This window comes from Perca fluviatilis, chromosome 16, assembly GCF_010015445.1.
Source record: "Perca fluviatilis chromosome 16, GENO_Pfluv_1.0, whole genome shotgun sequence".
NCBI classification, from domain to species: Eukaryota; Metazoa; Chordata; class Actinopteri; order Perciformes; family Percidae; genus Perca; species Perca fluviatilis.
Genome location: NC_053127.1, coordinates 1,620,414 through 1,730,413, shown reverse-complemented (window position 1 = coordinate 1,730,413; position 110,000 = coordinate 1,620,414). Strand labels below are relative to the sequence as shown.

Sequence of the window (110,000 nt, the reverse complement as noted above, 5' to 3'; positions counted from 1 at the left end):
CAGTTTCTAGTGAATATGAGATCTAGGTGGTTACCAGCTTTGTGAGTGGGTGGTGAAGGAGAGAGTGAGAGGGCAAAAGAAGAGAGAAGGTGAAGAAAGGCAGCTGACTTCTCTGTCTGGATGTTGAAATCACCCAGAAATACCAGCGGAGGGCCAGTTTCAGGGATGTTTGAAAGAAGGACATCCAGCTCCTCCAAAAACTCCCCCAGAGGACCTGGTGGGTTCCAAACAGGTATCTGACCTTTGACCTCTGTATAGGCCTATACTAAACAGTGATTGGTTAGTGTTCAGTTATGACATAATGTGTTTGCAAATGTGTGTGCTGTGCGTTCATGGACATCAGAAAAACGTTTTTCCGAGTGAAAACGTCACCATTCACGTACCGTCCTGTGGGAATCAGAGGTGGGAAACTCGGGCTGGATTTTGATAACCGAGTTCCCCAGTTGGTGACGCGTTGTTGACAACTGACGTTTGATGGAGGCGACTTTGGTTCACTGAACATATTTCTATGACAATAAACTGTTTATTGTGGACAAATGCCTCTGCCAAGAAACATACACAGACATAATATGTTTCAAATTATTCATAAATAGGCCTATGTATAAAAAAAACCAACACATTATCCGTGCCTTTTCCCGTTGGTTGTCCTGCAGATAACACAAACACACACTTGGCGATGTGCTGTTTGGATGCTCGCATAAGAAAACAACAGAGAATCTTCTGTTGTTGTGGCCTCCATGTTTTCACCCACCTGATGCTCTCGGCTACGGCCAACCGTTGGGGGCAGTCATGCAAAAAGTTGTTATGCCAAACGCCAATATAACAGAAGAAGAAGAACACGCATCCTGACCATGTGAACGCTGCCAGTCGGAAAAACAACGTAACCACGGGGGCGGTCCCAGTTATTCCGAGGTGGCATGAACGCAGGGTTGGTAAATAAGTGTAGCATTTTGATTGGTTGTGTTTAGAAAAGGAAAGCAAGTCACTTCCTGTTAGATTTTTGTGTCTTAGGTAGAGCATTGTGTGTAATGTTTAGAAAAAAGTATTTTATTGTTCCAATAAGAGGCATTAGGATGGTTGGTATACGAATGCTACTAAATTGGGGCTAATTAGGGGTTTCGTACCTTATGTGGTTCCTCATGACCACACAAACTCAACTGATAGATTATTGATAAAGAAAGTAAATTATTCCTAAACAGCAATATTGTTAATATTGAACAAAGTTAAGTATAAAGACCTAGGCCATTTTTGTTGTGTGCTTTAGAACTTAGGAAAAGTTCCTTGTGGATCTTTTATTACATTGAAGTAATTTCGCTTTCCGCATTTTGATGACACACAGACACCACATTTGACTTAGACTCTTGAAAGATTATCTAATAGATGCATTTTGTACTAAAGTATGACTTGGTTTAGTTAAGAAATGTATGCGTGATGTAGGTTATAATGATTTTTGTTCACTATTTCTTCGCTCACAGAAAGAAGCTATTTCCAGTGAAACCACACACATAGAATAACTGAATTTTATTTGTGCTCTGACAGCACTTAATGATGTTAGAGACAAGGAGGGGTCAGTTTTATTCTGATTCTTCTCAAACTTTCACTCTGTGAGAGCTTTGATAATTGCACTGAGCGTGCTTCAATTGATTTATATTAAAATAACCAAAGGGGGGGAAGCATTTGATGGCATTGCATAATTTAATTATCAGCTTTATGGAAAATTTGACTTCGCCGTATGGGTAGATATGAAATTAGTAAATGTTCAAACTTCACACCAGGTTATTTTAATGGTTAAATACATAACACATTCTTTACACAAATTATAAGGCAGTAGTCTGATGTGACATTAACCAGTGACATTAAGGTCCAGGGATTTTAGCAGATTATGTTTGGTCTTCGGATTTGTTTTTTTTGTTTGCTATGTCGTTACCCTAATCAAGAAAAATAGTTCACTTTATTCTTATGGTAAATATGATTGAGCCTTCTGACGTATTCCGTCTTTCTGAATATGATAATAATGTTTGGACACCGTCTCTGATACTGTGTGAGATTGATTCTTGCTACTATTTAAAAGAGGTTTTTTTGTACCTTTCCATTTAACATGTAAGAAATAGACATGAAGATCCATAAGGTTGAATAATAAGAAGTGTGATTAATTCTATAATAAGGGTTGAATCTTTAAAAATAAAATGTATTTTTGTGATTATTTTGTAATCAAAAGGGTGAACTGTGGTGGCAAATTTTATTTTAACCATTTGTTTAATGATATTAACCATTGGTTTGATTCTTTTATAACGCCACAAGATTTAGCTTCTTCATGTGTAGATTCAAAAGGCTCCAAGTGAAATAGTTGGCAACCGTGAACTATAGCCCAGTAGAGTTATTTAGTTCTACTAGCCTGAACCTTCTCACATTGTTGTCTTTTGCTTAGATAGAAGTGGAGAAGGCCGATGACTGTTTACGACAGTGAGAACTACGTAGCTTTCTGTCTCCTGAGATAAACTGTTGTTTAGGCTAATGTTAGGAACAGAGAGCAGAGGGCAAGGTGAGACAATGGTTTGACTGTTAATGATGTCCTCTTTTCAACTATGGCCATACTAGAAGATACATTTAGAGGAGTGGCTTAACGGAGTTTCTTCACTATATGATGTTTGGATGTTTAGACTTTAGGTTAGAAAGACATTTTCAGTTGTGCTGCGTGTACCTTTGAAACTGTGTTTTCTCCATTTGCAAATGTAAATAAATACTCAAAGACCAAACTTTGGTTTAATTCTCAAACAGTCGTTCGTTTTGATTTTATCATGAATATCACTAACTCTGCTGCTTCAAGGAAAACTTCCACGACAGCACGTTCCTGGCAAATCATTTTAACTATGATAATCATGACATGAATATACAACATAGCATATATGAAATATATATATATATACATAAATATATATATAATACATAAATAAATAAATATGTATATATATAAAATTTTATTAATATAATAATGATGGCCCAGGTTGACCAATAGCCTAACCTGTGACAGACCTGTGAACCAATCACGAGAGATGTTTCTTGTTTAAAAGTAGTGGTTTCATCCAATAGTGAGTGAGGAAATTCCAGCCAGGTCAGACATCTCTGGCCAGGCGCCTATTCATATTCTAATTAGATCATTAACACCTCCGCGGGGGCTCTCCACATACGTCATGGTTAGTTTCCGACAATATGTGGCACAGACAAACGTGACGTTCACAGCCTGTAAATTGTCGATAACTGCCGAAAATTAGAGGGATTTCCGGGCGTTTACAGGCATTTGCGGGGATGGAAATCCCACTTTTCATGCAGTGTGCACTATTGGACTTGTTTGCACTGCCACCATGACACGCACTCTCATAGAGCACCTTGACATACGTGCTGAGTCACAGGGTCGGCCCCTGCCCTGTCACTGAGGGTGTCTCATGCTTGTACATTCTTTGGTGCATTCATGTGGATTCTTTATTTATTATTTGGTGTCTTCTCTTCTGTTTTCTATGTTGTTTATGTGGATTTGTTATTTTGTCATCCTGTTTGTGATATGTGTATATTGTGTGTGATGTCTTTGAGCTACTGGGACCTTGAATTGAAAAAACAAATAGTTGTGGTTGATATTGGTTTGATAATACACAATGTTATTGGTTAAGTTGTACAATGTTGAAGCTGTGAATATAACATATTCTATCTAGAGGTTGACACACACTGTAAATATGCAATGTTAGCACTGCTAACCTAGATCAGAATCAAAATTGGACTCAGAAAAGATTGTATTGCCACAACAATAAACTTATGTGGTGCATACATGAACAAACAAACATATTAAACAACAATATAAAATAATCAGTAAATACAGGAAAAACAAATACATTTTACAAATTAACAGCTACATTAGAAAAATGTTGAATGGATTGAGTGCAAAATTGTCAAAGAATAAAAGTATATGGGTAGATGTAAAGTCCAAGATGAAGGTAAGTGCAGGTTAGTGCAAGTGTAGTGTGTTGGGGGGGGGGTTATGCGATGGTGGGAGTCCAGAGCCTTGTTTGTGATGCTTATTGTATTGTCTCTCTCTATACCAACTCCCTTGGGTCTGTCATTCAGTCGCACGGCTTTTCTTATCACAGCTACGCAGACGACACCCAACTAATTATTTTCCTTTCCTGAGTCTGACACTCAAGTAGCAGCACGTATCTCGGCCTGTCTGACCGACATCTCTTCTTGGATGTCCACTAACCATCTGAAACTCAACCTTGACAAGACTGAGCTCCTTTTCCTTCCAGGGAAGGGCTCTCCTACCCAAAACCTGACTATAACAATTGACAACTCTGTGGTAGTCCCCACCCAGACTGCTAAAAACCTGGGTGTGACACTTGACGACCAACTCTCCTTCACTGCCAACATTGCTGCAACCACCCGATCGTGTAGATACATGCTGCATAACATCAGAAGGATACGTCCCCTTCTAATGCAGAAGGCGGCTCAGGTTCTGGTTCAGGCTCTAGTCATCTCACGTCTAGACTACTGCAACTCCCTCCTGATTGGCCTGCCTGCATGTGCCATCCGACCAGAACGCAGCAGCTCAACTTGTCTTCAACCTCCCCAAGTTCTCTCACACTACACCACTCCTCCGCTATCTTCACTGGTTACCAGTGGCTGCCCGCATCCGCTTCAAGACACTAGTACTTACATGCAGGGCCACGAACGGATCAGCCCCAGCTTACATCCAGGACATGGTCCAACCATATACCCCAACCCGCCCACTTCGCTCTGCATCAGCCAAACTGCTTGTTGCCCCCCCACAGCGAGGGAGAACTAATCACTCAACCAAATCCAGACTGTTCACTGTCCTGGCTCCCAAATGGTGGAATGAGCTCCCTATCGACATCAGGATGGCTGAAAGCCTACACATCTTCCGCCGAAGGCTAAAAACACATCTCTTCCGACTACACCTCGGTTAAAAAAAAAAGAAAATAAATAAAAAAATAAACTCTTTAACCTGAACTTTTGTTTCTTTGTAGCTTAGCTTATTTAAAGCTAATGTACTTGCACTTACTACTTGTTGTCTAGAGTTTGGACCTTCTCAGTTGAATGCACTTAATTGTAAGTCGCTTTGGATAAAAGCGTCAGCTAAATGACATGTAATGTAAAATATTGGGAAAAAAATTCTTTATAGTTCAATTTGATTTTATAGTATCAAATCATAACAAGAGTTATTTCAAGACATTTTACAGATAGAGTAGGTCTAGACCACACTCTATAATTTACAAAGACCCAACAATTCCAGTAATTCCCCAAGAGCAATAATTTAGTCAAACAGTGGTGAGGAAAAACTTCCTTTTAGGGAGAAACCTGGGACAGACCCAGGCTCTTGGTAGGCGGTGTCTGACGGTGTCGGTTGGGGGTGGGGGTACAGGAGAAATATGATTTATTTTCTTAGTTGTTGTCAGAAGACGCGCTGCAGCATTCTGGATCAGCTGGAGAGTCTTAAGGGACTTATTTGAGCAACCTGATAATAAGGAATTACAGCAGTCCAGCCTGGAAGTTACAAATGCATGGACTAGTTTTTCAGCATTGTTTTGAGACAGGATGTTCCTAATTTTGGCGATGTTACAAAGGTGAAAAAGACTATTCTTGAAGTTTGTTTTAAGTGGGCGTTAAAGGAGTAGTTATGTGCTTTATTATAATAGTATAAAATGAAATCAAAAGACCTGAGTATTTTCTGAAGAAAACAACTGAACCTCTCTGTTAATCATTTGTTTTATACACAGAAAGGATGGACCTTCACTCAGTCACGTACGCAAACTGACCATCTGTTTACCATCAGGCCAAATTCCATTCAATAATTTTATCACATAAGGTCAACATGACCGAACTGGTCACCCCCTCATTTGCTGAAATCAAACAGTCTGACTGAATAACAGGAAAGACCTTCTATTTATGTAGTTAATCATTAGACCACAATTTCAACATAACAAGATTATATAAAGCCGCATCCTGATGGGAAAACAAAGACATAATACAACAGAATGAAGATCTCTGTGAGTTTTACGCTGTTGCTGCTGCTCGGCGCTGTCCCCGCAAGTGAAAGCCAGCAGACTTATCCTCCAGACATCAACACTGTGCTGACACAGATGGCCGCCTGGTTGGTTCAAATGAAAGCGGACATGATTACAGGTACAGTAATGAACTGTTTTACATCGTGTCATAGTAGTTCAGAAATATCCAAAAGGATAGAAATAAGTATTTTTTTATGTATTGGACCAAAGTAGGGCTTAGACTACAGATTATTTTCATTGTGGATTAATGTGTGGAATATCTTCTGGATGAATGGATGAGCTGTTTGGTCTCTAAAATGTGGATCAGTGTTTCCCAAAGCCCAAGATGTCATCCTCAAATGTCCTGTTTTGTCCAGAACTCAAAGATATTCAGTTTCCTGTCACAGAGGAGAAAAGAAACTAGAAAATATTCATATTTAACAAGCTGACGTCACACAACTTTCACTGTTTTGACATAAAAAATTACTCAAACCGATAGTATAAAAATATTTGGAGATTTATTTAATAGTTGACCACTGATCCATGCATCTCTACAGCAACGTCCAAAGAAACTGAAGGTGCAGTAAAATGAAGCTGACAAAGAAACTGTCTCTGTTGTTGCAGGTCAAGCACAGCTGCAGACTCAATTGGACACGCTGAAACAACAACAGCTAGGTATTGTTCTCTGTGTTCAACTGTGTGGCATGAAGTTCAACTTATCATTTATTCTAAATTACTGAAAACTGCAGAGGTTGTAATCATAATTCATTTCCGTGTAGTTTTTCTTGCTCCTGGCTGCTTCTAAGAGTTAGAAGATTGTAACTCCTCGAAGCAGCCGAATCCCCAGGTACTTTATAGTAGTACGTAGTTATCTACAGTGTACCTATTGTAGTTATCTACAAAGTCTACCACCTGTGTTTGTAACCCCTGCTGTTTTCTTCTGTAACGATGACATGCTTTTAACTGTCAGCTTCAATTACAGATAATAGTTTTTTATGTTTGGACATTTTTTGGAGGAGATAAGACTTAAAATTATCAGTTTAATGTTTGATGATTTTTAAAATTACATTCCTCTCTCTCTCTCTCTCCTCTCTCTCTGTGTCTCTCTCTCTCTCTCTCTCTGTGTCTCTCTCTCTCTCTCTCTCTGTGTTCTCTCTCTCTCTCTCTCACTTCCGGTGTGTCTGGGTGCGAGTTGAAGGAGTGTTAGCGTGACTGGAGAGTTTGTGAGTGAAGCTGATTTTTCTCTTCTCTATCTTTTCCCCTTGTTGGTTTGCTGGTCTTTTCTATTTTTTGGTTCTTTGTTGGACCGTGTGCTATCCACTTTATCGGGGAAGCATGTCGGTCCCACGCGGGCAGGTTTTGAGTTCACTCACGCGGCGTAATGCGGTTAAAGTAGCCACCGCGGTGAGCGTGGAGGAATGTCGTCTTGCTATTGGTGAGGTTGTGGGGCATGAGAGCGTGTTATCCGCCTCCAGAATGAATGGTTTCTTAATAGCGTTGATAAAGTCAATGAAGTAGTCGAACATGGAATAGTCATTGGTGGTGATTTTGTCTCTGTTCTTCCTCTTTCATTGCCGCTAAGAGAGTCACTTTATCAAATGTTTTTTTTTTGGACATACTATGTTCAACTCTACAAAACTGTTGCTCTGAAGACTTCTTGTTCCTGGGTGGTGATTTCAATTGTACTGAGCATAATCTAGATCGGAATCACATGGAGCCTGATCTGGCTTAGCGTAAACGCTTATTTCATATTAGTAAAAAGTATGATTTATGTGATATTTGGAGGTCTTTAAATGGTAATGATAGACAGTACACTTGGCTTCACACACGTGATAATGTTATTTCATTAGCTAGGCTGGACAGACTTTATAGTTTTAATCACCATCTTAGTATTTTCAATAAATGTTATATAACACCAGTAAGTTTTTCAGATCACAGTATGGTGCACTGTAAGCTTATTTTAAGCTCAATAAAACCAAAAAGCGCATACTGGCATTTTAATACTAATTTGTTAAGTGATAATTATTTTAAGGAATCATTTAAGTACTTCTGGGAAGTTCAGAGCAAAGAAGTCTTCTTTTTATTCATTGCAACAGTGGTGGGATGTTGGTAAGATACAAATCAGACAGTTTTCTCAACAGTATACTCATAACGTTACTAAGGAGTTGACTCGTTCTTTAGAGCTTTTGGAGGGAGAGATAATTGAATTTCAAAATCTGGTACAATCTACCGGTGAGATTCATTATTTAGAAGCCTGTTCAAAGAAGAAAGCTCAGTTAGCTGATCTACTGGGGCATAAAATGCAGGGGGCTCTGGTTCGTTCACGCTTTTAAAGCATTGATCAGATGGATGCACCGTCCCAATACTTTTTCAATTTGGAAAAAAAGAATGGTCAGAAACGGCTTATTCATGGATTGTGCTCCGAAGATTGAGTATTAGTGTCAGATCCTGCTGGTATTCGGGGAAGAGCAGTATATTTTTATGTATACGAGCGAGCTCAAGTCAGAGTGTTGTGTGGACAACATTTTCCTTGACAGCATTTTCCTTGACAGCCTACCAAAGGTGTCAGAGGAAGCCAATAAGGGTTTTGAAGGGGTGTTGACCCTGGAAGAGCTTTCTAAGGCCCTGCAAAGCATGGAGTCCGGGAGGGCCCCAAGAATGGAAGGCGTCCCGATTGACTTCTATAAGGCTTTTTGGTTGGAAATGGGTGTAGATCTGCTGGAGGTACTGAAGGACAGCTTGTCGGAGGGCGGGTTGCCGTTGAGTTGCTGAAGAGCGGTGATCACTCTTATTCCAAAAAAAGGGGACCTCACAAATATAAAGAACTGGCGCCCTGTCTCGCTTCTCTGCAGTGATTATAAAGTACTTTCTAAGGCATTGGGAAGCAGATTGGCTGGAGTGTTGGGTCAGGTTATCCATCCGGATCAGACGTACTGCGTCCCTGGTAGATCTATATTTGACAATATTTCTTTAATTCTGGATATTTTTTATGTCTCTAAATTGTTAAATTTGGACTGTGGCTTGTTATCTTTGGATCAGGAGAAGGTATTTGACTGAGTAGAGCACTCATATTTGTGGAGTGCTTAACAGCTTTTGGTTTTCGGCAAAAACTTTATAGATATGATTAGGGTACTCTATTGTGACGTTGAGAATATGCTGAAAATAAATGGTGGCTTATGTGCTCCTTTTCAGGTTCTCAGGGGTATCAGACAAGGTTGCCCCTTGTCTGGAATGTTGTATTCCTTGGCTATTGAGCCATTGCTTCAACAGATAAGAGGTCAACTAAGTGGTTTGGTTTTACCGGTGTAATAAAAAGATTTGTTTGTCAGCTTATGCCGATGATATTATGGTCATGATCAACAGGCAAAGTGATGTGCAGATTTTATTTAATTTAATTGAAGAATTTAGACTGTTGTCTTCTGCAAAGGTTAATTGGAAGAAAAGTGATGCTGTATTGGTAGGACAATGGGATGATGGTAAACCTTGCCTTCCTGATGGGTTGTGTTGGGGAAATGGGGGTATAAAATATCTAGGAGTTTATCTAGGGGATGACAGTGTGTTACAAAAAAATTGGGAGGGTTTGATGGAAAAAATTAAAGGGCGCTTGGAGAAGTGGAAATGGTTATTACCGAATATGTCCTATTGGGGGAGAACTCTCATTGTCAATAACTTAGTGGCATCTTCACTTTGGCATAGATTGGCATGTGTAGACCCTTCTCCACAGTTTTTAGCGGAAGCTCAAGCTGCTCTTGTGAATTTTTTTGGGACAAATTGCACTGGATCCCACAGAGTGTTTTATACCTCCCCAAAGATGAGGGTGGGCAAGGTTTGATTAATTTACAAAGTAGAATGGCTGCCTTTTGGTTACAGTTTGTAAATGTATTTTGTAATTTGTAAAAGATTACTTGATTGTTCTACAGATTTCAGCTGGCGTGCTGTGAGTTGCACTATTTTGCACACTATTGGGGGTTTTGGACTGGATAAATCCCTCTTTTTAATGGATCCAACCAAATTGGATTTATCGGAACTACCTGCTTTCTATCAAAATCTTTTTAAGGTGTGGAGTTTTTTTCGTGTGTACAAGACTGAGAACTCATATTCTCTCCACTGGCTCTTGCAGGAACCATTGATATTTGGGGCCCGTTTTGACATTGCTTGTTATCTGCCGGGGTTCAGCACCATTTTTCTGCAATCCAAGGTCTTTACTTTGGGACATTTGTTGACATTAACTGGGCCTTAATTTGAGAATGTGGATGTTGTATCCAAACATTTACGAATCAGATCTGTGCGTATTACCTCAGTTTCTGGTCAAACTTAAACTATGTTTTACAGTTGAAGAAGAACATTTGTTAAGAGACTTTTCTACAGGGGTTTGTTCTCCTGATGTTGAGGACCCCTTTCCGTGTTTGATTATTAAACCCAACCTTGAAGATGGTACAGTTTTTTTGCTGAAATCAGGTGAATCTTTGTTTTTGGATTTCTTGTCAAGTGATGGAAAAAACTGTATAGAGCCTGTGTTTTGGTTTTTAATAAGAAAGTGTTAGAAAAGAGAATAGATACACCATGGCGTTCTGTTTTTAAACTGAGATATGATGTAAAACCTGAATGGAGATCATTATATAAGCCACCATTGTCTAAAAGGTTTGGTGATATACAATGGAGAATTCTCCATGGGGCCATTGCTGTCAATTCTTTTATTTCAGTGTTGAATCCAGAAGTTCATTCAGCTTGCCCTTTCTGTCCTCATAGGGAGACTGTTTTTCATGCTTTCATGCATTGTGTTAGATTAGAACCTTTGTTTATGAGATTAGAAGAATTGTTTGATGAAAGGTTTTGTATTGAGACTTTCATTTTGGGTTTTAAGTACTTTCGGGAAAAATTGTTTCATCTGTCAATTGTTGAATTTCATTCTAGGGCAAGCAAAAATGGCTATTTACATCAGCAGGAAAAACAGAGTGGAACAAAAGTGTAGCGATGATGTGAACGTATGTTTTTTAACTTTGATCTAATCTAGAGTAGGATTTTCGGTTTTATAAAACTGAGTGATCTTTCAACTTTTGAATTGGTATGGTGCAGTCATGGTGCGTTGTGTGCAGTTTGTGAAGGTGATTTGTGTTTTTCTTTTAAATTTCTGTAGGCGTTTATGGTGAAGAGATATTGTTAAAATTTATTGTGAAGAGATACTGTTAAAATTGTAAATAAAGTTTATTCTAAAATATCTCTCTCTCTACACATATAGTACATATCATGTTGTGTGTGGCGGGAGATAGTAGGACCCAAATGCAGAGAGCAGGCTGGCAGGAGAAGTTTCAAACTTGTTTTTATTAACAAAAAGGCACAGAACAAACCAGCAAAAGGGATCCAAAGGGCAAACAGCAAACAAAAGGAGTCCAAACTGAGGCACGCAGGCAAAAGGCAAAGTCCCAAATCCACAAAAACTCCAGAGACCAGAGGCCTGTACTACGAAGCAGGATTTGGTGTTAACGAGCCAACTTCAGGTTCAACCCAGGATTTTCTGTACTACGAAGGTGGATTTGTTGTTATCGGGTTAAATCGCCTTGGTAACTCATGCTGAACACCTAACCTGGTCGGGAGCAGAGATCAACTGGTGTTAAAGCACCGCCTACTGACCAATCAATACTCGATTGATAACGGCGTCACCGTTCTTAGAAGACCAGGCGGAGCTCGGTGCAGAGAGAGAGAGAGAGAGAGAGAGAGAGAGAGAGAGAGAGAGAGAGAGAGAGAGAGAGAGAGAGAGATGCGCTCATGAAAGTTAAAACATTTAGAGATCGACAACCCCGTTAAAATTCCCTGATTGGTATTTGTATGAAATATATATATTTTAATGGGAGGGAATTAAATATCGGCTTCTTGAGCCGCGCGGTGTGCCGTAATATAATCGGTTTTAATTATGTTTTTATATTTTTATTTGCCTCACGATCGCTTCTCCACCGCCAGGGTTGCAACGAAATTATAGGCTAAAACGCACTATCTTCGGAAAGCACAAGTGTAATTATGGTCAGATCTTGGTCCTGACTGATGAGGAAGTGATATTAATAAGCGTTGTGATACAGCGACTGTATCGCGTTATGCCTGTAAAACCGTGTCTGTGTTCTTCATATTTATGTAGAATTATAGTTTGCTCTTCTTGTTTAAAATATGCTGCTCTGGTAGATGTTTGCGATTGGTTGTGGTGCGCAAACCCCGCCTCTTTTATGTGAACGCGCGCGCCGCTAGATTGGGAAACCCTGAGTTGACTGAACTAGTTGATAACCAGCGTCGTAGTACAGGTTATCCTGGACCGTGGTTGTTAGGTTAGGTGAAGCCGGATTACTGAAAGAAATCCAGGCCATGTTGATCTTGCTTTGTAGTACAGACCTCAGGACAACAAAAAAACCACAGGGAAGATTCCAAAAACACACCAACAGGATACAGACTGGGTACAGACAGACTGACAGGGCAAAGACAAAACAATCCAACAAGAGACAAAGGGAACACAGAGGCTAAATACATGAGGTAATGAGTAAACCAGGAACAGGTGAGACAACAGGTGAAACACATCAGGGCGGGGCAATCAAAAAAGGCGGGAAAACACGGGAAGTAAAACAAGACACGACAAGAAAGAAAACTAGACTATCAAAATAAAACAGGAAACAGAACATGAACAGGGATACACAATACAAACAGGAATACACAGTCAAAACAGGATAAACAGAAACACACAATGAACAGGGGAATAAGGAACAGAGATATACACGAAAGAAATACAGAATAACAAGTACAAAACAGCAACAGAAATGTCCACAAACACAACATATCACATATTAAATACATACAGTAGGTGTCACATATATTCTATACAGTGTCATAAACATACAACACTACATACTACATTACAAAACAATTACATAACACAATGTAATACATAACTGTACTATGTAGTAATGACTGTACAATCCTAAACCAATGTGTGATGTTGGGATCTTATAGTAGTGAGTCCCTCAGGTTGTGGCAGACAGATCCATATTTAGCTGCCAGTGGGGCTGCTGTCCCTTCTCCTAGGAGGACTACCAGATTCTCTTCTGAAGTTAACATTGGGAAATTTGCTATTTTTACAAAGTGTAAGTCTCTTAGTGAAGAGAATTTTTCACAATGGAGGAGGAAGTGCATCTCTGTTTCTATCTCCCCTGTTGAGCAGTGAGCACATATACGTTCCTCTCTGGGCAGCCATGTCTGCCTGAGTCTTCCTGTCTCTATGGCCAGTTCGTGGTCACTGAGCCTGTCTCTCTCTCTCTGACCTGTCTGCCTGAGTCTTCCTGTCTCTACGGCCAGTTGGTGGTCACTGACCCTGTCTCTCTCTCTCTCTCTCTCTGACCTGTCTGTCTGAGTCTTCCTGTCTCTACGGCCAGTTGGTGGTCACTGAGCCTGTCTCTCTCTCTCTCTAACCTGTCTGTCTGACCCAGTTGGTGGTCACTGAGCGTGTATTTAGTCAGGATCCGTCTCTGCTTTAAATCTCTGACAGTGTGCAGATACTCAGCCAATTTAGATTCGCTGTTAAGAGTCAAATAACAATTTAGTCTACTTTGTGTTTTTGTTTGACTTTTCCAATGTTCTAAATATTGATCTTTTGAATGATTCATAATCTGTTTTGCTCTGTTGAGTTGTTTTGAACCAGTGCTAATGGGAGCCTGGTTGGTTAGCTTCACCATCAGCTGACTGAGGGCACTGTTTCTTGTTGGTTAGCTTCACCATCAGCAGACTGAGGGCACTATTTTCAGGATTCAGCTCTTGGGTTTTTAGTGCTTTAAAATGAAGTGTGTCTTTGTGGCTTAAATTAAGATGTGTCCAAAATGTAATAGCTGGTTTCTGTATATTTAGCAGTAATGGGAAATGTCCCAGTTCTGCTCGACAGGCGTTATGGGGTTTTCATTTGAACATTTTAGAATTCTGTAGAAGAATTCTGTGTGTAGGGTCTCTATCAGGTGGTAGGGTCTCTATCGGGTGCTTGTCCCAGGAGTCATGCTCCAATCTACTGAGTGGGCCCCAAACTTCACTTCCATAAAGTGCTATCGGTACAATTACACTATCAAATAATTTAGTCCAGATTCTAATTGGGATGTTAATGCTTAACAACTTGGTTTTTAATGCATACATTGCCCTGCGTGCTTTTTCTTTAAGTGAATGTATGGCTTTATTGAAATTTCCTAATGCAGATATGGTCAGACCAAGGTAGGTATAATTTTGTATGTGTTTAATTTGGGTGTTATTCAAAGTAAAATGGTATTTGGTTTCAAGACATCTGGCTTTTTTTTGAAAGATCATAATTTGAGTTTTCTTGAAATTGACCTCCAATGCCCAGTTATGGCAGTATTGTTCCAGGATGGACAGGTTATGTTGGAGACCATCTCTGGTTGGAGATAACAAAATAAGGTAATCTGCATAAAGCAGGTATTTAATCTCTGTGTCTAAGAGTGTGAGGCCTGGAGCTGCTGATCGGTCCAACTGGTCTGCAAGTTCATTTATGTACAGGTTTAATAATGCAGGACTTATACAGCATCCTTGCTTCACATCGCATCCTTGGGTAAAATATTCTGTTCTTTGATTATTAATTTTCACAGCACATTGATTGTGCTTGTACATACATTTGATAAGGTCATATACCTTGCCACCTATTCCACTTTGAAGGATTTTGAAGAAAGATCATTCATGCCAAATGGAGTCAAAGGCTTTTTTAAAGTCGATGAAACAAGCAAATATTTTCCCTCCCTTTTTTTGGTGGACATGTTTGTCAATTAAAGTATGTAAGGTGTATATATATTGATCGGAGGTTCTGTAACTTGGAAGAAAGCCAATTTGGCATTTACAAAGTATGTTTTTTTCTTAGTATCCTTGAATTTAGGATACTATAGAATATTTTCCCAAGGTTGCTGTTGACACAGATCCCTCTGTAGTTATTAGGGTCTGATTTATTTCCATTTTTGTGGTTTGGGGTGATCAGCCCCTGGTTCCAGACATAAGGACAGCAGCCAGATGTCAGGACCATGTTGAACAGTTTAACAATTGCAATTTGTAACTCTGGGGTACTGTTTTTCAGCATTTCATTTTTATGCAATCTGTGCCACAAGCTTTTCTTGATTTAAGAGATTTCAGTTTGTCTGTTAAATCCTTTTGTGTAATTGCATAATCTAATGGATTTTGGTTAGTTGTGATGGCTTATTCAAGATTGTCTAATTTTTCAATTTGGTTCATGTCTCTCTCTCTGTCTCTCTCTCAATTCAATTCACCTTATTGACATGAATAAAGAAAACATGTTGCCAAAGCAGTTTACAGAAAATTCATATATAGTACATATCACATATTAAATACATACAGTAGGTGTCACATAGATTCTATACTGCACTGATAGTTATACAACCAGGGGCGGTTCTACATTGAATTATGCTGCGTTCATGCCACCTCAGAATAACAGGGACCGCCCCCCTAGTTACGTTGTTTTTCCGACTGGCAGCGTTCACATGGTCGGGATTACATTACATTACATTACATGTCATTTAGCTGACGCTTTTATCCAAAGCGACTTAAAATTAAGTGCATTCAACTGAGAAGGTCCAAACTCTAGACAACAAGTAGTAAGTGCAAGTACATTATCTTTAAATAAGCTAAGCTACAAAGAAACAAAAGTGCAGGTTAAAGAGTTTTTTTTTTTTTTTTTTTTTTACCGAGGTGTAGTCGGAAGAGATGTGTTTTTAGCCTTCGGCGGAAGATGTGTAGGCTTTCAGCCATCCTGATGTCGATGGGGAGCTCATTCCACCATTTGGGAGCCAGGACAGTGAACAGTCTGGATTTGGTTGAGTGATTAGTTGCTGTGATTAGGGCGGGTTGGGGTATATGGTTTGACCATGTCCTGGATGTAAGCTGGGGCTGATCCGTTCATGGCCCTGTATGTAAGTACTAGTGTCTTGAAGCGGATGCGGGCAGCCACTGGTAACCAGTGAAGAGAGCGGAGGAGAGGTGTAGTGTGAGAGAACTTGGGGAGGTTGAAGACAAGTCGAGCTGCTGCGTTCTGAATGAGCTGCAGGGGTCGGATGGCACATGCAGGCAGGCCAATCAGCAGGGAGTTGCAGTAGTCTAGACGTGAGATGACTAGAGCCTGAACCAGAGCCTGAGCCGCCTTCTGCGTTAGAAGTGGACGTATCCTTCTGATGTTATGCAGCATGTATCTACACGATCGGGTGGTTGCAGCAATGTTGGCAGTGAAGGAGAGTTGGTCGTCAAGTGTCACACCCAGGTTTCTAGCAGTCTGGGTGGGGACTACCACAGAGTTGTCGATTGTTATAGTCAGGTTTTGGGTAAGAGAGCCCTTCCCTGGAAGGAAAAGGAGCTCAGTCTTGTCAAGGTTGAGTTTCAGATGGTTAGTGGACATCCAAGAAGAGATGTCGGTCAGACAGGCTGAGATACGTGCTGCTACTTGAGTGTCAGACTCAGGAAAGGAAAGAATTAGTTGGGTGTCGTCTGCGTAGCTGTGATAAGAAAAGCCGTGCGACTGAATGACAGACCCAAGGGAGTTGGTATAGAGAGAGAAGAGGAGGGGACCCAGGACTGATCCCTGAGGAACCCCCGTTTTGAGTGGGCAAGGCTCTGAGCTAGATCCCTTCCAAGTTACCCGGTAGGTCCGGTCTGACAGGTAAGATGTCAGCAAAGAGAGCCAGAGCCTGAGACACCCAGATTCTGGAGTGTTGAAATGAGGATCTAGTGGTTCACTGTGTCAAAGGCAGCTGAAAGGTCTAGAAGGATGATGATGGAAGAGAGAGAGGTTGTTTTAGCAATGTGAAGCTGCTCAGTGACAGCAAGGAGGGGCGGTTTCTGTTGAGTGACCAGCCTTGAAGCCAGACTGGTGGGGATCGAGAAGGTTGTTCTGGTTGAGAGATAGTAGAGAGTTGATTATAAATGGCACGCTCAAGAATTTTAGATAGAAAAGGAAGAAGGGAGACAGGTCTATAGTTATTTACATCAGAGGAGTGTAGTGTTGGTTTTTGGAAGTAGTGGGGTCACTCTTGCCTCTTTGAGGGCATCGGGAAACAGCCAGTTGACAGGGGAGATGTTAATGAGATGGGTGAGGAAAGGAAGGAGGTCAGGAGCAATGGACTGGAGAAGGTGAGAAGGGATAGGATCCAGGGGGCAGGTGGTTAGGCGGGCAGAGGTAATCAAAGTAAGAATTTGATTTGGAGATAGAGGGGTGAAAGAGGCAAGAGTACTAGATGTGACGGATGGTAAGGTGATTTCAGAAGGTGTGGTGGAGAATGAAGAGCGTATATCATCTATCTTTTTTACAAAGTAGTTGACAAAGTGGATTGGTAGAAGGGAGGAGGGAGGAGGTGAACTGGGGGGATCTAGCAGGTTAGAGAAGATGGAGAAAAGTTTTTTGGGGTTTGAGTAAGAGGATTCAATTTTGGTTTGATAGAAGGAGCTTTTTGCTGCAGAAATAGAGGCAGCGAAGGGAGGAAAGAAGAGACTGATAAGTAAGCAGATCATCTGGGTGTTTAGATTTCTGCCATTTCCCTTTCCGCTGCCCGTATAGTTGATCTTTCAGCACGTACGCGAGTCAGATAACCACGCGCGCTGGGGAGGACTTGAGCCGGTCGCGTAAGAGAGAAAGGGGCAAGAGAGTCGAGAGAGGAGGATAGAGTAGAGAGTAGAGTGTCTGTGGCAGCGTTGGGAGGCATGAGTAAGAAAGAGTCAGATGGAGGGAGGGTAGCTAGAGAACATGCCGCCAGTGAAGAAGGAGAGAGTGAACGAATATTACGGCGGACAGGTACAGTGTCTCTTGAGATATGGTTGTGAGCTTGTGAGAGTGGGAGAGAGTGGGAGAGAGTATGAGATGAAGAAATGGTCTGAGGTATGGAGTGGAGTAACAGTGAGGTTGGATGTAGAGCAGTTTCTGGTGAATATGAGATCTAGGTGGTTACCAGCTTTGTGAGTGGGTGGTGAAGGAGAGAGTGAGAGGGCAAAAGAAGAGAGAAGGTGAAGAAAGGCAGCTGACTTCTCTGTCTGGATGTTGAAAATCACCCAGAAGTACCAGCGGAGGGCCAGTTTCAGGGATGTTTGAAAGAAGGACATCCAGCTCCTCCAAAAATTCCCCCAGAGGACCTGGTGGGCGGTAGATAACAATGATGACTAGTTGCACCGGATGAGTTATGGTGACAGCATGAAGTTCAAAAGAGAGAGGAGTGAACTCTGGCAGTTGATAGAGAGAAAATATCCACTTGGGTTTAATGAGTAGGCCAGTACCTCCACCTCTCCCAGTGGGTCTGGGTGTGTGAGTGAAAGAGTAGGCAGAAGAGAGAGCAGCAGGGCTGGATGTGTTGGTTGGTGTAATCCAGGTCTCTGTGAGAGCAAGGAAGTCAAGGGATTGCAGGGATGCAAAGCCAGATATGAACTCAGTCTTGCGAGTGGCAGACTGGCAGTTCCACAGGCCACAAGGTGTTGTGTGTGTGTGGAATGGGTGGGATAGGTAAGAGTGGTGGGGTCGCGGAAATCTTGCGAGCTAATGCGTGGTTTGTAATATCTCCGAGAGGACACGCGGACAGGAATGGAGAAGCAGCACATTTCCGGATAAAGTCACCAAGCAATGTAGGTCGGATATGAGATATCAGCCTACTTAACTTCCCACTTAGCCTCCCGCGAAGACTCCTGCGTAGACTCCTGCGTAGACTCCTGCGTAGACTCCTGCGTAGACTCCTGCGTACACTCCTTTGTCTTTGTCCTCCGAGTCTTCGTCCGACGAGGCCGCCGCTGAAGCTGCCGTTTCACGCAAATACCAATTTTAAATAAAAAGAGGGGACTGTGTTGGCTACCGGTGGGAGGCCACACCCTCGCTAATCAGTCAAAGCACCTGGGAGTCGTTAGGCCCCACTCCCAAAGTCACACTTCACACTAACTAGTTTCACTCTAACAAAAACCACTAACTTTGCTCAACCAAAACCAATTACAGCAAAAACACAGCAGCAGCAATAGAAAGAAAGTAGAACAGTCAAAGAAGTAGCAGAAAACCCAAATAAAGTAAGTACTTAACTTAGTAGCTAGCTGTCCAGTAGTCAATTCCTTCAGCAATCAAAAGCACTCTGACTTTTGGTATGATTTTAGCTTGCTTATGTTGCATGGGATGCGTGTTCTTCTTCTGTTATATTGCCGTTTGGCATAACAACTTTTTGCATGACTGCCACCAACGGTTGGCCGTAGCCTAGAGCATCAGGTGGTGAAAACATGGAGGCCACAATAACAGAAGATTCTCTGTTGTTTTCTTATGCGAGCATCCAAACAGCACATCGCCAGGTGTGTGTTTGTGTTATCTGCAGGACAAAGAACGGGAAAGGACACGGATAATGTGTTGTTTTTTTATACATGGGCCTATTTATGAATAATTTCAAACATGTTATGTCTGTGTATGTTTCTTGGCAGAGGCATTTGTCCACAATAAACAGTTTGTCATTGAAATATGTTCAGTGAACCAAAGGCGCCTACATCAAACGTCAAACACGTCACCAACTGGGGAACTCGGTTATCAAAATCCAGCCTGAGTTTCCCACCTCTGATTCCCACAGGACGGTACGTGAATGGTGACGTTTTCACTCGGAAAAACGTTTTTCCGATGTCCATGAACGCACGGTTAGACCCAGGGCCATGTCAGCTGTTAAACTTCATCTTGGGCCAATGAAAGATGGCTATGTATGTGAGCAAGAAGAGGAAAGTGGATGATTCTGTTGATATTAATGTGAATCTACCGTTTACTCGGATGGTGAAAGCCAGAATCAAGATTGACTTTAATTATTATAAAGAGATGAAGGTTGATATAATGTATTTAAAACGTTCCCATGGCATGAAAATCTAACATTAATTTGAGTTCCCCCAGCCTGCCTATGGTCCCCCAGTGGCTAGAAATGGTGATAGGTGTAAACCGAGCCCTGGGTATCCTGCTCTGCCTTTGAGAAAATGAAAGCTCAGATGGGCCAATCAGGAATCTTCTCCTTATGAGGTCATAAGGGGAAAGGTTACCTCCCTTTCTCTGCTTTGCCCGCCCAGAGAATTTGGCCCACCCATGAGAGAGAGACATCATGGCTTTCAAACGAGCAAAGTGGCAGTTGGTCAAGGCCACACCCCACACTCCACACTACCCCCCCACCCCCTGTCTCTCTCCTCCTCAATAGCATTTAAAGCTACAGACACAGGAATGGCACAGACTAAGGAAAGCTCATTGTGGGACTGGCTCTAGTGGCTGTAATTCTGCACCAAGGCTGAATTTCAGGAAAGAGACTTCAGATACAGTATTAGGGGACCACTAAAGTCTATATAAAAGAGACTTCCGAGACAGTATTAGGGGACCACTAAGGTCTATATAAAAGAGACTTCAGATACAGTATTAGGGGACCACTAAGGTTCCTTCTTTCTGCTCTCAACGAAGGCGGTCGCTTTTCTCCCTCTCCCTCCCAGGCCTACCCTGCTTGCTATCTTGTCTCGTGCTGTCTGCTGTTTCTTGTACTTTTAGAGTCTCTCTCTCTGCACTGCTCCTAAACTACGAATTATGGATTTGATTAACTGGTCTCTCGGCGCAATTGACACCATATTCTCGACGAGAAGCTCGGGTTCGGGGGAACCTGACTGCCCTGCCGGGACGTTCGCAGCCGGCTACGATGGGCGCGTGGGAGAGGGTGGCGGGTGTTCGGGCGGTTCTTTTCCGTGGAGGACATTGAAGATATCTACCTATTCGGAACCATGATAACAGGTCTTTTGCTGATTGGCTCAGGCATTGCCCTGGTTTATCGAGAAATTAAAGTGAAGACGGGAACAGAGCAAATTACCAGGCTGCCCGTCATGGTTGAAGCTGTGGGCAGAGCTGTCGGAACTCAAATTGTGACTCTGAACTCCATGAGCCACAAATTGGATACTGTGATTATCATGGCCCAAAATTGGATACCATCTTGGAGAGACAGTCAGCTCTGGACAAGCTGGACAACATCTTGGGGAAACTCAGTTCGGGCTTTGATACTGACTGACGACCCAGAGGTACGGACGAATTAGCACTGACCACCTGCTAAAACTCATCATTTCCCCAGCCTGACTCCAAAAGACACCTGTTGATTGTTGACTCGTACTGGGTCCTGTTTCAGGGCTGACTCCATGGCAACCGGCTGTGTATCGCAATGACAATCGTGCGGACTGAGTAAACCAGATTACGGGGGCCAGACGTAGCTTGACTTAACAGGCCTACACATACACAAACTTTGACATACATACTGATTTGCAACCACACTCCAGCCCCTTATCCACGCGCCTTCACCGCTTCTTCCCCAGTCAGGCGGGCGGTGGGGCCCGGGGCGCCTTTGTTTGGCTGCAGGACCAGATGTCTGTTTGCCTGTCCTGGACTACCTCTACTCCATCACCCCCATCCCGATGCACCCATCATCCCACCCCCACTGCGTGTCATGTTATATTGTTATGTTGTGTTATGTGCAGCAGTGCAAATGTACTGTTATGTGGTGTGCAGCAGTGCAAATGTACTGTTATGTGGTGTGCAGCAGTGCAAATGTACTGTTATGTGGTGTGCAGCAGTGCAAATGTATTGCTTGTGTGCTTATGTGCTGAGGTGTTTTTTTCCTGTTCCCACACTGTACCCCTATCCAGGGGCATAGTCTGGGAGTTGCCTTTTCTCCTCGTCTCTCCTCATGTCATGCTGTATTTTCTTCCCACTTATATGTGTATGTACCTTGTAAAGCGCTTTGTGATTTATATCTGTGAAATGCGCTCTATAAATAAATTTTACTTACTTACTTACTTACTTACTATATAAAAGAGACTTCAGATACAGTATTAGGGGACCACTAAGGTCTATATAAAAGAGACTTCAGATACAGTATTAGGGGACCACTAAGGCCTATATAAAAAACACTTCAGATACAGTATTAGGGGACCACTAAGGTCTATATAAAAGAGACTTCAGATACAGTATTAGGGGACCACTAAGGCCTATATAAAAAACACTTCAGATACAGTATTAGGGGACCACTAAGGTCTATATAAAAGAGACTTCAGATACAGTATTAGGGGACCACTAAGGCCTATATAAAAAACACTTCAGATACAGTATTAGGGGACCACTAAGGTCTATGTATATAAAAGATACTTCAGATACAGTATTAGGGGACCACTAAGGTCTATATAAAAGAGACTTCAGATACAGTATTAGGGGACCACTAAGGCCTATATAAAAAACACTTCGGATACAGTATTAGGGGACCACTAAGGTCTATATAAAAGATACTTCAGATACAGTATTAGGGGACCACTAAGGTCTATATAAAAGATACTTCAGATACAGTATTAGGGGACCACTAAGGTCTATATAAAAGAGACTTCAGATACAGTATTAGGGGACCACTAAGGTCTATATATAAAAATAAGGTCAATACAGTATTCGAGACCATAAGGTCTATATAAGAGACTTCAGATACAGTATTAGGGGACCACTAAGGTCTATATAAGAGACTTCAGATACAGTATTAGGGGACCACTAAGGTCTATATAAAAGCATCGAAAGAGCACCATGTCATGGGACCTTTAAGTGTATATGTATATACGTATTTATTGGCCTGTTGAAAAGAGATTATTCTGTAAATAAAGAGATGGAACATTGTTAGAATAAAGTTCCTTTAAAAATCTATCTCTCTCTCTCTCTCTCTCTCTCTCTCTCTCTCTCTCAGTCCAGCAGGTTGCATTCTCAGCCTCTCTGGTGGTTGCAGGTGAATCACGTATTGGACCCGTTACATTAGACACTACCCTGATCTACAAATACGTCCCCACCAACATTGGAAATGCCTACAACTCAAACACAGGTAGCTCTGATATTCTAACAATACATTTTCTTGATGCACTGATGTGAACATTTTGGCTGATTACCAATATTTAGCTGACTACCAATATTTAGCAGTGTCTGTATGAATCAAGTTTCTATGATAAATTGTACGCACCGAAAAACATTGTAAAAGTAATGTATTTACTTTTTTGCAAAACATTATGTAAATAAACTGGGTTTATTTCAACCAAACTAGATCATTGGAAACAGTGGAAAGATGAACGAAGACTCTTTAATAAAAAGGTCTATCTCTGTAGGGATCCATCCCATAATGTTGTCAGACACTGAGAATAATAATCTGAGTCTGTCAGCAGCAACAACATAACTTTTAGTGGACTCTAACTGATGCTGAACATTAGTCCTGAGGTCTGTACTATGAATCCAGATTAACATGCCCTGGATTTATTTCAGTTCCCCGTCTACACCTAACCTAACAACCGCGGTCCTGCATAAACTGTGTCACGATGGTGGTTATCAACTAGTTCAATCAACCCGGGGTTTCCATAAAAGAGGCGGGGTTTGCACAGCACGACCAATCACAAACATCTACCAGAGCTGCATATTTTACATATGAAGAGCAAACTAAAATTCTACATAAATATGAAGAACGCAGACACGGTTTAACAGGCAAAATGCAATACAGTCTCTGCTTCCTAACCCAGGAGGGAAGCTGACAAAAAATAGCCGACGCTGTAGATGTGTAAATCACTACGCTCATCAATATAACTTCCTCATCAGTCAGGACCAAGATCTGACCATAATTACACTTGTGCTTTCCATAAACGTTGCTGTAGCCTTTTATTTCAGTTACAACCCTGGAAGTGGGAAGCCATGGTGAGAGTAAATAAAAAATATAAAAACATAATTCAAACCGATGTGCCCACTTGCAACACATGGCTCAGCAGGCCGATAAATAGCCTATATGTAATTCACCATACACAATACCCATCTGATAATGTTAACTGGGTTGTCTGTCTCTAAATGTTTTGACTTTAATGAGAGCACCTCTCTTTCCCTCTCTCTCTCTCTTTGTGTCTCTCTCTGTATGTCTCTCTCTGTCTGTCTGTCTGTCTGTCTGTCTGTCTCTCTCAAACTAAAATTCAAAGAGGCTTTATTAGCATGACCATATTCATGTCAACAACATTTTACAAAAAGAACAAAACTGATGGATATCAGCAATTACTCCCTCCGTCTCTCTCTTAATTTCAATTCAAATTGATTTATTGGCATGAATGTCAGAAATTGTTACATGAAGGCAGGGAATAGTGGACCCAAATGCAGAGACGAGGCAGGCAGGCAGGAGATGGTTGGAGCTCAGAGATTTATTAATACAAAAAACAGGGAGCAAACCAAAAAAGGGATCAAGAAAGCAAAGGCCAACACAAAGAAAGGCAAAAACAAAGTCCCAAAATCCAAAATGTCTCCAGAGAAAAGGATAACAAAAACACCACAGGGAAGTATTCCAAAGAACAAACTTGACAGGATACAGACATAAACTAACAGGGAAAGGACACAAGATCACACAAGCAGGACAACGGACACAAAACAATCTGACGAGACGCAAAGGGAAACGGGAAGGGGGAAAACACAGGAAGTAAAACAAGACACGATAAGACAGAAAACTAGACTATCAAAATAAAACAGGAAACAGAACATAATACCAAACAGGGAACGGAAATTTACAGAATAAATATACAAAACAGAAAACAGCAACAGAAATATACAAACAGGCAACAGAAATATCCACAACAGAAATAACAATATTGCCAAAGCATCAACTGACTCCATTTTAAATTAAATGATCAAATACACAGATAATAAATTCAAATTGGTTATCTTAAAAGCTTTCAATATCATCCTAAATTCAGGTAATTTCCCAGCTATTTGGTACCAAGGACTGATAACCCCAATCCACAAAAATGGAGACAAGTTTGACCCAAATAACTACAGAGGAATCTGTGTGACCAGTAATCTGGCAAAACTATTCTGCAGTATTATTAATAGCAGAATCTTACAATTCATTAGTGAACACAATATCCTGAGCAAAACTCAAATTGGATTTCTCCCAAAATATCCAACTTCAGACCACATCTTTACTCTCCACACCCTCATTGACAAACAATTAAACCATAACAAAGAAAAAATCTTTTCATGTTTTGTAGACTTTCAAAAAGCATTTGATTCAATTCTATACATTGATTGAAATGGGTATTGGAGGAAAAACATATGATATCATAAAATCTATGTATAAAAACACCAAATGTTCAGTTAAAATTGGCCACCAACAAACATTTCTTTCCCCAAGAATGTGGAGTGAAACAGGGATGCTGCCTGTCCCCGACTCTGTTCAACATTTATGTAAATGAACTGGCAAAAAATCTGGAACTTTCTAAATCCCCTGGTATCACTCTGGGATATACTGACATCAAATATTTGTTATACGCTGATGATCTAGTCCTGCTGTCCCCTACAGAAGAAGGCCTACAACAACACCCAACCCGGTCTCACGCCAGGTCGTGTAATAGTCACGTTATTTTGATTCTTAAATTTGTGTACAGGTTACGATTTCGACGTTTTTTTCGTGTATATGCAATGACTTATTTTGACGTTTTTTCCGTGTATATGCAACGACTTTTGAACGTGTACAGGTGACGCTTTTCGAACCTGCTCTGGGGGACGCGACAACGGCCACAACAATGGAACGGGCCGCCACTCGTGGGCCGCCACTCGCATGATGCGATCCACAGGCGCAGGGGCACACAACAACGGGGAAATGAAGCGCCACAATAACTGGACGGTTGTGGTTAGAAAAAAAAAAGAATGGGGAAAGGAACCGTCACACACAGGACACACCGACAAAGGAACTGCAACACGCGGGACAAAGGTACTACCACACGCGGGGCACGATCCAATATGATTCCCATTAAAATGCATTGCTTTCTATTTCGTAATCAGCACACGAAAAAAAAAGGCTTTTAAGTAACCTGTCCACGACTTAATAGATTAAAATAACGTAACTATATATCGACCTGCCGTGAGACGTGGACCTCCAACACAGTTTCTGCCAGACCTGGGCTCTGACTGTCAACCTAAACAAAACCAAAATACAGATTTTCCAAAACAGATCTGGGAATTACAGTAAACATCAATTCTACCTAAATACAGTTCAATTAGAAACATGTGAAAAACTACACATATTTAGGTCTCAATATTAGTTCATCAGGTAGTTTTCAAATGGGTGTGAATGAGCTGAGAGACAAATCAAGAAGAGCATTTTATGCAATTAAAAGAAAAATCAAAACAGACATTCCAATTAAAACTTGGTTAAAAACCATCAGAACCCTAAGGCTTCGTCCACGACGCCAAACGGCACCTCTGATTCATATTTAGATAATTTGATAACAGTTTTATGTAGCTTCTTACCGATTTCTCCTGCTAAAAGCTAAGGGGTTAGCAATCACGGGGGTGTCTTTTTTTGTCTTTGTAGCCTTTACAGAAGTTTTTCCATCCAGTCTGGAACTTTTGCCTCTTTTCGGAGTTGTTTAGCAATAAATCCAAACTCTTACATCCAAGATTTATCCACTCGATTTCCATAATTTACCACGTTTTCGGTCATTTCTGCTCGTAGCTCCGTGCTGTTCGATGCTTTGCAAGAGTGTGTTGAGATTTTTCAACCAATGGGAAGGCAGGTCCGTCATACAAAGACTATGTAGTGGAAAAGATAGTTCACTCCAGGGAATCCGAGCGAGAACAAAGAGTAAAGTGAAAAAGAGAGATAACTCCGGTCTATTACCGTTCTACTGAGAATAATGGCGTCACTGTTTAGATATTTGGGATACATTTGGGCCTTTTTTAAAGATGTAATGTAAATAGTTTGTCATTTATATGAGTTATAAAGTTCTCTATATTTATTTTTGCACTGGATGACTCCAAAAATATAGGAGAACTGTTTTAGACAACACTAATGCTTGTGTAGCATTGCTGTGTGTGTGATAACAATAAATATGACATTATTACTTTGATTATTGGCAAAAGCATCTGGACTTTTTTGAAAAAATGTATATATTTTGTCACCTGTATAAGTTATAATGTTTATTTCTTCACAGTTTGACATCCAAGACATATGGGAACTGAGTTAGACAGGAGATTGGCTTAGCTTTTATTGCTCTGTGTGTGATATCAATAAATATCTGTTAGATTAATTTTCCGTTTTATTTATTTATTTGTCTTTAAGGTCATACAACCTTTTTTCCATTCAAGTGACCTCACTACAGCACACATATTCTAATAGCCCAGTTTGTCCTGAAAGAAATTATGTACATTGATTGACTATAGACAACAGGGTTGATGTTTTACAAGCTTTATTATAAAATGAAAGCAGATGGACAAGGAATTGGCCTCAGGGTGATGAGCATTAAAAATATTTAAATCAGTAATAGAACCCATTGCTCTATATTGCAGCGAAATATGAGGCCCGCTAAGTAGACATTTAAAATGTACTGTTGTCTCTCTAAATCTATATCTTTCATAAAAATACCCATTAGGGAATGTTAACGGGGTTGTTGGTCTCTAAATTTTTAAACTTTTATGAGCGCACCTCTCTCTCTCTATCTGTTTAGGTTAGGTATTCAGATACCACGGTGATTTAACCCGGTAGCAAGTGATCTACCGTCGTGATACACAAAACCCTGGGTTGAACCTGAAGTTACCTTGTTACCAAATCTTGCTTCGTAGTACAGGCCTCTGTAGGCTTACATTACAGCTTGGTTCTTACTGGACCAATGTGAAAGATATGAGATATTGTGCATCTCTAATATATTTCACTTGTATGTTGCTGTTCAAACACTTTATTCATTTGGTAACACTTTACTTGAAGTTTTCTACATAAGAGTGACATGACACTGTCATGAACACTTGACACTCACATGATACTGTTATGACACAGTCATGACACATGAACCCTAACCCTAACCCTAACCCTAACCCTAACCATAACTTGTCATGACAAAACCGAATGACACTTACTAAAAAAGCATTATGTCATAAACGTTTATGACTTGTTTATAATGTTTTATGACACATTCATGACAGTGTCATGTCACTCTTATGTAGATACCTTCAAGTAAAGTGTAACCATTCATTTTCTATTTAAAGTAACAAAAACAAATGTCCAACAGGTCTGTTCAGTGCCCCGGTGAGAGGAGCGTACCACTTTGAGTGGCATTTCAATGGAGACAGCAGCGGCGGTTCAGCGGGTTGGTTGGTCAAGAACTCACAGAAAGTTTTCGCCGTATACGAGCAACAGGCCACCGGTTTTATGAGTGTTTCTAATGGTCTTACACTGCTGCTGGAGGTGGGAGATGTTGTGTTTGTGCGTCTGGCGGCTACCAGTTTCGTGTTTGACAACTTCAATCACCACACCACCTTCAGTGGCCATCTGCTGTTCCCCATGTAAGACAGAAACAGCAGCTCTGTGATAGTCACACAGGTTTTTGGTGTCTTAAACAAGTCTTCATAGCACTTCATAGATTTAAACTGATTTCATCTGCATCCAAATAATAATAAGTAATAATTGTTAACAGGGATCTTTTTTCCTTCAAATTTTAAAGTGGTTAATGTTTCTGATTCTCTCTTGTTTCTGTCATCTTGATCATATAATAAACAAATATCATTGCAATGCTATCTGTGAGCATTTCTTTATTGTTCTTGTTGACATTGCTTTCTAAAATGCAGCAACAGAAGAAAAAAAACTTTGGAAAACAAATTACAACCTCATACAAAAAACATTTTTGAAAAAAGCTATTTTGTTGTTGTTCAAAATAAAAAACATGTTGATTGGTGTGTGTGTCTGTGTGTGCGTGCGTGTGTCTGTGTGTGTGTGTGTGTGTGTCAGGCGGTGATAGTATTGCGGTTGGCCTCTGCAGTTTCTCGAGTCAGGGCCCGCGATAATGCTTGATAGTCAGTTTGGATCGTTTAAATCTCCTCCAACGAGGTAGATTTATCATCCAGAGTCAGCTGTGAGAATCTTCGCAGATAGAAATCAAAATCTTTGAGATATGTTTAAGGGTCATGAGCTTCCCCAGTTCTGGTGCGAATGTTCAATGTTACCATGGAAACGTTTACCGTACCTGCAAATCCGCGAAAGGCTAGAACGAGTTTCTACCATTGAAGTCTATGATAGTTTTTTAACACAGTCTTGTAACTTTGCCTTTTTTGCTGTTTTAAAAAAAAATCAAATGTTTAACAGTCATGATTCTTCTCGTAGCTGGTTGGCTCAGTTCCAGACTTAAAACCCTTTATATCATTAATTTATTAAATGTCAATGCAACTGAACGGGGAAAAACACATCTGGAAACAAAAAAAAACACTGTTGAGCTCTATTGAGGGAGAATGAAAAGACTTGAACACGTAAAAGTTGATCCTGATAATATAATGTTAGGCAGAAGTTTTTCAAAATACTAAAGTAAATGGTTCAAATGAAATGAACCATCAAAAGGTTTTGTAATTAAATAACATGAGGCAGAATATTCTAATCTTCTGCTTGTAAATCAATAAATGGTGTTAACGTGTTTTGTGGGATCTGAAGTAAAAATGGAAAACCATAAACAATTACTAAAATGATTATAGGTCTATAAAGAAAACTTATTTTCTTAGAATTGCCAAACATATTTAAAGCTTCATGCAATAATGAATAATTTATTTAATCTGAAAGCAAATTAATTATCTCTTAAGGAGCTAGCACACTGCTCCAACAAACTCCAACAGTTGGGTCAGTGGGGGCCCTGCTCTGCATGTCCCAATATCCAAGGTTATCACCACAGTCTCCTCCTGGCTCGTCTTGGTTGCCATCTCCTGTACATGGCTAGCAGCGTTACAGGCCAGGTAGACCAGAACTACTTTAACCACATTCAACAAGGTCACCAAAACTCAAATAAGAAAAGGTAGGACTAGGTGACCAAAGTCAGTCTTGTCTGTTACTCTCTGGGCAGTGTGGACTGGCAGTTGGTTTTATGAACATTCTAAAGACCAACTGACAACTTTAGAATGTTGGAGTTTGTTGGTATTTGTTAGCCTGGATGCCAGCCGAACTTAGCCCCGCCCACAAAATGCGAGGTCGGGAAGTTCGGTCTGGAGTCGCTCCGTTGAGAAGCAATTATTGCCCGAACAGGAACTGTTCGAACCAATCAGATTGTCGGACAGATGATCAACAGTAACAGAATAAACCACGTCACCAAAGAACGCTTGGGTTGGATTTGTTGAGATGTGTAGATTCCTCCATCACGTCTGTTACAGAAGATATCGACAGCACATTCATTTTAAAATCCTCAGCGGAGGAGCCTCAACAACTGCCCGAAAGTATGGTAGCGTTATATGGTGGAGCAAGATAGAGAGAGACTGAAGAGAGAGAGCGTTATATGGTGGAGCGAGATAGAGAGAGACTGGAGAGAGAGAGCGTTATATGGTGAAGAGACATAGAGAGAGACTGAAGTGAGAGAGAAATATGGTGGAGCGAGATAGAGAGAGACTGAAGATAGAGAGAGTTATATGTTGGAGAGAGATAGAGGGAGACTGGAGAGAGGGAGCGCCCAGCGGCGTTAGAACCAAGCCGTGAATCAGAGACATCAAATGTGTTTTCGCCGATTCATCTCTAGAAATGCGACTGTAGCGAGCATGTCACTATCACTAACGTTATCCACATTTATATTTACAAGAAACAAATTATATTTCCAGCTTCAAAAAGGTCTAAAAGTCGGAAGTTAAAACAAATGCATTCATAGATTTATACACTAGATGTCGCCTTGAGGTTCTAAACATACGTCAAAACCGCCGCCATCTTGGAACAGGGGTCCAAAGTTTTCCCGCATTCAGATCAACGCTAAAGATGCCGGACTTTTGAGCTGCTTATTGATGTTCGATAGAGGAAATGAAAAGAACAAACAGCAAGAGATAACATTTAACAGGTGACAATGTGTTTTATGATATATATATATATATCATAAACCAGCAATCTGAGCTCCGGCAGCAGCGGGAGGCGGAGAGCCCCGTGGCCGGCCGCAGCGTCTCTTCCCCCGGGCAAAAACACAGCTTCGCCTCGCTGCTGCGCCGGTCCCCGCTGATCCAGATCGGACCGGCCAAAGACAGAGTGGTGATCAGGAGGATGTTACACGTAGTCCAGGACGACCTGTATGTCGATATCGGCGAGAAGTTCCACTTAGTTTGCCGGCGGCAGGCGGACGGAGAGAAGCTACAGCGGGGCAGCAGAGACCGTCTGTGGCTGCAGGATCAGGAGCTCAGTGCCCGTTAAAATTATATTTAACGCATAAATACATACAGAAATAAAGAGTGGAGGAGTGAGCCTGGACATTTCAGTCTGTTTAAACTTCACTTTGAAGCAGAAAACTCTTAGTTCAGAAGGGTGAAGTTTCTGTTTGGACTCAGATCTGTGAACCAATGATAATAAATATTCTTTGCTTTAACACATTAATTAGTCTCTTTGTTTTGTAGTCGATAGTTCTTCTTAAGTTTACTTAAGTGGAAGCAGTATCAAGTGGAAGAATGGGACTATAACCTAGGCTTACAGGCACTAGGCATTACATTTTGAACAAAGTAGATTATATTAATATCAAAAGCTTAATTTTTCTCTGGACTCAATCATAAATACATGTCTGACCTTTGGAACGAACCACAAAAACTGGAAAATCGCATTCATGATGATTTATGGTGATTTTATTTCCGTTAGACCTTGGCCTACAGTGACGCTGATGCATTAAAGAGGAGTGACTCCCCTGTTCCAAGATGGCGGCTCGGTTGACGCATTCATTCCAATGAACTGCCGTAGTCAAGGTGACATCTAGTGTCCATATCTATGAAATGCATTGTGCAAAGAGTGGTTGCTATGGAGACGATACACAGTGTTGAGTTCTGTTGACGGTTGAGTTGAGTTCCGTTGCTCTGATTGGTTGTAGGTCTATCCAATGAATGCAGAGGCATTTTTTTTCCTGGTTCGGTTGGAACACGCCCCATAATCACAGCCCAATGGAGCGGTTTCAGACTCACATTCTGACTAGAATCTGAGTAGGACCACGTCAGGCTAACACTCTTTACTTTATCCAGTTCTTCAACTTCCTGTAAATATACAGGAAATGTTTTACAGTGTAACTAAAAGTATTGAGACTTTTGTTTACTTCAAATCAAAGAATTCTTTCAGTGATAAGTAATCATTTGCCCACACATCATCCTTACACTCAGGACTGAGAAACATTATGACACTCTTATTTTATCTTCATGTTTTTATTTCTGCATTATAATATAATAACGAGCTGAAAACTCAGGTTCCACTTCCTCTGAAACGTGCTGTGTCATGAGCTGCAGTAACAAACACACAAAGACAAGCCAATCGGAAGGTTGGTGGTTCGATCCCTGGCCCTGCAGTCTCATGTCGAAGTGTCCTTGGGCAAGACACTGAACCCCGAGTTGCCCCCGCTGCTGTGCATCGGAGTGTAAATGTGTGTGAATGGTGAATGGTTCCTGTACTATGTTAAAGTGCTTTGAGTAGTCGTTAAGACTAGAAAAGCGCTATATAAAAACAGTCCATTTACATTTACAGTCCATTTATTCAAACTAACATGGAGTGAAGTTCATGGGAACATCTGCAACAAACACCCTAAAGTTTGAAGTTATTCACACACATGCTGCTAAATACATTTTACAGTTCAACACATGTACTTTAGTCTCAAACATGAGTCAACTGCTGTCCTCTCAGGACCAGAATGGGAAGTTGTAGAAACACTGTCTGCTCTTTGTTTCCTCACTATAATATTATATCCCATAATATTCCATCTCTGGCCTCCAGCTTACCTGAGGCATTGTTCTGAGTGGTAAAGTGGTGTTCTGGTTAAACAGAGCTCACCGGTCTGAGACTAAAAGAGTCCCTCTCACCCTGGTTCTGGATTCAGCTCTCAGACCGGTCTGGAAGAAAGGAGAGTTAAAGTCTCCGGTCTTCTTCATCATTATTACAGATATATAAACAGTAGAGCAGTGTGCATACATGTGATGTAATGCTAAACAACAGCTGTGTTTCTGATCATCCAAATCTAACAGGATATTTGTATATTTATGAATGGATTAGTTTTAATAAAGAAGATAAATGTAAGTAAACACAATGTTAAATAAACTAACTTTGGTGAAATATGAATTGAATGTCATGAATCAGAGTTGGATATGTAACATTTATTAATCCCATTGAGTTTAACACTTTGATCAGCAGAGGGCGATAAAACTCCTTCATTTCATTCTGGATATTATGGGATGTTGTCAGCATCTTTCATATATTAGAATATTCTTCCTGTTTGATTAGTTGGTTTTTATCTTTTACCTCCAACTGGTCTCAACAAACTGTCTGGTTTGTTTCACATATTAATAACTTGGATCAGAAAACGTTTCTGCTGCAGGTTCCTCTGAACACTTCAGATATCAGAGCTGCTTACTGATATTAACACAATTATTATATATGTATGTGTGTGTGATATCTAAAATCCCTTCTGTAAAAACCTTTGTCTCTAATATGTCGACAAAATGAAAACAAGAAGTTTGATTCCGGCTTTATCCAAATGTTCACATATTTGTTCTTGAAATTTATGCAAATGAGCGCATATTTAATAAGATAATTTCTCATTTTCACAAACTTTTATACAACTAAAAAGGCTCAAAATATCACCAAACTTCAACGGTAGCATAATGAGGGTCCCTACTTGTTAACGGAAGCATTGAGAACTTTGTAAGTGTACAGACAGTTTATTCAATAGATAGATTATAAAGACACTCACGTTCATGTTTACATGCCGTCTTGAAAACCAGTCATGTCTTACAGCTGGCGATGCAAACTAAAATCAAAAGCACAAAACAACAAACAATTGTTGTGCAACACAGGTGTCTTCTTACTTGATGGTTTTATTATTATGCACCTTTATTTCTTAAGGTGCATAAGAGTGACTAACGTTTTGATGTATGATTACGTAATCATACAAAAAAACGTTAGTCACTGTTATGCACCTTAAGAAATAAAACCATCAAGTAAGAAGACACCTGTGTTGCACCGGTCATTTTTTGTTGTTTTGTGCTGTTGTGTCCTGCCTTGGCTGCACCGGGTTGTTGTGGTCTGCAGAAGTGCAGAGAACTTCCCCTTTTTCCCTAAAATCAAAAGCAATTTGTTATAGCATAAAACACTATTTTTATATTATCGGTATTTTTATTGTATAAATTCTCATGTAGGCTACAACGCGCAGCAATCGGAGCGGTAATTACTACGTCACTTCCAGAGTCTTCAGCTGATTTTTTTAAACATTATTACGGTGCATAACTTACTGGAACACAACTAAGCAACGTGTTGTTGCTGGTGACAAAACCACTGAGTATATATATATAGATATATATATATATCTATATATATATTTGCATATTTGTATATATGTACATTGAAGCGATACTGTCGATAAAGACCCTCTGATCGCTGTCTGATTCCCTGAAATGAATGCCCGCATTGCATTGTGGGATATCGGCTTTAAATGTGCCCAGCTCGGCTCATATCGTAGCCTTAATGACTGTAATATTTCACTGGTAATAAGACAGAAATAATATTGGTCATATTCAGTCCGACAGGTTGCATTCTCAGCCTCTCTGCAGCCTGAAGGCCACTCAGCACAAATTGGTCCCTTTCCATCGCACACTCTTCTGATCTTCAAACACGTTATCACCAACATCGGAAATGCCTACAACTCAAACACAGGTAGCTCTGATATTCTAACAATATATTTTAGGGATGCACCAATATGAACAATGAACACATGGAGGAAAATTTGAGTAATTCAATTTGGCTGATTACCAATATACAGCAATATAGAAATGATCTTTATGAAACAAGTTTCTATGATAATTGGATTTTGTGTATACTGAAGAACACGTGTAAACACTATATTATAGTAATGTCTTTCTTTTTTGCAAAACATTTGGAAAAGCCAATAAATCATAGATTATTATTCTAAGAGTCTTATAACATTATGGGATGGATCCCTACAGAGATAGACCTTTTAGTTAAAGAGTAAGATCCTTTTAGTTTAACATGAAACAGCCCCGAAATCACCATAACCCACCAACACCACGTAAAAAAAAAACCCAACAAACCACATAAAAAAAAAAAAGTTACGCGTATAAAACCCACAAAACCCCCCCCCCCCTTCAAAAAAAATAAATTTTTTTTTTTTTTTTTAATCAACCCCCCCCCCCCTCCCCTCCCCCCATTAATCAGGACTTTTAGCGTGAATAGAGCCAGCATATCTCCACCAGACTCCATGTAAATAATCAGCACTTTTATCGTGAATAGAGCCAGCATATCTCCACCAGACTCCATGTAAATAATCAGGACTTTTAGCGTGTATAGAGCCAGCATATTTCCACCAGACTCCGTGTAAATAATCAGGACTTTTAGCGTGTATAGAGCCAGCATATCTCCACCAGACTCCATGTAAATAATCAGGACTTTTAGCGTGTATAGAGCCAGCATATCTCCACCAGACTCCATGTAAATAATCAGGACTTTTAGCGTGTATAGAGCCAGCATATCTCCACCAGACTCCATGTAAATAATCAGGACTTTAGCGTGTATAGAGCCACCATATCTCCACCAGACTCCATGTAAATAATCAGGACTTTTAGCATGTATAGAGCCACCATATCTCCACCAGACTCCATGTAAATAATCAGGACTTTTAGCGTGTATAGAGCCAGCATATCTCCACCAGACTCCATGTAAATAATCAGGACTTTTAGCGTGTATAGAGCCACCATATTTCCACATGTTAATGGGTGAATTAAGGGTTTATTTCAACTAAAGCAGAGTTTTTGATAGTTTTATTTAGTTTCTGTCCACTTTGAATGGAGTGTTTTTTACAATGATAAAAGTCCTGATTATTTACATGGAGTCTGGTGTAGTTTGGTGATGGTGATTTCGGGGCTGTTTCTTGTTAAACTAAAAGGATCTTACTCTTTAACTTAAAGGTCTAACTCTGTAGGGATTATAATAATAATCTGAGTCTGTCAGCAGCAACAACAGAACTTTTAGTGACTCTAACTGCTGCTGAACATTAGTCCTGTAGGGTTACATTACAGCTTGGTTCTGGTTTAATACTGGACCAGTTTCACAGATGTGATATATTGTGCATCCCTAATAGATTTTACTTGTATGTTGCTGTTCAAACACTTTTTTAATTTACATTTAAATTGACGAAAACAAACTTCCAACAGGTGTGTTCAGTGCCCCGGTGAGAGGAGCGTACCACTTTTAGTGGTGGATCACTGGAAATGGAGACGGAAGTCACGCTTCAGGTCTTGTGTTGGTCAAGAACTCAGCGAATGTTTACATTGCATGGGAGTATCAGACTGCCGGTTTTATGAGTTCTTCTAATGGCGCTTAGCTGTTGCTGGAGGGGGGAGACTTCATGTTTGTGCGTCTGTGGGCTACTGCTGTGGCGTATGACAACGAAAATCACCTCACCACCTTCAGTGGCCATCTGCTGTTCCCCATGTAAAGACAGAAACAGCAGCTCTGTGATAGTCACACAGGGTTTTGTTGTCTTAAACAAGTCTTCATAGATTTAAAGTGGTTTCATCTGCATCCAAATAATAATAATAAGTAATCTTTTTTTCCTATGAATATAAACAGGTTAATGTTTTTGAATCTCTCTTGTTTCTGTCATTTTAATCAAATAATAAACATATATCATTGCAATTAAATCTGTGAACGTTTCTTTATTCTTCTTGTTTCTACTACTACATTTATTGAGACTTTTGTTTACTTCAAATCAAATAATTCTTCCAGTGATAATAAATAATCCTTTACCCACACATCATCCTTACACTCAGGACTGAGAAACATTCAGACACTCTCTTATTTATCTTCATCTTTTTATTTCTCTCATTCCCATCAAATCAGATGTGACGTCATGAGAGTCATCCCAACAGTGAAGTAACATTCAAACACCCAGACAGACAGATATGAGATATAAAACAGCTTCTTCTCCCCAAACACCCAGACAGACAGATATGAGATATAAAACAGCTTCTTCTCCTCTAACACCCAGACAGACAGATATGAGATATAAAACAGCTTCTTCTCCTCTAACACCCAGACAGACAGATATGAGATATAAAACAGCTTCTTCTCCCCAAACACCCAGACAGACAGATATGAGATATAAAACAGCTTCTTCTCCTCTAACACCCAGACAGACAGATATGAGATATAAAACAGCTTCTTCTCCCCAAACACCCAGACAGACAGATATGAGATATAAAACAGCTTCTTCTCCTCTAACACCCAGACAGACAGATATGAGATATAAAACAGCTTCTTCTCCTCTAACACCCAGACAGACAGATATGAGATATAAAACAGCTTCTTCTCCTCTAACACCCAGACAGACAGATATGAGATATAAAACAGCTTCTTCTCCTCTAACACCCAGACAGACAGATATGAGATATAAAACAGCTTCTTCTCCTCTAACACCCAGACAGACAGATATGAGATATAAAACAGCTTCTTCTCCTCTAACACCCAGACAGACAGATATGAGATATAAAACAGCTTCTTCTCCCCAAACACCCAGACAGACAGATATGAGATATAAAACAGCTTCTTCTCCCCAAACACCCAGACAGACAGATATGAGATATAAAACAGCTTCTTCTCCTCTAACACCCAGACAGACAGATATGAGATATAAAACAGCTTCTTCTCCCCAAACACCCAGACAGACAGATATGAGATATAAAACAGCTTCTTCTCCTCTAACACCCAGACAGACAGATATGAGGATAAAACAGCTTCTTCTCCTCTAACACCCAGACAGACAGATATGAGATATAAAACAGCTTCTTCTCCTCTAACACCCAGACAGACAGATATGAGATATAAAACAGCTTCTTCTCCTCTCTCCCCAAACACCCAGACAGACAGATATGAGATATAAAACAGCTTCTTCTCCTCTAACACCCAGACAGACAGATATGAGATATAAAACAGGTTCTTCTCCTCTAACACCCAGACAGACAGATATGAGATATAAAACAGCTTCTTCTCCCCAAATTAAAACAGAGTTCTGGATGTGTTGATGGCTGCAGATGACCAGAGGTTTTTAGAAGATGTCCAAGAGAAAGCAGCAGCACATAGAGGCTAAGCAGCCCCCCAGACACGAGCTCTTAGAGTCACCGCCACGGTTGATGTCATGATTCTGGTCAGAGAGAGAGAGAGAGAGGGAGAGAGAGAGACACACACACTACAGGTTACAACGTAAGGCCAATTCATGTTTCAGTGCCCAATTTTAACGATCTGAGCGCACGGTGTGAAGCGCCTGGTGCAGGTGTGTTTAGGGCGTCCAAATCCACTTTTGCTAGTTTAATGGAGGTGTGTTCTGGGCGTAACATGCAATCAGCCAATCAGAGATCATCTCCCATTTCCTTTAAAAGCCAGGCGTGTTTGGACCTTGGAGCATTGCTGTTATGATGGAGGATTTACACCCTAATATTTTTATATAGTAATATATTTATTTGTAATCTTCTGCATGTGTGTGTGCTGCTGTGTGTGTGTGTGTGTGTGTGTGTGTGTGTGTGTGTGTGTGTGCTGCTGTGTGTGTGTGTGTGTGTGTGTGTGTGTGTGTGTGTGTGTGTGTGTGTGTGTGTGTGTGTGTGTGTGTGTGTGTGTGTGTGTGCTGCTGTGCGTCCCTGTGTGTGTAACAAGTATAGTGTGCGCGCGCTGTGCACGAGCCTAGGAGCATTTTACTAATGCTCTGTTAAAATAACAATGAAATGCTGCGTTATTGACTTTAGACCAGGTTTTTGTTGGTCAATGGAGCAATCACTTCCCGCTGCCTCAAGATAGCAATACTCCCAGAATGCACCTGAACACACCTCCCTGTAAGACCAGCACGCCCAGAATGCACCTCCCTGTAAGACCAGCACAGATGGACTCAGGTGCATTTGCTATTTAAACGACGTGGGCGCAGGACGGGAAACTGACAACTGGGTCGGTCTTAAACTAGCAAAGACACTCGGGTCAGGCTTTGCGCTGCAAGATAGAGTTAAAGATAAAGAGTTAAATCTGGAGATACCGACCCTATACCGTAGCCTGACGTCACCTCTCTAAACATGTAACTAGACTTCTCTCGGCCGTGGCATGGTAGCCCCCCCGACTCATTTCCTGGTTCTCCTTCTCCAACAACTTGAGATCAAGGAGAGGGTTAACTTCTCCTGGTACACATTTCACACCGTGGTCACACAGACACAGAGACACACACACACACACACACAAACACACACACACAAACACACACACGCACACACACACACACACACACACACACACACACAAACACACACACACACACACAAACACACACACACACACACACGCACACACACACACACACACACACAAACACACACACGCACACACACACACACACACACACAAACACACACACACACACACAAACACACACAAAACACACACACACACACAAACACACACACGCACACTCACACACACACAAACACACGCACACACACACACACACAAACACACACACACGCACACAGACACACATAAACACACATACACACACACACACAGACACACACACACACAGACACAGAGACAAACACAGGCACAAACACACAAACACACACAGAAACAGAGACACAGAAACACATAAACACACACATAAACACACACAGACACACACACAGACACAGAGACACAAACACACACACACACATAAAAACACATAAACACACAGGCACAGACAGACACAAACACACACATAAACTCACGAACAGACACAAACACACGCACACACATAAACCCCCCCACACACACACACACAGACACAAACACACACATAAAACACACACAAACACACACACACAGACACACATAAACACACACACACACACACAGACACACATAAACACACCAAACACACACACACACACTCTCACATCAGCAGCTGTTGGGATTGTCCTGTAGAATAGAAGCTGTCTCCAGGGCTCTGGCTCCCTCTGCTGACTCTGAACACTAACTGTATCTCTTTATTTCATTTAATCAAAGTTTAGTTTTTAAACCAGCACATTGAACCCCTGCTCCATGTCCAGCGCTACGTTTTGGTTTTTAAGTCTATGAGTTTGGATCCAAAGTGATCTCGGTGCACCGAGTGTTTTTATCTCTAGTAGAAGAACTAATCTCTGTTTACACTAACACGCCCTAACCCCAAAATATCTCCTCATCATCCTGGTATACTGGACATAAACAGTTACCATGGTAACATTCTGGTAAACTGGACATAGACAGGAGGCAGCGTGGAGACTCCCACTGCTGGTAGTTACCATGGTAACATTAGTAGCTTTAGTCTCAGGGGTGAGAGAGGGAAACGCCAGAGCAGGGGGAATGAGTGGGGACAACACCAGAGCGGGGGAATGAGCAGAGAGAATGAGAGGGGGAAACAATAGAGCAGGGGGAATGAGAGGGGGAAATGTCAGAGCAGGTGGAATGAGAGGGGACAACACCAGAGCAGGGGGAATGACAGGGGACAACACCAGAGCAGGGAGAATGAGCAGAGGGAATGAGAGGGGGAAACAATAGAGCAGGGTGAATGACAGGGGACAACACCAGAGCAGGGGGAATGAGAGGCGACAACACAAGAGCAAGGGGAATGAGCAGAGTGAATGAGAGAGGGGGAAAAAATAGAGCAGGGGGAATGAGAGGGGGAGACGCCAGAGCAGGGGGAATGAGCAGAGGGAATGAGAGGGGGAAACAATAGAGCAGGGAGAATAAGAGGGGGAGACGCCAGAGCAGGGGGAATGAGAGGGGGAAACATCAGAGCAGGGGGAATGAGAGGGAGACGCCAGAGCAGGGGAATGGAAGAGGGGAAACATCAGAGCAGGGGGAATGAGAGGGGGAAATGCCAGAACATGGGGAATGAGAGAGGGGACAACACCAGAGTAGGGGGAATGAGCAGATGGAATGAGAGAGGGAAACAACAGAGCAGGGAGATGGGGAAGCACGCAAGAGCAGGTGGAATGAGAGAGGGACAACACCAGAGCAGGGGAATAGGAGGGAGAAACGCCAGAGCAGGGGAATGAGAGGGGAAACACAGAGCAGGGGATAGGCAGGGGGAATAGGAAGGGGAGACAGAGCAGGGGTAATGAGGGGGAAACAACAGAGCAGGGGAATGAGCAGAGGGAATGAGAGGGGAAACAAGAGAAACAGGGGGAATGAGGGGGGAGATGCCAGAGCAGAGGGGAATGAGGGGGAAACAAACAGGGGGAATGAGAGGGGAAGCACCAGAGCAGGTGGAATGAGAGGGGAAACAACAGAAGGAGCAGAGTGAATGAGAGGGGAAAATAGAGCAGGGGAATGAGAGGAGGAAATGCCAGAGCAGGGGAATGAGCAGAGGGAATGAGGCAGGAAACAACAGAGCAGAGGGTAAAAGGGGAAGCATGGAGAGCAGGGGGGAATGAGGAGGGAGGAATGAGGAAGGGGAAACATAAGCATGGGGGATAGAGGGGACAACACCAGAACAGGGGGAATGAGCAGAAGGAATGAGAGGGGGAAACAATAGAGCAGGGGGAATGAGAGGGGGGAGACGCCAGAGCAGGTGCAATGACAGAGGGAAACAACAGAGCAGGGGTAATGAGAGGGGGAAACACCAGAGCAGGTGAAATGAGCAGAGGGAATGAGAGGGGGAAACAATAGAGCAGGGTGAATGAGAGGGGGGAGATGCTGGAGATGGGGAGGAGGGGAAACAACAGAGGAAAGGGGAATGAGAGGCACAGAGCAGGGGAATGAGAGGGGAAACAACAGAGAAGGGGGAATGGGAGGGGAAGCATAGGCAGAGGGGGAATGAGAGGGGAAACAACAGAGAAGGGGGGAATAAGGAGGAGGGAACAGAGCAGGAGATGAGAGGGGAAACACCCAGAAGGGGGAATGGGGAGGGGGAAACAACAGAGAAGGGAGAATGAGGAGAACGACGCAAGAGCAGGGGGAATGAGAGGGGAAACAACAGAGAGGGGGAATGAGAGGGAAAACAACAGAGCAGGGGATGGGAGACAAAGAGAAGGGAGAATGAGGAGGGCGAGAAAGCATAGGCAGGGGAATGAGAGGGGTAAACACCAGAGCAGGGGGAATGACACACATGCCGGCTCTGTTGTCTTAAAGAGAATAACGCACAAGTTGAAACTTCAGGCCATCACGTTTTAAATGTTATATATAATGGCTGTATGTCTTCATGTGTATTATCTTATGATATATATCCGAGGGCTGTATGCTGTAAAGCCTGTAATGAGGATGTACCATTATTAATGTGTCTGCTCCTAAACTGGCCCACCAAACGCAGGGCTTTGGGACGCCTGGCTATTTCCTGTGATGATCCTGCAGGGTAGCCGGGGGCCGAGGGGCCGAGGGGGGGTTGGGGGAAGTACTGAGGAGGGACTTCATTATTCATCTGGACGTATAGATAGATAGATAGATAGATAGATAGATAGATCTAGGCAGAGATGCATCTCACAAGCCGGAGGCGGTCTCTACGTATAGATATGTATGGTTGGGACTCTGTGACCTACCTGTGGTTTTTGGCTGCTCCCTCTGGTACCCTTGGTACCCGGGCTGATACAGGTAGGGTCCTGGGGGTCCCGATGGTGCCAGGAAGGGGTAGTGGTCTCCTGCACCTGTGTAGGCCTGAGGGTAGGTCTGCAGAGGAGACACACATGGCTGTTGTTATTCCATAGTATCATTAATACTAATTTAGTCTATAGTCGTTTGTTAATCCTTGATGTAGAGAGCTCAAGCATAACTATGTCTAGGAAGTATGCCATCCACTGTTTTATACAAAGGGAGTGGGGGGGGGGGAGCCAGCGCTGAGCTATCATTTTATTGGTCGCGGTTGAGCTGGCTAGCCAAATCTTTCTCTGTCTCCCAAGCAGGTTAAGTAACAAAACAATCAGTAGTAGGAATTCGACATCCTATCACATCAGATATTATTGATGTTGTTTTATTTCAAAACTCATGCACCTGTTCACACTCCCAGACCTGTTCACACTCGCAGACCATGTGGAGGAAAGTTCCAGTTTGTTCAGGTTGACAGAACATACAATAGGGATTAGGAATGGCTTTAGAGACGTATCTCTTCTGAGGAGTCCAATACGTCTATATGAAGTGGATCTGCTGGTGATTTGGGTTCTTGGAACAGTGGGAAATGTTGTCCCAAACTGTTTCCCAATTAATTACGTTACCCGTAGGGCTCAGCTCTCGCTCCCATTTCTTTACTACTGGGAGTTTGCCTACGGATACTTGCATCAGTTTAGCATAAATCCTGGACACCAATCCTCTCACCAGAGAATCAACGAGACAGGGTGCATCTTAAGACTGTTCCCCCATGGTACTCCATAACATTTTAGGGCTGACCTTAAGCGAAGATAAAGGAAGAAGGATGTCCTAGGGACCTCAAAGCTAGGTCTCAGGTCTTCAAAACTTAACATACCTTCCTCATTGAATAGCTGGACTTGCTACCAGACATTAAGTGAATGCCAAATTGGGGTGTTCAAATGCCACTTATTGCTGTAGCGTAGTTGCTCCTCCATCTGTTTAAAGTTGGTCAATGTGTTGGTGATAATGGGGCCAAAGGCTAGCATACACTTTTTTGATCACACACCTGTAAAGGCGAGGTCTTGCAGTGTTAGACTTGCAGTGAGGTTTTGCTCTATTTCTCTCCATGGGACTGTAGATGAGGGGTCCATCCACACTCGGAGGGCCCGTAGATGAAAAGCTCTGTGGTACAGACATAAGTATTTTCTGAAGAAAACAACTGAACCTCTCTGTTATTCATTTGTTTTTTTACACAGAAAGGATGGACCTTTAGTCAATCACTTATGCCAACTGACCATCTGTTTACCACCAGGCCACATTCCATTCACTGACTTCAACAGATAAGGTCATCAGCTTGGTCGCCCAATCTGGTCGATTGAAATCGAACAGCCTGACTGAATAAAGGAAGGACTGTCAACATAACAAGATTATATAAAGCCGCATCCTGACAGGAAAACAAAGCCAAAATACAACAGAATGAAGATCTCAGTGAGTTTTACGCTCTGGCTGCTGCTCGGCGCCGTCTCCCCAAGTGAAAGTGTTGAATGCCAGCAGACTTTCCCACAAGACATCTACGCTGCGCTGAGAGAGATGACCGCCTTGTTGGTTCAACTGAAGGCAGACATGAGATTCCTGCAGACTCAAGGTACAGTAATGGTCTGCTTAGATCGTGTCATAGCAGTTCAGAGATATCCAAAAGGAGAGAAATATGTATTTTTCTATGTAGAGGAGCAAAGTAGGGTTGCACATGGCTACTGATTATTTTTATTGTGGATTAATGTGTGGATTATCATCTGGATAAATGTTTTATTAGCTTAGTCTCTAAATGGTGAATAATGTTGATCAGTGTTTCCCAAAAAGCCCAGATGAACATCCTCAACTGTCCTGTTTTGTCCACAACTCAAATACATTCAGTTTCCTCTCACAGAGCAGAGAAGAAACTAGAAAATATTCATATTTAACAAGCTGACACAACTTTCACTTTTTACATAAAAAAATGACTCAAGCCAATTCATCAATTATCGAAATAGTTGGAGATTAATTTAATAATGACTAATCCTTTAATCTTTGCAGCTCTAGATTAATGTCTAAAGAAACAACAGAACAAGCAGCACAGCAGAAGACTGAAGTGGACAAGTTGAATCAACAACAGCTAGGTATTGTTCTCTGATCATTGTTCTTGCTGCCGGCTGCTTCTGCTGCTGAGATATTTACAGCGAGACATTTCATTTTTACTAAATAAAATCATGGTGTTCAAACACTTCTAACTTCTGGTAAATTTAGGAGAAATCTACACACCAAGCTCCAGCAGATCTTCTAAGAACAGTGACACTGTTATCAATTGAACCTGAAGTTACCTCGGTAACGTCAAATCTTGCTTCGTAGGACAGGCCTCTGTAGGGTTACATTACAGCTTGGTTCTTACTGGACCAGTTTCAGAGATGTGATATATTGTTCATCTCTAATATATTTCCCTTGTATGTTGCTGTCCAAAGACTTTTTTCATTTTCCATTTAAAATAACAAAAACAAATGTCCAACAGGTCTGTTCACTGCCCCGGTGAGAGGAGCGTACCACTTTGAGTGGCATTTCGCTGGAGACAACAGCCGTGGTTCAGCGGGTTGGTTGGTCAAGAACACAGAAAGTTTTTGCGGTATACGAGCAACAGGGGACCGTTTTTTTAGGTGTTTCTAATGGTGTTACACTGCTGCTGGAGGTGGGAGATGTTGTGTTTGTGCGTCTGGCGGCCACCAGTTTTGTGTTTGAAAATTAGAATCACCTCACCACCTTCAGTGGGCATCTGCTGTTCCCCATGTAAGACAGAAACAGCAGCTCTGTGATAGTCACACAGGTTTTTGTTGTCTTAAACAAGTCTTCATAGATTTAAACTGATTTTCATCTGTATCCAAATAAAAAGTAATACTTGTTAACAGGGATCTTTTTTTTCTTCAAATTTTAAACTGGTTAATGTTTCTGATTCTCTCTTGTTTCTGTCATTTTAATCAAATAAACATATATCATAGCAATTACATATGTGAGCGTTTCTTTAATCTTTGCATTTAACCAAACTGGGTTCATTTCACAGCGTTATTGACATGTTTAAAACCACAAAAAGCGTCAAAATTGTGTGTGTGTGTGTGTGTGGACAAAATTCTGGTTTTAAATTCATTTTAAAGTTAAATTATAATATACATAAAATATGTTATAATAACATCATAATTTCATAAAGGCTGCTGCCAGTTACTGATCCTCACAATGTCATAAAATGTGTGTGTGTGTGTGTGTGTGTGTATGTGTGTCTCTGTGTTGATTCAGGAGTCTCCACCATCCTGGTACTCTTAGACTTTACCGCTGCCTTCAACACTATTGACAACTCAATCCTCTTCTCACGCTTGGAACAGTGTGTAGGAATTAAAGGTACTGTACTCAGGTCCTTCCAATCATACTTAGGCCCTATCCTGTTCTCATTATATATGCAGCCCTTGGCGTCAATATTTGAGAAACATGAGGGCCAATAACCAGGATCAAAACCAGATGAGATGGAGCCTTTGCTGTAGCCCCCCTAACACACACACACACACACACACACACACACACACACACACACACACACACACACACACACACACACACACACACACACACACACACAAATAGACAAAGACACACAGACACAGACAAACACAGACACACAGTTTACCATTTCATATTAAACCCGCCCTTTTTCTTTGGCCTTTCCTTCCAGTTAAGTAAAGATATTATTACCTTTTATTCGTTTATTATTGTCCTTTGTGAAATACACTGTATTCAATCGTTGATTTAACCTTGTAAAGCATTTTGTTTTTACAGTTTTTTCCAACTGCTTGCACACGTTTTCAAAACTATGTCTCCTTTCTTCAAAACTCTACACACAATTCCCCAAACTGTACACACAAAAGCCAAAATGCCTCACATCTCCTTCAACATGAAACTACCATAAACACATCTCAAAATGAAGCATTTGCATCAAACACTTTTTTCATAATAGTTAGTTTTTGGATATACCATGTACACACTGTTGTTCTAAATCTAAAGCTCTTCTGTCTTTCATAATCTTATATCTATATTTACAATGTTGTAGAGAGAAAGTGATCTGCTGAGAGGGGTTGAAAAGTGCACTGTAAAAAACTATGTCATGTTACAGTCAAACAGAAAATATGTATAAGAGAAAACTTGTGTTTGTAAAAGTAGCACGGTGTTGTATACAGTAGCATGACACAAGAACACAACACTACAAACATATGGAAACCAGAGGTATCATTTTTACAAAAAAGAATGTGTGTGTTGTGTCTGTGTGTGTGTTGTGTCTTTCTGTCTATGTGTGTGTGTGTGTTTGTGTGTGTCTTTCTTTCAATGTGTGTGTGTGTGTGTTTTTGTGTGTATTTCTGTCTATGTGTGTATGTGTGAACGTGTGTTGTGTGTGTGTGTGTGTGTGTGTGTTAAGTTCTGGAGTATGGCAGAGCAGAGGCAGCAGGCAGGGTAGAGCTTATTTGATTGATTTAATGAATAATAGAATACGAACAAAAGGTGTCCAGCCAAACAGCAGGTAAAGAAAAAATCCAAAATATGAGAAAGTAATCTGAAACAGGACAAGGGGAACACCGAGGGCGTTTCTCAATACCAAGAATGCAAAGTACGGACTTGTGTTCTTGGGGAGAACGTTCTTGCTGGTTGTTCTTGGAAGAATGGACTCGCAAGTTCACAAGCACAGAAAACGCTGTTAACAGTTTGAGACGATGCCTTCTTCCTGTTATTGCTCAACACTCCCAGCACAGAGGCTACCTGCAAGGCTCCAAAATACCAGCTAGAAATAAAAACTACAACAATATAACCACTTTGTATTAAAACAATCTCCGGACAAGAAAACCTCATAATGCTACAACTATTGCAATAATATTGAAAAATAAAACTAATTGAGCTTTAATTTTATTGTTTATGGTTTAGCTCAAACACCCCTTACTTATTCAAAAGAGTGGAACGTGATCCCTACTATTATTAGCATATAATTTTAAGTCAGTTTAAATTTAACAAATAAATAGGCATATGCACTGGTGTGTCCTATGTGTTCCTATTAGTGTTATGTGGAATTATCATTTCTATATTATTGTAGTGCACTGTATATGCCCAGGGAGATGGAAATTAGAAATTCAAATTATAGAAGGTTGGTGTCTCCCCTTTAGTCTACATAACATGTCATAGTATGTTACCACTTTATGTACCACTGTTTATTTATCATAAAGACTGAAACTCAACTTCTAATAAATCAGAAAACAAATACACCAAAAATATGAACTAAATACTAAATATAATGTAGGCTATAGCATATGGCATAATTTAAACAAGTCTCCCGAAAATAAACGGGTATATCTCATAGACTAATAATATACAGTCTATCTATGGTATATCTCTCCTCTGCCTGCTTTGTGTGTGTGTGTGTGTGTGTGTGTGTGTGTGTGTGTGTGTGTGTGTGTGTGTGTTGAGTTTAACTCCGAAAAGACAGTTAACCACATGTGTTGTGATATTTAAACAAACGATCCGAAACGGCGAAATAAAAGCCTCTTATTTACGGGACCGGTCTAAAAGACCTCCGTCTTACAGCGGGATCTCCGAGTGTGACTGTCCGAGCGCTGAGCTAGCGGCCCCGGCAGGCGCAAGCTGGCGGCCGCGTCATTTTATGGAGCTCCGAAAACTCCGAAAACTTTGGAGCAAATTGTCAATTCGGCAAAGATTTTCGCAAGACTGCCTATATTCGAAATATAAACCATTCATTTCTCGCCTAAAATGTTCTCAGAAGTGAATTTAGTGATGAATAAGATGGCGAAAATTGTTAAAATTGTCCAGTTTTTGGGCTGTCTATGTACTGGAAATCCAACCATCATTGAATGCCAAAATGAATGTTGGGATACAGGTGCTGCGAAGTTCATATATATATAATACAAGTTACCAACCGATGTATCCTTGGTAAATGGGCGTGTCAAGAATACATCCTGGAATTTTAACTGTTCTTGGCGAAATGCAAACTTGTGTATTGGGACAGTACTTTGGCAACACGAGATGATGTATCACAGGGACACAAGAACACAAGTCAATAGAAGAACACAGATTGGGAAACGCCCAAAGACTAAATACACAGGGTAACGAGGTAACACAAGACAGATGACACAAGGGCAGGGAGACAGGTGAAACACATTAGGGCTGGGATGAACAATCAAAAAAGGACAGGAGGAAAATTATTCTTAAAATACATCAGGTGCATATTGCTGTTCATTTAATTATTAAGTTATTATTTAAAGTTGTGACCATTTTTATATAATTATTCATGTGACAGTCATTGTTACTTTTATATTGCTGTATGAAGACTGCTGTTCATATTGTTGTAAGAAGTTTGATGAATATATTATGGCAGTTGTTGAGATAATTAGAAAAGGCTAATACAATTTCAAATGTGTTTTAAATGAAGTCTGTTACTAAGGGCAATACATACAATGCTGTACATTTCTATAGTTGACCAATGCACCTTGAATTATTTTAGTTGATTATTTTTTTTTTAATTCTTTAACAATAAGGATCATGTTTCCATTGTATTTGGCATTCTTAGCACACAATTTGTGTTGTCCAGTAAACTGGGACTCTCATTTGGGAGGATTGTACAATTTAAGAACATATTCTAATTGTACACTCCTCCCAAATGATAGTCTCAGTTCACTGGACCAGTAACTATGTAGGCTACTGTACATTCATGTAACAGTTTTTGACCTTATATTTTGCTGCGGGGAAATAACTGATGAATATACTCTGTTCCATTCATGTTTACATTGTGCATGGAATTTATCACTTAATTATCTTTATAGTTTCTAGATATTAGAGTCCAATTTCTTCAGTGTCTTTATTTTCTATGTCCATATATATGAGGGAGCAAAGCATTTCATATGTAGAGAAGGAAACTCGTCCTCTATAAAAAATAAAAAAAGCGTGGCACATAATAGCGGACCGACTGAATGATAGTCTAAAAATATATATTTACGAACTACTGCTTAACTGAAACCATTCAATGAGTCACTGTCATTTGCAAAAACGAACAGTTGCATTAAAAGCGAGCAGTGGAAGTTAATATGACTTAGGAAATTTATATTTTAGCCCATGAGAGAGAGAGAGGAACAGAGTGAAAGAGATATTTACGCATCATCTAGCGTTGTAGAAAATTGATCTTCATGGTAAATTTCCTGAGTAACATTATCTTCTGCTTACTTTTAAGGCAAAGAGTACTACTGTTAATTTGTGCAAATGATTAGTAGCCTAATCCTTGGATGGTATCATGACGGTTTCAATTCAGAGCAGTGGTCAGCTTACGCATTCAGTCGGTCCATGGTCGTCTGCTATGCTTTCTCTCGCTGTTTCATTACATGTAATAAACAAATAATTTATTTCATGTCATCATACTTCCACAAGAAGCTGCTGCTCACTCTGTATAAAGTATGAACAATGCGTATTCTCCATTTTGGCATCAGTAAATCTGTGATCGACCTCGAGGTCTTTTGAGGAAAGCCGTGGACGCGCATCTATCTGAATTAGTTCAGCCTGACTCGACCTAGTCGCTCCTCCTCAGCCTGGCTCGGCCTTCGTGAAACGCACCAAGCCAGGCTGCACAGATTAGACTAGGTCAAGCCTCGCTTTATCAGTTATCCTGGATTTATATATTCTGCTTTTGTGAAACAGGCCCCTGGACTTCAGCCGTTAGTACAGAGGCCCGTGGTGGTGGACCAGGACGGGGCTGTGTGGACACTGCTCTGTGGAACCGTGAGCACTGGCGCTTGGTTCTGACTGATCTTTAAAAAGAGAAATTAAAAGATTTAATGCACTTCATTTGTGTCATTATTTTAGACAGGCAACAAATCAGTGTTTGTACTGTGGCTATTTCTCTCACCATTTGCCTGCTTGGACTCAGGATCATCAGTGTCTCCCCCACCACGAATGCCACAAACTGAGGGAGACCCGATAAGTGCGGCCACTCGCTCCTCAGCTGGCGTTAATGTCAGTTCGGGGTCTGACTGGCCTCCTCCCGTCTGATTTTGGCTGCGCCTCATCGACCTTATTGGAAATCAGAATACTACAAGTTATATTTAATGATTTAAGTGTAGAAAATTATTTATTACTTATTGGAGAAATAACTTAAATATTAAAACCTCTGCAGGAGTTCGATTTACCGCAGAAACACTGTTGACTGCAGCAGTAACCTCGGTCCACACCGCATTTTTCCTTGATCCTTTGATGCCTGATTTTAAGATTCCAAATAAAATCAAGCGGTTTGCCTCCACCTGAGACATGAGCGTCTCTATTTCTGCCTCAGAGAAATTACTTTTCTTTGCCGGATGTCGCTTATCTGTGTCGTAAATTCTAAGGGCGAGGCCTCTAACCCGTGAATATATCTAGGCGTGAAATTTAAATTATGATTTTTTCCAGCCGCTGCATTTATCAATGTACGACCATTCTTACACTCTGATTGGTGTGATATGAATGTTTCATTAATCACACATGAAGACTATTGTTAGATGATTTCTGGGCTAATATCTGCGCTGGTTTCTACGTTAGGTTGATAAATGAGGGCCAGTATCTCTGGAACATGAGTTTTCTACTTTCACACTCACTCAGTTTACTCTCTGATTGGATGAAGAAACAATGGGTGGGATGGCTTCAGACCAGACGTGACATGGAAATGATCAAACGGTGCACCGCTGCTGAAAAGAAACAAGGGACCCAAGTTTTAGAAAGTTTGCATGATGACATTAAATGTGCTGAGGGTTGGTGTAACATGCTTCAACCTGCCTCCACACAGTACCATTAACCTCCAGTTTTTTTATTCTTAATTTAAAATCAGAAAGGTCTAGAGAGAGTTACCCTAAATATGTTCAGTTCAACGGAGAAACATCCTTGGAGAAGTTTAAGACACAAATAGTCAAAGTGAAGTCAAATACATGTTTTCTTTCTACTGGTGTGAAAGATGTTTCTGTCTGTTAAGTGCCTGGCTTTAAAATAAACTCCAGACTGCAGTTTACCTGCTGAGAGTTTAGATTTCAGACTGAGGTCATTGTTTGTGATTACAGTGATATATTTCCCTCTCTGCTACCAGGAAGTAACAAGTTCCTGTGTGTGTTGCTGAAACAAGCAGATTAAAGAAACATTCACAGATATAATTGCAATGATCTTTGTTTATTATTTGATTAAAATGACAGAAACAAGAGAGAATCAGAAACATTTGTCACTTTATATTTGAAGGACAAAAGACTCCTTTCTACAATTATTACTTATTATTTGTATGCAGATGAAATCAGATTAAATCTATGAAGTGCTATGAAGACTTGTTTAAGACAACAAAAACGCATGAACACAATGTCTCCCACCTCCAGCAACAGTGTGGCACCATTAGAAACACCGTGTTGCCCCCATGACATGAAAATCTTCTCTGAGTTCTTGAACAAGACAGCACCTGCAGCGCGGCCGATGTTGACATTTACAGCGAGCCACCACTCAAAGTTGTACGCTCCTCTCACCGGGGCAGTGAACAGACCTGTTGGATATTTATGTTTGTCATTTTGCAAATAGAAATTTAAGAAAGCGTTTGAACAGCAACTTATCAGTGAAATGTATTTGGGATGTCTTGGTTCATCTTTCCACTGTTCCAACAATCACCACTCTGGTTTGGTTGGAATAAACTCTTAATTCACCCATTTACATGTGGAGATATGCTGGCTCTATACACGCTAAAAGTCCTAATTATTTACATGGAGTCTGGTGGAGATATGCTGGCTCTATACACGCTAAAAGTCCTGATTATTTACATGGAGTCTGGTGGAGATATGCTGGCTCTATACACGCTAAATGTCCTGATTATTTACATGGAGTCTGGAGATATGCTGGCTCTATACACACTAAAAGTCCTGATTATTTACATGGAGTGTGGTGGAGATATGCTGGCTCTATACACGCTAAAAGTCCTGATTATTTACATGGAGTCTGGAGATATGCTGGCTCTATACACGCTAAAAGTCCTGATTATTTACATGGAGTCTGGTGGAGATATGCTGGCTCTATACACACTAAAAGTCCTAATTATTTACATGGAGTCTGGTGGAAATATGCTGGCTCTATACACGCTAAAAGTCCTGATTATTTACATGGAGTCTGGTGGAGATATGCTGGCTCTATAACACAAAGTGCAGATATGCTATACTTGTAGTATGTAGCTAATATTACAATGACTCTTAAATATCTGATTATTAACATGGAGTCGGTGGAGATATGCTGGCTCTATACATGCTAAAAGTCCTGATTATTTACATGGAGTCTGGTGGAGATATGCTGGCTCTATACACGCTAAAAGTCCTGATTATTTACATGGAGTCTGGTGGGTTTGGTGATGGTGATTTCGGGGCTGTTTCATGTTAAACTAAAAGGATCTTAATCTTTAATAAAAACTTGGGGGATCCTTTTAATAATGTCTTCAGACACTTGGAATAATAATCCATAATTTATTGGCTTTTTCAAATGTTTTTTTCAGAAAGAAATACATTACTTTTACAAATACAGTGTTTACACATTTTTCAGTATACATAGTATAACATGTAATTATCATAGAAACTTGTATTATAAAGATCATATCGATATTGGTAATTGGCCAAATTGAATTACTCTGTGTTCATTGTTCATATTGGTGCATCCCTAAAATGTATTGTTAGAGTATCAGAGCTACCTGTGTTTGAGTTGTAGGCATTTCCGATGTTGGTGATAACGTGTTTGAAGATCAGAAGAGTGTCCATGGGAAAGGGTCCAATAGTTGCTAATTGGCCTCCACTCAGCAAAGCAGCTGAGAATGCAACCTGTTGGACTGAGAGAGAAAGAGAGACAAAGAGAGAGAGACAGGGAGAGAGGGAGAGAGACAGAGAGAGAGGAGAGAGAGAGAGACGGAGAGAGAGAGAGAGAGAGAGAGAGAGACAAAGAGAGAGAGAGAGAGAGAGGGAGAGAGACAGAGAGAGAGAGAGAGAGAGAGAGAGAGAGAGAGAGAGAGAGAGAGAAAGAGACAGAGAGAGATTTTTATTTTTTTGATTTTTACAAAACACTTTATTTACATAATTATAATTTGTGCATGTTCACAATTAAATAAAGTGCAATTGCATTAAAATCTCAGTAGTTGTATTTAAAAAAAAATATCCGATAAAAACTTTTGCAAAAACCAGCTGATCATCAACCACAGAACAAACAATATCATTAAAACACCAACGTAGTTTAAAAGCATCAATGTCTCCGATATGTTTGTAGAACCTGAACTCTAACCAGAGTCTGGCCCTGATATTACAGAGCCAGACTGCCCTGGCCTCCTGCCCCTCCCTGTTCTCCACCCTGTTCTTTCTGCTAATGTAAATCGCCATTTTGGCTTCCCCTGAAAGGTAGTTCAGGAGCTGCCATTTTTCTTTTTGTGCCTTTTTATAGACAGCTCCCATAATAAAAACCCTCTCAGTAAAAACTACGTTAAAAAGACTAAAAAACAATGTTAAAAGAGAGAAGACCTCAGTGAGTCTCTTACACCCAGTAAACATATGGTAAACAGTCTCTCGCAGGTTACAGAACAGGCACTGGCTAAGAACAGTCGGGTTAAGAACAGAGATAAAAGCATTGGAGGCGACAGCACCATGTAAAATCCTCCACTGGAGGTCAGCGGTCCGTTTTTTGAGGGGAGGCTTATATAAAACCCTCCACTGGGGACAAGGATGTCCCCCCCCCAACCTGTCATTCCAGACAGTGGGGGTCTGCCACTCAGTCCTTTTTTATTGATGGCTTTCACGCAGTTCTGGTAGAGTGTCACTTTGTCTGCTCCGTGCAGGGTAAGCTTGCCCGGGCTACTGACAGCTAGCAGGGGGCCGGTCTCCTCTCCAAACTCTGGGCTCATGTAGACTTCTGGGAATGGGTCTGTGGAGTCTGGCGTAGCCTCCACCCGGCGGTACTCCATGAGGAGCATCCTCTCTCTCCCACTCAGCTTCTGGGTCCATAGGTTGAGGATTCGTTGTGTGACCCGGATGGAGGTCATACCCAGGAGAGAGCCCAGAGCCCCGGCCCCCGATAGTTGAGGCCCTGCTGCCTCCACCAGCTGCTGCAGGCTCAGGGTCCTGGATCGGTTCAGGGCTGCCAGCAGCCCGGGCATCCCGCTGCAGATGTCCAGTCTGCTCCCGTTGACCAGCGGCTCCTTCAACAACCAGTGCAGAGAGTCAGACCTATCATTCAACGTACAGTTAAAAAGGGCCCACGATTTAAAAACGCCCTGATAAAAAGGAGGAAACCCACTTAACTTTAAAAATGTAGGATCAGTTAAAAACAGAGCAGCATCCAGCCCCAGTTTACTCACATGTCTGAGGATACAGCTGGTCACGTTCCTCCACACCAAGTCAGGCGGCCCCGTCAGAAACTTCTGTATAAACTGAAGCCTGAAAGTGGCCGTTCTGCTGGCCAGGTGAACAAGGCCCTGTCACCCCTCCTCTCTTGGTAAAAACAGCACCCCCCTGTGGCACCCAAAAACAATCTACCATTTTTCGCTGTATCTGAGCTAGTAGACCTGACGGGGGGTCCACATAAGCTAAACGGTGCCACAACAGGGATGCAACAAGATTATTTAAAACCAAAACTCTACCTCTATAAGACATCTGAGGGAGTAGCCACTTCCATTTGTTAATTTTATTTTCAATTTTCTCCATGACGGTCTCCCAGTTTCTCCGCATCAGGACCTCATTTCCGAGGAATAGACCGAGATATTTCAGGCCGTCTCGTTTCCAGACCAGGTTTTGGGGGAGAACCGGGAGACCGTCATGCCTCTTCACTTTTTTGCCAGTTCACCCATAAAATATACATTTCACCCACAAAATAATCATAAAATATTAAAACCCGAAACAGTGTTTTCTAAAATATCCAACTCATGCTGGCTCTTAATAAAAACAATGACGTCATCAGCATAAGCCGATAAAACCATGTTCTCACTAAAAGCAGGTAAAATCAGACCTTCAATGGTATGGCGTAGTCTGCAGAGGAGGGGTTCTAGGGAGAGTGCGTAGAGCATCCCGGACAGAGCACAGCCCTGCCGGACGCCTCTACACACTCTAAAAGGAGCACACAGACTGCTGTTAAACTTCAGCACACTCTCAACCTCACTGTACAACACCTGGATCTTGGCTATGAAACCAGCGCTGAACCCAAACTTCCCCATTACTTTCCAGAGGAAGCTGTGTTCAACGCGGTCAAAAGCCTTTTCCTGGTCCAGAGAAATCAGACCAGTGTTAAACCCCAACGAGCTGGAGACCTCCAAAACATCCCGAATGAGGTGGACATTGTACACCATGGACCTGCCGGGCACACAGTAGGTCTGAGAGGGCGCACATGTAAGTAGTTCTTTTGTAGATTATGGTGAACTTGTGTGTGTTGTAGCAGTGCTTTGCTATTGAGAACGAGGTACCATGCTAGTGTTAGCATTAGCGTTAGCATGCTAATGCTAACGCTACGAGCTAACGGTTGTGGTTAGCCAGCTCATTTCGGATTGTGACGTCACAGTCCGAGCCGATTTTGAACAGCTCACCAGGAGACTGAAGGCAGGACACATTCAGAAACCGTATATCTCCCTCAAAACAGCATGGATGGATCTTTTTCAAAGTTTGTATGTGTGTGGAAGCACCAGAGACACAAAAGAACACCCCAAATCCCAGATAAAGTGATTTTTTCATAATATGGGCACTTTAAAAAACGACCAACATAGTGATCCAGACATGGACGGACAAATAAATCAGGGAAGGAGTCATCAGTCTGAGGTGTGGTCAGACCACCAGTATATTGCTCCAACAGTATGGATTCATGTCCGGTCAGTTTGTGCTTCCAGTAGTCCAACAGTTTGGTGATGATCCTGACGGATCTCACCCCCAGAACAGCTGCCAAAGCAGCAGCATTGTCTAGTTTATGTCCTGTGATGTCCACCACCGTCCCCAGGGTGAGCACCCGTGCTCTGCAGAACGTGTCCGTGATGGCTGAACCAGCCCAGCAGGGGTAATCCAGCTGGTCCCCGTAGACCACCGGCTCCTGAAGCAGCCAGTGTAGGGAGTCACCTTGCAGCCGTCTCTCCTTGACCACCAGCTTCCACACGGTGAACACGCCTCGATAGAAAGGAGGTAAAAACTGGACACTCAGCTTCCTTGCGTCCATCGGGAACAGCGAATCCGTTAATCCAAAACCTTTAAAACTGTTCAGCACCCAGTGGGCCAGAGGTCTCCAGACCAGGTCCTTAGGGCCATAGAGCAGCCTCTGGAGGAACTGCAGGCGGAAAGCAGCGCCCCTGCTGGCCAAATGATTCAGACCTTGTCCTCCTTTTTCCAGTGGAAGGAACAGAACAGACTGGGGAATCCAATGCAGCTTGTCCCAAAAGAAATTAACTAAAACAGCTTGAATTTTAGCAAGCAAATTAGAAGGGGGGTCCACACAAGACAGTTTATGCCACAGAGAGGAAGCCAGCAGATTGTTGATAACCAGAGTCCTCCCTCTGTAGGACATGCTCGGTAAGAGCCACTTCCATTTCTTTAACCGGCCTTCTATCTTCTCCAGAGCGTTATCCCAGTTTTTTTGCAACACAGTCCTCACCCAAAAACACTCCCAAAAACTTTATCCCTCCTTTCTTCCAGGTTAGCCCTCCTGGGAGAGATAGTGCCCTGCAACCTATCCCCCACCACCACCGCTTCACTCTTAGCCCAATTAACCTTGGCAGAAGAGATGTGATTAAAAACACTCACATTCGCTACCAAAGTATTGATATCTGTTTGTTTATTTAAAACAATCACGACATCGTCAGCATAAGCTGAAAGTTTAACAGCTGAAGCACACCCAGGAAAATAGACACCCAAATGTTCATTCCTGAGTTTATGAAGCAGAGGCTCAATAGCCAGGGAATAAAGCATCCCCGACCGAGAGCATCCCTGCCGGACCCCTCTCTGCACATTAAAAGGTGCAGCCAAACCACCATTAACCTTCAATATACTCGCAATGTCAGTACCCGAATCTTAGCTATGAAACCTGGGCTGAAGCCAAAAGCATTGAGCGTGTGCCACAAGTACTGATGTTCAACCCGGTCAAAAGCCTTTTCCTGGTCTATGGAAATAAGACCAGTATCCATACCCAGTGAGCTAGAGACGTCCAAAACATGCCGAACTAGAGTGATATTATCACTCATTAACCTGCCGGGCACACAGTAGGTCTGGTCGATATGAACCACTTCACTCATCACCTCCCGAAGCCGAGAAGCGAGAGCTTTGGACAAGATCTTGTAGTCCCCACACAGCAGAGAAACAAGAGCAACATGCAGCTCGTTCAGGGACAGATGGTCATCCAGCACATTGTTGTTATCAGCTCCCACCGGAGGAAGGCCATCGTAGAAAGGAGCAGCTGACTCAGCGTCTTCCACATACTTCTCTCCGAACCGGTCTTTATAAAACGACGTGGCATACCTCCTGATCTCAGGCGTCCCCGTGATCGTACCTCCATCTGCGGAGCGAAGGGAGTGGATGATCTTTCTCTGCCCGTTCTTTCGCTTCAGACCAAAGAAGAACTGCGAGGGGGCATCCATCTGGGAGGCGTTCATGAAGCGGCAGCGGACCAGAGCCCCCTGTGCTGTGATGCCCAACAGGTTGGCTAAAGCAGCCTTTTTGACTTTAAGAGCTTCAACATGCCCTTGATGTCCTGTGGAATCCACCAACTCCTGTAATTCCACTACGTCAATCTCTAGGTCTTGAAGAGACCTGGTAATGTGCTTGGTGACATTGCGAGTATATTGCTGACAAAAAAGTTTCACCTGAACCTTCCCAATATCCCACCACTGCTGCAACGATGGGAAACTGGACTTTTGGCTCTGGTGTATACCCCACACACACGCAAACCCCTCTTTAAAAGAGTTATCGTTTAAAAGTCCAGTATTAAAGTGCCAATATGCGCTGTGCAATTTTACATTTTGAATATAAACAAAGCACTGGACAAGACAATGGTCACTAAAACCAACAGGAGTAATTACACACTGCTTAAAAACATCAAAATGGTGTTTAAAACAATAAAACCTGTCCAGCCTGGCCAAAGACAACATGTTGTCTCTGGAGTGACTCCAGGTGTACTGCCTGGTGTTCAGGTGAAACCCTCTCCACACACCCTTCAGCTCACAGCCCTCCATCAGACGCCTGAGTCGGGCTGAGGAGGCAGGATGAGGCTCCAGGTGGTTTCGGTCTAAAGTGGGGTTCTCTGTGCAGTTAAAATCACCTCCCAAAAACAAAAAATCATCAGTGCAATCCTGAATGACATCACACAAAAGGTTTAAAAATGTCATTCGTTCAATGGCCAGAACTGGAGCGTACACGTTTACAAAAATAAGGTTTACATTTTCATACTGAACCTTAATTTTTATAATATGCCCACACATGATCTCCTCCACACTAAAGAGGGCGCGAAAGCCCTTAAAGAAGAGCACCCCGACCCCCACTGTTAGAGGCCTTATGGCTGAGAATAACCTCCCCCGGCCACTGCTTCCTCCACTCACTCTCATTCTCCACATCACTGTGAGTCTCTTGCAAAAAAATAACATCAAGGTTTTTTAACTCCATCAGTTTAAAAAGAGAAGCTCTTTTAACATCGCTTCTTGCTCCATTAATGTTTAAAGATCCAATTTTTAGTTCCGCCATTAAAAAGGAAAGAGCAAAAACAAAAACACACACAACATGTATGTGAAGAAACATATTACACTTAATCATCATCCTCAATCAGTTGAGCTCTGACTTTGGTGACCAGTTTCTTGAGGCGGTAACCCTCTTGTTTAGTGAACCCTTCTGTATCTGTCCTGAGCCAGGCCACAGACCTGATGAACCCTCTCAGATCAGGGAAGAACTGCTCAGTCTTAACTGCCTTGATCCCTTTAGTGTCCTGCAGGAACTTCTTAATTTTACCCAGAGGATAAAGAGTTAACTCTTCTGCTTGGGATGCAGTCCACTCACATTCCTCCTCATCATCCTCATCCTCATCACTCAGATCCTCCAGCAGCTTTTTAGCTTTTGACTCACTCTGCTCCTTGTGAGCACTGCTTTTTCTTTTGCTGGAACCTTTAATGATCTCCATCTCTTCAGACAGATTATCAGCCAAATCAACATCAGCCACATTAATAACATTTTGACTGCAGCCTTTTCCTTTAGCACTGCCTTTCTTTTTCCCTGTCTGTTTGTTATTGTCTGCTTTGTCATTAGACTGGGTATGGCCTTCATTTCCACTCTCATTATGTTCAACATCTCTCTCTTTTTCCTGCGTGACTGGCTCTGTAACCTGTGCAGTTTCTGCACTCTGTTGCACACCTGCCGAGTCTGAGTCAGCCGCAGGAGGCGCAACATCTGAGTCTGAGCCCCCCGGAGGCGGCTCTGCGGTCCGGTCGGCCGAACCACCCGGCCCATCGGGACCGGGGGCCGGATCCGGGACCGGGGGCCTCTCGACCCCGCCCCGGCCCATCGGGACCGGCGCGCGACAGGAATGGACCAAATGACCCTCTCCCTCCATCCAACAACACTTCATCGTATCCGACGTTGCAAAACACAACATAAGTGAAGCGCCGCAACTTTAAAACTGAACGTTAGATTTAGATCCGCGCGTGGTGTCTTTAAAATCATGAAGACTTGTCTTCTGTGCACATTACGTGCCTGAGTTTTGGTGACTTGCACCCGAGCGGAACCATTTTAATGGGAGACATCAGCTGGCCGTACCGCGACAGCTCTCTGGCCAAATCGTCAGTTTTAATGAACGGAGGAGCGTTTGAAACGGTGATCCGTTTAGCCGGGCTCACCAGCGGGAGAACCGGGTGAAAGTATCCCGGATCACAACACCTTTCTCCACCACAGTGTCAACCTTCACCACATCATCCAGGAAAATCACCACGGCCCTGTTCATACGGGAGGCCGACAGCACACTGTCAAACCCCACTACCCCCCCGACAGCATAGCTGGCCTCCTCGACTGAACAGCCCACATGCGGGAAAACTCACCGCGATGTCGGCGTGTTAGCTCTCTAGCACCGCATGGCCGCCAGCCACGGGCATTATACCCGGCTGACAACCAAACTACCCGAACTAAACCCTCCACCAACTAATAACTAACCACCACACAACCAAATAAACACATACAAAACCCAAAATAAAGAGAAAAACAAAGATAGAAACTCACACGCTCCTGAGACTCACTCTGCACACACACTCACGCATCCGCTCACACAGAGACAGAGAGAGAGAGAGAGAGAGAGAGAGAGACAGGGAGAGAGAGAGAGAGATGGAGAGAGAGAGAGAGAGAAAGAGACAGAGAGAGAAAGAGAGAGAGAGAGAGACAGAGAGAAAGAGAGAGAGACAGAGAGATTTGATTTTGATTTTTACAAAACTTTTATTTTTCAGAAAGACATTTCTTTCTCTACCCGAACATCATATTGTTCTTAGATGCACAAAACCAATTAAAACCACATGTAATAAATAAATAATCTCATAAAAACACAGAATGAAAGATGAGCTCATCGTCCTTCACAGAACACAGAGCTGAGGTGAAACACCACTGGTCTAAAAACTGCGTTATGTCTTTCATCAGAGAGAGGAACCTGAAGTCCACTCTCACTCTGGCCTTCACCAGAGCCACGTACAGCTTGGTCAGCTCTAGTCCACACACGTTCTCTATCTGGTTTTTCCGACTTTTATAAATTGACAATTTGGCCTGACCCACAATAAAATTCAACATTTGCCACTTATTTGCATTTTTCTTTCTGTAGCCAGAACCAAAAATAAAAGCAGTCTCACTAAAAACCTCTCCACAATATATAAACACATTTTTTTAAATGTTAAAAAGAGGTTTCAGCCTGTAACAGTCCAGATAGCAGTGGGTGATGGTCTCAGGGTGGAGACAGAAAGGACACGTGGAGGACATGGTGGGATTAATCTTAAGACAGAAACACATTCACGGCCAGAGCCCCGTGGAGGATCCTCCACTGCAGGTCTCCAGACCTCTTGTTCAGGGGAGGCTTATACAAGACTCTCCACACTGGTTTCCTGTCTTTCAGCAGTCTGTCCTTCCACACCATGTCCTTCCTCTCACTCAGCTTCTTATGGTGGGTGGCCAAAACACAGTTCCTATACAGACCTTTCCCAGTCTGAATATGTAAATCAGCACCACGTGGTGTATGTTGTGCTGGTGAGTCAGTATTATTAATTAAAAAACCAAGGTCTGGACAGGGGTCTCCAGGAACGGGAATTACTGTCCCATTAAAATAGTCCCGCAGCATCTCTGTCTCTCCACTGTCCAGTCTGTTCATCCACTCGTTCAGGATGGTTCTGGTGTGGCGGGCCGACCTCAGGCCCAGCAGAGAGGCCACTGCCTCGGTGTTCAGGAACCCAGGACCCGCAGCCTCCACGATTCCCTTCAACGTGGTCACCCCAGCCCTCATCAGCCTCTCCGTGAGTCCAGGCCTGCTTCCATCCTTGAGATCCAGCCGGGCCCCCCACACCAGAGGCTCCTCCAGGAGCCAGAACAGAGATGCTGCAGGTTCTAGTCTGGTCCATTTAAAACGTGTCCATGCTTTAAAAAGTCCTTGGTAAAACGAAGGCAATTTACACAACGAGATAAAACCACAGTCTACTAAAAACAACGAGGCATCAAGACCCAGACCTGCCACCCCCCTTAAAATGGTGCTGGCTACGGGCCTCCAGACGACATCATCATTTTCATATAAAAACCTCTGTATAAACTGTAATCTAAAAGCAGCAGTCTGGCTCTCCAAGTCCACCAAACCCTGCCCTCCCTCCTCTTTCGGCAGATATAAAACACATTTGGGAACCCAGTGCATCATGTCCCAAAAAAACTTTAAAATCATCGACTGTATTGTTTTTAAAAGGCCAGCAGGGGGCTCCATACATTTTAACTTGTGCCAGAGGCTGGACGCCACCAAGTTATTTATGATTAGCACCCTTCCTCTGTACGACATGTGGGGAAGCAGCCACCTCCATTTTCCCAACGTCCCCTCCACCTTTTCAATGACTCCTTCCCAGCCTTTTCTTAGAGAAGCACGAGCTGTTTGATAAATTCCAGTCTGGTTTCCGTAAAAGGCATTCTACGGAAACTGCACTTCTAAAAATCTCTAGTGATATTATGATGTCAGCTGATTCAAAGGATGTAACAGTTTTGGTCCTATTGGACCTTTCTTCTGCGTTTGACACTATCGATCATACCATTATGATAAATAGACTTCGTGATCTGGTTGGGATGTCTGGATCAGTTTTAAAATGGTTCTCATCCTACCTTTCTGTTAGACGTTTTAGTGTTCATGTTAATCAGATATTGTCTGAAACTGCAGAGTTGTCGTGTGGGATACCTCAGGGGTCTGTCTTGGGACCTATTCTGTTCCTCTTGTATATATTTCCTTTAGGACAGATAATTAGTCAATTTAGAGACATATCGTACCATCTCTATGCGGATGATATCCAACTTTACTGTTCTTTTAAGGAAACTGAGTTCTCCAAACTGTCATCTTAAATAAACTGTTTGTCTAGTATCAAACAGTGGTTATGTGACAACTTTCTGCTTTTGAACTTAGAAAAAACAGAAACTCTAATTATTGCCCCTGAAAGTCGTATCCCTGAGATAAAGCATCATATTGGGGACTTAGGCTTGTCTGTCCAGCCGAGTCTCAGGAGCTTAGGTGTGGTTTTTGACTCAGCTATGTCATTGGATCACCACTCTAAATTATTAGTTAGGAACTGTTTCTTCCACCTGAGAAATATCTCTAAGTTAAGACCACTTGTCACTAAGGATGAATTAGAGATGATCATTCATGCTTTCATTTCTTCACGCTTAGATTACTGTAACAGTCTTTTTACTTGTCTGATTAAGAACCAGCTTTATCGTCTCCAGACTGTTCAGAACTCTGCTGCAAGGCTTTTAATGCACATTAACAAAAGAGCACACATCACGCCTGTTTTAGCAGCACTTCACTGGTTACCAGTCCAGTATAGAATTCAATTTAAAATTCTTGTCATTACTTTCAGAGCCTTGCACGGTCAAGTTCCTTTCTACATCTCTGATTTGATACAGCTTCATACTCCCACCCGTAGTCTGAGATCATTAGGTCAGATGCTATTAGTGGTTCCCCGCACTAATTTTAAAACTAGAGGGGATCGGTCATTCCAAGCAGTGGCTCCTAGGCTGTGGAATGACTTGCCTCTCTCGCTACGTTGTGTGGATTCTGTCGAATCTTTTAAAAAGCAGCTGAGCCCTCCAGCCCAGCTCCCCACTGCCAGGGCTTCACTTTTGGCCCAGTTGACCTTGGCAGCAGAAATTTCCTGAAACGTCTGAACAATACGTCCTAAACTATCTACATCTTGTTGGTTTTTAGTAAAAACTATGATGTCGTCTGCGTAGGCCGATACAGTAAAAGGTGTAGTAAAACCAGGTAAAAACAGGCCATTGATGCCAGAGCGGACATTATGCAGCATGGGTTCAATGGATAAGGCGTACAACATCCCAGACATTGAGCAGCCCTGTCTTATCCCCCGGTTTACCTTGAAGGGTTTACACAAACCTCCATTAATCTTCAGCACACTCTCAATGTTCTCGTACATTACCTTTATCTTGGCGATGAAACCAGGGCTGAGGCCGAACCTCTCCAGAACTTTCCACAGGTAACGGTGCTCAACCCGGTCAAACGCCTTTTCCTGGTCCAAAGAAACCAGACCAGTGTCTACGCCCAATGAAGCAGAGACAGCCAAAATATCCCGAATTAGTGACACATTGTCAACAATGGACCTGCCGGGCACACAGTATGTTTGGGTCCTATGAATGACCCGGTCCAACACCACCTTCAGCCTGGATGCCAGGACTTTAGACAGCATCTTATAATCTGCACACAGCAGAGTGACTGGCCTCCAGTTCTTAATGTCCTGTAGGTCCCCTTTCTTCGGGAGGAGGGTCAGCACTGCCCTCCCGCAACTCTGCGGAAGGGAACAACCATCAAAACTTTCCATAAAAACATCGAAAATGTCAGTTTTCATTACGTCCCAGAAAGTTTTATAAAACCCTGGAGGGATACCATCAATCTCAGGGGCCTTTCCCCCCTGCATGCTTTGTAGAGCTCTAGACACCTCTTCCTCCATCAGGGGCCCCTCCAGCTCCACATTGTCGTCCCCAGAAACTGTGGGCAGGTCCCTGCAGAACCTGGTGAAAGCCTCGTCATCCTCTGTGTACTCTGTGCTGTAGAGATCAGAGTAGAAGTCCACAGCTCTCTCTCAGATCTGCGAAGCTGTCGTTAACGGCTGTCCTCCTTCTGATCTCAGAGCATGGATCATCCGGCTCTGGCCATTCTTCTTCTCCAAACTAAAAAAGAACTTAGTTGGAGAGTCCATTAAAGCAACAGTCTGAAAACGGGACCGGATCAGTGCCCCCTGTGCTCTCATGCCCAGCAGGTCTGCCAAGATGGCTTTTTTAGACTTGAGGTCCTCAATACATCCTCGATTTCCTGTGGACTCTGCAGAACTCTGCATGTCCACTATAGTTATCTCCAGATCGTTCATAGATTTGGCAATGTCTCGAGAAACATTCAGAGTGTACTGCTGACAAAGCTGCCTGATTTCAACCTTCCCAATGTCTCACCACTGCCTCAATTAATTAAAATCTCTCCTTCTGTCTCTAAAACCTTTCCAAAAAAAAATAAAAACATCCCTAAAACCCCAGGACTAATGACAGACAGGAACTAAGCCCAGGACTAATGACAGACAGGAACTAACACCAGGACTAATGACAGACAGGAACTAACTCCAGGACTAATGACAGACAGGAACTAACACCAGGACTAATGACAGACAGGAACTAACCCCAGGACTAATGACAGACAGAAACTAACACCAGGACTAATGACAGACAGAAACTAACACCAGGACTAATGACAGACAGGAACTAACTCCAGGACTAATGACAGACAGGAACTAAACCCAGGACTAATGACAGACAGGAACTAACCCCAGGACTAATGACAGACCGGAACTAACCCCAGGACTAATGACAGACAGGAACTTCTTGACTGCCACTATCCCGTGTAACACTCTCCACTGGAGGTCAGCTACTCTTTTAGTTAACGGTGGTTTATATAAAACCTCCAACTATACGCATATATAGAGATAAAGAGATAAATAACAAGAGAAAAAAAAAAATAGAAAAAAAAAAAAAATAAAATATATATAAAGAGATACAGCAATAGGGGATAAAAAAATAAAAATAAATATACACATAGTATATAAAAAAAAATAACATATATATATATATATATATATATATATAAGAAAAGAATATAATAAATATATATAGAGAATATAGAAAAAAAAAAAAAAAAAAGGGAGAGAGAGAAAAAAAAAAAAAAAAGAAAAAGAGGGAGAGCAGAGAGAAGAAATTTTGAAAACAGCTTTATTTGCCGCTCTTTTTCATTCTATTTCAAGCCCCAATAAATTACATCAGAACACATTTTGAAAATAAATAAACTACATGAGCACATCTCCAAAGGTCAGTTTCTCTTCTGAGACAGTACAGAGAACCTGATTAAACCCCCAGACCTGCTGGAACCAGTTCAGGTCTCCAGCAGCTTTATAAAAGCTAAAATCCACCAGCAGTCTGGATTTGATTGCATTTATACACACAAGGAGAGCTTCAACATTTAAATCGTCCTCCACCTTCCTCCTCCGGCTCACATACATCGCCATCTTGGCCTGACCCAAAACAAAATTCAGAACCTGGCACTTTTACTTGTGATGGCGACTGTAATTAAAACCACAGACAAAAACCTATTTGTTGCAGGCAATAATCCCATGAAGGATCCTCCACTGTAGTCTGCATGTCTTTTAGACAGTGGAGGTTTATAGATAGACCTCCATGCAGGTCTAAAACTCGGATTCAGACCAAGGTGACTCCTCCATGGAGTGTCAGTCCGTCCATTCAGCTTGGTCTTATTCAATGCTTTCACCAGAAGACCATAAAAACCTTTTCCTGAGGCATTCTCCAAAGAGACGGCCCGCACCGGCTCCAACAGAGGACCCCCACAGGCTTTATAAACCGGGAGCAAACTAGTCTAGGAGGGACCATTCATGTCCAGTCAACTTGTGTCTCCAGTACTCCAAAAGTTGCCCTGTGACCCGGACCGACCTGAGACCAAGTCGAGCAGCCAGATGGATGGGGTCGTCCAGCCGAGGCCCAGCCAGCTCCACCACCTGACCCAGAGTGGAAATCCCTGCAGTTTTCAGCACCCTGGATACAGTTGCTCCTCCCCAGCCAGGATAATCCAGCACCGTCCCAAACAGCACAGGTTCCTGCAGGAGCCAATGCAGAGAGTCCGCCTGCTCCGCTCTCAGTCTCCTCAGCAAGTTCCACACAATAAGAACCCTTCTATAAAAACCCGGCAGAGACAACGTGCTCACGTTGTTAGTGTCCATTAAAAACAAATTAAAATCCAGGCCGAGAGAGGCCGGGGGGTCAACGCAGGCCATTCGATGCCACAAGGAAGACGAGACCAAGTTACTTAAAATAAGGACACGGCCCCGGTAGGACATTTTTGGCAGTAGCCACTTCCATCCATTGAGAAGACCTTTAACAGTCTCCAAAACATTATCCCAATTCTTTTGGACATAGGTCTCATCCCCCAAGAAAACTCAGAGGTACTTCAGTCCTCCCTTTTTCCAGACTAAAGCACCTGGCAGCCTGAGCCAATCCCCCAAACTCTCCCCCACCATCACAGCCTTACTCTTCCCCCAGTTCACTCTTGCAGATGAAATAAAACCAAAATCTTCCAGAACATCTTTTAAAACATCAATATCTCTTTGTGAGTTTATCAAAACAATCAAATCATCTGCATAAACAGAAAACTTAAAAGAGATAAGACACTGAGGGACATAGGTCTCATCCCCCAAGAAAACTCAGAGGTACTTCAGTCCTGATCTGTGAGCACTTCTTCACCAGACTTCCTGGTGAGAGGCCGAGCTGACTGGATCAACAGCCTGAGATCAGGGAAGTGCTCCTCTACTACGGGCAGCCTGGCTCCCTTAGTGCTCTCCAGAAACTTTTTAATATCAGCTGGCAGATAAGGAGTCTGATGAGTGATCAGCTGGTCCTCCTGAGTCATAATAAAATCACTTTCTGACTCTGGTGGAGTGTGTAGTACTTGTTTTCTTAGCGTTTGAGTGATTTGGCACAGAATTGATCAATGTTCTCTTCTGTGCAATCTTCAGCCCTTCCTCATCAGACATCTCCTCGTCATCCACCAGCAGATCCAAACTCACTGACACAATTTCATTCACCTCTACTGTGTTCACACCCTCATTTATTTTACTTTGATCATTGATCTGTTTTTGTGTACTCATTGCCTCATCACCTGAAGTGGAGGGGCCATCAATCAAGAGGGGAATCACGACCACCGGAGTACCCTGGGCCACCGTTCCCGGCAAATCTACCGCCACCGGCAAAATCGCCACCATCGGCACGACCAACGGTGCCGGTAGATCCGCCATCACATCTCCATCAACCACCGAGGTGGCGGGAGGCACGGCCCCCGCCACCAACGGTGCCTCAGTCGCTGGCAGATCCACATATAAACACATATAAACACACAAAAATAAGAGAAAAAAAGACTAAGATAAACTCACACACGCTGAAACAAATCAGCACAAACCACGCTCTCCACACTCAATCCGCCATTCACTCAGAGAGAGAGAAACAGAAAGAGAGAGAGAGACAGAGAGACAGAAAGAGAGAAAAACAGAGAGAGACAGAGAGATAGGGAGGGAGAGAGAGAGAGAGAGAGCAAGAGAGAAAACAATGCTATTTTAAAAATCATCAAATATTAAACTGATCATTTTGAGTCCTATGTAATCAAAGTGTTTAAAGGACTATTGAGGAGGAGGGGGGGGGGCAAGGTGGAGGGTGGGGGTGTGGCCTTGACCAACTGCCACTTTGCTCGTTTGAAAGCCATGAAGTCTCTCTCTCATGGGTGGGCCAAATTCTCTGGGCGGGCAAAGCAGAGAAAGGGGAGGTAACCTTGCTCCTTATGACCTCACAAGGAGAAGATTCCTGATTGGTCCATCTGAGCTTTCATTTTCTCAAAGGCAGAGCAGGATACCCAGGGCTCGGTTTACACCTATCACCATTTCTAGCCACTGGGGGACCATAGGCAGGCTGGGGGAACTCATATTAATGTTAAAAACCCTCATAAAGTGAAATTTTCATGCCATGGGACCTTTAATTTACTACATTCCTTAACGTTTAGTATTTAGAATATTCTGTTTAAAATAGAAACAGAATATTGAATTGGCTTTTGAAAATGTTATAGTTATGGGATCATACATTCAAAATGAATAGATGTGGTTGTTTTGAATCAGAATATTTTCATGTATATGTGTCAAGATTCTGACCTTTCTCTATAAATATATTCAGTTCAGTTTATTCACGTTATCTTCACGTCTTTAAGACTCAATTTCAGAAGATACAATGTTCATATATAGAACGGGTGTAATAGAGAACCATAAATAAGAGGGCAGAATAACATAAATAACAATAAAAAACAAAATATCCTCCAAGAAAAGGCAAAACCATAACATTTTTTATCTGTCATTGAAACTTGACATTTAAAGCAATTCATCGTTACAGAAGCTGAAAGCAGCAGGGGTTAACATTTAAATTAAGATGTCTTGTTCTATGGAGGCCCTTAAGGACAAAACACAACATTTGTGAAATGTTCAGTTCAGTTTGTCGTTCACTGCCACCATTCATTCACGGTTAGGGTTAGATGCGTGGAAAGACAACATGTATAGTATATACAGTATATATAGTAATTCTACCTTTTCTTATTATTACACATCTTTCCTCTGCCATGGGAGGCTATGGCAGTACAGTAAAAAGTTGTGAAATTTGGCACATTGATTCGGGACATAATTCATTTCACCAAGTTTCAGGTCTGCACCACAGGCAGTGTAGCGCCACCAATGGGTCAAAGTTAACTTTTGAACCGTATGCCCGATTTTGAACCACAGGATATATTTGGAACAACCTGGTCTCACAGAATTCTGTGAAATGAACACGGCCCCTTTCACAGATTCAAAATTTATCAAAAATATAATGGAAAGTAGCCTATGTTGTTACGTGTCATTGGGCATTTTTAAGTGGGTATAACCTATATAGAAATCCTGGAGCTTACTATCACGTAGACTACACCACTGGAAGTGATATTGATAGGATAAGCGTTGTGATTAAAAAAACGTGTTTGTGTTCTTCATATTTATGTAGAATTATAGTTTGCTCTTCTTGTTTAAAATATGCGGCTCTGGTAGATGTTTGCGATTGGTCGTGGTGCGCAAACATCGCCTCTTTTATGTGAATGCGCACGCCGCTGGATTGGGAAACCCTGAGTTGACTTAACTAGTTGATAACCAGCGTCGTGATACAGGTTATGCAGGACAGGTCACAAAATTTGTCTAATTTTCACGAAACTTGGCACAGATGATCTTCAGACCAAGCCACACAAAAGTTATTCCATTGCGTATTGATGTTCAAAAGCGTTTGCCGTCACAACCAATTGAAATCGACGGCGAAGCCGCTAAACAGGAAGTTAACTCATATCTCGGGGAGGCTTTTACGTATAAAAAACAATCTCAATACTTGGATTCATGACCCAATTAGGAGGAGGTTCAAGAATGTTTTTGACTTTTGACCACTATGGGGGCGCTATAATCACAGTAAGTAGGGTCTTATTTCAGCAATGCTTTTATGTATAGAAACCAAACTTACTATATGGACTTGGGACCCCATTATGAGGACACACAACACATTTGGTGACCTTTGACCACTAGGGGGGGGCGCTAGAGTTACAGGAAATCAGCTCATATCTCTGCAATGCTTTCACATATCAAAACCAAACTTGTTACATGGACTTAGGACCACATCCTGAGGAGGCATAATCAATTTGGGGTCTTTTGATCACTAATTGGGTGCTATAGTCACAGGAAGTAGGCTCATATCTCAGCAATGCTTTCATGTATCGAAAACAAACTTGGTACAGGCAATTGGCACTTTATTGTGAGAACACACAAGGACATTGGTGTAATTCAGCCTCTAGGGGCACTGTAACAAAGTAGATGAGCTGATATCTCAGCCATTCTTTATCCAATTGCACAAGTTGCTGTGATTGCTTGCTCATGCCATGGCAACGCCATTCATGCTATTGTACTGCTTGGCCCCGTCATGTCTGCTTGCAGCTATACTTTTCATTAAACTTTGTCTATTTTTGTGTGTAGATTTCTCCTAAATTTACCAGAAGTTGGAAGCGTTTGGCCACCATGATTGAATTTAGTAAAAATAAAATGTCTCGCTGTAAATCTCTCAGCAGCAGAAGCAGCCGGCAGCAAGAAAAATGATCAGTGAACAATACCTTTCGGTTGTTGATTCAGCTTGTCCACAACAGTGTTCAGCAGTGCTGCTTGTTCTGAAAAGTCAGAGACAGTTTCTTTAGACATTGCTCTAGAGCTGAAAAGATTAATGGATTAGTCATTACTAAATTACTCTCAAACTATTTCGATAATTTATGAATCGGTTTGAGTCAGTTATTATGTAAAACCAGTGAAAGTTGTGTGATGTCAGCTTGTTATATCTGAATATTTTCTAGTTTCTTCTCTTCTCTGTGACAGGAAACTAAATACATTTGACGTGTGGACCAAACAACACCTTTGAGGACGTCATCTTGGGCTCTGGGAAACACTGATTAACATTTTAGAGACAAAACAACTAATCCATTCATCTAAAACATAATCACACATTAATCCACGATAAAAATAATCAGTAGTTTCAGCCCTACTTTGCTCCACTACATAGAAAAATACTTATTCCTCTCCTTTTGGATATTTCTGTTTTTTTGCTATGACACAATGCAAGCTGTTCATGCTGTACCTTGAGTCTCTCTTTGCAACAGCGTCATGTCCGCCTTCAGTTGAACCAACGAAGCGGTCATCTCTTTCAGTGCAGCGTAGATGTCTTGAGGAAAAGGCTGCTGGCTTTCAACATTTTCACTTGGGACGACGGCGCCGAGCAGCAGCAACAGCGTAAAACTCACAGAGATCTCCATCCTCACACTGGCAGCTTAATGTTGAATTGTGCCGTCTCTAAACCTGTGTGAGCTTTATATAGAAGCCCAGAGAAAAAAACAGAATTTACATTGTGACAAATGATGTGTACCAATTCTATCATATTTCACATGCTGTGTCAACATCAGTTTGATTAACAAGGGTGTAACCACTTCTTCCTCGTATCACAGAACATTTTCAAGGGAAGATAAACACATCGATGATCTATGATTACATTGTTAAAGGGTACCTTTAAACTTGGCCTTATCTTCCCATGTGTTTGTATGTTGACCAAGATTATAATCCTCAATGAAAACGAACAAAATTATGAAAACTAGAAGGGAAAAAACATTGTCGTTAACTGAATTAAAAATAAAAACGAGGCATTACAAAAAAACAATAACTAAAACTGTAATGTTTGTTTGCAACATTTGGAGTAAATGTCCTTAGTTTTAGTCTTTGTCAATGTCTTTCATAGAGCAAATAACGTTATATCTTTCAGAGTTGACATTTCCAACCATAGAGCTGTTTTACACAGTCTATGCTATAGACACATATATAGTTTCCAACTGGGAACCCAGAAATTCATACATTCAATGTCAAATCGAACATAACATAGTACATTCCTCTCGCCTGGCATCATGGCGGTACCGGAAGTCAGAAGAAAGCACCAGAGTCCTGTTTGATTACAGGGCTCTCAAGTTTTGAAGACAGGCAAGAGTGACACCCCCTCCCCCCCACAAAAAAAAAAGATCATAGATTGGTGGCGGGTTGGACGAGTCGCAGGAGTAGGGGTGTTTCATTAATATTATTATTATTATTAGTGTTTTTGTTATTATTAATAATTGCTCAGATTTACAAAAGAAAAGATTTGACACATGGCACAAATAAAAATGACAAAAATAAAGTTATAATAGTCAATATATTTCAAAATAATCTGCTGTGCATTAACGTGATTGCTCTGCTGAGACAGTAGATCTCAGACCGTCTGACAGACACAGAGCCCCGTTTGGGTCTCTGGTCTCTGAATGAGCGAATGTTTAGAGAAGTGTCTGTACGCTGCTCTATGCTTTTTTTTCATTGGCTGTTGCGTTAAATCTTACCCAGATACAATAGTGCTATTTTCTGATTGGCTATTGTGTAGCCCCTTTCTTTTTTTTGATTGGCTGATAAGTGGCAGGCTCGACTAAGAACTCCAGGGGAGACGCGCTTGATTCCTGCCGGTTCCATAGTGAGAGCAGCGCGGCCAGAGAAATTTTGGGCGCTGCGGCATATTCAATTTATTTTAAATAGTTTTTCCGCGTGATAAATACAATGTGTGGCGGGAGTGCGTGACAAAAGACCGAAATTAGTGACTGTCACGCTCAATGCGTGACACTTGAGAGCCCTGTGATTATGACATTAGTCATGTTTCCATTTAATTGTCAAGCGAATTTTAAGCAAACTTTTAAAATGTCATAAAAAAGATAAAAGTACCGTCTTGCTAAATCAAAGAGTTTAGAAGTTAAGTTCTTTGGCTAAAAAGAGAGAGGTAGCATTGTACAAGTTGGCCAACTGTGTCTTGTGACTTACATGTTCGCTAGGTCACAACTTATTTGGCAAAGTTGTTTCCATCTCCCATTTTATGTATTAACTTTTTTTTTTAAAAGCCAAAAACCACCTCAAGCGATTTTGCCGTTTCCAGCAACATTTTCTAATGCAATACTTGCATACGTTGATGGAAACATGACTATTGTTGTCCTCCAGGAAACATGGTGCAAAGGTTCTTCCAGTGGTTGTTCAATAGGATACAGAGAAATTATTGACCCATCCACCAAATTAAGAGTAGTCTCTCAGGGGAGAGAATCACGAGAAATGACAATTTGGAATAAATCTGAATATACCGATTCAATAGAATTAATCAAAAGAGGTGAATTTTATATCAGCTGAAAAAGTCATATTTATCTGCATCGTCCTCGCACAGGCTCACACGCAGGATCCCTCCTCAGCCGGCGCGCGCTGGCCCTCACTTTCAATGCGCTACGGGGCGACCCTCTGACTCGCGCCCGTTTAGACTCCTTGGTCCGTGTTTCAAGACGGGTCGGATGGATTGCCAACACTGCCTTTTTACGTGAGCCGATCCCCACCCTGGCAACGCAATGCGGTTAGGGCACACTGAGGACAGTCCGCTCTGTTTGACAGCTGCACCGGGAGCAGGGGGCCCTGCCCCTCCCCGCGGGGAGAGAGGGCGCAGCGAGGGTTATTGAGGTAAAAGTCGCATCAAATCCGTCTTGGCCCAAAAAAAAGGCCCATTTATATGAGCGATTCGGTCCAAAAGTTCGTCGGCCGACTGGGAAAATGCCCGGTATGCCAGATGGCCAGTCCAGCCCTGCCTCTTGGTATGGGCCAGAGTCTGAATGCGTCAGGTTGAGGATGGCCTAAGAAGAAGTATTCACTGTGCTGACAAGTCGTTATTTCAAGTGTTCAGGTACTTAGGAGTTACTGCAGGAGTTTTCGGTTTCAGAACAGCTGATATGAGTTGGTTCAATCAACTCAGAGTAGGTTCATGCGTGTGCACCACCACAATAAAAAGGCAGCATGAATGGAGCCATGATACAAAGATTCACCATGGCAATAACCACAAACAAACAGGTCGGCGGAAATACTCATGCGCACAAAGCGAGAAAAAAAAACAAAACACAGCGGCTGCTGCAAAAGAGAGAATTTGCGTGGGAGAAAATTGCTGCTAGAGTAAATGTGTATATTCCATTATAGTGGATATCATATTTAATCATAAGCATAGCCTAATATTACTGGTGAAATGGTATTGAACCTATAATCTATTTAATTTAGGTGCAACACTGCGGACGAAAAAGTACTACACCTACTAATCACATTCTGAGGCTGCAGCACCATCATTAACAGACATAATTGTAATCCATAATCTTTTATTTCAAAGGGTTTACATCATTCTCTCTCAATACTGTGGAATACCTTTTAAAAACGTTTGAAACACGTTTCAGAACGATCAAGTCACACTCTTCTATAATCTGCTGAGATGTAAGAGCATAGATGGGTGACGTTAGTGATATGAGGATGGATAAGGTTATGTAGCCTGGGCTACATAACTGATCGACTGGGAAGAAAAACGATACCGCTCAAATAGGAAGTTATCTGAAAATTAAAATGTTGGGGCTTCAATATCATCTCCTGACATATAACACCCTGCGAAGTGAAGCACCTTCTTCATCAACGGGATCGTCGACAAAAGGAAATGCCATGTTTTGAGATATAAAATGTTTTATAGTCTGCCTAACATGGTTAATAAACCAACATAATATTTTTATATTCATGCCGATAACAAACTGCGCTAAAATGCGCGTGATCCAGACTGAATGAATGAATGAGGAAATGAGAGAGCACTGTGTCAGAGGGAGGAGACTGAGAGAAACTCAAGGTTTCTTGAAGAAAACCTGCTCCCGACCAGGTTAGGTTCACAGGCTCAGTTACCGTGGTAACTGACTCTGAGGTGAAGTTACCTCCCTTTCTGAAACAGAAAACTCAGAGTTTGCCTCATCTCAGGGTTAACAAACTCAGAGTTTTCACTAAACCTGCTTTCTGAAATAGGGCCCTACTCTCTATCCAGTAATCAATGTCCTTTACATGACTCCAAAACCACGGAGGCTGACGTGTCATACACACATTATTCAGAGAGGAGAGGAAACATCCAGAGACAAGAGAGAGGGTGTGTGTGGGTAGTTGTATGTGCAGTGGAGGCATTTGATCATAATGTCAATAATAATGATAATAATAATGATAATGTCAATCAAACACATTAAGAGATCCGCCCCAAATAATACCATCACAAGCTGCCAGAAGTTCTGATGTTATTGGATCAGTAAACTGAAAGACTTGCTCACTTCTGTGAAAAAGAAGAACATGTGCAGGGTTTCCTCCACCTAACATATCTTTTTTTTCCCCTAAAACAAGCAACACAAGTCCAGAAACATGAACATTTACATTTTAGAATAAAGGAACAGGAAGTCAGTTTCAAGAGTTTTCAGCAAAACCAGATTTTATTAACAAAAATGTTAAACATTCTCTCCACTGCCGCCTCGAGAGCCAGGTATTCTGATACACAGAGAGAAAAAGGGTTTAACATGTAGTCTGAGTATCTTTAATATAACTTTAATATAACAGTCTGTCTCCCAGCGGGGATCTGAAAGGGTTTGGACCATTGATCAGGGGGTTTGGGAACAGTCTGGCTCTGGGTCAGGGGTCAGGCCTCCTCTCCTCATCACTGCTGTCATAAAGGGTCCTTTAGGAGACAGGAAGTGTGCCGTTACCTGTACAGGTGAGCCAGCAGCATTCTAAAAAAACATGAAATAAGTTCCTTTATTGAGAGAACACAGCTCAAATAATCTGCAGGTTTTAAATTCAATTCATTGAGATGAATACAGAAAGAACATCTTTATGAATTATATTAACTAAACTATCAACTTTCTCTTAATGTGACTTTATTATGTTTATATATGTGATATGAAATGTGACATCATCTTACTGCAGAGATGTCAGTGTAGAAACACCAAAGATTTATTTGTGTCCATATAAAATAACAGATGCTGATTGTCGATGAGTCACATTGGCCGATAACCATCCAATACGATGGTTTTGTTGTATTACAGTATCGGTCCCTTTGACTGCTTTGTAGTGGATCAGAATGTAAGTTGTTTTTTTCGGGGGGGGGCATGTTGAACTGTGCATGCTACGGTAGTTACCTGCTCAAAAGGAAAGCTAAAAAGTTGGTTCATAGCGGTGAAACGTGATGGAGAAGGCTCCCTCCGTTCCTCTCCTGGCCTCGGAGGAGCTACTGCTGCTGGAGCTGCTTCTCCGTCTGCTTCCACAGCTGAAGCTGCAGATCACCCATCAAACATCCAGGGTGGATATGGACAGTTGGCTGAAACTTTGGGCTTCCTGGAGGGTCAACATTACTACACAGTGAGAGAGCTACAGGACAGATGTGGGTAATAAAAAGGTAAGACGAGTTATTTACAAGCAAAACACACACACACTCACACAATCACATCATGCATCTGTGTGTACCTTTGTATTTGAACTTTTGTACAATTAAGAATGAAGCTAATAAAAAAAGGGATAGCAATGGCATTGATAAGCGGTCTCCAACAACTCTCTCTGCAGCTGCAGGCTCTCTGCATTATAATATAATAAAGAGCTGAAAACTCAGGTTCCACTTCCTCTGAAACGTGCTGTATCATGAGCTTCAGTAACAAAGACACAAAGACAACTTATTCAAACTAAAATGGAGTGAAGTTCATGGGAACATCTGCAACAAAACACCCTAATGTTTGAAGTTATTTACACACATGCTGCTAAATACATTTTACAGTTCATCACATGTACTTTAATCTCAAACATGAGTCAACCGCTGTCCTCTCAGGACCAGGATGTGAAGTTGTGTAGAAACACTGTCTGCTCTTTGTTTCCTCAGTAAAATATGACATCTCTGGCCTCCAGCTTAGCGGAGTGATTGTTCAGTAACACTTTACAACAAGGGTACATTAATTAGCATTAGTTAATGCATTAATAAGCATTAACTAACTGTTATTAAAAGTTGAATAAATTGTCTAATAAACATTTATTAACAATGCTCATGTTAACTAAGGTATTAATTGATGCCTTATTTACCATTAGTTGATGCCTTAACTAACTGTTAATCACAGTTAACTAAGGTGTCTATTTTACCATTAGTTAATGCAGTAACAAGCCTTGACTGTTAAAAACTGTTTTCTCATAATGACATGGCTTGGCTATGAACCTTAATACATACATGCTATCAAACTGAATAATATTTATCAACCACCTAATAATATTAGGAAATACCTTAATTAACATCAACTAAGGTTTTACTTAGACACTTTAGCTAGCTGTTATTTCCCGTTTAGTCTTTTTAGTACATTACCTAATGTTAAAATATACATCTTAGTTAACTGTGATTAACAATTAGTTAAGGCATCAACTAATGGTAAATAATGCATCAATTAATACCTTAATTAACATGAGCATTGTTAATACATTTTTATTAGACAATTTATTCCACTGTTAAAAATGGTTATTTAATGCATTAACTAATGCTAATTAATGTGCCCTTATTGTAAAGTGTTACCGTTTAGTAGTGAAGCTAAATGTAAAGAGTTAACTTTTCTACATCTTATATTTAGTTTCTTATGAGCAGATTGAATCGTGAGGTCACTTTATGAACATTTATATTATGTGCATTTGAACATTGTCAGGGTTGGTGAACCCGTTTTGGTCCAGACTGAATGTTACGATAAAATTATGTAAAGACATTGGATTTCCCCATGGGAATGATTCAGTTTTTTTAAAGCAGTATTTATGTTGGCTGTAGCCAACATAAGTGGCCTGAAGTTTATACTTGTGTGTTGGTGTCTGCATCAATTTCTTTTTCAATCTGTCCCGTGAAATTAAAGCCTAAAAATGCCCCCAAAAATAATCAAAAACAAAACAATTATTTCTTCAGAAATTGCATTCTTTTTCATTCTTTTTTTAGATTATGTGCAGACATGGTGCAAGACATGTTTCAGCAGCTACCCAAGTAAAACTGGAATCTATTCAAATATTTGTTCTGAAAAATGGTGTGATCATTGGACCATCTATTGCCTACAGCTTATATTTCCCAGTACAGTAGGTGAGTCTCAATATATATATTTTTTATTTTACTCAACCTTTATTTATTCAGGGAAGGTTCCTTGATAGGCAGCCTCTCTTTTGCAGGAACACCCTGATCACATTCACACAGTTACACATTCATACCTGGAAGCCGCCCAGTACAACCACAGTCTGATCTGCTGGCCAATGAGCAGCTCCACTGGAGCGGTTGGAGGTTAATGGCCTTGCTCAAGGGCACCTCAGTGGTGGTAATGAGGGAGGGACAAGCGCTGCTCTTTCACTTTCCCCACCCAGTTTTTTATCCTATTGGTCTGGGGATTGAACCAACGACTCTAACCTTTAGGCCACCACTGCCTCTATCTGTGGAAAGATCCTGTAACCCATTTAAACAGTAACCACTGCACCTTGGATTTCATTAAGGTGGATATGGTTTTAGTGTTTATTCTGTACCATTTGTATTTTATTGTATGTATGTATGTATGTATGTTTTCAACGTGTAACTTTGCTGCCTTCTTGGCCAGGACACCATTGATTTATGAAGGTCAAATATAAAATAAAATAGCTGTAATTGTAGGTTTACATGAGGAAGACTACTTAAATTATTAGTATTAAACATCCTGGGCTGAGTAAATGACCCATGGATACTGTCTCCCCCTCCCTCCTCTACCCCCTCACTGGGGAAATCACCATAGCAACAAGTTCTGACACACACACCTCCTATCATGTAGACTCTTTACTGTAGGCCGTGTTGTCCTCTCTTTGCAGGACATGTCAAACAGCAGAGTAAAGGTAGCTCAGATCAGCTGTTACTAATGATATTAACTATATACCTGTGGTGACGATGGCCTTTACTCAACCATTGTATTTTCTCTCTCACACACTTTGGTCGCAGACATGTCACCATGGAATCAATTCAATTCAATTGTATTTATAGTATCAAATCATAACAAGATAATCCACCGGACATAAACGTTTGGCTGTGTTCATGCCAACTGCAGATAGAAACAATGAAAAGAAATACCTGGAAGCATGCAGACAGTTCCTTTTTCATGACCTGCTTTATCTCTCTGGTTATGATCATATTTTGCCGTTTGGACTCACGGTTTTTGAATTAAACAGTGAACTTCAGAGGTATAATCATCATTAAATGGACATTTTTGACCTGTCAAACACACAGTCTCCCCCTCCCTCCTCCACTCCTTCAGTGCGCAAATCACTATAGCATTACAACGTACAATAGGCAAAAAAAAAGGAGAAGGACAAGAAAGAGGTAAGGAAAATGAGGAGAGGAGAGGAGATGAAGAAAGGAGACAAGGTGTTATTTGTCAGCTAACATGATGCTATGATGGACTGACCAACTGACTTTATTTATTTTTTATTTTATTACAATTCATAGACTCTTTGTAATTAACTTTCATTTAAACTACAACGTATCAGATTTCAGAAAGCCTTTGTTGAGTCTTTAAATCTCCACCTGTAGAGTAACTAGTAACTATAACGTCTTCTACTGTCTTATTTGTTTCACTTTACTAAACTTTCAAAACTTTATTCCTGCTGCAAAGAAACTTCCACTACAACCTGGTGTCAGAACGTGGGGATCAGGTAGCGGAAAGACTCCACAATGTCAATTGTGGAGTCACAGCGGGTGATGGGGGCAGGTGGGGCTGAGTTCTTCCTGAAGTCCACACCCATCTCACACCCATCTGTCTTTAGGGAGTTGAGCTCAAGGTTGTATTGGTTGCACCAGGTCACCAGGTGGTGAGTCCGATGAGGGAGGGGTAGTCCGCGAACTTTAGAAGCTTGACGGACTAGTGACTGAAGGTGCAGCTGTTTGTGTAAAGGGAGAAGAGTAGAGGAGAAAGAACACAGCCCTGGGGGGATCCGGTGCTGATGGTCTGTGAGTCGGAGAGGTCTTTCCCCAGCTTCACATGCTGCTTCCTGTCAGACAGGAAGTCAGTGATGCACCTGCAGGTAGAGTCAGGCACACCAAGCTGGGAGAGTTTCTCCTAGAGCAGAGCCAGGATGATGGTATTAAAGGCAGAGCTGAAGTCCACAAACAGGATCCTGGCGTAGGTTCCTGCGGAGTCCAGGTGCTGGAGGATGTAGTGACTGCATCGTCTACAGACCTATTTACTCTGTAGGCAAACTGCAGGGGGTCCAGGAAGGGGTCAGTGATGTCTTTGAGGTGTGAAAGCACAAGGTGCTCAAAGGACTTCATAACCACAGAGGTCAGGGCGACGGGTCTGAAGTCATTAGGTCCTGTGGTCCTTGGCTTCTTGGGAACCGGGATAATGGTTGAGGACTTGAAGCAGGCTGGCATGTGTCTTCAGCGAGGTGTTGAAAATGTCTGTGAACACCGGAGACAGCTGGTCAGCGCAGTGCTTCAAGCATCAATAAATCATTAACCAGTTTATGAGGTCCATGGAGTTCAACATCCTGCAGTAAATCCTCCTTTTTAAGATTAGATAAAACTTTATTGATCTCCAGAGAACAAACTCAGGTGTTGTAGCAGCACAAAGACAGAAGGAAGTACAGTGTGTGTGTTTCTAGTGTTTAATAATGTCTCATAAAGTGCTGTAACTTGAGCTCTGTAGACATATTTTGATAAGGGAGATTAAAGTTCAGTCACACAGAAATGCAGGTGTTTGTGCGTGAAAAGCTGCAGATAGTCACGGAGCGTTGCCAACACATGCACACAAAATACATCAAAACATGTATTGATCGGGAATGATGTGCTATGACTTTTCTAAGAGATTTGGTGCACGTTTTTCACAAAATCGGCAAAAACAGCACAAAATATCCCATAGACTTTAATGGGAAATCTTCGGGAACTCGCTTAACATAGCTCAAAACAACCCTTTAATATAGAAAAATAATTAAAAGTTTAAACTGAAGACAAGACTTTGGCCTTTATTGGGCTGAATGGGCATTCTGATATCAAGCACGGTTTCTACCAAATCACAGTTTATGTATCGTCCAGTTTTCAGACCGTTTCAGATTTTCCAATGTGTGTGTATGGGGAAGTTCTCACATTAACCGGTTTATTAAAACACTCAAACAGTGACACAAAGAACTATCATTATCATTAGATGGGTTACAATTTCTCTGAAAATAAAATGTAAACAAATGCTACTAAAACCCTGTTGAATTTCTCCATAAAGATTTAGATTATGATCCATGAAGTCTAAACCCTCCCAGGTCGACTTAGCCCGAGCTAACGGAGGTTTCTGCTCCGATAGAAGACACACGAGTACAAAGAACCTGAACCTGTTATAGAATATAGAAACAAACATAGATTCATTTTACTCCATAAAATATGCTATTTCTGCTTTGCTCTTTCAGATCCATCCATCCAACCATCCATCCAACCATCCATCCATCCAACCATCCATTCATCCATCCATCCATCCATCCAACCATCCATCCATCCATCCATCCATCCATCCAACCATCCATCCATCCATCCATCATCCATCCATCCATCCATCCATTCATCCATTCAAACATCCGTCCATCCATCCAACCATCCATTCATCCATCCATCCAACCATCCATCCATCCATCCATCCATCCAACCATCCATTCATCCATCCATCCATCCATCCATCCATCCATCCATCCATCCATCCATCCATCCATCCAACCATCCATCCATCCATCATCCATCCATCCATCCATCCATTCATCCATTCAAACATCTGTCCATCCATCCATCCATCCAACCATCCATTCATCCATCCATCCATCCAACCATCCATCCATTCATCCATCCATCCATCTATCCATCCATCCATCCATCCATCCATTCAAACATCCGTCCATCCATCCATCCTACATACAATTGCGTTATGACACGTTAAGCATTAGGGAAGGTGTGTATATCTGTCCTATACACCATCCCGGCACCGTACACTCGTGGCACAAGGTGCGTAGTGGAGTGGCGGTGCGCTGTAGCCTGTGCCTCAGACACATTGGTTAAAATAATGAATTGGTTCAACAGCTTGAATCGTATGGCCCTGCACACCGCGTATACACAGCAGTGAACGGTTGTCTTACTGACACCAAATGTCTCTGTCACAACCCTGTATTCTGCACAGGTGGCCACTTTGTACAATGCTCCCTCTCACCATTTAGCCAAATAACTTAGCTTCTAAACTCTTTGATTTAGCAAGATGGTTTGCAATCTACAACCATGCGTAACGTCAACTTGTGACCAAACTACGTTTTGTGTAGTCTAGTTTATTCACTCTAAACCAGTTGATGGAAACGCTTCTAAGTCACATTTTCTATTTTTTTCTTTTTTGCGATTTTAAAAGTTCGCTAAAAATGTGCTTGACAGTTAGATGGAAACATGACTAATGTCATGATAAATCAGGACCCAGCCGCTTTCTATGACTTCCAGTAGCGCCATGACACCAGGCGAGGGGCACGGACTATGTGTTCAATTTGACATTGAATGTCCGAATTTCTGGGTTCCCAGTCAGAAACTATATATGTTTCTTTTTTTTTTTTTTTCTGTGTTTTTATTGAACTTTTCATTTACATATAAAAAAAAATATATATATGTTTATATGGCATAGACTGTATAACAGAGGTATATGGTCGGAGATGTTAACTCTGAAAGAAATAACATTATTTGCTCTATGAAAGGCTTGACAAAGACAAAAACTAAGGACATTTACTAATCATTTTATTGTAGTTAGTTTTGCAGACATTACAGTTTTAGTTATTGATCGTGTTTTCATGAAGCCTCGTTTTTATTTTATTTCAGATAACGACATTGGGCCTCATTCACCAATATCTTCCTAAGTTTTCTCTTAAATATGTTCTTAAGAAAGTCCCTAAGAAAAGTCTACATCAGATTCATGACGTATTCTTAAACAGCCGAATTTTTCACACCTGTTTTCTTAGGATTGATGAATTCCACATCTTCCTAACTGAAAGCTCGTGCCAGTTGTTCCTAATTAGCATAAGAAAACGCCCCAAAAATTCCCATATAAGGACATGACACTTCCTGTGCACCTCCTGGGAAAAGGGAGTCCTCGTTCAAGAGATGGTTGTCGGAGTCGCAGATGACTTGTACATTGCAGTGGTGGAGGAATTACTGAATCTCAGTACTATGTTGATGTTGAGTAAACCTCACCACCAACATGGTGTTTTTGGTTTCCCCACATGTTGCAAACCACAGGTTTTACAAATAATCAAATAAATACTAGAAGATGGACTCCCATGATGTTTTGTTCTGAACAAATTTTTGTTGTTAGATAGATAGATACTTTATTGATCCCCAAGGGGAAATTCAAGGTCCCAGTAGCTTAATGACATTACATACAACATACACATTGTGGCAAACCAGGGGAAACGGGTCAGCCAGTCCAGCACAGGGCACGGGTACATAGGCTCAGACTGGGGGAAGTGATTGAGGGAGTCTATCTGCCTGTGCAGGTGCTGCAGCCACTTGGCACCTGGCACTGGTCACACCTGCAGCCCATCAGGTAATCAGAGGGAGGTGTTAAGAGAGCCAGCCCCAGGCTGCAGGGAAAAAAAAGGAGACAGTGAGCAACAAAGGCCCAGAGGAGCAACATGTTGGGAGCTGATGGTCAACGAGGAAATTGGCCGGGAAAAGACTAACCTCTCCCTCTGCTTAAATCCTCCCAGGACTACACCTTGTAAAGGCTGACCTACCCCAGATGGGAAGAAACCACAGCTGCAGTTTGTACCATTACCTTTTTTTTCCCGAGCTGCTTCATTAAAGAACACTTTCTGTTTAAGCCGACTGTCTCTGTCCCCTATGTTCATTGTGAATCTGCCGTTCACGTCCCCTGGGTTGCCACATTTTGGTGGAGAATGCGGGCATTGTCGTTCCATCGCTAACGATTTGCAACGACATAGGCAGAGGGAGAGACACAGCTTTTGCTATGGAGGATGTGCTGGCCCAGCTTGTCCGGACCCAAACCCAGCAGGCCCAAAGCCTGGTGGCCTTACAAGATGCTATGATCGCGCTTTCGGCCAGCATTTGATGAAGCCAGAGAAACCTACGGAACCCAGTAAAGTGCTGACCAAGCAAGGAGGTGAAGATGACATTGAGGCTTACCTCGAGGTGTTTGAAAGGACAGCAGGGAGAGAGCGTTGCCGAAAGCCGGGGCGGGCATCCTGGCTCCTTCCTTAACAGGTGAAGCTCAAAAGCCTGTCGGGACCTTGCACTCCCAGATGTGAATAATTATGATGTATTGAAGGCCCAGCCGTCTTAGCTCATTATGGCCACAATCTCCAGACAAGGGCGCAGCGGTTCCATTCCTGGAGTTATGACAGCGCGCGCCCTGTACCGCCACAGGTGGCTGCGCTTAATACGCCTTGACCCGTGGCTGGCTAACCACCGGCGATGGACCCTCAGCCCTTGACAGGGTTGTAATGGACAGGTGCATCAGAGCTCTCCCAGCAGACGCAAACGACATGCCTCCCAAAGCAGCCCCAAGGACAGTGGATGAACTGATAGCGCTGTTGGAGAACCACCAGGTCACCACGGAGCTTATGCAAGGCAGCCGGATGGAGAACCCGCCGCGCCGCGTTCCGAGCCCAGACAAGACAAGACAAGACTGAAGAAGGGGATGTGGATGCACAGAATCAACACCAGACCACCCAGATGGGGCGGCCTAGGTCACCCGGCGTCGACCTCTGGTGAACTACGACCGCCGGAAATGTTTTACCTGCGGACAAGAGGGTCATTTAGCTTGGAATTGTGCCAACAATGAGGAATCAATGCCCACAGCTGGACCAATGGACTCCACCCAAAAGAGTGGCAGCTACCTCACCACCTGTTGGGCCCATGAAGGCCTAAAGGCCCCTAAGCTGCCAGTTAGGATTGGGATCCGGGACGCAGAGGCCCTGCTGGACTCGGGGAGTTCCGTGACCTATATTTTGGCGGTTGTGGGAGCACAGAACCGAGGGTCCAAGGAGAAGCAGTAAAAAGAAGAAGCCCCTGGGAAACCGAAAAACAGTTGGTACAGCGCGTGTGCAGCACCCTCGGGGTCCTCCCTTTCATCTGATGAAGAAACCGCTGAAGAAGCTCGGGTTCCGGTAGAGGACCTAGGAAAAGAAAACCCGGGACCGGACGAGACCTCATCAGAGGAAGTTTTTTCAGAGGTTTTTTCCGAGTTTCCCCTCTCCGAAGGGTTAACAGGAGCGGGAAAAGGGCAGTTTGGGACTGCCCAGTTGGATGACGCCAACTTGGAACATGCCAGAAAGAACGTAGTGGTCGTTGAGGGGAGACGTGTGGAGGGGGTGAGTCAACTTGTTTTTCCACATTTTTCTGTGAAAAAGGGCCTCTTGTATAGGGTGGTTAAGCGGGATGAACTCATTGTTGATCAGCTCCTAGTCCCAAAATGCTATGTTCCCAAAGTTTTGTACCTTGCCCACTCACATCTTTTGGGGGCTCATTTGGGGGTGGAGAAGACCTATGACAGAATTTTGGGTAGATTCTACTGGCCAGGGGTCAAACGGGCAGTCCAGGATTATTGCAGAAGTTGCAGGGAGTGCCAGAAGACAGCCCCTAAGGTAGCATATCGGAACCCCTTGATCCCTTTACCTATAATTGACACCCCTTTCCAGAGAGTGGCTATGGATATAGTAGGTCCCCTGCCAAAGTCCAGTAGGGGGCACCGGTATATACTAGTCATCATGGATTATGCCACTCGCTACCCAGAGGCCATCCCATTACGTACTGCTAACGCTAAAGCTGTTGCCCGAGAATTGTTTCTCCTCTTCAGTCGAGTTGGCATTGCAGAGGACGTCTTGACGGATCAGGGAAGCTGCTTCATGTCTCGGGTAATGAAGGAGATGTGCAGACTGTTTAAAGTGAGTCAAATAAGAACGTCAGTGTATCACCCACAGACGGATGGCCTTGTAGAGCGGTTTAATAAGACCCTCAAACAGATGCTGAGGAGAGTCATTGATGCGGATGGGAAAAATTGGGACCAACTAATACCTTTTGTCTTGTTTTCCATACGAGAAGTTCCCCAAGCCTCCACAGGGTTTTCTCCGTTTGAGTTGCTGTATGGACGGAGACCCAGAGGCATGCTGGATCTGGCTAAAGAGGCTTGGGAGCAACAACCATCGCCCCACCGCTCCGTCATAGAGTATGTGGATCAGATGCAAGAGAGGATGGCTAAAATATGGCCACTAGTACGGGAGCATATGCAGCAAGCCCAACAAGCCCAGGCCCGGGTCTACAACCGGAATGCTCAAGTGCGGGAATTCCGGCCTGGTGAGTTTATCCTTGTCCTCATACCAACTGCAGAGTGCAAGTTCTTGGCAAAGTGACATGGGCCTTATGAGGTGGTGGAGAAAGTAGGTGGGGTCAACTACAAGGTGAGACAACCGGGTCGAAGAAAGACCTGCCAGATTTACCATGTAAACCTTCTTAAGAAATGGCATGTCCCTGATTGTGTGCCGATGACATCGTTAACAGCTGAAGTCCCAGGTTCTGACTCTTCACAGGTGCCTTTGGGCTCCCAGCTAACCCCTGTCCACCGTCAAGACCTGGTAGAACTGACCAGTCAGTTTAAAGACGTTTTCTCTGACCGACCTGGCCGAACGAATGTGATCCAACACGACATAATCACAGAACCAGGAAAGAGGGTGAGGCTCCGTCCCTACCGAATCCCAGAGGCCAAGAGGGCAACCATTAAAGAGGAGGTGAGAAAGATGTTGGAAATGGGTGTTATAGAAGAGTCACGTAGTGCCTGGTCCAGCCCAATCGTCCTGACTCCCAAGCCAGACGGCACTGATAGATTCTGCAATGATTTCAGAAAGTTGAATGAAGTTTCTAAGTTTGATGCTTACCCCATGCCTAGAGTGGATGAGTTAATCGAGCGATTAGGCCCTGCCCGTTTTGTATCTACTCTTGATCTTACCAAAGGATACTGGCAGGTCCCCCTCACTGAGGAAGCCAAGGAAAAGACAGCCTTTTCTACTCCAGACGGTCTGTATCACTACAGAGTGCTGCCTTTGGGCCGTACATGGAGCGCCAGCTACGTTCCAACGCATGATGGACCAGATACTCCGCCCTCATCGTGAATATGCCGCCGCCTACCTAGATGACATAATAATCCATAGCCCTGACTGGACCACCCATCTTGGCCACCTGGGAACGGTCCTGGGAGCTCTACGACATGCCGGCCTGACAGCCAATCCCAAAAAGTGTCATCTGGGTCTTGAGGAGGCAGAATATCTCGGCTACACCATCGGGAGGAGCAGTGTGAGGCCCCCGCTCCGAAAGGTGGAGGCCATAACCACCTGGCCTAAGCCAGCAACTAAGCGGCAAGTGAAAACATTCCTGGGCCTTGTGGGCTATTATCAGTGTTTTATCCCTCACTTTGCTACCATTGCAGCCCCTCTACATGAGATGACAATGAAGAGCCACCCACACCATGTCCTCTGGAGTGTCGAGGCAGAGGAGGCATTCACCACCCTTCAGAAGGCCCTATGCACAGAGCCAGTCCTGCATACACCGGACTTTGAGGACACGTTTGTGGTCCACGCCGATGCCTCGGGGACGGGGCTTGGTGCCGTGCTATCTCAGGCCAGAGGGGGGGAGGAACACCCTGTGATGTATATTAGCCGTAAGTTGGCAAAACATGAAAAGAATTATTCTACAGTGGAAAAAGAATGCCTGGCTATTAAATGGGCCCTTAACCAAGCTGCGGTACTATCTCATTGGCAGAAAGTTCACACTGGTAACTGACCATGCACCACTTAAATGGATGGCAACCGCCAAAGATACTAACGCACGAATCACAAGGTGGTTCTTGGAGTTGCAAAACTTTAATTTTACTGTTGTGCACAGGTCGGGAAGAGCCAACGGGAATGCAGATGCCCTCTCTAGGAGGGAGGAATGTGGGTTTGTGGTCGCTCTCGGCCCCTGCCTGGAGCTGGTGGAAGGGGTGTGTGGCAAACCAGGGCAAACGGGTCAGCCAGTCCAGCACAGGGCACGGGTACATAGGCTCAGACTGGGGGAAGTGATTGAGGGAGTCTATCTGCCTGTGCAGGTGCTGCAGCCACTTGGCACCTGGCACTGGTCACACCTGCAGCCCATCAGGTAATCAGAGGGAGGTGTTAAGAGAGCTAGCCCCAGGCTGCAGGGAAAAAAAAGGAGACAGTGAGCAACAAAGGCCCAGAGGAGCAACATGTTGGGAGCTGATGGTCAACGAGGAAATTGGCCAGGAAAAGACTAACCTCTCCCTCTGCTTAAATCCTCCCAGGACTACACCTTGTAAAGGCTGACCTACCCCAGATGGGAAGAAACCACAGCTGCAGTTTGTACCATTCCCGAGCTGCTTCATTAAAGAACACTTTCTGTTTAAGCCGACTGTCTCTGTCCCCTATGTTCATTGTGAATCTGGCGTTCACGTCCCCTGGGTTGCCACAACATACATCATAAACATAATGATAAAATAACAAATAAGTAACAAATAACAAATACACATGAATAATATGGACAAGAAAGGAAAGATACTAAATAAACAAAAAAATCCACATGAATGTACTAAGGGATGTATAAGCATGAGATGCTTGCAGTGACAGGGCAGGTAAGGTGCTCTATGTTAAGTTGCTCTATGAGAGTGTTTGTCATGGTGGTAGTGCAAATAAGTCCAATAGTGCAAGGATAAAGGGAGGGGTTGTGCATGTGGGCTAATATAGCCAGTGAACACTGTAAGCAGTAAACAGTGGGCAAGTGGACAGTCAGTACATAACAGCAGGGAAAGGTTTGTAGAAAATAGAATAGCATAGACATCATCATTATCACCAAGTGAATTGAGGGGTTTCTACCTCCTCCCCCAGACCAAGTTTACAAGTGAAAGGGCTGAGGCAAAGAAGGAGGGCTTGTACCTGTTACTGCTAGGGAGTTTTCACACATGAAAGTCCAAGACCAAGGTTCATGGTTTTGTTACATTGAATACATTTGATCCGGTACGTTTTGGTTTAACACTGCAGTTATGCAAGCGCACTAAAGATCTATACATGACAAACCTACGTCCTGTCGTCAATACATACATGAGCTGCATCTCCAGATACTTAGAACTGATTGTTGACGGCTTCCCAGTCCTCCAGTATCCTCTCTCTGTGTCAGAGTTTTTCCTACTGACTGCTGCTCTCCCCTACTGACTGCTGCTCCCCCTACTGACTGCTACTCTCCCTTACTGACTGCTGCTCCCCCCTACTGACTGCTGCTCCCCCCTACTGACTGCTACTCTCTCCTACTGACTGCTGCTCCCCCCTACTGACTGCTGCTCTCCCCTACTGACTGCCGCTCTCCCCTACTGACTGCTACTCTCTCCTACTGACTGCTGCTCTCCCCTACTGACTGCTGCTCTCCCCTACTGACTGCTGCTCTCCCCTACTGACTGCTACTCTCTCCTACTGACTGCTGCTCTACCCTACTGACTGCTACTCTCTCCTACTGAAAGCTACTCTCTCCTACTGACAGCTACTCTCTCCTACTGACTGTTGCTCTCCCCTACTGACTGCTACTCTCCCTACTGACTGCCTACTCTCCTACTGACTGCTGCTCTCCCCTCTACTGGACTGCTGCTCTCTCCTACTGACTGCTGCTCTCCTACTGACTGCTTCTCCTACTGACTGCTGCTCTCCCTACTGACGCTGCTCTCCCCTACTGACTGCTGCTCTCCCCTACTGACTGCTACTCTCTCCTACTGACTGCTGCTCTACCCGACTGACTGCTACTCTCCTACTGACAGCTACTCTCTCCTACTGACAGCTACTCTCTCCTACTGACTGTTGCTCTCCCCTACTGACTGCTACTCTCCCTACTGACTGCTACTCTCTCCTACTGACTGCTGCTCTCCCTTACTGACTGCTGCTCTCTCCTACTGACTGCTGCTCTCTCCTACTGACTGCTACTCTCCCTACTGACTGCTACCTCTCTCCTACTGACTGCTGCTCTCCCTACTGACTGCTACTCTCCCTACTGACTGCTCTCTCCTACTGACTGCTGCTCTCCCCTACTGACTACTACTCTACCTACTGACTGCTCTCTCCCTACTGACTGCTGCTCTCTCCTACTGACTGCTGCCTCCCCACTGCGCTGCCTCCCTACCGCTACTCCACCTCTTGACGCTGCTCTCCCCTACTGCTGCCCCTCTCCGGGCTCCCACTCCGGTCTCTCCCACGACTGCTGCTCTCTACTGACCTACTCTCCCTACTGACCGCCTCCCACCGCTACTCACTACGTCTCTCCTACCCCCCCCACGCCCTCCTCTCCCCTCTCACGCGCCCTCTCCACCTACGCACCCCTCCCACGATACCTACGCTACCTCCCACTATCTACTCTGCTCCTCCCCACTCCCTCCTCCCCCCCCTCCCCCCCCCCCCCAACCCACCTCCCCCAAAGAAGGGGGGGGGGGGGAGGAGGGGGGGGGGGGGGGGGGGGGGGGGGGGGGAAGCTGCTCTCTCCACGACTGCTACTCTCTCCTACTACTGCTGCTCTCTCCTACTGACTGCTCTCCCCTACTGACTGTTACTCTCTCCTACTGACTGCTACTCTCCCCTACTGACTGCTACTCTCTCCTACTGACTGCTGCTCTCCTACTGACTGCTACTCTCCCTACTGACTGCTGCTCTCCCTACTGACTGCTACTCTCCCTACTGACTGCTGCTCTCCCCTACTGACTGCTACTCTCCCCTACTGACTGCTGCTCCCCCTACTGACTGCTGTTCTCTCCTACTGACTGCTGCTCTCTCCTACTGACTGCTACTCTCTCCTACTGACCGCTACTCTCTCCTACTGACTGCTATTCTCTCCTACTGACTGCTGTTCTCTCCTACTGACTGCTGTTCTCTCCTACTGACTGCTACTCTCCCCTACTGACTGCTACTTGGTCTTGTAACACGAGGAGAGCCTGCCAGAGCTTCTTGTATTTGGTCCGAAAGTCCGAACCATCCAAAAAATGCTTTCACACTATAAACGAACCGGACCATGATGGTCCGGACCGAGACCACCTCTTTTTATCGGACTAAAATTTGTTCTTTTGATCCAGACCGTGGTACGGGTGAGGTTTCACATCTGTAATTTTGGTTCGGATCAAACTAAAAAGAGAAAAAGTCCGGATCAAACGAGGTATGTGTGAAAACGCTCTTAATCACAGGGCATCTCAACCTGGAGCCAGAAGGCAATTCTGAAATTCAGAGTAAAGGGGGAGATCTCTGTCAGACAGAATGGCTCCAGCCTTCCTCCTTTCTTGTCTGTTGAACAAATCAGTTAGCATACTTTCTCTCTCTCTCTCTCTCTCTCTCTGTCTCTCACTCTCTCTCTCTCTCTCTCTCTCTCTCTCTCTCTCTCTCTCTCTCTGTCTCTCTCTCTCTCTCTGTTACTCTGTCTCTCTGTCTCTCTCTATCTCTGTCTCTCTCTCTTTTTTTCTCTTTTTTTTTTCTTTTTCTCTCTCTCTCTTTAATTCTTTATTTTTTTTTTTTAATCATTTAATATTAAATATTATAATTATTTTTTTTAAAAACAGTTTCAAAAAAAAAAAAAAAAAAAAAAAAAAAAAAAAATATAACAGTTATATCACTAGTATCAGATGTAAGAAAGAAAACAAAGTTTCCCCCACCATCAAAAACATGTACTAGGTTCTCCAGTCAGTGCCCTTGATCAAGGTACTGGCTCAGATCTGGAGTTGGTACCCGGGCGATGTGATTGGCTGCCCACTGCTCCCTTGAGGGATGGGTTAAATGCAAAGAAAGAATTTCGCTACATGTATGTGTATGTGAATAAAGTACCTTTACCTTTACCTACAAAATGCATACAGGACATTGAAAATATATCATCATGTTAATTTTATGTTTACCCAGTTGTCCCCATTAAATTAGGACAAGTCATTCAATATGAAGCAAAAAAAATTATGTCAAGCACTTTTTTAGAGATGTTAAACATTGAATGGGGTCAAATTGACCCCAAGGATAACAGGAGGGTTAAACAAGTCTTCATAGCACTTCATAGATTTGATTTGACTTCCATCTGCATCCAAATAATAATAAGTAATAATTGTTGACAGGAATCTGTTTTTCCTTCAAATATAAAGTGATAAATGTTTCTGATTCTCTCTGGGTTCTGTCATTTTAATCAAATAAACATATTTTCATATTTTCAAATCTGCAGAGAGAGAACCACGCTTTTCGGAAATCGGACAACACGGACCGTTTTTCCCTCCCGAGTCAACTCTGAACCGCTCCAGACACCCTGCCCGGGTGGAGTAGTTTTGTTAACCCCTGGCCAAGTGGTTCACCGTTTCTGTTCTACGTGGAAACAAACTTAACGGACTGCACACAGTAAGGAGGCTTGAAGTTTTCTGGGCAGAGAAATAGTGTCTTTTATTAATGTCAGTAATGCTAATGCTGCAACCTGTTATGACATTAATTTGATCCGATTAATAAGTGCTACTGGTGCACGTTTGATTTATTAATCTGATGGTGATCACTGCGTCCCATTATTTTCTGTGAATGTATCATTTGATCACGATACTGTTGATATATGTTGTGTTAGAAACTGTAATTGCTACCCTGCTAACTCCCCTTTCACCGAGTTTAATTTACTGTACTGAACGAGAGAAGTGTTTATTCTCAGAATCAAGACTCCAAAGTGATCTGTTTCTTTTCTCTCTAATAAGGGGCTTTCTCTCCTCTTATGGTAACCGAACACATACACATTTACACACACAAACACACGCGTGCTACTGTGAACAGCTGGCCTCGTGAGCTATGACAGTCACATACACCACATGCACACGTGCGTTGAATAGCTACACAAATAGCCCATAGCGAAGTAGCTTATTTGTGTACCCCTCTTTTGTCTGCAACACATGTTTAACACTAGCTAACCGTTAGCCCCTAGCCACACGTTAGCTTTGGCAGCTAGCCTTGCTAGCTTTCTACAGTCACTCACAGACAAGCTAATTGGCTAGCACTTAGCTTGAACGAGCTAATGACGAACTCACAGCTCAGGATGTGCTTCCGCTGCCCTCTATATCACGTTGCCTAGCAACCCGGTGGTCTCGTCACCTCCCCCTCTTTTCCACACCGAACACACACACACACAGACCCACACACACACACACACACAGACACAGAGGCATGATCACTACATATCTGTTGTTTGTTTTCGTTTGGTTGTAGTTTGTAAAAGGTATATAGGTTTGGATGATTGAAGGATTATTGATTGGCCATTGATAATTTCAAAGTTAAATAAATTCTGTTATACTTTAAATAGCAGTGTTTGTGGTTATTTTGTGTATTTGTTGTAATGATTGCTGGTTGAACACAGGTAGTGCTCAAATTCACCCTTTCTGTTCCTTTAAAGAATACCAGCTATAGGTTAACAAAGTTAATTAAGATCTGTATTTTAAAGGGAAACACCTAATGAGACTGTTTCACAGTTTGGCCCCTGAGTTCAGGGTGGTGCCCCTTTTTGATTGCTTGTTGATTTGGTAAAGTTATGAATACCCATATTCATAACTTTATTAATATTAATAAAACATTGTTGATAATTTGCAAATAACTGAATCTGTACCCTACCGATTCCCAACACTGCTGTTAGAGGGCGCTCCCTCAAAAGGCAAGAGGTTTGTTGCCAAGCAACCGCGACCTCGTCAGGTCTTGACTGTCTGACCTCATTCACAACGACACGCAGCGTGAAGAGAGACATAATCAGCCAGAAAAAGAGAACTGGACCAAGAGAATCAGGTCTTCAGGCAAGATGGGAAACAGATTATCTTTTTACAGAATTCAAAGAAATAACTGAAATAATTGTGTATCACTCAGGAATACGGATGTTTAGTTTCTGTGCTAAGGTCATGATATGAATAGAAGAATAGGTAAATGCATTTGAATATAAAAAATAAAATTGCTGGTAAAATTAACTTTGATATTTTCTTGTTTTTATTAATTCATTAATTCAGTAAGCCAAGCTATACTTGGCTTACTGAATGATAAGGGCTACAATATCCTACTGGTGTGTGTGTGTGTGTGTGTGTGTGTGTGTGTGTGTGTGTGTGTGTGTGTGTGTGTGTGTGTGTGTGTGTGTGTGTGTGTGTGTGTGTGTGTGTGTGTGTGTGTGTGTGTGCGCATGACGCTTTAGGGGAAATGTATCGGAGTAAAGGTTAAAGTTTTAAGAAGTATGACTAACAAAGTAGAGTACATGTATGTGAATATTGTAGTTAAAGTGATGATTTTGAATAATTTCACCCTGTTAAAAAAAACACAATTAATCGAACAGAGAAGCGTTATCACGAATAGCTAGACGCGACTTATCTAATCCCACTAATAATGCCTGAAATTATACCAAAGGTCTACACTAGTACAACATTACGTACTGATGGTACAAAAATGGATTGGAAAGTTTGTAAGTACACCAGAAGTTTATGTAAATAACACTTGCCTGCTCTCTTCTGCTCTCTGCTGTTGTTGTTGCTGCTGTAAGACGAGTGCTTAGGGACGTCTACAAATTACTACACCGAAAAGAGATACAACAAAAATATTTTTTAATTTAACTTTTTTTTTAAGTATGTGCTGTAGTATAACTAGCAGGAGACAAGTAATAATTGAGGTAAGTTTGGAGACATTACCTTATTTAATCATTAAATTAATAAATTTTTTTTTGCATCCCTTTTCGGTGTAGTAATTTATAGACGGCCCTAAGCACTCGTCTAACTGCAGGTAGCAGCAGCAGCAACAGCAACAGAGACGAGAAGCCAACAGGCAAGTGTTCATAAACTTCTGGTGTACTTACAAACTTTCCAATCCATCGTTTTATGAGTACATAACCTGTTTGTACTACTTGTAGACGTTTGGTATCATTTCGGGCATTATTAGTGGGGTCATTTACGAGATACAAACGTGGGTCCATTAGCCCCTGCGCTAAGCTATTCAGCTGATAACGCTACTCTAGCTAACTCTCCCAATGTTAGACCCAGGTGAAAAAAGCTTCTGGGGGGGTGTTTGGCTCGAGGTCATGGTGCAAAGGACCCTAGGGTGAAATTACTCCGAACCATCACTTTAAGTAGAGTACCAAAGTGTGTGTACTGTGTTCCACCACTGGTAGTTTCCTGTATATCTGAGTCTGTGTACAGGTTTGATCCTTTAGCTCACATTCATCTCATCTTCACTGAAATCACTCTGACCACAAACTCACATTAAGACTAAGAGTTTTTACATGTTACAAGTTTTCTGAAAAGTTTGTGAAAATGTGAAATTATCTCACTAAATCTGCGCTCATTTGCATAAATGTCCAGAACAAAAACATGAACATTTGGAAATTAATTTGGATCACACTTCTTGTTTTCATTTTGTAGACATATTAGAGACAAAGGTTTTTACAGAAGAGATCTCACACACACACACACACACACACACACACACACACACACACACACACACTCACACACACACACACACACACACACAAACACATACACACACACAACCAACCAAACAGGAAGAATATTCTAATATATGATATATGCTGACAACATCCCATAATATCCAGAATGAAATGAAGGAGTTTTATCGCCCTCTGCTGATCAAAGTGTTAAACTCAATGGGATTACAGTTTTTTCCAACTGCTTACACACGTTTTCAAAACTATGTCTCCTTTTTTCAAAACTCTACAGACAATTCCTAAAACTGCTCACACAAAATGCTAAATGCCTCACATCTCCTTCAAAATGAAACACTGCATTCAAAATACCATAAGCACATCTCAAAATGAAGCATTTGCATCAAATGGCAAACACTTTTTTTATAATAGTACGTTTTTGGATCTACCATATACACACTGTTGTTCTAAATCTAAAGCTCTTTTGTCTTTCATAGGCTTATATCTACATCAGTGTTGTTACAGTAGTATGAAACAAGAAAGGGGGAGGGGGGGATTGTATGCAAAGTCTGATTGATTAGTAATGCTGAAATAGTCATTAGATAGTTGCATGCAGTATGGACGCCACTGTAAAGCTACTCAAGATGGGCTTCTCTCATTGGTCTATCCGTGGTTGATCACATGATGAATAAGTGTGGCCCTGATCTCATCAGAGATGGCTCTCCTTCCTCTTCTTCCCTCCTCCTCCTCCTCGTTGTCCCCTGTATCTCCCTCCTCCTCCCCTTGCTCTCTTTCTATTGTTGGCATCCATTGTTCAAAACAGGTAATCTGACCTTTGACCTCTGTATAGGCCTATACTAAAGCAGTGATTGGTTAGTGTTAAGTTATGACATAATGTGTTTGCACATGTGAGGAGTGTGTGTGTGTGTGTGTGTGTGTGTGTGTGTGCCCTGGTAAATAAGTGTAGCATTTTGATTGGCTGTGTTTAGAAAAGGAAAGCAAGTCACTTCTTGTTAGATTTTTGTGTCTTAGGTAGAGAATTGTGTGTAATGTTTTGAAAAAAGTGTTTTATGTAATTGAAAGCTGAGTGAAAGGCTGAGAAATAGTTTATGGTTTTGGAGATTTGCTGTGTAGTTTTGCACTTTGAGTGAGAGGTTTCAAAAATCGTGTGACATGAAAAGATTTTGTGTGTTAGCAGTTGGAAAAAACTGTAATAAATGTTACATATTCAACTCTGATTAATTACATGTGATTCATATTTCACCAAAGTTACTTTATTTAACATTGTGTTTACTTACATGTATCTTCTTTATTAAAACTAATCCATTCATAAATATCCAAATATGCTGTTAGATTTGGATGATCAGAAACACAGCTGTTGTTTAGCATTACATCACATGTCTGCACACTGCTCTACTGTTTATATCTTTGTAATTATGAGCTTTTCTTAGTTCTAGTCACAATCTGACACTTTTTGGACTCTTTCAACACTTTTTGGGACTTTTGATACTAGACACTAACTTTACATGCTAGTAGAAGGGTAGCCTAAAGCTAGTTACAGCTAGTTGGGAGTTAGTTGTAACGTAGTTGTCTCTGTCTCAGTGGTTGTCATGGCTACAGTCTGCCCTTGTCCTTAGCAGTGGCAGCAGTGTACCAGATGGTGATGGACATAGAAATAGAAAAATAGATATGACGTCATGTCCAGAGGTGGGTAGTAACGAGTTACATTTACTCCGTTACATTTACTTGAGTAAGTTTTTGAAAAAATTATACTTCTAGGAGTAGTTTTAAATCACTATACTTTTTACTTTTACTTGAGTAGATTTGTGAAGAAGAAACTGTACTCTTACTCCACTACATTAGGCTACAATGAGCTCGTTACTTTCATTGTTTGTATTCCCCCGCGTACGCCTCATTTTAATGTTTTATTTTGAGAGAGAGAGAGAGAGAAAGAGAGAGACTTCCGCCAAAGGATCTACCATGTACGTGACTGTTCACCAATCAAACGTAGTTGTGCAGTCTTGTCAGCTGGCAACAAAAAATAGGCGACGCTGCGTAAATCAACGCTTATCAATATCACTTCCCTATCAGTCAGGACCAAGATCTGACCATAATTACAATTGTGCTTTCCATAAACTGCCGTAATTAGCCTATTATTTCAGTTGCAATCCTGCCAGTGGAAGCGATCGTGAGAGCAAATAAAAAATATTTAAAACATAATTCAAACCGCTGTGCGCGTTGGCTCAAGAAGCAGAGAAATAGCCGATATGTAATTCCCCCCCATTCAAATCTATATATTTCATAAATATACCCATCAGGGAATGTTTTTCTCTAAATGTTTTAACTTTTATGAGCGCACATTTCCCCCGTGTCTCTCTCTCTCTCTCTCTCTCTCTCTCTCTCTCTCTCTCTCCCTCTCCCTCTCTATAATTATCCTAAAATTACTATAATTTCCCTAAAGATGATTATTTAGTATTTTTGTCCATCTGATTGAATGCTTATGTTAAAAAATAAATCAGACGTTACTCAACAGTTACTCAGTACGTGAGTAGTTTTTTCACCCTGTACTTTTTTACTCTTACTCAAGTAATTATTTGGATGGCTACTTTTTACTTTTACTTGAGTCATATTATTCTGAAGTAACAGTACTTTTACTTGAGTACAATATTTGGCTACTCTACCCACCTCTGGTCATGTCATATCTGTTGTTCTATTTCTATGGTGATGGAGCAGCTGAGGATGGACTCAGTGATGGAGCTGGAGAAGTGTTCTCACTCAAATCCACTCCACTTGAGGAATGCCCTAAAACATTACACCCCATTCTGGATCTTACCTTCAGACTTGACTTCCACACTTCTGCTGTGTGTGTGTGTGTCTCTGTGTGTTTGTGTGTGTCTCTGTGTGTGTGTCTGTGTGTGTTGTGTGTCTGTGTGTGTGTGTGTCTGTGTCTGTGTGTGTGTGTGTGTGTGTGTGTGTGTGTGTGATACTTGGGATGTAATATTATACTGCGGAAACAAAGAGCAGACAGTGTCACCTCATTCAAGAATGAACTTAAAACTCTCCAATTTGATAAAGCTTATAGTTAGGGAGTGAGGAGTTGCAGTGTCCACCTAACTGGCCCAACTGCTTCTCTTCATAATTGTTAGATTAATAACATATAACAAAGTAGAGGGAGGCAGGCCAGCACAGCCCGATCCGGCAGGGGAGAGTTCCAAGCCCGAACAGGCTACCTCTCCTTATGACCTGTCTCTCTTAGTTACGCTGTTATAGTTTTAGACTGCCGGGGGACTTCCTTCCTTCCTTTGACACACTGAGCTGCTCTCTCCTCTCCCTCTATTACCATTTGTGTGCATCCCGTCCCAGAAATGCTTGTTACTAATCCTAGCTTCTGGGGAGTTTACTCCCCGGAGTCCTTATGCTTTTTTCCCCAGCGTATTTCCTTGGAGAACGTTGGCACCAAGATCCTGGTTGCAGCTGTCGCCGTGGTCCTGCTGCACTCCCTGCTGAGCTCAGCGATGCCCTGCAATGTCATGCTGCGTCCTGCTGAACCCTGCTGCTTCCTGCTGAACCCTGCTGCTTCCTGCTGAACCCTGCTGCGTCCTTCTGAACCCTGCTGCTTCCTGCTGCTTCCTGCTGCTTCCTGCTGCTTCCTGCTGAACCCTGCTGCTTCCTGCTGAACCCTGCAGCTTCCTGCTGAACCCTGCTGCTTCCTGCTACGTCCATCCATGCTCTGCTGGGCCACGCTACATCCTGTAACGCCCTGCAGCGCCCTGATATGACATCAACTACTACGACTACCATTTGAAGTCACTGTTCCATTATTAATTTGACTATTATCGCCACTGTTCATCATATCCCCAACCGGCCCGTCAGACACCGCCTACCAAGAGTCTGGGTCTGTCCCAGGTTTCTTCCCAAGAGGGAGTTTTTCCTCGCCACTGTCACACAGTGTGGTCTAGACCTACTCTATCTGTAAAGTGTCTCGAGATAACTCTTGTTATGATTTGATACTATAAATAAAATTGAATTGAATTGAATTGTTTTTACACACACAACTTCCCATCCTGGTCCTGAGAGGACAGCAGTTGACTCATGTTTGAGACTAAAGTACATGTGTTGAACTGTAAAATGGATTCAGCAGGATGTGTGTGAATAACTTCAAACTTTAGGGTGTGTTGTTGCAGATGTTTCCATGAACTTCACTCCATGTTAGTTTGAATAAGTTGTCTTTGTGTGTTTGTTACTGCAGCACATGATACAGCACGTTTCAGAGGAAGTGGAACCTGAGTTTTCAGCTCGTTATTATATTATAATGCAGAGAGCCTGCAGCTGCAGAGAGAGTTGTTGGAGACCGCTTATCAGAGCCATTGCTATGCTTTTTTATGTTTTTTCTTTGTTTCAAAAGTTCAAACAAACACACACACACACACACAGACACACACACACACACACACACACACACACACACACACACACCAGTAGGATACTGTAAACCTAATCATTCATCACTCTTATCACCTTAGCACCTGCTCCATTATCTCTAATGTGACTATTATCACCACTGTTCATCACACCCCCAACCGGCCCCGTCAGACACCGCCTACCAAGAGTCTGGGTCTGCCGAGGTTTCTTCCTAAAAGGGAGGTTTTCCTCGCCACTGTCGCAATAGCCACTGCTAATGCTTGCTCTTGAGGGAATTACTGTAATTGTTGGGGTTTTGGAATTCATACAGTGGGGTCTAGACCCACTCTATCTGTAAAAAGTCGAGATAACTCTGTTATGATTTGATACTTTAAATAAAATTGAATTGAATTGAATTGAAACCTGCAGGTCCGCTGCAACTCTCAGTTCTTTTAAATCCAGGCTGAAGACATATCTTTTTAATGTTGCCTTTCTTTAAATAACCTATTTTTAACTGCTGTGTCTTTAAAATTCTTATACTGCACTGTACATTTTATTCTTGTCTTTTAATGATTTTAAATTGTTTTTAATTGTTTTCTATACATTTTATTTTTTGTCTTTTAATGCTTTGAAATTGTTTTTAATTGTTTTCTAACTGTTTTTTTATGTTACATGTAAAGCACTTTGAATTGCCTTGTTGCTGAAATGTGCTATACAAATAAAGCTGCCTTGCCTTGCCTTGAATTATCATTAGCCAAGTATAGCTTGGTTTACTAAATTAATGAAAACAACAAAGTATCAAAGTTAATTTAACCAGCATCTCTATTTTTTATATTCAAATGCATTTAGTTATTCTTCTATTCATTTCATGAACTTCACACAGAAACTAACCATCCCTATTCCTGAGTGATACACAATTATTTCAGTGCAATGACAAAAATCATCTTTCAATAATGTTACAACTATTTCCTGATTTTGTTTCCAGTTATAAATTGTTGGGGACCAAGAAGCTGGTTAAACAGTGATTTGGCTCAGATTGAGTTGACTGCAGAGACACAGGGGAGGCAGGACAAAGGATCTTGGCCTACATGTGAATCCCAAAGCCAGTTTCACGAAACTCCTAAAAAGCCGCCACTTCGCAAGATGGAGAAAGTGCATTCAACACGTGGAGGGCAAGGCAGACTGGTGGTGAGACAAAGAACTGCTTCACACCTGTGACCAGGTAGCAGTTTTCCCATTGGCCGTCGGGTCTTTGAATGCACCACCCCGCCACTAGGAGGCGGAGGGAGGATAAAAGCTGTCGGCACTGTGTGTTTCTTCGTTTTCCACGGTAACCCCGGTTGCTGAAAGGAGGCACTAGTCCGGACTAGCTAACCAGCATCACCTCGCTGGTCGAGTTTCGAGCTGGTACAAACTTTATATCGGCCTGATATACAAAGGGGATCCGAGGGAATACTGGCCGAAGTATTCCTTCATCTGCAGCGGGCTTAATCAGCCTGGATTCAAGAAAAGGACTACGTTCTGTTTCTTGTTTGGTCGACCTGGATCACGTCTCGTCCCCTGCTCTGGACGAAACGGATCGTTAAGCTCTGGCGAGAGACTTAACTGACAAACAACGCATGTACAGTAAGAGGCTTACACAGTTCTGGGCAGATATTAGAACTAGTGCGTTTTGGTTTGTTACTAATGAGCAAAGGGTTCGCTACCGCTGTTGCCGTTAATGTGATCTGATTGTAATCATGTATGGGCCATATCTGGTTATTAATCTGTTCTGTGAATGTATAAATTGATCATTATACTCGTTGATTTATGTTGTGTTAAAGTAGCTGGGTTAAAACCGTAATTGCTATCTGCTACTCACTCCTTTCAGGAGTTTTAATTACTGTCCGCGAGATAATCGCGATTAATCAGCTGTTAAGCCACTGAGCTGGCCGTTATCAATATCTTAAGATCAGAAGTGTGTCTTTTCTTCCCTTCCTTTATTCTGTTCCTTTTACTAACACACACACACACACACACGGACACAAGCTAGCATTAGCTCCCGAGCTAATGCTGCTAGCCTCACACGTGGAGTCGGCATCACCTTGTACAGAGCTAACACATGACCTAGCATACTAGGCTAAGCGTGCGCGTTGCCTAGCAACCCCCTCGGCTTCTTCAGCCCCCCCCCGTGCACGCAGTACCACTACCGCCCTCTTGAGGCTAAATAGTTTTGTGCAGCTCACAGGAGTAGCCATCTTTGGAGTTGTTTTGGTGTTTAGAACTACATTTTGACACCGCCCCTCCTCTTCCACACACACACACACACACACACACACACACACACACACACACACACAGACGTGTCCATGACACATGCTGCTTTGTTTTTGCTTTGTTTTTGGTTGTGATATTGTAAAAAGGGTATATGAGTTTATTATTGAAGGATTATTGTTTAGCTACTGATAATTGTGAAGTTAATAAATCTTATTATACTTAATTAGCAGTTGCTTGTGATTATTTGTGTACTTGTTGTAATAATTGCTGGTCGATCAGGTCCGTGCTTGGATTCACCCCTTCCTTTATTTCCTTTTAAAAGGATTACCACAGAAATGAGACTGTTCCACAGTTTGATTATTGGTCCCTGACTTGCAGGGTGGTGCCCCGTTTTGATTGTTTGTCGATTTGATAAAGTTATTAATAACCATATTCGTAACTTTATTAATACTGATAAAACATCTTTGATAATTTGCCAATGATCAAATCTGTACCCTACGAGAATCCTAAAAAATTTTGGTCTTTGAATTCTGTAAAAAGATAATCTGTTTCCCATCTTGTCTGAAGACATGATTCTCTTGGTCCAATTTTATTTTTTGGGCTGATTATGCCTCTCTTGGCACCGCGTGTCGTTGTGAATGAGGTCAGACAGTCAAGACCTGACGAGGCCACGGTTGCTTGGCAACAAACCTCTTGCCTTTTGAGGGAGCGCCCTCTAATGGCGGCCAGTATAACAACAATGTAAATGTTATAGACCACTTGCTCCCAATACCTGTGATACCACCAATTTGATATTTGGAAATTGATTTGTGGTTGAAACTGAGTGGGCCAGCTGATCTAGAGACATGATTTCATCTCCTAAAATTACATTGTTAACCCTGTGAAACAGTCCCAGTTTGGTTAGATTTAGGCACCAAAACTACTTATTTAAGTTGATAAATCTCCTGTTGTGTCTTCATGTTAGAAAGTGAGACTGAAGCGTCCAATGTCCAGAGAGTCTCATGTGGACATGGTACAGAGTTGATATGTTACAACAGCTCAACATTCTCTGTTTCTTTATACTGCTAGGATGGTGAATTTGATTATCTGCTTTCAATAAGTTAAAGTTGAAACAAACAGATTAAAGAAATGCTCACAGATGTAATTACAATGATATATGTTTATTTGATTAAAATGACAGAAACAAGAGACAATCAGAAACATTAATCACTTTAAAATATGAAGAAATAAATACTAGAATTATTACTTATTATTTGGATGCAGATGAAATCAAATCAAATCTATGAAGTGCTATGAAGACTTGTTTAAGACAACAAAACCCTGCGTGACTATCACAGAGTATCACGATTTTCTAATGCGGAACCCATAAGCAGACCAGGATGAGGTGAGTTGAATGAAGGTGATACTACAATGTGCTGGTTGACAAGTAGCTAATGTTAGGTGGGTAACAGTATAAGGTACACAGATACGCACACTTACACACGTACACACACACACACACACACACACACACACACACACACACACACACTCACACACTAACTAACTAAGTAGAGTACATACATGTGAATATTGTAGTTAAGTAGAGTACCAAAGTGTGTGTACTGTGTTCCACCACTGGTAGTTTCCTGTATATCTGAGTCTGTGTACAGGTTTGATCCTTTAGCTCACATTCATCTCATCTTCACTGAAATCACACTGACCACTAACTCACATTAAGACTAAGAGTTTGAAAATTGTTGGAAACATTTGGGATAGCATAAGTACACAACTCAACAAAGTACAGGTATAGTCGTTTTTAGACATTTTAATGAAGAAATGTTACACGTTACTTCTAAATGACGCTACATGGTTGGGGACCCAGAGTGACTTTACAACCAAGTGGTGTAAAGCCTCATTTTTAACCATTAATACGACCAAAACCAAAGAGATGGAAGAGATTGAGCTCAGGAGAAATGAAGAAACATTTTGAGTCCTTAAAAAAGCTTGAAACTTGTTAGACTAGATGGGAGGAGGACCCCACCTCTTCATGTCATGTTAACTTGTTCCACCCTGCTGGCCTGAAACTTGTCCTTCTTGGCAGCCAACAGGTCAGGGACTGATGATCTGTTTCCTCATATTTCTGACTCTGGGCCTGCTTCCCTCTACAGACACTTAATACACACTTCTTTTGTGTTGTTAGGAATGAGGGAAAAAAAACTGTTGACTGTTGCCAATTCATGGTTCTGTGTTAAATCAACATCATGGGTACCGTATTTTCCGGACTATAAGTCGCTCCGGAGCATAAGTCACATCAGTCAAAAAATGCGTCATGAAGAGGAAAAAATACATATATAAGTCGCACCGGACTATCGCATTTATTTAGAAAGACTAAAAACAGCCTTTTTCATCTTAGCTACCCAACAGCACACAGAACAACAGGCTGAATACGGTAGGTGTCCGGTATGTTAACGTGACACATTAACAGTTACTGAACTATACAATAGCACACAGAACAACTAGCTACCAGGGCGTGGAGACCTAACTGCACCGTTGATAAGCCCCTCCCGGCAGCACGGTGTTCATCTGTGGACTCGTTCCTCCAGCTCTCGCCATCTTCGTTTTCAGCCCGCGGTTAGCCGATTAGCTTTCTTTGATTTCTTCATTGCAGAAAGAGTCACCTTTTCACCAGTCCTTCACAAGTTTCTCCCTCACTCCAAACTTTCTTTCTGCTGCTCCATTATCATTTTCGGCTGCATATTTTACTACCTGCAGTTTGTTATCTCTTTTCTTTCTCAGTTGTCTTTAGGAGCAGCATTCTAGTTGTCTAGAGCACCCTCTCGCGGCTGTAGACGGTAATGTTTTCAGTATGAATTAACATTTAAAACCTTGTTAAATTATATATATTTTGATATATAAGTCGCACCTGACTATAAGTCGCAGGACCAGCCAAAGAAAAAAAAAGTGTGACTTATAGTCCAGAAAATCACGGCGGTGCAGTAGATGCGTGGAGTTACTGACCCTACACTGTAGCCTGACGTCACCTCTCAAAAAATTTAACTACATGTCACAGAGGGCAGGGTTGTCTGTCAATGTCTTTACAAAATGTTCTGACAACATTCAGTCTGGACCAAAAGGGCTTCACCAACACTGACAACGTTCAAGTCAACATAATATAAATGTTCATACAGAGGCCTCACCATTCAATCTGTTCATAAGAAACTAAATATAAGATGTAGAAAAGTCTTTACATTTAGCTTCACTACTCTAGTAATGCTAATGCTAATATTCTGACTTGTATTCATCTTTATTAAAAGACTTTGTTAAATGTTTCTTAACTAAAGTGTAACTTTTCTCCTTAACTTCTTCCGGGACATGAACAGCCTCTCTTCAGGTGTCAGGAGTGAAACGTTTTTTGTGTATGTGACAACAACATTACATCCAGCCCTTTGCCTAGTAGACTAGCTAGCATGCTGGATAACAGCTAAACATACCTCTCTGTCCTCTGCCTGATTCAATTCAATTCAATTCAATTTTATTTATAGTATCAAATCATAACAAAAGTTATCTCGAGACACTTTCCAAAACCCCAACAATTACAGTAATTCCATCAAGAGCAAGCATTAGCAGTGGCTATCGCGACAGTGGCAAGGAAAAACTCCCTTTTAGGAAGAAACCTCGGCAGACCCAGACTCTTGGTAGGCGGTGTCTGGCCGGGCGGTTGGGGGGTGTGATGAACAAGTGGCGATAGTAGTCACATTAAAGGTCACAGTGAGTAGGCGTCATCGTGGAAGTTCATGTCATAGCAGGGCACGCGTTACTGGGTGGCTATACGGCAGTATCTGTCCCCGCACTCGACCCAGCCCACTCTGTGTAAGGAAGGTCACAGCAGCGGGCGCTGCTGGATGAAACGCGGCGCGGAGCATGGGTGGATGCAGCGGACGCAGCAGGATGCGCAGGATGCAGCAGGATGCAGTAGGATGCAGCAGGATGCAGCAGGATGCGGCCGGATTTGAGAGAATCACAGAGCATAGCTCTGCGAAGAAGAAACATAAGGACTCCGGGGAGTAAACTCCCCAGAGCTAGATTAGTAACAAGCAATTCTGGGACAGGATGCATACAGAAGTAACAAGTAGAGAAGAGAGAGCAGCTCAGTGTGTCATAGGAAGGAAACAGCAACCCCTGCAGTCTAGAATTGTAATAGCATAACTAACTACGAGGAGAAGCAGGTGGCCGGGTTAGGTGGACGCTGCAACTCCTCACTCCTTAACTATAAGCTTTGTCAAAGAGGAGGGTTTTCAGTTTACTCTTGAATGTGGCGACGGTGTTCGCCCCTCGAACCCAGACTGGGAGCTGGTTCCATAGAAGCGGAGCCTGATAGCTGAAGGCCCTGGCCCCCAGCCTACTGAGACTCTAGGAACCACAAGTAGCCCCGCATTCCGGGAGCGCAGTGCCCTAGTGGGACAATAAGGTACTAAGAGCTCTTCTAGGTATGATGGTGCTTGACCATTTAGAGCTTTGTAAGTCAGGAGGAGGATTTTAAATTCGATCCTAGACTTCACAGGAAGCCAATGCAGAGAAGCTAATACAGGAGAAATATGATCTCTTCTCTTAGTTCTCGTCAGAACACGTGCTGCAGCATTCTGGATCAGCTGGAGAGCCTTAAGGGACTTATTTGGACAACCTGATAATAAGGAATTGCAGTAATCTAGTCTAGAAGTAACGAATGCATGGACTAGTTTTTCAGCATCATTCTGAGACAGGATATTCCTGATTTTGGCAATGTTACGAAGATGGAAAAAGGCTATTCTTGAGGTTTGTTTTAAATGGGCGTTGAAGGATATATCCTGATCAAAAATAACTCCCAAATTTCTGACTGCAGTGCTGGAGGCCAGGGCAATACCATCCAGAGTAGCTATATCTTTCGAAAACGAAGTTCGGCAGTGCGTTGGTCCTATCACAATAACTTCCGTTTTGTCTGAGTTTAACATCAGGAAGTTGTGGGTCATCCAGGATTTTATATCCTCAACACACGTTTGAAGTCTTGCTAACTGACCACTTTCATCTGGCTTAATTGACAGATATAATTGGGTATCGTCTGCGTAGCAGTGATAATTAATTGAGTGTTTCCTAATAATATGTCCTAGAGGAAGCATATATAAGGAAAATAGAATTGGTCCAAGCACTGAGCCTTGAGGAACGCCATGGCTGACTTTGGCGTGCTTGGAGGGTTTATCGTTAATGTTAACAAATTGGGATCGCTCAGAGAAATAAGACTTAAACCATTTTAGTGCAGTTCCTTTAATTCCGACTAAGTGTTCTAATCTCTGTAACAGGATTGTATGATCAATAGTGTCAAAAGCAGCACTAAGATCTAGTAAAACAAGAATGGAGACAAGTCCTTTGTCTGCAGCTGTTAGAAGGTCGTTAGTAATTTTCACCAGTGCCGTCTCTGTGCTATGATTCTTTCTAAATCCTGATTGAAAATCATCAAATAAACTGTTGCTATGTAGAAAATCACATAACTGATTACCAACCACCTTCTCAAGGATCTTGGATAGAAAGGGAAGGTTAGATATAGGTCTATAGTTTGCTAAGACCTCAGGATCCAGGGTCGGTTTTTTCAGAAGAGGTTTTATCACAGCTATTTTAAATGACTGTGGTACATAACCTGTTAATAGAGACATATTGATCATATCTAGTAGTGAAGTGTTTACCACGGGTAACGCTTCTTTGAGTAGCCTCGTTGGGATGGGGTCCAAGAGACAGGTAGATGGCTTAGCTGAGGATATCTTTAACATTAATTGTTGAAGGTCTATAGGATAAAAGCAGTTTAAGTATATGTCCGGATTAGTCGTTCGTTCTAGCGGTCCTGTATTTAAAGGTGAACTGTTAGAAGTTGAGGGCAAAAGGTGATTAATTTTATCTCTAATTGTTATAATTTTATCATTGAAGAAGCTCATGAAGTCATCACTACTCAGAGCTAGAGGAATAGATGGCTCAATAGAGCTATGACTGTCTGTCAGCCTGGCGACAGTGCTGAAAAGAAACCTTGGGTTGTTCTTATTTTCTTCTATTAGTGAAGAGTAATAGTCTGATCTGGCCTTTCTTAGGGCCTTCCTATAGGTTTTGAGACTTTCTTGCCAATCCAGACGGGATTCTTCCACTTTGGTGGAGCGCCACTTACCCTCGAGGTTTCGCGAGACTTGTTTCAATCTGCGAGTTTGTTCGTTATACCAAGGAGCTTTTTTCCTTCGCTTCATCGTCTTCTTTTTGAGAGGAGCGACAGAGTCCAAGGTCGTCCGTAGGCAAGTCGCAGCGCCGTCCACAAATGCATCAACCCGAGAGGGACTGAGGTTAACATAGAGGTCCTCTGTTATTCTAAGGCACGACATAGAGTCAAATGCTGTTGTAATATCTTCCTTAAATTTAGCTATAGCACTGTCAGATAGGCATCTAGTGTAGAAGCCATTATCTAGTTTAGTATGGTCAGGTAGCAAGAATTCAAAAGTAATTAAAAAATGATCTGATAATACCAAATTCTGCGGAAATATGATGGGAGCGTTTCAGCGCCCTGTCTCTGCGGCAGATAGCCTCGCTGGTGTTGGTACTTGCCGTTGGTCTATCGGTCGGCCCTGTACTGTAGCCTGAAAAGTTGATCTTTGAGGGTATGGCCTCAGGTTTCAGTCTGTTTGACATAACCCTCACCAGTGACCCTGTTGTATCAAAAGTACAGCTCTCTAAATATTCTGTCGCTAAAAAATGCTGGCTAAAGCCAGGGGCTGTCGGAGGGCTAGCCAGTTTTAAGGCAGCTAGCCATGAGTTTAGGACTGGTTTCCTTGTCAAAGGTAGCCTGTGGAGATGTATCAAAACCCCAGATGCCTTATCCCTATACAACTCATTACTGCAGCCAGGGGTAATACAGTAAGACCCCCCCTAGACCTGTTGGTTGCCGTTTCCTCAGCCATGTCCGTTAGCCTCTGACTGTTTACATTCCACGGCTGCTTACCATGCAAGTGACGTAGCAGGTTGTGGAATTCCAACATGGCGGCGCCCGTGTAACAACAACAACACTTTCAATGTACCATTTTACCCCTTTTAACAAATTCAGCCATTTTAATCATTGTACCAACGAGAAGAAATAAAATACATCTGTATATCACCTTTTAATCAAATTTCAGTTCAGTTCATCTTTAAAGGAGTTTGCACAACGCTCCAACAAACTCCAACTGACTCCAACATTCTAAAGTTGTCAGTTGGTCTTTAGAATGTTCATAAAACCAACTGCCCAGACAGTAACAGACAAGACTGACTTTTATCACCTAGTCCTACCTTTTCTTATTTGAGTTTTGGTTTAATATAACATGGATGAAGTGGAGACCTTGTTGAATGTGGTT

The 110,000-nt window shown here is 42.3% G+C and overlaps 2 protein-coding genes and 2 long non-coding RNA genes across 5 annotated transcripts; 2 read left to right on the top strand and 2 right to left on the bottom strand.

Moving 5' to 3' along the window:
• The first annotated feature begins 5,928 nt into the window (after positions 1-5,928).
• On the top strand, positions 5,929-28,638 carry LOC120544166 (complement C1q-like protein 4). 2 transcript variants are annotated; one of them, XM_039777770.1, is made up of 4 exons: positions 5,929-6,189; positions 6,675-6,725; positions 22,805-22,936; positions 25,605-26,829. In XM_039777770.1, the coding sequence occupies exons 1-4, from the start codon at positions 6,042-6,044 to the stop codon at positions 25,871-25,873; spliced, it is 600 nt and encodes a 199-aa protein (XP_039633704.1). In that variant the 5' UTR covers positions 5,929-6,041; the 3' UTR covers positions 25,874-26,829. The 2 variants fall into 2 exon arrangements, with proteins under 2 accessions (XP_039633704.1, XP_039633703.1); XM_039777769.1 differs by lacking the exon at positions 25,605-26,829 and adding an exon at positions 28,134-28,638 and having other exon boundaries at positions 5,994-6,189.
• A 6,087-nt stretch (positions 28,639-34,725) lies between these two features.
• Positions 34,726-50,516, top strand: LOC120544188. Its single transcript, XR_005636473.1, has 3 exons — positions 34,726-34,741; positions 45,965-46,066; positions 50,405-50,516. It is a non-coding gene; the product is annotated as an uncharacterized LOC120544188 (long non-coding RNA).
• Positions 50,388-51,418, bottom strand: LOC120544186. Its single transcript, XR_005636471.1, has 3 exons — positions 51,334-51,418; positions 50,613-50,776; positions 50,388-50,514 (listed from the first exon to the last, which is right to left on the bottom strand). It is a non-coding gene; the product is annotated as an uncharacterized LOC120544186 (long non-coding RNA).
• Positions 51,419-51,770: 352 nt separating this feature from the next.
• On the bottom strand, positions 51,771-71,914 carry LOC120544230. Its single transcript, XM_039777855.1, has 5 exons — positions 71,725-71,914; positions 71,210-71,263; positions 53,436-53,570; positions 52,065-52,253; positions 51,771-51,841 (listed from the first exon to the last, which is right to left on the bottom strand). Exons 1-5 carry the CDS (start codon positions 71,897-71,899, stop codon positions 51,771-51,773), a joined length of 624 nt encoding a protein of 207 aa, XP_039633789.1. The 5' UTR covers positions 71,900-71,914.
• Between the last annotated feature and the right edge of the window lie 38,086 nt (positions 71,915-110,000).

Excerpts from the sequence above, each read along its gene's own strand:
- LOC120544230 (XM_039777855.1), bottom strand. The coding sequence starts at position 71,899 with ATGGAGATCTCTGTGAGTTTTACGCTGTTGCTGCTGCTCGGCGCCGTC. Across the intron at positions 71,264-71,724 it reads GTTGCAAAGAGAGACTCAAG|AACAAGCAGCACTGCTGAAC; the intron begins GTACAGCATGAA and ends CTGACTTTTCAG. Across the intron at positions 53,571-71,209 it reads GCTGAATCAACAACCGAAAG|TCCAACAGGTTGCATTCTCA; the intron begins GTATTGTTCACT and ends TTTCTCTCTCAG.
- LOC120544166 (XM_039777769.1), top strand. The coding sequence starts at position 6,042 with ATGAAGATCTCTGTGAGTTTTACGCTGTTGCTGCTGCTCGGCGCTGTC. Across the intron at positions 6,726-22,804 it reads GCTGAAACAACAACAGCTAG|TCCAGCAGGTTGCATTCTCA; the intron begins GTATTGTTCTCT and ends TCTCTCTCTCAG. Across the intron at positions 22,937-28,133 it reads TGCCTACAACTCAAACACAG|GTCTGTTCAGTGCCCCGGTG; the intron begins GTAGCTCTGATA and ends AATGTCCAACAG.